The 134,174-nt window shown below is 38.7% G+C and overlaps 11 protein-coding genes and 1 long non-coding RNA gene across 19 annotated transcripts; 6 read left to right on the top strand and 6 right to left on the bottom strand.

Moving 5' to 3' along the window:
* The first annotated feature begins 8,827 nt into the window (after positions 1-8,827).
* On the top strand, positions 8,828-16,121 carry LOC147502032 (purine permease 1-like). Its single transcript, XM_086606996.1, has 2 exons — positions 8,828-9,761; positions 15,584-16,121. Exons 1-2 carry the CDS (start codon positions 8,988-8,990, stop codon positions 15,908-15,910), a joined length of 1,101 nt encoding a protein of 366 aa, XP_086463122.1. The 5' UTR covers positions 8,828-8,987; the 3' UTR covers positions 15,911-16,121.
* Positions 16,122-21,282: 5,161 nt separating this feature from the next.
* On the top strand, positions 21,283-24,406 carry LOC147502033 (purine permease 3-like). Its single transcript, XM_086607004.1, has 2 exons — positions 21,283-22,197; positions 24,033-24,406. The coding sequence occupies exons 1-2, from the start codon at positions 21,430-21,432 to the stop codon at positions 24,378-24,380; spliced, it is 1,116 nt and encodes a 371-aa protein (XP_086463130.1). The 5' UTR covers positions 21,283-21,429; the 3' UTR covers positions 24,381-24,406.
* Positions 24,407-24,720: 314 nt separating this feature from the next.
* Positions 24,721-41,826, bottom strand: ATJ1 (DNAJ heat shock family protein). 6 transcript variants are annotated; one of them, XM_086607001.1, is made up of 21 exons: positions 41,484-41,826; positions 41,301-41,373; positions 41,123-41,215; positions 40,914-40,996; positions 40,637-40,720; positions 40,310-40,348; positions 40,050-40,190; positions 39,908-39,949; positions 39,741-39,828; positions 39,330-39,394; positions 39,184-39,246; positions 39,033-39,105; positions 37,279-37,370; positions 35,584-35,655; positions 33,993-34,049; positions 32,987-33,035; positions 32,190-32,262; positions 31,902-32,018; positions 25,660-25,814; positions 25,105-25,412; positions 24,721-24,995 (listed from the first exon to the last, which is right to left on the bottom strand). In XM_086607001.1, exons 1-19 carry the CDS (start codon positions 41,538-41,540, stop codon positions 25,730-25,732), a joined length of 1,446 nt encoding a protein of 481 aa, XP_086463127.1. In that variant the 5' UTR covers positions 41,541-41,826; the 3' UTR covers positions 24,721-24,995; positions 25,105-25,412; positions 25,660-25,729. The 6 variants fall into 6 exon arrangements, with proteins under 6 accessions (XP_086463127.1, XP_086463125.1, XP_086463126.1 ...); XM_086606999.1 differs by having other exon boundaries at positions 25,740-25,814; positions 41,484-41,767; XM_086607000.1 differs by having other exon boundaries at positions 41,301-41,376; positions 41,484-41,763.
* A 669-nt stretch (positions 41,827-42,495) lies between these two features.
* On the top strand, positions 42,496-54,277 carry LOC147502035 (pentatricopeptide repeat-containing protein At5g09450, mitochondrial-like). Of its 2 annotated transcripts, none has more exons than XM_086607005.1 (3): positions 42,496-42,642; positions 42,739-43,021; positions 51,464-54,277. In XM_086607005.1, exons 1-3 carry the CDS (start codon positions 42,608-42,610, stop codon positions 52,715-52,717), a joined length of 1,572 nt encoding a protein of 523 aa, XP_086463131.1. In that variant the 5' UTR covers positions 42,496-42,607; the 3' UTR covers positions 52,718-54,277. The 2 variants fall into 2 exon arrangements, with proteins under 2 accessions (XP_086463131.1, XP_086463132.1); XM_086607006.1 differs by lacking the exon at positions 51,464-54,277 and adding an exon at positions 49,901-51,027.
* Positions 50,353-51,722, bottom strand: LOC147502036 (uncharacterized). Its single transcript, XR_015221562.1, has 2 exons — positions 51,588-51,722; positions 50,353-51,363 (listed from the first exon to the last, which is right to left on the bottom strand). It is a non-coding gene; the product is annotated as an uncharacterized LOC147502036 (long non-coding RNA).
* LOC147502037 (glutathione transferase GST 23-like) lies at positions 53,247-54,297 on the bottom strand. The gene is made up of 2 exons (XM_086607007.1): positions 53,939-54,297; positions 53,247-53,766 (listed from the first exon to the last, which is right to left on the bottom strand). The coding sequence occupies exons 1-2, from the start codon at positions 54,257-54,259 to the stop codon at positions 53,413-53,415; spliced, it is 675 nt and encodes a 224-aa protein (XP_086463133.1). The 5' UTR covers positions 54,260-54,297; the 3' UTR covers positions 53,247-53,412.
* Positions 54,298-58,476: 4,179 nt separating this feature from the next.
* On the top strand, positions 58,477-63,009 carry LOC147502038 (uncharacterized). The gene is made up of 6 exons (XM_086607008.1): positions 58,477-58,723; positions 58,823-58,936; positions 60,138-60,281; positions 60,646-60,858; positions 61,490-61,691; positions 62,641-63,009. Exons 1-6 carry the CDS (start codon positions 58,517-58,519, stop codon positions 62,772-62,774), a joined length of 1,014 nt encoding a protein of 337 aa, XP_086463134.1. The 5' UTR covers positions 58,477-58,516; the 3' UTR covers positions 62,775-63,009.
* A 1,475-nt stretch (positions 63,010-64,484) lies between these two features.
* Positions 64,485-67,265, top strand: LOC147502039 (uncharacterized). Its single transcript, XM_086607009.1, has 2 exons — positions 64,485-65,686; positions 66,531-67,265. Exons 1-2 carry the CDS (start codon positions 64,640-64,642, stop codon positions 66,930-66,932), a joined length of 1,449 nt encoding a protein of 482 aa, XP_086463135.1. The 5' UTR covers positions 64,485-64,639; the 3' UTR covers positions 66,933-67,265.
* Positions 67,266-75,640: 8,375 nt separating this feature from the next.
* On the top strand, positions 75,641-76,856 carry LOC147502040 (uncharacterized). Its single transcript, XM_086604432.1, has 2 exons — positions 75,641-76,039; positions 76,137-76,856. Exons 1-2 carry the CDS (start codon positions 75,641-75,643, stop codon positions 76,611-76,613), a joined length of 876 nt encoding a protein of 291 aa, XP_086460558.1. The 3' UTR covers positions 76,614-76,856.
* Positions 76,857-78,004: 1,148 nt separating this feature from the next.
* On the bottom strand, positions 78,005-78,412 carry LOC147502041 (uncharacterized). Its single transcript, XM_086604433.1, has one exon. It carries the CDS (start codon positions 78,410-78,412, stop codon positions 78,005-78,007), a length of 408 nt encoding a protein of 135 aa, XP_086460559.1.
* Positions 78,413-81,674: 3,262 nt separating this feature from the next.
* Positions 81,675-83,057, bottom strand: LOC147502042 (uncharacterized). Its single transcript, XM_086604434.1, has one exon. The coding sequence runs from the start codon at positions 83,055-83,057 to the stop codon at positions 81,675-81,677; it is 1,383 nt and encodes a 460-aa protein (XP_086460560.1).
* Positions 83,058-100,960: 17,903 nt separating this feature from the next.
* On the bottom strand, positions 100,961-109,120 carry LOC147502043 (bet1-like protein At1g29060). Of its 2 annotated transcripts, none has more exons than XM_086607011.1 (4): positions 108,962-109,120; positions 108,755-108,881; positions 108,053-108,109; positions 100,961-101,303 (listed from the first exon to the last, which is right to left on the bottom strand). In XM_086607011.1, the coding sequence occupies exons 1-4, from the start codon at positions 109,024-109,026 to the stop codon at positions 101,142-101,144; spliced, it is 411 nt and encodes a 136-aa protein (XP_086463137.1). In that variant the 5' UTR covers positions 109,027-109,120; the 3' UTR covers positions 100,961-101,141. The 2 variants fall into 2 exon arrangements, with proteins under 2 accessions (XP_086463137.1, XP_086463138.1); XM_086607012.1 differs by lacking the exon at positions 100,961-101,303 and adding an exon at positions 102,828-107,870.
* Positions 109,121-134,174: the final 25,054 nt, after the last annotated feature.

Consider the following 134,174-nt stretch of genomic DNA (forward strand, 5'->3'; position numbering starts at 1 on the left):
CTCATTAGTATAAGTGCAACCGATAGCCGCCCCTCGATTTTCATAACTTTATCATTTATCGGAGGAGTTGCAAGCCCGAGTCAAAGTCTCATAACTCTAGTAGACCGAAAGTATAAAATGTCTATAGGAAGTAAGCATGTTGTTGAGAGATCAGTTTTGGAATGGGAATTCTAGTCTTGAGGATCCGACTTTAAAAGACTCACATTACGCCTTAGGGGAACGTAAAAAAGACCTATCATTCTTTTGAAAACTTTCGCTTTAATTATTCTGATCACTTCATTTCATACACGAAATTTTGATTAGGAACCCATGCTTTAAGGTCCGGTAGTTTTCAAACTAATGTTAAGATTTCCTTTCCCTTTACATGTAATTTTAGTCTTCTCTTAACTAAAAAAAAAAAAAAAAAATTTTGATTATATGGGTTTGGGCCAAATCAGTTCATATTTCGGCCCAACAACTCATTCTCTTCCCCACATCACCTCAAAACCCTAACAGAGATTCGCCACCTCTATTTTGTAAGCTTAACCTTTATATGACAGAGAAAGATCAAATATTGATATTCGGCATCAATGGTAATATCCTACCTTTTTCTCATCCACTTCATTTACTTCTTTATACATTGAGGTCAATGCATGCATAAGTAGGGGGAGGGTGTACTTGAGAAACGAATTTCAAAAATTAGTTTTCAAAAACAAAAACATTTTTGTTTTTATATCAGTAGCATGAGAAAAATGAATTTTAATGATGAGTCTGGGATATATATTCTATACTGCTTAGTGTTGAATTTGATAGATAGTTGATATTATTGATTTCATTGCCGCTTAGACTATTTATTATGCTCGGACATAGTTCTTATTGATAGAATTCTTTATCAAGGCACCACCATAATACTTAGTCAGTTTTGTGTACTTTTGCTAGAAGAGAGATTTAAACCCCTAGTAAACTGGAAGTAGAATTTTTTAGACTTAGCCCGTGAGACTTGAGCTTTATACTCATTCTTTGGAGAGTTCTTATTTAAAAATCCGAAGTCTTAGTGACTCATCATCTTTCAGTTCTTTATGTCGTTGTAATATAGTCTCATTATTCGTTGATTTGGTTAATCACTTAAGTGACATCAACGGGGAGATAGCCATTAGGTCTTGTAGTCTATTCAAAACGAGTATCATAATCGATAAGTCAAGTAGTGAACCCATTCAGCCCTTTATCCCACCTAGTAGTAGACCATCATGTTAAACCTTTTTGAGCCTTACAATAAGCCATTTCTTTTCATAAAACCCTTGACCCATCACCCAACTCCGCATAAGGAGTATAGCCAAAATCTTTATCACCATACCCATATGTTTTCGAGAATACGAGGGCACAAGGAGGAAGAAAGACCACAAAAGGAAGATTACAAGGAAATATCAGAGAGATACAATGAAGTCCATCATTTTGTTCAAGTGAAAGAAGCTAGTGGAAAACGAAAGCATATCCAAGACTAATCAAGGATATACCAATCGAAGCTTTTAAAAAAAAAAAAAAAAAAAAAAAAAAAAAAAAAAAAATCGTAAGAACGTAATGGATGGAAAAGCTAAGACAAAGGAAGAATTTTTCTGCAATACAAAATTTGAAGAAATCTTCCAAAGAAATAAGCAAAACCCTTAGTGTTTTCTTAAAACAACCTTAGAATCCTTTTTACCTTTCCTTCATAAACCAATACCCAAGCCAAGTTACAACCCATGACTTATCACTACAAGATGGTACCTAAGTCTAGAATAGGTGAGAGGATGCTAAAGTGAAGGACCCCGACACTTCATATGTGATTGACATTCTTTCCATGAGACTACTTTTATTCGTAAGTCCGCTTTTCAAGGTAGATGGATGTTCAGATGCATTATTCTTTTCCCCACATACATGAGGTAAAATAGTAGACCATCTTCCGAGAGATTCTTTTCCTCGAGAGTATGACGGTGAGGATTGAAAGTCAAGATTATCTACCTATGGTAAACTAGGGATTCCGTTTCTTGGATAGGAGAGTATAGAAAATTGACTAAGTACACACATAAGCCTTGATTGAGAATTTTTGTCAATTTTACTATCTCTCATCATAATCTATGAGTCTTTGCAAAGAATGTAATTAGCAATGGAGATTGTCTATCGAGTAAGCACAAAGTGGGTAAGGAATTTCTCTCTCAAAAATACTATCATTCTTGAACATGCTATTGATTGATTTTGTGGGTATATCAATTAAAACCCTCAACAGACTATAACTCGGCCTTTTTGGGAAACTTAAAGGTTTAAAGCCTTGTTGCATATGGTAAATGCAATCGCGATGCCCTAAAAAATGAGTTAGGATTTTATTTTTGTTATTAGGATGTGATTTTGATCACTTTATCTATTTTTTATCTTATTTGCTAAGAGACTAGCAAAAGGCTAGTTGGGAGTTGTGATAAGTGCTCAAAAAGTACTATTTAACCCTCGATTATGCCTCTTGTTTAGCCATCTTAGTGGACTAATAGTGTTTATAAGTTGTGTTTTAAGACTCTACTGTGAAAAAAGAGAGTTTTGTAGAATATTAGAGAAAATGGGGTAAAACGGGCAATTCGAGCATTAAGGATCACATGGGAGGCCCGTGGACAATCATGGAGAAGGCCAAGGAATTGGAGCTGTTAAAGGTGCGACTTGGACCTATATTAAAGTCTATTTGGAAGCCCAAGGCCAAAGGATTCGTTGCTTGGACCAAAGCCCGCAAAAGAGGATAGAAGGATAGAGCGTAAGAGAGAAAATCGGCTTTACGCTGCCGGGGACGATGGATCGAAAGCGCCCGTGACGCATTGATTGAGTCTGGGACGATAGATCGAGCGCCCGTGACGCATTGATTGAGTCTGAGACGCATGGATAATGCTGCCTAGACGCATGAATCGACAATGTAGCCAATTCCTTCTCGGGTTTTGGACATGAAGTTGGACTCGAAAAGAAACCTATTTGTATTAGGAAACAAATGACGGTTTGGAATGCTTCTAGAGCTCATTGTAACCCCTATAAATAGAGGACCTAAGTGCCTCATGTAATTTGCCAATTCACTTATATTCTTGTCTCCTTAACTTGAGGCAGAGAGATTAATAATAAAAGATCGGTTTTAACTAGCCGAAGTCTTAATAAATTAGTCTTTCTAGTCTTATGTTCTTCAACTCTTCTTCTTTCGCTCTTCGTGTTCTTCCTTCTATATGGAAGGCTAATCTTCTCCTTCAAGGGAGAAGATGAAGCCCAGTGCTTAAAGTTTAATGATTCTTCCGGTTCATGGTGTTCTTCAATCAAAGGTTAGTTCTTTATGTTTGTAGTTATTAGTTCCATTGCCCACACCGTGGGATGGAAGTATAGAATAGTATTTTATGTTTTGCAATATTAATATCATGCTAGTGTTCTTTACTTTTCTTCTAGTAGTATAATTCTTTAGAGTTAGGGAAGTATTCTTTGTGTTGCCTTAGAAGCGGGTAGCTCAGTGGAGTGGGTTTTTAGGGAAGTATTCTTTGTGTTTGCCTTAGTGGTGATTCATTGAATGGCTGCCCTATTAGGAAGTACTCCTGATGTTGCTCTTGGTAATACATTGAATGGCTGCCCGAGCTTACATAAAAGGAAAGAAGATATTAATAGCATAAACATAGGAACAACCTTAAGTAGAGTTAATTCTTAACGATGTTTCGTCCCAAAAAGGGCATCGCACTCGCCGATTGCCTAATTGTAGTCTACTTGTAAGAACAACCATGAAGCGTAAGATCATAGATTAAAAGTATTGGTGGATTCTAATCTCTTGAATTCCCCTCTTATAAATTCTCAATAGTTTAGTTAGTTTAGCTTAGTTTAGCATTAGAATCTACAATCTCTACAATATTAGTTTTAATCCCTCAAACCCCTTTCCAAATTCTCGTTTCTTCACATAACATACACTTAAAAGTGGAACGATACCCTACTCATCCTTTATTTATTGAGGGATAGTTAGGTTTTGATACGCTTCTCTTTTGTTCAACGACCATATACCATCTACTTACGCAAAAAGAGAAAGTGTCACCTGGGTACTAGATACCAGAGGACCTACTGCAAGTTCCACAAGAGTAAGGGTAATAATACTAGAGCCTGTAGGACCCTAAAGAATGAATTACAGGACCTGATTGAAAGGGTATTTGAAGTAGTTTGTAGCACACGAGAAGGTGAATGCAATACAACCTGAGGAGATCAGCACATCAGTTCAGGATCCCCCAGGTACTAGACCACTCAATGGCTAGCTCCAGATAAACGTGATTTCGTGAAAGCAAGCAAGCGAAGTGGGCTGGCAGCCACAAAAAAAGGTGCGCAATACAAAATGCGGGCCAACCAAATGAGGATCATGAACAACGAATTAACTATAGATTGTGCTCAACTCAACACGTTACCCCCACAAAGATCTACTAATCCTTTTCACTGAGGCCGATTGTCTTAGTATCCAAAGTCCACATAAGAATCCACTGGTTCTTACACTTCCTTTCAGAGATTACGATTTGCATCGCATATTGGTTGATCTAGGAAGTTCAACATATGTGTTATACTATGACGCATTCAAAAAACTGTAGATTCTTGACTCTGAGATGGTCGCCACCAACTCCAACCTATATGGATTCAGTGGAGACAAAGCTCTAACAAATGGGGAGGTCTAGCTACCCGTAGCTACTGGTCCGATAACCCTCATCATAAATTTTATTGTGGTAAAATCTAATACACCCTATCATATGATCTTGGGTAGGATCTGGCTGAACAGACTCCACGCTGTTCCCAGCACCTATCACCAGCGTCTAAAATTCCCACATAATGGGAAAATTGAAACAATCAGAGGAGATCAGGTAGCTGCCAACAAATGCTATGCTCTGGCGACAAAGTAGTCCCCACTCCCTTTTGAACCAATGGAGGTGGGGCAACCCGCCAAATAGCAATTACAGTTGGATACCCCTCTCCCAGACCTGGTCCCAAGAGAGAGGGAGGATCCCCCCTCACTGGAGCCATTAGAGGAAGTGGAAATTGTGAGAGGAAGCTTGCCCAAAACCACTTTTATCGGCACCTTATTGAGTTTTGAAGAGCGTCAGGCTCTAATACACTTCCTTCGAGAAAACAAAGACGTGTTTGCTTGGCCATTCGAAGAAATGCCAGGAATTGACCCCCATATGGCATGCCACCGGCTCAATGTCCGCAATGATGCAGTAGTAGTCAAATAGAAACTGAGAAAAAATAAGTACGCATTGCATCCAAAGCAAAGAAAAGCCGGGTTGAAAAGCTAAAGGCAACTAATTTTATTAGGGAAATCAATTTCCCCACCTGAATTTCTAATATTATCCCAGTACGTAAAAAGAATGGGTCATGGAGAATCTGTATCGACTTCACAGATCTGAATCACGTGTGTCCAAAAGACAGTTACCCTCTACCACGGATTGAAAAATTGGTGGATTCGACAGCTGGACATGAATTGTTATCCTTCACAGATGGGTCCTCTGGCTACGACCAGATCCCATTACATGAGGAAGACCACAAGCATGCTAGTTTCACAACCGAGGATGGCTCAGCATCGTTATCGGTCATGCCGTTCGAAGGAAAAAAAATACGGAGCCACATACCAACGTTTAGTAAACAAAATGTTTGAGGGATTGATAGGCGACATTATGGAGGTGTATTTATATGATCTCTTGATCAAAAGCCTAAGACGAAGAGATCATCTCTCCCACTTGGAACGTGCATTTGACATTTTCTGAGACTATCGCATGAAACTCAACCCGGCAAAATGTGCTTTTGCTGTCTCATCAGGAAAGTTTTTAGGGTATATAGTTACTAAGCGAAGAATTGAGGCAAACCCATATCAGATCCGGGAAATCATAGAAATGCCTTCACCTAAAAACATGAAAGAGGTTCAAAAGGTTACAAGCAAGTTAGCAGCTCTGAACAGGTTCATCTCCAAGAGTTCAGATAAGTGCAAACCTTTGTTTTAATTACTATGAAAAAATACCTCATTTGCATGGACAAAAGAATGCCAAAAAGCATTCGATCAACTCAAAACGAACCTAATTTCCCTCCCACGTGTCATTTAGTTAGTGACGGGAAATCTCCCCTACAGATGCCCCCTCTCGTGTCATCTAGCACATGGGCGCTTGAAGCGACACTACTTTTGGTGCGAGAATCTTTTTCTTAAACAGTTGTCAGAACTGCTTATGGGCTCAATTAATTAAGGCTTCTGAAAAGACGGCTCGAACAGATACGCCGTTTCCCGAAAAAGAGAATGATGGCAGTTCTATCCCGAAAAGACGCAATACTTGGGCTAATCGTAATCGTCCATCTTATCTGTATATAAAGGATCTAGTAAGAGAGCCCTCATTATCTCTCCCGCTATCTTTTCCCTGTATACTGATGACCCCTTGATCTCCCATTAGGGTTTAACCAAAACTCCAAATTTTCTTTCTTTTCTGATCATGAATCTTAACTGGTCACTTATAAACTTTAGGGATCTTTCCTACCTAGAACTGATCCAAGAGAAATTTCATATCCCTGCTAATATTGGTCTTAAGTGGGGGAGATTGTCTGATGAGTTGGCCTACAAAGAAGTAGTGCTCATCATAATCGATCAACTTAGGGCCGGACTCACTCTTTCCCTCCACCCACTGTTAAGAGAATGTCTGATCCACTTCAATCTTGCTCTTGGTCAAGCAGCACCCCTGTTCTACAGAACTGTTATGTACTCTGCCATACTGACAAAGAAACATGGATTCGTTCTAAATCGTTGGGTGTTTGGATATTTTTATGAGGTCCACCGTATTCGGGACCAATCTTACTACTACCTCATGACCAGAGACAAGAATTCTCCTATCATAATTTTCGAGGGAAAGCAGAGTGACGAGGGTTCGGCTGATCACCACCTTCGAGTGTTGGGTGCTGCATGGGATGTTTGTCCTCTAGATGCTGATGGTGAGCCAGTGGGGATTCCTGTTCCCAGAAAATACACTCATGTTCCAACCAATAAGTCTATTTTCTCATGAATTTTACAACCATCATAAGAGTTTTTCGACTAAGTTCCAACTCCCAATCAGGAGGATTATAATTATCCACAACCAATAACGGCCTATGCCCCCAATCCTCCTTACCCACCCCCACAATATAATCACAGTAGATTTCCCCTTCACCACCTGCAAACTAAAGTTCATTGCAGACGACCTCTTCACAAAGAAATGCTCTAGCACATCTGATAAACAGATGTTATTGCCCCTCTCATTCAACAAATCCAACACATGGAAAACCCTCCAACTATTCCCTACAAACTGACAAGGGGCTTTTCCACAAAAGTTCAAAACTTCCGGCCACAGTAAGGCGTGAGAACGGCAACCTTATCCCAACCTTCAGTTGACCATAATAAACCACAACACCCCCATCCCGAGGAACGTAATCCAAGCCAAACACATTCCTCTCTCCACCCAGGTCGTATACAGTCAGGTCGGAGTCCACCCAGCCAAACTCCGCCCTCAAAGCAGTAGTACAATCTACAAACCTAGGTACCGCCTCCTCAACTATCGTCTCCAATGAGGAAGACAATGACGCCTCACCTATACTACGAGCCCTATCACCATCATCTCCATCACTCACAGATCTCTCTCTCCACTGATCCAAGTCAACTTCCCCACTCAAGCTATCACTAGTAATCGACATGTCAATAGCAAATACGAAAACAAAAAGATCAAATTTTTTTAGTTCAAAGAAGATGCACTTGAAGACAAAAGGTTCAAAAGGGTTTTGTTTTTCTTTCTTTCTGCTTTGTCTCTACTTTGTGTTGGTAGAATAAACAATGAAAAGTCTTCACATGCAAAACCCTTCACCGCACAAATCTCAAAACCTGACAAAACGCGTTTTGCCTTCCCCTAAAAACAATCATAACCTCGCCCATTAAACCGCGATTTGTGCCTATGGACCAAATCCAACAGTTCCTCAGACATTTTCCAAACCCATTCAAACGAACCGGCTATATGAACTGTGTTTGAAAGCTTTGTTTTATATTTTATTTTCACACCACAAACCTGCCCAAAGAATAAATAAAATAAATAAAGAGGTTGTGTAAGTACCCTCCATTCTACATTCATATCACTACAAAGACACGCGGTCCACACACCAAAGTCATATCTTCACATTTCGTACCAAGCCATCGACGGGGCTTAACCCGACCGGACTTAGGTCGTCCTTTAACATCATATCTGATCATATATGGAAGCAAATGATCTATCAGCGATCCAGAGAGCTCAATTAACACACCAATCAAAGAAACATTTACTTTGTAACATTGGACTTAGCCCTGAGCCTCACCAAAGCCTAGATTTAGGCATCGTTATTAAATATTTGATGTCACATTGCTCCCAAGGTTGGGTACCTAGTGGAGTTGTGACTGTCCCTGACACCAGTAGAGATGCTGTAACTTTGTAATATTTTGTACCCAATGTCCTAGTCAATTGGCTTATATCAAGTCAAGCGAATTCTTTTCCAACAAAAAAAAAAAGTCAAGCGAATTCTGTTTAAACTTTAAAGGACATGACAAAGTAATGTATGATGCATCAGTGAATCAGTGATCACTCCGTCCAGACTGCAGAGTCGCACAAAAGTAGTGGATGTGTGAGTCTTTTCTGAAAAAGAGATAGGCAAACAATGTCCTTCAAGCTGAAAGTGCACGAGAACCAGCAGCCCCCTGGCACTTCCATCACGTGGGCACTGGACGCTCCACAACCATAGCCATCCATCAATTGTGGGCCCCAATATATGCACTTTCAAGAAAAATGACCAACTGTTTCATAAAACTACTGAGGAAAGAGTATGCCGCGTGGCCCTGAAGAGGCCGGGAGTATGCAAATTATCAGTGTGCTTATAATTACGAAGTTTTCATCTACCTATATTTACAGAAAGTTTCAAAACAAATTCCACATTTTGAAGAAAAGTTGTAGTTACTGTCAAACCTAGTCATGGATGAAGAAGCCATTGACATAACCGGCAAAAAACAGCAACAGCAGCCCCCCATCAAGAAGAACAAATCCATGAAGTTGATACTTCTTCTCTTAAATTGTTCACTTGTCTGTTTTGGACAAATAAGTGGGCCTTTGCTACTCAGGCTTTACTACATGCATGGAGGCAAACGCATATGGTTAACCAGTTGGTTACAAACAGCAGCTTTCCCACTCCTCCTCATTCCTCCCTTGCTATCACGAGCTCGTGATCGGGCTCATGACCAATCTCAATCAACTAACCAAGCAATAGCATCCAATTTTCTCCTAAGCCCAAAGCTCCTAATCGCTAGTGTTTTTATGGGCCTTATAGCTGGATTAGATAGTTATCTATTTGGGCTGGGCTTACGCTATCTCCCTGTGTCAACCTCCTCTATACTCACGTCTACCCAACTTGCATTCACTGCTGTCTTTTCACTTCTTCTTGTTAAGCAAAAATTCACTCCCTTCTCAGTAAATTCTGTAGTCCTAATGACCCTTGGTGCGGTCATTTTAGCATTCCATACGAACAGCGATCGACCTAATGGTGTGTCCAATGGAGAGTACTTCCTGGGCTTCTTCATGACACTTGGTGCAGCTGCATTGTTGGGTTTTATGCTGCCTTTAGTTGAGCTATCGTATTCCAAGGCTTGCAAAGCTATAACTTATGATCTGGTGTTGCAAGTGCAATTTTTGGTATCTATGGTTGCAACAATATTTTGCACCATAGGCATGATTATTAACAAAGACTTTCAGGTTTCTATCCCTTCTCTCTTTACATCATTGTTGTTATTTATGCTAGGAGATACATATGGTGGTTAGCTTGTTAGGTTAAAGGGATTGAGTGTGTAGAAGAAGAAAAAGAAATGATGGAGGCACAAGAAGAAGGTAGGGTTTAGAGTATATTTACCCTAACTTACAATACATATATTTATACTAGAGATGGAATAACCTAAATAGCAACAAGCTAAATAAGGTATGGTCTCACACTTATAGAATGTATGAGACCGACACTACATACTTCAACACCCCCCTTCAAGCTGGAGCATAGATATCGCTCATGCCTAGCTTGTTACCAATATAACTCAGAACTGGACGAATCACTGGTTTGGTGAAGATATCAGCTAACTGATCTCGAGAAGCCACATAAGGAGTACTTATCTCCTTTGTTTCAACCTTATGTCTGACATAATGACAATCTACCTCTATGTGCTTAGTTCTCTCATGAAATACTGGATTAGAAGCGATATGAATGGCTACCTGATTGTCACAATGAAGAGGGATCGGTAGCTGTACCTCGAAACCTAACTCATGTAGCATATTACGGATCCACATTAACTCACCAGTCCCTTGAGCCATAGCTCTATACTCAGCCTCTACACTAGACTTTGACACAACTGCTTGCTTTTTACTCTTTCATGTCACCAAATTTCCATAAAGGAAAGTACAATATCCAGTGGTGGAACGTCTATTTGAAACTGATCCTGCATAATCAGCATCTGAATATCCAACAACATCAAAATTTCCATTAGAACGATAGACCAATCCACGACCAGGAGAACCTTTCAAATACCTCAAAATACGAATAACTGCCTGGTAGTGAGGAATCTGTGGTGCATGCGTATACTGAGATACTACACTGACTGCAAAGGAGATATCGGGGCGAGTAATAGTAGCATAAATCAGCTTTCCCACCAATCTACGGTATCCCTCAATATCGGCATACATATCTCCAACATCCGACTGGAGTTTGTCGTTCGAATCCATAGGAGTCTCTACTGGGCGAGCTCCTAAATTACATGTCTCACTGAGAAGGTCTAATACATACTTTCTCTGTGAGAAATGAATTTCACCAGGGAACCTGGTAACTTCAATGCCTAAGAAATACTTCAGTTCTCCTAGATCTTTGGTCTAGAACTGTCTTGAGAGATTGACTTTAATTCGATCAATACCCTGTTTGTCAGACCCTGTGACAATGATATCATCAACATACACAACTAAGACAATAATCCTTTGCTGGGTCTTTCGGTAAAACACGGAATGATCATATTCACACCTAGTCATTCCATTAGCCATCAAAACCTGACTAAACTTCGCAAACCAAGCTCTAGGAGACTGCTTGAGCCCATAAAGAGACTTCTTTAATCGACAGACTTTCCCCCCTTGAGCAACAAAACCAGGAGGTTGAACCATATAGATTTCCTCCAGAAGATCACCATGTAAAAAGGCATTCTTAACATCCACATGAAATAGAGGCCAGTGATGATGAACGGCAAGAGAAATCACAATACGCACAGAGGCGAGCTTGGTAACCAGAGAAAACGTCTCAGAGTAATCAATACCATATGTCTGGGTAAAGCCTTTTGCAACCAGACGAGCCTTTAAACGAGAAATAATACCATCCAGATTATGCTTAATAGTGAAAACCCACTTACAAGCAACTGCTTTCTTCGGAAGGAAGAGGAAGAAGAACCCAAGTGTCATTAGAATACAAAGCACTCAACTCCTCGTCCATTGCTTGCTTCCAGCCAGGATGAGATAGAGCATCCCTGTAGTTAGACGGGACAGAGACAGACAACAAGGACGTAGCAAAAGACTTGACAGATGGTGGTAAATGATCAGTGGAAACATACTTAGAAATAGAATATTTAGCATACTTACTAGGAAGACGCATACTAGCAGGTGGACGTTCAAGTTTCCGGAGTGCAATCGGAACATCAAGGTTAGATGGAATGGCAATAGGATCCACAAACACAGTGGGAAGAGGTGAGGGCAGCGGAGCAGTTGAACTTTCGGCCTCAAACTCTGGAATGGCAACCGAAAGTTGTATCAGCGCCAGGCATCCCGGAAGCGCTATCAACGGGCGCAGGTCGCTTCGACGCACTGGAACTCGACCATCAAGGGGCGCAGTCGCCTCGAAGGCTATTAGTGGGCGTGGTAGCCCTTCTTCACTCGCTCCCTCATTTTCACCAAGATCATATCCAACACCACCAGATGGCATAACACAATCCTCAAATGGTTCAGAGGACATCTTCCCTTCTGAAGAGTAAAATGGGACATCTTTAAAAAAGGTAACATCAGCACAGACAAATGATTTGGCGCAGATGAGGACTATAACACTTTGTACCCTTTCGCGGTAATGCGTGAATACCCAAGAAAAACACACTTAATAGCACGAGAGTCTAACTTATCACGACCTGGCTTAAGATTATGAACAAAGCAGACACAACCAAAAATCCGAGGGGGAAGATGGAAAGAAGATTAACCAGGAAAAATAACAGAGTGTGGTGTTTTGCCTCCTAATACCGAAGAGGGCATACGATTAATCAAGTATGTGGCAGTAAGGACTGCCTCTGCCCAATAAAACTTTGGGAGATTTGTTTGAAACATTAAGTATCGGGCGACTTCAAGAATGGGTATGTTCTTTCTCTCAGCAGCCCCATTTTGTTGAGGTGTATCCACACAGGAGGTTTGATGTGTAATGCCATGGTCATCTAAAAAACTCTGGAATATTGTAGAGATATAGTCTTTGGCATTACCAGTTCGAAAAACATACATGTGTGCAGAATACCGATTAGTAATCTCAGCATAGAATTTTTGAAAAACAGAGAATACTTGAGAACGATTTTCCATAATATAGACCCAACAAACACGAGAAAAATCATCTATAAATGTAATAAAATATTTGGCTCCAAAAAGGCCAGTGGTTTTACAAGGACCCCAGACATCTGAATGGACTAACTGAAAAGGAGGACTAGAACACTTATTTAACCTATTTTTGTAAGTAGCACGACGATGTTTAGCTAACTCACAAACCTCACAACCTAAAGACTGAATACTAGAAGAAATACTGGGAACTAAACTTCGCAAACTAGCCAGAGGAAGATGACCAAGACGTCTATGCCACTGAACAGGAGAGACTGAGATTGTAAGAGTCTGCTTCTAGTGAGAGTGCCCATAATCATCTTGAAAGTAATAGATGCCCCCGTGCTCATACCCCCCACCAACTAGTGTCTTTGTCTGTAGATCCTGAAACACAACATGAGTGGAAGAAAACATGACATTACAGTGAAGAAATTGGGTGAGACGATGAACGCATAATAGATTAAAGGGAAATTTTGAATAAGCAAGACTGAGACAAGTGATATATTACGAGTTAATTGAATAGTACCGACCCAAGAATACTAGCCTTTGCCCCATTTGCTAATGTGACATATGATGGTGTGTGAGTATACGCAAGACTAGAAAACAACTGGGGATTACGTCATATGATCGAAGCTCCCGAGTCAATAACCCAAGAGTTGTTATCACTTGTATGAAGACATGTTTTACCTAAATCGGCTAGTGGTCGATGGGGTAGTCGGACAAACTTCGATGAACGGGAATAGCTTGTATCCGCTTCATCGTATCGCAAAGTCTTCTTGAACTCGTTGAAAATCACCACTTTTCGATCAACCATCGTGGCATTGTTGGCTTTGTGCAAAGATGGGCGTCCTGTTATATCCCAACAAAAATCAGCACTATGATTTGTGCGCCCACAATGCTCACAAGGCTCAAAACTGCCAATACCACGACCACGGCCACTCCCTTGGGTACGACCACCCCACGGCCACGACCCCCTCTACCTCCTTTACTGCCATTACCACGACCAGAAGAAGGGTTGTTATTACTGCTTGGAGGGATCAATAAAGCCACACTGTCATTGTGCCTTGGAGGAGGTCGCGAATCTGAGACAAACGAGTAAGCCTCGCACGTAGTAGGGAGCTTAGATTCACTTTGAACTTGGGCTTTCACATTAGCAAACTTCGGGACGTAGCCCGGATAGGAATTTGGAGACTCGAAATTCCTCTCTTTGTTTCTTCAATCGATTTATGTGCGTAGTAAAGTGGGTGATATATATTGATTCTTCCCACTTGCTACTTAAGAGAATTGTAATATTCGAGGAGATAGACATATCTCCTCGAGTGAGATCAAAGATGTTCTCATACAACCGAAAGATACGAGAAGTATTCGAGATCGAGAGTATGATTCTTGTAGATACTCCCAAATCTCCTTCGAGATTTTAAAAAACCGCACGATTATTACAAACATCTTTCTCCATAGTATTCCACAGAAATTCTTAACCAAGCGCCATCTTTTGTCGGGTTGTCTTTCCTTTATCATCCGGGGGATCCGTCCGGATGATTTTCCTTACCTTTTCCAAGAAGATAAGAATCGCGCCTCGCCCTTGAAGGTAATTGGCAACACCCTCCAATTTGTGAGGTCATACCAACAGAGAAAAACAGACGTATTACGAATTCATCGGATTTTGGAACAACATCATCATTGTAAAGAGAAGAAAAACTCACTTGATGAAAAAGAATACTAAATCAAGAAAATCATGCGAGACGACGTCTCCCTCTTTATCAATACCGAGAGATCATGAAGTTTAAAACAATACTAAGACACCAACTAATACTAAAACCGAACCTTGAAATCGAGGATCTCTCTCCCAAGATTCTCTAAACAGAGTGGCTCCGATACCATGTTATTTATCTTTAGGAGATACATATGGTTGGTTAACTTGTTAAAGGTTAAAGGGATTGAGTGTGTAGAAGAAAAAGAAATGATGGAGGCACAACAAGAAGGTAGGGTTTAGAATATATTTACCCTAACCTACAACATATATTTATACTGGAGATGGAATAACCTAAATAACAACAAGCTAAATAAGGTACGGTCTCACACTTATAGAATGTGTGAGACCGACACTACATACTTCAACAATTGTTGAAAGCTATCTTTGAAAGAAGTGGCTGGCTTGGCTGTACCGAGTCGAGTCCTAAACAGCTCACATCTTAAAGAGGAGTACATAACGGGTGGCCCTCTTGTTTTAAATTTAGGCCGTCTTTTGTTTGGTGTTCTTCCGTCGGGTTCAGACTTCAGACCCATTTTACGGGTTAAAGCCCGATAACCCATGAATGCTCGGCTTGGAAATGTTAGAAGCCCATTAATGACTTAATGACCTGGTTTTCAGACTAACCCAAGGCCCAAGCTGGCTCTGGCTATGGCAGTGTGGCTAGATGCCCGAACGTCGTTCACGCTTGTGCCGTATCGTTTCCTGTGGTCAAGAGTTTTATGAAATAATTGTTCATCACTTCATCTGTTTAGGAGTTGAGACTTGAGACCTTTATTTCTCAATTGCTCAATAGCGAGACCCCGAAAAGCAAAAAAGTCCCCCACCTTACTTTGTCACTCCGCGTATAGAAATATGAGACGATAACAAATTAACATGCTACACGCCTTGTACATGCCATCCACTAAAAGACGCTTCTTGTTTTATGACTCTTAAAATATGGACTCAAAGAAGTTAGAGCCCCGTGAAGAAAAAATAAATGTGTATTTTATAGTGCAAAACATGCAATACGAGTTTCTTGTAGACGTGATTCGCCTATTGTGCCGTGCGACCTAATATGCGCTAATTAACAGGCCAGTATGCCCAAGGTGTATGTCAAATGGCATTGGAAGCTAGATGCCACTGACCTAATTTTGTTTCCTAATCCTAAGTATTAACTATTTCCTCTCATTTTCTTGTGAAGGCTATGACAAGAGAAGCTCGAGAGTATGAACTTGGAGAAGGGAAGTATTACATGGTGATAGCATTGGCGGCAATTGGTATGCAGTGTTTACTAGTAGGAAATCTAGGTGTGGTTTTCTGCTCCACAGCTCTTTTTAGTGGAGTTCTTCTAGCTCTGTTACTGCCTCTTCAACAAATATTTGCAGTTATTTTCTTCCATGAGAGATTCAACGCAGAGAAAGGAATGTCCTTAGCTTTGTCTCTTTGGGGATTTGTTTCTTACTTCTACGGGGAATACAACTTGATAAAGAAACAAAAGCAAGCACCACCTATGACCCAAATTCCTTAAATATTCTACAATGTTGTGCTAAATTTCAACTGTTATATAACCCAAACAAACCGTATTGGGTGCTTCAAATTTAAGAGTAAGAAAACAAGTCCTGCTCCCGTGAGCGGTAATGTTACGAACTTACAATTGACATCGTTGGTTGTTGGAATGATTCCCTTAATGCATAAATATGTAGTGTGATCTTCACAATAGTGACATTACAGTTGTGGCATTTTGTAGCAATTGATCCACAACAGCATGCGGATTGGAGTGTATATATCTACTTTTGGCACACAGCAGTGCGTAAAAACAAATTTAAGAGCTACAACTTTGAGTGGTATACTTTTTCTCAAATTGATGTGTAGGGTCTTTAGTAGCTGAGGCCGGATTGAAAACATTGATTAAACAATGGAATATCAATCAAGTGGCCCCAGATCTATATCACCAATGTGTTCAGGGTAGGGGTGGGCAATGGGCCGGGTCGGGCTAGCCCGGCCTTAAACATTTAAAGCCTTTCAGTTATTAGGGTTGGGCCGGGTCATAAGTCTAAATTTCAAGCCCTAACTCTACCCTAAGCCCTCTTTAACAGTTTAGAAAGGTCGGTAGGCCGCCTATATATTATTTTCTTTTATCGTGATCGGCTTTAAAACTCATTTATATTACAAAAAATTTCAAAGATTTGCAAACTCAAAGTCCAACCACTTTGAAATTTGAATAACAACCAATCTAAGAATAATTTCGATAAGTTCAACAATTTAAAACGATATCCACAATCTAATAAACTAAAGTACATGTAGACTCATATTTATATTTTAAAATTACAGCTTAAAATGCACAAAACATATTTTGGAATGAGCTTTCAATCGACATAAACTGTTATTTCTCAGACTCAAATCTCACCAAAATTACATTTAACATTGAAGAACACAAAACAAATAAAAGTATGGAATGAGTTTTACCGACGCCAACCTATTTTTTATTAAATTTAGTGCCTTTAACATTGAAGAACACAAAACAAATAAGAGTATGGAATGAGTTTTTACCGACGTCAACCTATTTTTATTAAGGCAAGGCCCAACGCTCATTATTGTTTTTAGGTTAGTTGGGGAGGGGAGTGATGGTGCCAGACGCGGAGTTGTGAGATAAACAATTAGGTTTACAAGTTTTTATGATATAAGACAAGTTATTGAAATCTTCATACACGGTAAGTGATAAATTCTGAAGCCGATAGTGTTATTTTAATTGAAAATACGTAATGCTGAGTTGCGATAGTTTTAGTTGTGTACAGATTTTATGAAATTAAATTATAATTGCTTTGGGGGGGGGGTTAATTCGTAGGCTTTATGTTTGAACTCGAACTCGACCGCTTAGAAGGCATTAGGGGGCGGGTCGGCCCCCGCCTAAACTCGTAAGGCTTTTAGTTGTAAAAGCGCTTTATAGGGGCTTTAGGGTCGGGTCGGTCAGAACCGGATTAGGGTCGTTATGGCCAAATTCCCACCCCTAGTTGAGAGTGTGTCGATTTTACTTCAATATCTAAAACGAAATTCACGTGAACGACGACAATCAATATCACTGGTAAAACTTTCTAGATTTTGACTAATGTTGATCGATTTGGTGTGTCTTTGTCTCTTTGAAACGTAGCAAATATTGTTGTCAGTAGGCAAATTAAAGCACGAAATGAAATTAAGATAGAAGTACAGAACTGACTTAAGTGGACGGCCCTTTAACTATGATTGGCAATCTGGCATCTCCCCCATCATATCAAAGTTCCCTAGATGCTTCAGCTAATGCGTACACGAAAAAAATTACCCAGACGGTATAACATTATTTTCACTAATTTTGCTTTCTATGGGGGAATAAATTATTCTTGGGCCGCGGTATTGACACCTCAATAAATGAGATTAGCACTCTTTTGACCAATTCAAAGGTACTATCACCTCTCCATTAAATACACAAAAAACACTAACGGCAAGCAGCTGCCGCAGGATCGTACAATCCACGGCATCGGGTTGTCGCGAGATTCCATATTCCACAGAAGGTGATTTGATTGCCGTGGGTCTTTTTTTTTTTTTTTAATAGCCACCGTAAAAAAAATTAGTTGCCGCGAGATGATTTTGTTTATTAAAATAGAGTTTTTGTTTGTGTTAATTATCAAAACTCTTCTTCATTAATTTGATCACAAAATTTTCTTATAGCATATAAAAATATTTGCCACAAAATAGCAAAATTATGGTTTGATTGTACACTTTTTTTGTCATGGTTTTAGTGTTGTTCTTGGAGTATATAAAGAAACTTTAAAAAATAAAATAAGATATCAATATGTCGTGTGTGTTCAATACGCAAAATTTGAAGTGAAAAAAAACAAAAAATACTAAAAAAAAATATGTTATGACAACTGCCTACCGTGGAATATGAGATCTCGCGGCAACCCGATGCTGTGGATTGTGTGATCTCGCGGTAACTAACTGTCGTGGGATATGAAATATCGCAGCAACTGCCTGCCGTAGAACTATGGGCATGTAGGGGGTGTAAAAGGACATATAAGAAATAATCATTATTGTTTTACTTTTTGTCAAATGAGTGCTAATCCCATTTATAAGGGTGCCAATACCACACCCCTTATTCAAAGTCATTCGGAACATTGGCACAACCGCACTACTCCATACTTCAGAGTTAAGATTAGTTGTTGATTTCTGTCTAATTTTGTTCTGATCTCGGTTCATAAAATCCACAAACATCACGACGGACAGCCTGTCTTTTAAGTGTTAAACTACAAATGGAGCTCTTAAGTCTTAACGTTCATTAAAAAAATACATCCTTTGGCCGCAAGCAGCAAGCTAATTTTCAATACAGCTTTTACTGCCTGTCAAATGGTTTATACTTCATACATTTCGAGTGTTCTCTTAAAACTTAAAAAAATTGATCTAGCTTAATAGCATCTATTTTATTGGACAGACTTTATTGAATGGTCCCCTTATTGAATCGCCACCAACCTTATGGAACAAAATTTTACTCTTTTCAAGCAGTGGACCACTTAAAACTTTAAAAGTTTTGGATAATTTTTTTATTTATTTATTTATTTATTTATTTATAATTTTTTTTTTTCACGTAATAACTCTTAAGGACAAATCAGAAAAAAAATATCACTCTCAAATCTCAATACCACCATTTTTTTTTAATCACTCACAAAGACCAAATAGATGAAAGGTCAAGTATATCCTTGACGCGAAATAAAAAAAAGCTCAGGTAGATGAAAGCAAGGCCAAATATTTCGATGTTGAGCGATATATCGGACCCCCAAAAACCGATATATATATCGAATATATCAATATATCAGTTGATATATGTCTTTTTATTGACCCGTCAAAATTTTGTTTTGTATGTCGATATATTGAAAAATATCAAAAATATCGTTGATATATTAATAAAAATCGGTCAAAGATTGGTCAAAGTCAATGATCTATATTGTATATATTGGTCGATATATATCAATATATTTGAAAATCCAATATATATTAGACAAAATGTGTTAATATATCCACTCGACATATCGCAATATATTCATATCGGATACCTCAAAAACCAAGATATATCGGTAATATTTCAAAAATATCGACAATATTTCGGTCCTTGGATGAAAGGTGAAGTAGGTGAAGTATACCCCCTTACACGAAATAATAAACGGCTCCGCCCAACCGAAACAACTTGGTGTATATAGTATAAAGTTATGAATAATCAATGTTCATACCTAACTGCTGTTCATACCTCAACATGAGCTATGAACAATCAATGTTCTATTTATAATATAAACATTCATTGTTCATACCTTAACATGAGCTATGAATAATTAATCATTGTTCATACATTAACATAATGTATAATTAGTAAGAACACCTACTAGAGTATGAACAATCATTGTTCAAACATCAATATATTATATGAGGTATGTTCGCCTATTAGGGTATGAACAATCATCAAATTTCACTGTTTTATAAATATAACACAAAAGGGTGAAACTGGTATTTTAAAAATAATCTATGATTTATATCTATAATAACATAGAGGGATAAAACTGACATTTTAAAAAAAGAAAAAATGTCGGGCCAACTTATTTTGTTCTTAAGGGTTACTAAAATTGAAATCGTGGGTTCATGGATTACTTAATGCTAAAATTTGTCCTTATGAGTTACTAAAAGAAAACGATGTCCTCTAGAATTGTTTTGGTTCAAAATTAGTCGATCATCTAGACTATTTTCTTGTTTTTTTTTAACCATAGATCAAATGGATTATATTATAATTTACTAGTAGGTACATTTGACTACATACTAACTGGGTCTCAAATTTTAGGCATAGTTCGTAATTTTGAACAGAATCTCAAAATATCGAATGAAATCTCTGAATTCCATCGAATATCGAAATAACAATATATAGGGATTTAGGATAAAAAATATAAATTCCAAATTTTAGTTGAAATATGTTGGAATTCCAACGAATTCTGGTTTTAGGAAATTTTAGAATTCCGACAATTCAAAATTGTAAACTACGAGTTTAGGAGACCGGATCATCTACACCATATAGAAGCACAAACCGCACAAACCAGTGACGCCATCTAACTAGCATAAAAAATGTTTGTTTAGTGATGGAAAGAAGGGGGAGCGGGCATTGAACTCAGCTCCCAGGGTGCAGAAGATCCAGCCTCCGGATCTACTAATATTCTTCAATTAGTCTTTTAACTTCTTGACACATAGAGCATCTTTAAGTGAGACACTATCCTAGCATCAAACACCAAATTTTCAATAATTTGGTATTTTTTCATCTCCAGGAGAGTCACATGTTGATGAAAACACCAAAGCAAATACCAAATCGGCCAAAATTTGGTGTTTACTTTGGTATTGTATCAAATCTCTCTCGCGATTTTGAAAAAGTCACACGGTTTTTTGAACACCGTATGGGCTTAGGCTAGAGTATAGGCTTCAATCACGCGATTTTGCGGAAACCGAGCGAGAGATTTGAAAAGAGAAGAAAGAAGAAAGTTGATGTGCGACGCATCGCACGGTTTCTGGAAAACCGCGTGGCTTAGGTTTCTAAAGTAGGCTTCTGTGGCGCAGTTTTGCGAAAGTTGCATGGGCTATATGGTGCGGTTTATCCAAAACCGCGTCATTTGATGTCAACTATTTGATATTGCTTCTGAAGTTGGTTAGTGTTTTTTGGTTTGGTTTAAATATTTGGTGTTTTCTTGACACTTATAATTGCATCTTATTTTCCTAAGAATAGAAAATATACAGGGGTAGTTGAAAATTATTATTACCTTAGTACAAACAATTAGATGTTAATTAATTATTAGAAAAAGTTCAGTAGATGTATTAATTCATTTTATTGGACGCTATAATAATATCTATGCTGACCCTGAAGAGAAAATTCTCTCGTTAAAGTTGACCCTGAAGAGAAATTCTCTCATTAAAGGTCCACAGGTTTCAACAAACTCATTAGCTCAACTTGCAATCATACTGAGAGCATAATTGATCTAGGCCGCGTCGGCCATGACTACAAACATGGAGATAGAGAGTCAGGTTAACAACAATCAAGAAGACCTCAGCAAACATAGTAATGTGAAGAAAATCTTCCTGAAGAGGTTGCTTCTATTGGTGAATTGTGCTTTACTATCTATCGGCAACACAGGCGGTCCTCTGATTCTACGTCTCTACTTCATTCGAGGTGGCAAGCGAATCTGGTTATCATGTTGGTTACAAACAGGCGGATGGCCACTCATGCTTCTACCACTCATAGTTTCCTACTTCTATCGCAAAAAGAAGGCACATGGAAGAGCTAAGTTCCTTTTCATGACGCCTTTTCTCTTCGTAGCTGGTGCTCTCCTTGGCGTGCTCACTGGTGCAGATGATTATATGTACGCTTATGGAGTGTCCAAGCTACCAGTCTCCACATCTTCTCTAATAATATCTACGCAGTTAGCCTTCACTGCCGGGTTTGCTTTCCTTATTGTTAAACAAAAGTTTACGTCTTACACGATAAACGCAATCGTTCTTTTGACTGTTGGAGCAGTTATTCTTGGTGTTCGTGCAAGTAGTGATCGCCCGAATCATGAATCAGAAAAGGAGTACTTCACTGGTTTCTTTATGACACTGGGAGCTTCTGCACTGTATGGATTCGTGCTACCGATGGTTGAGTTTTCATACAAGAAATCAAAGACAAAAATAAGCTACACACTAGTGATTGAGATGCAAATGGTTATGTCAATATTTGCTACTGCTTTTTGCACCATAGGGATGCTTGTGAACAAGGATTTCCAGGTTCTTCTCGTTTCCTCTTCTTCGTCTTTCTCACTCTCTCACACAACGCACACGTCATGTTTTGCCTGCCAACGGGTTAACTGGGTGGGAAGTCAATTTTAGGCATATTACTATATTAGGCATAACTTTCTGCTGTGAAGACCATTGCATAGACTTTCTTGCATCTCTATTTGTTTTTATTGCTCAATCAACACCATATAGTGCCCATATATAACTAATATAAGGGTGACCTGTGTCTTTATTGCACAAAACCACTTTACCGTTTACATCATCTCTTATTACCGTTTACAACTTTACATCATCTCAAAACACACAAATCATTTTCATGATCATGATCATATTTTAAAACAAACAAATGTTATTTGAATGATAAGGAGAGATCATTCTTTCTAAATTTTGGAGAGATCAAAACAAATAGCCGTTGGATGGAAAAAAAATTTCTCGAGATCGAAATTATTGCATGGCTCACAACTGACAAACCACACCAAACCGTATGATCATGTCATCCAACGGCCAATATGAAGTGCACACTAAATTTAGAGAGCATTTGCCTATTTGAAAATATATTCTCCCACTCTCTCGACATGAATTTTTAGTTATTATATAATTGAATTTATGAATGTCGTTCATATGCCAAAGCCCAATCAACTAAAAAGGAACTGACTGTCAAAGTCTGTCATTGACTGCCATACCTCTTTTGGGTCCACACAATAATGCTACAATAATACCTTTGATGAATCGTGCCAAAATGGAATGGCCACAGTTTGGGGCGATAAAAGGGCCGGGCTGGGCTAGCCTGGCCCTCAAACTATAAAAGTCCTTATAATTGAGGACGGGATGATCGATGGTCAGGTCAGCTCACCTCTATTTTGTATTAAAAGCTGGATCAAGTAGGGTCAAACATGAAAACGTGAAAACTCAAGCCTTTAATCCACCCTTCGACCCTCATTTTTGAGGGCCATATTGGGCCCAGTCTAATTATATTTTACTAGTTTACTACTTTTTTTTAGTGATTTTTTATTTATTTTTATCATACTTTGATTATGTATATCAATTTTAACTAAATATACAAAACTAATTCATATGCCTTTAGAGAGAGAAAAATGGTGGAAGAGATGTTATTCTTAAAACATCTACATTTTTCGTATTTAACTATGTTGTTAGCCTGAATTTGCTTTTATGTATGACATATATACCTATCATTCAATCAATTACAAAAAACACATATGTTATGTTATGTTCTAATCTATCCTCTATTAAAAACTAATTTAGTGATTTTTTTTTATACAACTTAGATAATATATGAAGGCCATAAATATATAAGTATAATGTAAAATAACAAGAAAATATATACATAAATATAATTTAGTGGTTTTTTTTAATACAAATTAGAGTATAATACATAATATAATGTAAAATAACAAGAAAACATATGAAGGCCAAGTGAGGTTTAATGAGGGTCAGGCTCATGCTTCAGAACCTAGACCCTAGCCCGCCCCCTTATAAACATGAGGGTCGGGCCGTTCCGCCCCTCAAATCTGTGAGGGCTAACTTTTGAGAGCTTGAACATGCAATTTTGAGAAGCGGGTAGGGCGGGTTGAGGGCCTGAGGGACAAATTATCACCCTGCCGCCCTACTGTTATGACGGGGCTAGGAAAAAAAAAATAGAATTTAGATATTCTTGGCACCTAACAGAAAGAAAATTTACTACGAAAATATGAAGTTTGCCTGGCCGGGTTTAATAATGTTAGTTGTTGGTGATAAAGTCGGGAGTTCATGCTCTCATATGCTTTGTATATATGCTCAAACACCTTTGTTTTTTCCCTTTTCTGTAGGCTATTCCAAGAGAAGCAAGACAATATGCTATCGGGGAGGGAAAATATTACACGGTGCTTGCGTTTAATGCAATTATTTGGCAGTTCTTTTTCTTAGGTGCAGTCGGAGTCATCTTCTGTGCATCCTCCTTGCTTTCTGGAATAATGATCGCTGTTCTACTTCCATTGACTGAGATCTTAGCCGTTGCCTTTTACCATGAGAAATTCAGTGCTGAAAAGGGGATCGCACTTGCCCTATCACTTTGGGGATTTGTCTCCTACTTCTATGGTGAATTTAAACAAACCAACAAACCAAACCAGTCTCTCGAACCAGAGACTCAAATTCCCTCTGTATCATCTCAATCCTGATATATGAGAATGCTATTGGTATTCTATATCTTATGATTTGATTGCTTTTCTATAAGGTCTGACTGACACGCACGGGTGCCAGAGCAAAATAATTCCAAAGAAAACCACCAAAAAGGCCAAAATGAAAAGACGACGCTGGCTTAGAGGTAAAATGTTATTGGCAGATTGTCGCCCCAATCCCAGACCGTGCAATCAAATAAATGCTTGTGCAGATTTGTAATATGAATTGTACTTGGTTTCGCACTACAATTACCTCAAAGTTCTGGACTCTGACACAAGCAAAACGACATAATAATGTAACCTCCCTTTCTGACAACCACAATAAAACCACAATTTCAAATTCCAGACAATGATAACAGATCAATATATATTTCATCTAGGACTTCTTAGAGGAGTTAAGCTCTGAATTGAATTCAAATATCTTATTTGATCTGGATTCAGTAGATCTCATACACCTTTTAATTCTGATAGCGCTATAATGTCTAGACTGAAGTGAAGTTAACAAACATTTCAGACATAGACTACACCAAAACTTTTTAGGAAAATGTCCGTTGTGCGGACTTTGAACAAATGTCCGGGTTGGAAGACTCCAGGTTGTGCTAGTTCTGAAACACTCTGCAGCATTCAGAAAAGTCGTAAATGACAGTGGAGAAGGGTGCATAGATGCTCCTAACTTTCAAAGTAACACCAAACATAAGAACAACACTAATAACCTTCCACGCACCTGATTTGCGATATAAGTTATAGAGATACGACTCAGTACGTTCTCTTATTAAGACAAGTCACAGAAATTAAGTCCTTGCACAAACTTCTACCAGTAAGCTTTACACGAGGGACACTAAAGAACTCATTAAGCTCAGTGCAGCGTGTATAATAAAAATCTCCATCACAAACTCAGTGCTTCTGTATACAGCTCAGTGCCTCTGTATACTTCAAATCTCCATCACAAACTTAAAGCTCAGTGCAGCGTGTATCATAAAAATCTCAATCGGACGATCTTGGTGTGATCATTTCTGCAATCCAAGATCATAACTGCAAGCACCACAGCACCAAAAATCTTAGGCTATATAGGGTTAAATTACACATAAAAAACAATATTGTAAAATGAAACTTAACATGGAAGCAGAACTGACTATGTAAAGAATTTTATTGATATTTGTAAAGAACAAGTTCTATACAACAATTATGGTGAAAATGACATTGGTGGAAAAGCTGAAGGAGTGATAACAACCAAACAATGTAAGGACAAAAAAATGCATGCACCATCTGTGAAAATTACCTCATCATGAGAACAAAGGCCGATGGGCCTCTCGGGCAACAGATGCTTAACAAAATAATACAGCACATGCTCACATGTACCTTGCCAGAACCAGGAGGATCAATAAGAAGAAACTGAATTTAGCTGTACGCGATGCTTCAACCAGTATCTGCCACCTGTAAGTTCAACCAGTAGATAGCTGCTGATAAAGCCTGTTATCCATTTCCAAAATTACCATTACAATTGGAAAGGTAACACAATGACTACTGATAGCGAAAAAAATTATTTTGAGACCTAAGCAAATCATGCATTTCCAATTTTATGGTTTATAGTTCTATTAAGGCCTCAAGCAGGCACCACGATTGCACAGAAGTATCCAGCAACCTACTGGTCAACCCTTTGGAGTTGAGCTGGGCCCAAGGTCTTGGATTGCGGAATAAGTGGATTCAAGGCTATACGAACTACCCACCAAAAAAAAATGATTCTGTTGCCAGATTGGGACTTGATATTTGTTTGTGTGTGTGGTGTGGTGGGGGAGGGAATGGGCATCAACTTGAGCTCTTAGTATTTGAACATATGTAGATGTGTTATACCAATGCCCCCAAGTGAAGAGGCTTGAAGTCTGTAATGTAAAGGTCAGAATATAAGTGAAATGCGCTCATAGAGATACTTCTTTTACACATGCCCTCACAAGCGTCAAATGCAAGGCGGGTGTTCGTAAAATATGAGTGACTTCCAAGTATAGTTTATTGAACCTTACAGAGAGATATAGTAAACATCCGAGGCATACAGTCTTAAAACACTTCAAGAGGTTCTCCATTGTACTGTAGACATTTACTATGCCCCATTATAGTTCAATATCATCAACAATCCTCATGTCATTTTTAGGCAGGCCCTAGAGTTAACTCCACCTCTACTTCATGTCAGGCTTGACAGCAGCCAAACCTAGTGCCCAACATAATGTTGCCTCACAGATCTCTCACCCTAGCCTGATATTGTCCCCAACCTTGGCCACCACTGAGCCTAATCATAATTGGACCTCATCTACGGTATGGGGTTTTAACCAGAAACACCACGACGCAATTAAGGCTGAAATCCCATTTTATTAACTGGAGTGTGGCTTCTTTGCTACCTAATCTGGGACTAATCACAGGTCGGTCCACACACCCAACAATCTCCACCTTAGACGGAAACTGGCCCAGCAGAACCATCACCTAGGAAACCACTTGTCAAGCTTGATTGCAGCCAAACCAATGGCTCAACATATGATGCCCTCACAGATTACTCACCCTAGACCAATATTGTCCCCAACCTTAGTCCACCACAGAGCCCAATCACAATTGGGGCTCATCCATGGTCTGAGGTTTTTACTAAAAGACCTTCAATGCCATCAAAGGTGAACCCACTTTATTAATTGAAGTGTAGCTGCTTTGATTCCCAATGTGGCACTAATCAAAGTTCGGCCCACACACCCAACACATCAGGTTGTGTTCGAGTGATCGTGATTGGTGTCTCCACCTCCCCTTGACCCTTAGCCTACACTCTTTTACCAACATGTCTAATTCATCATCTGAGCCACTGCTTCTGTCTTATTCCCGTAGGTGAAATCAGTTCATGGTATGCCTATCCATGCTCCACCCCATCACACACAAGTAGCAATTAGTCAACTACATCCTTTCCCTTCTTTCACCTTGACTCCTTGTTTGCACTTATGGGTGCACCAGATTCCTTGATGCATGGGCATGGAATTAATAGAATTTAGTTTAGTTAGTTTATATTTTTATTTGTTATGTTAGTAGTAGTTTCCTATTATGACTATAATTAGAATTAGGAACAAGGTTTATTATATAAAGGCATCTAGGCCTTCATTGTTAGGTTGGTTGTTTTTGGATTGTTTAATTCAAAGATTGAATTAAGGAAATTCGTTTTCCCTTTCAAACCCTAGTTTTTGGGTGTTTATCAATTTTATTCATTGGTGTTATTGATTCGAAGTTGTAGTTTTTGGGTGTTTATCAATTTTATTCATTGGTGTTATTGATTCGAAGTTGTTTCCGGCCTTCCGCCTTCGTATACATCAAATTGGTATCAGATTTTTAGGTTTTCCTGGTTTGCTCGTCATGGACACTCAACAAAGAGGACGCGGACGACCACTAGTAGTAAATACACGACTACACCGTGTAGAAGAAGAATTACAAGGTAGCAAGATGGAATTGCGAGAGATTAAGGAGATGTTGTCGAAACTCGTACCTAATTATCGACGCACCGCAATTGTTGCAGACTCGTGCCAAGGGAAGAAGACAATGCCGTTCCAATTCCGATGTCGAAGTACACGACCCTCCAGCACCTCGCCAACATAGCCACGCACCTTCTAGACCACATTCACCAACACTTTCCAGCCATACTGAACAACGTATTGCTCAATGGGTGGCTGCTGCAGACTACCACAATCGCAGCATATCAAACCCACCACCTCCAATTCGTGGAATTCGAACTCCCCACCCCAACCAAGGAGATCGAGAGAGAAATCCCAACACTTCCAGCAACAAAAATCTTGATTTTGAAAGAGCAAATAGAAGAAATCGCCACCACCAAGTTCCGAATTTGGTTCCTCAAACTCAAGTTGCCAACCAACACAATCAGAGATATCAAAGAGTTCGACAAGGCGATCAGCAAGCTTACCTCACATATCAAGTTTTTGCTCCCCTGGTAGATCGTCTTCCACAACAAGTTCGACAGGGAAGAAGACCTCTTCCTTCTATTTCTGATCGCGAAAGTGATACCCCACATTGGGCTTCTACTGACCAAGCCCAATATGCTACTAGCACTGGACCAGGTTCTAATTATGTTGCCCCTAATTTCCAACTGTGGGCTTATGCAGACCAGGCCCAAGGCCGAGAACAACATGCTTTCAGGCCCAATCCTAATGGTCACGCCCACCAGATTTTGAGACGCCACAAGGGTGCTCCCATAGCCTGTGATCGACGCGCGTCACCACCAAGTTCTCCACGAAGAAATCGACGACAGCCCCACCGCATTGCTCCTGATTTTGATCCACCTAATCCTTCAGACCTCTCATCTAGTCCATCACCACCTCGTCGCAATGGGAGAAATTCAAGGCATCGAAATTTTCAGCACACCGCAGGTAATTTTGATATTAATCGTTTATTGCGCATTTTAGAGAAGAATCAGATGGGTGATATTAAATTAGATATGCCTGAATTTGATGGAAAATTAAAGCCTGATACTTTTGGTGACTGGTTAAATAAAATTGGAAAGGTTTTTTATTATAAAAATTTAGAGGATCCTAAGTGTGTTAAATTAGTTACGACTAAATTAACAGACTATGCACTTGTTTGGTGGGATGAACTTCAATTGACTCGTGCTAAATTGGGTTACAATAAAATTACCACTTGGGATAAAATGCGCCGCGACATGAGAAAAGAGAATTTATACCTCATGATTATGAGAGGGATTTATTTATACGCCTCCAAAATTTAAAACAAAATCTTAAGAGTGTGACTGAGTATACCGAGGTGTTTCTTTTATTGGCCACCAAGGCTGATTTATCTGAGACTGTGGAACATAAGGTAGGAAGATATTTGAATGGTTGAACCAATCGATACAAAAAGATTTAGCATTTAAAGACATTTTTTATATGTCTAACGCTATCAAGTATGCTCTTAAGGCTGAAGAATTGCATAAATCTTTTGTTTCTATAACTACACCACATCCAGTTTCTATTCCCAGAAGTACTTTTGAGGCTACGTGTTTTGAGTGCGGCAAAGTTGAACATATGAAAAGTGATTGTCCACAATTAAAGAGAGTGGCATTAGTCCATGATGATCAGAGTGAGATGGGTGCTACACAGTTGCCGCATAGTATGACTCAACCTGTGGTTGTTACACCTCCTGATTCTGGTGTTCCTGCTTTGATGATTCGTTGATCCTTGGTTACATCTTCTACTAATAAACCTTCATGGCGTCGCTTTGCCATTTTTGAAACTCGTTGTATTGCATGAGGCAAACTTTTTAATGTCATTATTGATAGTGGTTCTAGTGATAATCTTGTCTCGCAAGAAACGGTTGATAAGCTCCAATTGAAGACTGAACCGCTTCCAGAACCATACAAAATACAAGGCTTGAGCAAGGGTAGTGAAATTGAGGTTACTCGTCGTTGCTTGATTCTTTTCTCCATTGGCTCCCTTTACAAAGATGACGTTTGGTGCACTGTGATTCCTATGACTACTGTTTGCCATCTATTATTGGGGCGACCATGGCAATATGACCGGGACAAAACATATGATGGCACTGCCAGTACCTATTCTTTCATTTTTCAGGGCCAACAGATTGTATTGCCTCCACTTCCTCCTACATCTACTGTTCAAGGACTGCCACAACGTTCTGTCTTTTCTTCTTCTTAAACTCAAGGACAAGTTTGCTTCTAAGCCGGGGAGTCAGATGCTTGGGCATGGAATTAATAGTATTTAGTTTAGTTAGTTTATATTTTTATTTGTTATGTTAGTAGTAGTTTCCTATTAGGACTATAATTAGAATTAGGAACAAGGTTTATTATATAAAGGCATCTAGGCCTTCATTGTTAGGTTGGTTGTTTTTGGATTGTTTAATTAAGAGATTGAATTAAGGAAATTCGTTTTCCCTTTCAAACCCTAGTTTTTGGGTGTTTATCAATTTTATTCATTGGTGTTATTGATTCGAAGTTGCTTCTGCCTTCGTATACATCATTCCTTCTCTCTGACTCCACCAGTCAGACTCTCAATAGCCCATTTGTCAGTTGGCTTCTACTTTCTACAAGGCTGGAGCCTCCTTGAAATCTCTCTTTTATCCCCTTTCAAGCATCTGGTTACAACTATGCTAAACCCTCTAACCTGCTTGCTCGCTTGACTCAGCCACCTCAGTAAACTTTGGAGTGACCAACCAAGCGTCCATTCATTGTCCAGTGTGTAGGTTGTTGTGCCTTGGGTTTCAACCAATGTTTTGAAAACCGAACCGGTAATCAAACCGATTTTTTGTTAAAATGGTTCAACCATGGTTCGACTCGGTCGGACCGATTGATGTTTATTTAGCAAATTTTTTAATAATTACAATAATAAAATGAATAAATACATGTTTTAATTCAATATTAATTGGTATTATATATCAAAATAAATTTCTTATACAAGAAATACATAGTAGTATGTTGGTTTGGAGTTTGGATTATCTTGTTTAGGTGTTAGGTTCAACTCCCCACATTATCAATTTTTAAAAAAAAAAAAAAAAAAAAAAATTATATAAGGGTGATCCGGTTTAGAACTGAACCGGTTCAACCGGTTCGCCGGTTCAACCACGGTTTAAGCTTAGACCGAGGGTCCAACCATAAACTCAAATTTTAACTGAACCGAACCGAAAATTTACAGGTTCCGGTCGGACCCCGGTTCAACCACCGGTCCGGTCCGGTTTTCTAAACACTGGTTTCAACACCTTATATTTGTACTACACGTATCTCCAGAAACTATGCAACTTACCAACATTGGGGCTTCTCCTGGTAACCATTCTATTTTCCTTTTATAACACAGATTGCTTAATTAACCTAAAAATAGTACACTTCCATATAACAGCCGATTCACCCTCTATATCAACCTCCAGTAGTGGTGGGAGAGAATGTTAAAGTTACCTCCACACACACCTTTGTAATCAAAGTAGATCCAGTTGACAGCCAGGTTCTAAGATAATAGGCAACTCAGGGATCAATTCAGACTTTTATATTATCAAACAAGACTACTGTGCTAGTCCAAAGACTGCGTTGTGACATACGAGGATAGCCTCACAAAGGACTTCGGGTTCAAGACTAACCACAAATACCTGGAAGATTGACCATTACTATTTTCGTGATAAAGTTGGTTGGTCCACCACACACCACCCCCCCCTATAAATAAATAAAACAACTTCTCACTTTCTTCCTAATCCAGATAGAAGGTAGGAAGATTTAAAAGTGAATGAATAACTTGTTCTGGCCTATTTTAGTGGCATTACCCAGTCGTCCTTACCAGGGAAAGCCTAAGGAAGAAACATGGTAGCCTTATTAGTTAAGGAAGGGTAGATATACGTATTTAGTTTTGGATGATTTGAGCGTGTTGGTGTGGCCTACTTACACTATGCAATGTGAAATACTTCTTAAATTTCATAATCAACCAGAGGAGTTTGCTCATCAATCGGTATGCATATTTAGATAACGAATAGAACTAGAAATATAACAAACAAGCTCACCAAGTTTCAGATCCACTATATCCATGATTCAATTCCTCCTTGGATTTTCCATTATTCCACTCCTCCTTGTCAAACTCCATCAACAAAGACTGCTGCCGCTCATTTAATGAAGAGGAACTGAAGTGAAAAGATGACAATTTTGTAAGTATCTCCTATTTCACTAATTTTAGCCCAAAACATAAATCTATATCACCACAAAAATAATGATACAATGATACTAACTTGTTTCACTAATTTAATCAAATGTTCAACACAGGGAGTAGAAATCGATAAATAAAAACTGCTTACCTTGGGAGGTCGATGCGGAAGCGCACGAATAGATCACCAAATCTTTCTATAAAACCACCTTGCTTTGGCAACCCTGATGCAATTACACAAGACAAATATTGGAAACAAAGGAATTTCTGCAACAATTTATTGAGTCCATATCTCCCAAGATCAATCTCATGCCAAAAAAGTGAGCTCACAACTTTATACAAGTACATCAGTTTGAAGGCTGATTCAACACCTTATAATGATCCCCAGAAGTCAGGGCTGGCCATGAGGTTTTGAGGGGCCATGGAAACCCCAAAAGCAGGGCATTTGCTTGGTCTTTTATTAGAAAGAAAATATTAATTCTGTGATTACCATTCACATTACTGTAGCAGAACAGTGAACATGTGTGGGTCTTTTCTAAAAGAGGTCCTACTTCAACTCTATTTACTGTTTTTCTTTTTGGAAAAAGTAAAAAATATGTAATGTGAAAGTAAATGTGGTCCAATAGAGTCTCGAACTCGAGACCTCATGGTACAAAACCAGATGGGCTCTCGTATATCTACATAAACTCTATTTTTTTTTTATGGAATATATATATAGTAACTTGTCTGGTGGAAGGGGCCCTAAATCTGGCTGAAAACTGGGGATCCGAGGCAGAGGAACTACTTGTCTATGCCCAGGGGCCAGGGCCAGCCCTGCCAGAAGTATGTAAGCTAGAAAAGCTAGAACTGGTTACTGGTATGAGCTGTGCCTCGTTTTATCATTTTATAAAAGTTTCTGACAAAAAGTGATGAGATAAAGAACGTCTTGATATAGAAGCTAATTCTTACCTCGGCCTCTTAGTATGAGAAGTTGTCCTGGTTGAACGCCCTTAGGTATCTGAAAGAGGCATAGAAGTAAAGTAAGTGACATCATAAATTTGGAATGGGAAACATCCAAAAGGTTTAAGGAAATATCTCAACATGGTTTTTGAGCCACAGGTCATGAAAAGACCGAATAAGTGCTGCTACTTGCAACAAAACATCTGAATTAAGAGAAATATCATTCACAAACTCAAAGTTGAAATTATGAGGCTGCTAAGAACATTCATCAGTATTTATGTTTAACTACAAATTTTAATGTAGAAATATGGAGATGAACTCCTTAGATCACCCGTTAACTACTACCCCAAAAACCAAAATTATGAATTGGCTAGATCAAAGACTTTACTTTTTCCGGACGCAATATATATGTCATGTATCTTGAACAAGTAAAAACACCACAAGTCTAGAAATTCCAAATCCAGAAGTAGAAATATCGATTCTCGACAATCCAATATTGTTGCGACAGCTTCTCCGAGAACATCAACTAATAATTAATATTGTTGTTGGACCTACAACTAAGCAGCTTGCACGAGCCATTGCACGTACACACTACACAGTCGCTAGTATATGTACATGGATGGGTTCAATGTCCACATGGTTTAGCACAAATGAAATTTCGTGGATATGAACTCTCTAACATGGAAACTCAAGTCAATTGAACATTTCTAACAATATAAAAAGAAGCGTGCAAAATCAGCAATTCTGGACCATTAGATAAGTCCAAAAGTTGAAGACAACTTTTAACTAAGCTAGATATTTTGAATGGAGCTAATTCTCTTGGAGACGATTTACATAGTCGAAGGAATGAAAGATGATATCCACAACAAACCAGCTTTTAATTCATCTTGGAAGGTGGCATGTCTAAAACTATGTGCCTGTGTGTCTGTGATCTTATACCTCTTCAACAACAAAAAAATAAAATGAGAAAAAAGTGAAAATATGAGTATCAACTTATCAGGAATAGAAATCATACTTTTACTTGCATCTTCCCGGACAAAGTTGGCACGTCCACAGTACCACCAAGAACAGCCTGTATGATTAATAAAGCAGTTTAAATAAACAGATTAGATGCTGAATTTCAGAGATGTTTTGCGCTATAAAACCAATCATAGAAGCAAAGGCCCCTATGTGGTTATCGTGGCATGAATACACGAAAATGTAATACATAATAGGAAAAATAGATCTTTAAAGATGTCTCCTCCTATTATGGACATATCAACCTGAAATTTAAAACAAGACTATTATCCGAAAGCAACTTGTTGTGGGGACATGCATTCAGAAGAAGCAGAGTCCTCTACCTGCTTAGTAGGGTCAATCAATTCTCCTTCGTTTCAAGTACATAGCATAATTGTTGTATTCGAACAGGGCTTATATGAGTTTGCTTTATAAGTTTATGGGATGTTCTGCATCTCCATGGGCCTTGGAAAGATAATTTAAAGTGGCAGAGTGCATCACTAACCCAAAATTTTCACAGAACAAGGTAATCTTTTCGCCGTACTCAATCACTATATCTATGCATAGGTACTCATCCAATAAATTATGTATTTATGAAGAAAGACTCATTTTAAAATTTAAACACTTAAACAGTAAGCACCTGTGGAAAACAATGAAGCAAGCAACAATCTAAGAAGCAATGCAATGGCCTTTGTGAACAGATTACACTGCCAGTTAACACTTTTCTCATACCCAATCAGGCTATCACCATGTTACTCCAATGAAAACATCAGATTTTAAATTTAAACTTCACAGTTGAGTAAGTAACTCCTGAAATAAACAAACGAGTGAATAACCTAAGCACCAAAACCTTTACATTTAGAATACAGGAGCCGACTTTCTAGAGGCATATCTAAACAGAAACCTTATCAGAATACTAGCTACCATATAGTCAGCTAAATTTCAAGAAAATAAATTTATCAAACTCCATTTTGTTGTTATTTTCTTCCTTTCAATCCTTAGAACGATAAGGATCCCTTTTGTTTTTATGGATAGAGAGTAATATATTGATATAAATTGGACAATTGCATAAGCACCCAGCGGGGTAGGCCATTTACACCCGTGGTCCGACTCAACAACCCACACATACAAAGCTAAAGAGACAACCAGAAAAGCAACAAAGCAGAAGTAGAAAAACAAGCAAAGGCTTACTCCACCACCAAGGACATTGATCTTCCTTTTCCTTTTTCTTTTGAAACAAGATCTTATCATCCGAGGAACTGAAACTACACTTCCTCCTTTTGTATATCCACATTAGGGTATCCCAACTTACCTTCCATGTATTTTCAGAACAAGAGGACTGTCTGATAGTGTTCACGGGCAACATCTGGACTCCTTAAGGTCAGGGTCATTTTCTTTTTTCAAATGTGAGAGGGGGATATAGTCCAACAAAACACAAACACAAACAAAGAAAGAACTCATGTATACCCAATTACACATAACCAATGAAAACATACAGGAAGTCTCATAAGAATCCACAGTGACTGACAACTCAATTGTACCACCCTATTAGATTCCTAAGAATGAAAACCTCGGATGTAGAAGATTCACTATTAAGGAATAGTTCTCACTTGTATAAAGCTAATGTGAGAATCCACATAAACGTCTGCACCTTGTCTATGGAAAACAGGATCTTTCTCGACCTGTAAAGAAAAATCAATTTTAGAGAAAATGAGAGCCAATATCAGGGTGGACAATTAAACATAATATAGCAGCGTTTCAATTTTTAAGAACCTGTGATTTCCATTTCATATCTTATAAATTCCTTACTAACTACTGTCGGTTGTGAATTTAAATGTTGTTAGTGGATTCCTTACCAACGATCTGTGAATTCCTCACAACAAGAACCTATGAATCCCTTCCTAAACGGCTAAACCTACTTCTGCAACATGCTTCTCCGTGGATCCAGTGGTTCTCACCCAATCTAGCTCCACAGTTCCATTCCCTCCACTATCCACCTAAGCATATGAACACGGTCAACTCGGCAAGTTGACTCACTGTACGTCTGCACCACTCACCATGTCCAACCCCACACATTCCAAAACACACATCAATTTATGACACCACTGTGAACGGAAATGCAATTCCTCCATAATTAGGGCAAACTGCGCAAGATTTTGAGTAGGTATTTAGATAATCAATCTATGAGAAGCCTAACAATTAAGACTTCTTGTAAGATCCACCTTCCGCGTCTACCTTCATCACGTGTCCAAAGTTAAAGCACAGTTTTTTTTAACACATCCGGTAACCATAGCTGCATGGGAATGCCAAGAAAATCAACCCAGTAATGTATTTGCTGCAACCACGATGTGTCAATTGTCTCCGAGGAAGACATCCACTTCTTATTCGATCTTTAACTCTTGGATCGTTCAATAATTGACCTACATATTACCGGGTAATTCCCAGTTTTGTCTGAGGTGGGGGGAAGCAAATCGATAGGCTTCCCGACTGATGCTGCAGAAACAATTTGACATCAAGCCCCAAGAATTTTAACAAAAACCTGACACATTGGTGACACCTTTGACAACATAGTTCAGAAGCACCTTCTACTGATAGATGTGAGTAGGGACGCTATCCAGATTGAAATATCCTTCAACAAAGAAAGGATATATTCAAAGCGCTCAACCCTATCAGCATAACCGTGTCAATGAATCACCAATGGGGATGCCTCCGAAGTTTTGAGCCTCCACCACTACCGCACAGTTACTTCGCACTTGTCGTAACCTAACAGAATTTATGGAGGATTGGAGTAGTCCAACTTTAAAACATCACCCATCCATGCATTTTTCCCCAATCTGGAAACAAATAAATGCAGGTCCTCAGTCTTCTATAAATATCCTTTGATATGAAAAGAGAGGACAACAAAACTCCAGCTCTATTTTCTTTGATTTCCACAAAAGCATTCATTCCTTTCTCATGCTTCTTCCCTACAAATTAAGTACGAATATCCTTGTTCTCAAGGGATGGCTCCACAAGCCCGTTTGCCTATTTGGCCGACAAAAGTGTTCCGGTTTCTCAATCTCGATGAGGATATTCAATTATAATATCTTATGCTTAACTTCCTAAAACATTTATATTAAATTTTACACAAACTAATCTTCAGCATTTTACAGGTGCATCATTAGGTCTTTGTTGAACATGTCTACACGTTCTAAGTCTACTTTCTCTTCTTTCCTCAGAATAGTCAGAATGAGACATACATTTAGCAGTGAAAATTTCAAATATGAGTAAACTGTGAAGAATAGATAAACAAATATATATTACACCTTCAATTTAATGTACAAGTTCCCAGAATGAGCTCCTCGGCCCCCACTGTTGCCGGCTTTTGCTACACGAATAGTATCTCCAGATTCAACACCTGAACACACAAAATAAAGCATATTTATAAAATAACAGATGATCCTGTCCCGCTGTTCAAGCCTCGGCAGTTGGGCGCCAAACTCTTGGGATCAATTCCCACCATCACTTAGGGAGAAGGGTAGAGGCTAAAAAAGTACATCAAACAAAAAGTATTAAGATGAATATAAAATCATTCTTTTGTCATTAACGATTCAAATGATTCTTAGGTTCCATCTCACGAAACCTCTCTCTTACATGATCAAAGTAGGTTTTCCACATTACAGACCCTATACCAAGCACATCATATGCCTAAAAAATCAAAGTTAACGAATGTATATAAACATCAAGATGTTTCTTAAACAATACTTGGACATCGCATACAACACTTTCCAGCCTTTTCATTTCCAAACACGAAATTAAACATGCTACTCAAACTTCTCAATTGAACAAACTTCAAACTAAATTTAATCTGTAGGTAATGTTTTCTTGGAAGTACTAATCACTGAAAAGACTTCCAAGGAATACACCCCAGACAACCTTGCACATTATAGGGATGTACAATCTTGACCCAACCTCTTAAATGCTTAGTAACATCTCTTTTTAAAAATTTCTTAGATATACGTTTGGTCTATTCTGAGCCAACCACTTGAATATTTGCAAGAACATCACAAAGCAATGTTCTTCTGAGGTCATACTCATAATGGAGAAATATATGACAAAAACTTTAATAAAAATTAACTTTTTCAGTCAAAGAAGCAGAGACTTTTTCATCCTTACCAACAGCTTAGAACACACTCTCCAGATACAAGTACAATACTGGCACATCTCATAATGTTATTCTTTTAATTGTGAGTGCCATTGAACATGTAGCAGATGCAAAAAAATTCCAAACAATCATAATTCGCAACATTAAAAACTGAATTATGCAGACACTAAAGTGTCCCATTACCACACACACAAATCAAGTCTTGCATACACTTCGACATCTAAAAGAACCAAAAGCACTTCAGCAGACCACTTTCCACAGCATTACAATGAGAGAGCATGTAGACAGCTTGTAAAGATCAAAGATAAACCATGATTTCCTTTCCCACCTTTTCATTTCACCCTAGAACTTTTCAAACATTCAGTGTGCATGAATTCAAGATTACAATAGCAATAATGTATGCATACAAAGAGAATTATTCAGTCAACAACCAAACCGATTCTATATTGTGTTCATGATTTAGAGGAAACTTTATCAGACTATTGAAAGCTGTTCTTTTTTATTTTCTTGGATTGGTAAAAGTTATATTTCATTCCCATATTCATTGTACAATCACAAGGATGCACCTAATAATCAGCCAGGTGCTGAGAATTGGTCTCGTCTCCTGAGACCCGACAAAAAGAAACTGACAACCCGACTATTGACAGCTTTTCTAAACATTTTTCTTTTCACAATAAACAACAATCTTGGGTTTTGAACCCTCCTAAGGTCGTCACGATTGACCAAGATACATGTTGTCAGAAACAGAAGAAATTAGGGATTCCTATACATGGTTGGCTTAATCTGCATGAGTTATCTCAGTTCTTCAACCGACTGGAAAAATAAAAGCAAAATATCAAACCATAGTAACGTTGAAGTTAGGATAATTTGATAATTTCATTTCACTATGTGCTTTTCAAGAGGAAAGGAACTAACCTGCTGGGAGATTGACAGTGACCTCCTTGATGCCATTAACCACTCCGAAACCTTTACACTCTTTACAAGTTCCCTACAAGTGACAAGATCACTAAGATATATAGAGAAAGAAATGGGTAGCTTAGAGATATTTACTTCTTCTGCAGCAAACCTTTATAATACGACCAGACCCTTTACAAGTTGTGCAAGTTGCTGTGAATGGAGGAACTGTGACCTGAAAATAAATTTAGAAGACATTTAAAGAGACCAGACATTAACGAAATACACATTTTCTTTGAGTAATTTCTGAATACTAACTTTTCCAACACCATTGCAAGTTGGGCACACTTTTGGTTTCGTACCAATTGGATAACCAATTCCATCTACAAAACAAAAGAAAGAAGACATAAGATCTTAACCATAGTATAAGTTTTCCAAAAAATACTAGTGCCTCTTTTAATACATCCAAATTCTATTTTGTTTGCTAGAGTTTTGTTTAATAAATAGTATTTTTCACATCAATTTGAAGCTTACGTAATTTTAAACTTAAAAACTGCGTGTTTTGAACACATCCCAAGAAGTTAGACCAGATACAAATTGCTAAGTGAATGGCACTGATAGAATCAAGTAAATATTACCAAATACAGTTTTGAAGAAACTGGGTGTTCAAAATGAATCTATGATTTCAATTGAAGTAAACAAGTGTATAATATAACAGCAATAACTCACTGCAGGAATCGCAAGGAACATTTGCATCAAAGCTCAAGTGCCGTGCGCAACCTTGTGCAGCTTCAGAGAAAGAGAGCGTCAGATCCACCTAAAATGTCAAAATCTTAGCTTTGATAGACGAAACTAACTTAAAGTCCTACCGAGACCTCGTTAAAAAACAAGTTAACCTGAACATCAACTGCAAATTCTTCAGTGTCATTTTCAAAAACCTGAAGAAACATCAACCTCGCCACAATTAGATTTTACAACTGAAAATCCAGATTATAAAGAAAATCACTTGAGGAATGTGAAGTGATAAATGGGATATACCTCAGAGAATATTTTGTGGAATGCATCAGAAAAATGCACTCGATAAGCATCACTATTTACATCTGCTTCTGTCTTAGCATATTTAAAGTTGTCTGCTTCTCTCGTAGCATATTCTCTTTGTGTGGGACCCCTACTACGCTCCTGCAGTAAATATGTTAAAATAAAGGATTTTTGTTACTATGGATCACAGTACGAAATTGAGTGGTACAAAACGATGCCTACTATATAAGAAGTAACATATATTTTGTTATGAAGCCTACCTTGTCATATTGTGCTCTCTTTTCCGGATCGCGCAAAATCTGGAAATTACCTTGGGCAACAAAGGAAAAATCAAACTATAAACCTTACAGAACCGAAAGTAAAAGTTATGCAGTTAAAGGCAATGGGCGCAAGCTTAAGCGCTTCTAAGCAAGAGGCACAAGTGGTAAGTCTAGAGCATAGAAATGGGCCTAGGTGTGCCTATGACTCCTAGAGTAAATGTTTTCAGAAATAAAAACAATGAAAATTATATAATTAAATAACTCAGGAAACAGATAAATATACACTAAAGACCAGATAAAGTGTATATAGTCACCACAAGAACAAACCTCATAGGCATCTCTAATCTCTTGAAATTTCCTCTTCGCTACAGGATTGCTTTTATTTGTATCTGGATGGTATTTCTTGGCAAGCTGCATATTTTTTCAAAAGAAAGGAACCATTAATAATTACAAAATACCAATGAGGTAGATAAAATACATGAAAACAGCTTCTAAAAATTGGAGCTCGCAGCCAAACACATTCAAGCACACAAGGCAATAAAACCTAACAACATGAAAACATAGCCGTGCCCTAAAACACATATGATTCCTTACAATGACCTACCGCAAGAAAAGCCTTTTTTATTTCAACTTGACTAGCACTCTTAGAAACACCAAGAACTTCGTACACATCTTGCTCCCTCGAACCTATTTTAAATAAAAAACCAAAATTAAATAAATAAGTAAAACATCTACATATCTACTACAAAACTTTATTCTTAATAATAACATATACTAATTTGCAGTATATAAAAAACATAGTTGAGAAAGTACCTGTAGAGTTAAAAAACCGCTTTGTCAAGTATAGTGTCGCGGATGATATTTCATATGGTACTCTACTATAACTCGGGTAGCAACTATACATATCTGGAAAAAAAATATATTATATATATACACTTACAATAACAAAATAATGTACATAAAAATTGGTTTCATAAGAGAAAGAATTTACTCTGTGGTAAAAATGACAGTTGTCGCGGTCCATGGTTATAGAGAAACTCATAAGTTGCTAAAGAAGCTGGTAACTGCTGCACACAATAAAAAAAATAGAAAAAACAAAATGCATTGGTTTTAGTTTTTGAGTAATAGTATTTGATGAATTAAATGAATTAGAATAAGGGGATTGGATTCTTACACGTCGAGTTTGTAATAGTGATTTTGAAGCAAACCCTAACCAACCAAATCTACTCATTTGTTTTCAGAATTTATATAGACAAGAGATTTTGTTTGGGGAAATCTATTACTATTAGGTTGGGTGAAAAAATATTAACGGTGTTGTGATGGAAGAAAATGATTAAAAAGGTTTGAGAAATTGGCGGGGAAGGTATCAATGCAAGAAGTGTTTTAAGGAACCATCTGGCTACTTCAGTACACTTCACACTTTGAACGAGGTCTCAGACTCTCAGTACTTCAGTAGTCATTTAGGGAGACGGCCGTGGTCAGGGTTCATTCCATTCGGTTGGTAGGCCGGCCAGCCCAACTCTTTGAGTCTTTGACATTTTTTTTTATAGACCCCAAGCCCAAGCCCAAGCCCAAACCCAAGCCCAAGCCCAAGCCCAAAATATAATGCTTCTATTTAAATAAAAAGTAAGCGCAATTATAACAAATTAAGTAATTAACCATCCATCCTCTTGTACCCCGGACTTTACTATCCACTATTCCACTCCACAGACAAGGCCCTCACATGTTTGTGGGCTGAGGCTAGTCGATCCGGGCCTCAAACTTTTGAGAGGAGGGTAAGGGCTACGACTTTAAAACTCAGGCCCTTTCTAATCCTTCAATATTTATCACATATATTTTTTGATTATTTCTATTGTAATTTATTTTATTTTAATATTAATGCACTAAACATCACTTAAAAAAACGCTTATTTTTTAAATTTGCCAACTTTATTATTGTATTTTAATATTTTCTAAAATGAATTTAGTTAATTATAATTAAGAAATGTAAGTTTAACAAGTAATTTAGTAGTTCAAAGTTTTAATTGTGAAGTGAGCACAATTTTATCATTTTTAACAATTTTTTTAAAATTTATTTTATTAATTAAATATTCAAATGTAAGACATAATATTCGGCCCGCAAGTTTGGCCCTTAATCTAGGCCCGGCGGATTGAAAGGCAGGTAAGGAATTCGAGATTTAAGCATTGGCCCGGGCCTGACGGGTTTCGTTCTTTGAGGCCCGGCCCATTTGACATCCCCACAGTATAACCACCTGAAGCTAATCGACTCTGGAGTCTGGAAGCTAACTTCGTCGCAGACATGACGATGCGCTCGCTCTCTTCGCTTCTTAAACGGTAACACTATCAACACCTCATTTCATAATCTATTTAATATTTTCCAACATTTATTTTCTCAATCTAACATTTCATTTTTTTTTTTGTTAAACTCAGACCTCTAATTGAGAGAATAAACTCTCACCCAGCCCTTAAATTGAACCAAACCCGGTTTCTCTCAAACACATTCTCATCCATCCCTTTGGAAAGCGATGATGATCTCGAGAAATCCAAACAAGATGATTTAAAAACCAAGATATTTAAACTCAGATTCTCAAAGCGAAGTGTTATGACCTTGTTAGAAAAATGGGTTGCTGATGGAAATAATGTCACTCTTTTCGAGCTTCGGAACATTGCTAGAGATCTTAATAAGTCACAGCGTTACAAGCATGCACTCGAGGTAAGAAATTGTATAAACTAATATAGCTTGTGTTCATTAAAGTTTTTTATTGTTTTATTTTGCACAATGTCTGTTTTATTATATACTTTTATGAAGAAAAATAGTGCACTGTTCGATTGCCAAGACATTCGTGTTGGAAATTCTAAACACAAGAATTTCCTAATAACGGAAACCCTAGATATGGTCTATAGAGAATATAGGGTATATTGATTTACTTAGAAAGGGTATATTGGTTTACTTAGGAATTGCAGATTATAGTGGTTTACTAAACAAAAGTCTTTCCTTAATTACGATATTTCTACCATGATAGATAGTGAAAATCTTATGAATTAGGAAACTAAGGTCCTCTCTCTACCTATAAATATGTATTGATTTCCATCAATCAATTTAATTCATCAAAAACACAATTGCGGTTTATAGGCTAAGAGAGAGAAATCTAGTTCTCCCCCATTAAAGATTCTCGCAAGCAAGCATGATTTCGGATAAAAGTATGTTTATTTATGAGTATTATTATATGATTAACATGTGATTGAAAATCCTGGTTTATGATCTTAAGAATCATTTTATATGTGGTATCAGTTGCTCGTGTTGTAATCATGTGTTTAATCCAATAATAATCATGTCATATCGTGTTAAGATGATTATAGTTTCCATATCATTGTTATTATGAATCGTAATCGATACTATTGATATGGTATTAAATTTGTTACTGTCGAATTTAACTTTACTGTAAAAGAATGAGTTTTTTCGTCACGGGTATGTTATTAAGAGATATTAGTGTACTATGTATCACTGTTCATGTTTCATGTGTATCGGTATGTCTGTTCCATCTATTTCATTGATTACAGTTTCACGTCAAAAACCCAAATCTTTCCGTTTTTCCATGTTTAGATTTATTATCTAAAGATTTAAAGCAAGATATTGTATCGGCTATTTTTGTTTTTCTCTTACCTGTTGGTTAATGGATGAAAATTAGATTCATTTAGCATGTTTTATTTCGCCGGATTTCGGTGTTATTACTGGTAGTCGGTGCCCTTATTGGTACTTGTTGACGTCGGATTTCGGTGATTTATGATAAGAGTTTTTACTGTAATCTGTTATTTAATTGGGCTTTATAATGACTGGTTATTATATGCTTTGCATATGTTTAATTAGTTAAGTAAAGTATCCAAGATTCCTTTAAAAGGTTCTGGTTGGTTTGTTCTAGTGGAGAAGATGTTGATGACATTATCTCTTTTGTTAGCCGGGCCTAATAACATATAATGAACAAAGCCCATATGTTTTATTGTTTTTGGGCCTTAAGTCAATAAAACCCAGCTCATGCTATTAGCTTTTTGGATCTAGCCAATTGGATTGGGTCTGTTTTGACCGACTGGGCCCTAACTCCTTTAAGTGCTAGCCGGGTAAGAACTGACCCAAAAAGACTGGTCCATATCCAGACCCAACTAAAGAATCCTGTTTGACCTTTAAGCTTTTTTAACTTGTTTTGATGCATATAATTCGTTACGACTCCGTTTTTTTTTCGTATAAGTAGTTATTTCGAAGCTTTTTTCGAGATATATGTTTTAGATTAATAAATTAAATTGACTAATATTCATATTATGATGATTTGGAGTTCACCACAGTGATCCCAACTATGTTAATGAATATTGATTTAATTTTAACATTCATATTATGACTTGGTATTCACCATAGTGAACCAAATATGTTTTGAATGTTAGACTAAGTAATATTATTGTTTGTTTATTCAATTATATTTTGAGTTACCCACAGGTACACCAAGCATGCTAGATTGAATAAACGTTAATTGGTCATACATGTTCATTGGTTAAATGAGTATAGGATATCTGCAGATACCATGCTTGTTTGATTATTGAACATGTCAACCAATTAATAGAAAAAACTTAGTCATATTCATTTTGTTGTGTTTGTGTCTCAAAGTTTAATGTAGTGAGCATGTTTATTATCTTGCATTTTCTCTCCCTGTTGCTCTTAATTTGCAAGCTTCATCTGTTTCCATTCTTAATGGAACTAACTTCTCAGAATGGAATGAGCAAGTTCCGTTCAGTTTGGGTGTTCTAGCCCTTGATATGGCAATTCTCTGTGACAAACCCGCTGATCTTACTGCGGTAAGCACTGACGCAGAGAAAAGCATTCATCAGGCATGGACTAGATCAAATAGATTGAGCATGATGTTCATGCGAATGATTGTTGCAAATAACATCAAATCTACCCTACCTGAAACTGATAATGCGTTGGATTATCTGAAAAATATCAAAGAACGTTTTGACCGATCCGATAAATCTCTTCTTTGGAAAACTTATGGCTGACCTTACCACCATGCATTTTGATGGTACTCGAACCATGCATGAGCATGTTCTTGAGATAACTAATCTAGTTGCTAAGCTAAATAATTTAGGAATGATTGTGGGCGATTCTTTTCTCGTCCAGTTTATCCTAAACTCATTGTCTGCTCAGTATGGGCCATTGCAAATTCACTATAACACTATTAAGGACAAGTGTAATGTGAATGAATTGGCAAACATACTGATTTAAGAAGAGGGCAGACTTAAGCAGCAGAATAGCCATGTTGTTCATTTTATGGTTGAAGGCGATAAGAAGAAGAAATTTGGAAAGCAGACTGGAAAAGGCATTAAGCGTGGGCCATCCAGTCAAAACGAACCTAATCAACCTGCACCAAAGAAAGGACGAAAGGATGACAAGTGCCATTTCTGTAAAAAAGAGTGGACACTTTCAGAAAGACTGCATAAAACGCAAAGCTTGGTTCGAAAAGAAGGGTAAGCCTTGGGCTTCGTATGTTTCGAATCAAATTTAATTGAAGTTCCTTCTAACACTTGGTGGTTTGATTCTGGTTCTAACGTTCACATTTCGAACACGATGCAGGGATTCCTTTCAACCCGGACCACAAGTCCAAATGAAGCCTATTTTTTCATGGGAAATAGGGTAAAAGCACCAATTGAAGCCTTCGAGACCTTTCGTTTAGTGTTAGATTTTGGCTACCACTTAGATTTAGAACAAACCCTTTATGTTCCTTCTGTTTCCCGAAATTTAATTTCCTTGTCCAAACTTGATAGCGATGGTTTTTCATTACAAGTAGGATCTGGTTGCTTCAATTTAATAAAGAATGCCAAGTTTATTGGTTTGGGATTTCTTGTTAATGGCTTATATCAACTCAATCTTGAGCACTCCTTTTCTGAATCCCTTCTTACCTTGCATCATAATGTTGAACTAAACGTAGCTTAACGAATGAAAGTTCGTCCTTTTTGTGGCATTAAAGACTGGGTCACATATCCAGAGAAAGATTTAAAAGATTAGTAAAAGAAAAGGTTCTCTCGAATCTTAATTTTACTGATTTTGGTGTGTGGATTGCATTAATGGCAAGCAAACCAAACACACAAAGAAAGGAGCCACAAGAAGTACACATCTTCTTGAAATAATTCATACAGACATTTGTGGACCTTTTGATGTTCCATCTTTTAGTAGTGAAAAATATTTTATTACCTTTGTAGATGATTTTTCCCGATATTATTATCTTTATCTTTTGCATGATAAATCTCAATTTGTGAATATTGTTGAAATATTCATAAATGAGATTGAGAGGCAATTAGATAAAAAGATGAAAATTATAAGATCTGATAGAAGTGGTGAATTTTATGGAAGGTATGATGAGATAGGACAACATTGTAGTCTTTTTGCTAAACTCCTTGAGTGTCTTGGAATATGTGCTCAGTACACAATGTCAGGTTTTCCTTGGCAGAATGGTGTAGCTAAAAGACGCAATAGAATTCTTATGAACATGGTTAGGAGTATGATGAGTAATTCTAACTTACCTATATCATTGTGGATGCATGCTCTTAGAACTGCAGTGTATATCTTGAATAGGGTCCCCAGTAAAGCAGTTCCCAAGACTCCTTTTGAACTGTGGAAAGGATGGAAATCCAGTTTAAGACATTTACACATTTGGGGATTCCCAGCAGAAGGAAGAGTATATAACCTACAAGAAAGGAAATTGGATCCGAAAACCATTAGTGGTTTTTTCATTGGTTATCCAGAAAAGTCCAAAAGGTATAAATTTTACTATTTTAATCATACTACAAGAATAGTTGAAACCGGAAATGCTAAATTCATTGAGAATGGCGAAGTCAGTGGGAGTGACAGAATTAAAAAGTTGTCATTCAAGAAATTAGGGTACAATTTCCCATACCACGAATTACTAATGCTATTGTTGTTCCTCCTGTCGTTAACCCTGCCAATAACGAACCTGTTGTTGACTGTCAATAACAAAGAGCAACATATGAATAATCAACAACTCTATAATGAAGTTGTCGCTATTGAACAACCTGTTAATGCACCACAAGAAGTAGCATTAAGAAGATCTCAAAGACCACGAAGATTAGCTATTTCAAATGATTACGTAGTGTATTTCCAGGAATCAGAATTTAACATTGGGATTACTAAAGATCCGGTCACGTATTCACAAGCCCTTAAATGCAACAATTTTGCGAAATGGATTGATGCCATGAATGACAAGATGTAATCTATGGAACTTAATGATATCTGGGAGTTAGTCGATTTACCTGAAGGACAAAAGACAGTCGAAAACAAATGGCTCTTTAAGACCAAATACGACTCTCAAGGTAAAATCGACAAACATAAAGCTAGACTTGTAGCCAAAGGTTTCACTCAACAAGAAGGCGTTGATTACAATGAGACCTTCTCTCCAGTTTCTAAGGACTCTTTGAGAATCATTATGGCATTGGTAGCTCATTTTGACTTAGAGTTACATCAAATGGATGTGAAAATGGCTTTTCTGAATGGGAGTTTAGACAAGGAAGTCTATATGGTTCAACCAAAAGGCTTCATAAAAGAAGGAAAGGAAAATATGGTATGTAGGTTAAAGAAATTAATATACGGACTTAAACAAGCTTCCCGACAATGGTACAAAAAGTTTCATAGTACCATTAGTTCCTTTGGGTTTACTGAAAACATTGTTGATCGATGTATATACTTGAATATCAGTGGGAGTAAGTTTATTTTTTTGGTTCTGTATGTTGATGACATTTTACTACCCAGCAGTGGCCTTGGTCTATTACATGACACTAAGGATTTTCTTTCCAAACACTTTGAAATGAAAGATATGGGTGAGGCATCTTACGTGATAGGAATAGAAATATTTCGTGATAGATCACGTGGATTGTTTGGATTGTCTCAAAAGGCTTACATTGACAAAGTTTTGGAAAGATTTAACATGTCAATGTGCGATCCAAATGTTGTTCCAATTCAGAAAGGGGATAAGTTCAACTTAAGTCAATGTCCTAAGAATGAATTGGAACGAGAACGAATGAAAGATATCCCTTATGCTTCTCTTATAGGGAGTTTGATATATGTACAGGTTTGCACTAGGCCAGACATTAGTTTTGCAGTTGGCATGCTAGGCAGATATCAAAGCAATCCAGGGATTCACCATTGGAAAGCCGCTAAGAAAATGCTAAGGTATTTGCAAGGGACAAAGGATTATATGCTCACATATAGGAAAGTTGACCATCTTGAGGTAGTTGGTTACACAGATTCAGATTTTGGTGGATGTGTAGATAGTAGGAAAAGCACTTTTGGTTATGTGTTCCTTTTATCTGGAGGAGCAGTTTCATGGAAAAGTGCAAAGCAAACTATCATTGCTTCATCTACTATGGAAGCTGAATTTGTAGCATGCTTTGAGACTACAGTTCATGGATTATGGTTGCGGAATTTCATTTCAGGACTTAGAGTTATGGACTCTATATCTAAGCCGATGAGAATTCATTGTGATAATACCACAGCTGTATTCTTTTCGAAAAATGGTAGGTATTCTAAAGGTATTAAGCACATGGAAATGAAATACCTTTTAGTCAAGGAAGAAGTTCGGAACCAGAGAGTGTCAATTGAACAATTGAACACATTAGTATGAGTGTTAATATAGCAGATCTACTTACGAAAGGGCTATCACCCAAGGTATTCAAGCAACATGCTGAAAGTATGGGCCTTGAGTGTCGCCAGTAGTTGTCATTTTGTGGATTTTCTTTAGTGCTTATTGCATTGACATAATTTTGAGCTCATTTTAGAATGTTTTGAATTTTTCTGTTTTCCATTATTTATGTACATGTAAGTGAATGGATGAATGATAACAGAAACAGTCTTTTTGATAAGACATTATTGGACCATTATTGATACTTCTTACTTAAGACCTAGTTGAGAAGATCATTGGTGTTGTGGTACATGGAAGGAACCATGTAGCTTAATTTGCATAGAACCGCTATGACTCACATCAATGATTCTATTAACTATGGTATTTACGATAACCGTTAAATGTTAACGCGGCATTTACGCGCGCCTAATGTTTTCTAAATTAAACCATAAACGATATTATCCTCCTATGGACCAAGTGGGAGACTGTTGGAAATTCTAAACACAAGAATTTCCTCATAACGGAAACTTAGAGAATATAGGGTATATTAGTTTACTTAGAAATTGCCGATTGTAGTGGTTTACTAAACAGAAGTCTTTCCTTAATTACGATATTCCTACCATGATGGATAGTGGAAATCTTATGAATTAGGAAACTAAGGTCCTCTCTCTACCTATAAATATGTATTGATTTCCATCAATCAATTTAATTCATCAAAAACACAATTACGGTTTATAGGCTAAGAGAGAGAAACCTAGTTCTCCCCCATTAAGGATTCTCGCAAGCAAGCATGATTTCGGATAAAGGTATGTTTATTTATGAGTATTGTTATGTGATTAACATGTGATTGAAAATCCTGGTTTATGATCTTAAGAATCATTTTATAATTCGACTTGTAAAGTGATGCGCGTTTGCAGATATCAGAGTGGATGGTTAGGAACCTAGAGTTTGAGTTATCAGACTCTGATTACGGGGTTCGTATAGATTTGATGACTAAAGTTTTCGGTATTGATGCTGCTGAACGTTACTTTGAAGGTCTCCCTTTGGAAGTGAAAACTGGTGAAACCTACACTTCTCTCCTTCACTCTTATGCTGGGTCAAAAATGACTGAAAGGGCGGAGAATTTCTTTCAAAGAGTCCAGGAAGAAAACGTCAGCTTGAATGCCATGATGTATAATGAGATGATGACGTTATACATGTCGGTTGGGCAATTGGAGAAGGTTCCTTCAGTTATTGAAGATATGAAAAGACGGAAGGTTTCTCCGGATCTATTCACTTACAATCTCTGGATAAGTGCTTGTGCTGCCAATCTGGACATTGACAGCGTGAAGAGTATTCTTGACGAAATGAGTTGTGATCCCAACTCAGATGGAGGTTGGGAAATATACAGGCAACTGACCAGTATTTATATTAATGCTGGTAATCTTGTGAATTCAGATGGAACCTCTGTTGTTGAGACTGAGAGAAAAATTACTCAGAAAGAATCTATAACCTATGACTTCCTTATAATACTTTACACTGGCCTGAAGAACAAAGAGAAGATAAATCAAATTTGGAAGTCATTGAGAATGGCTCCAATGAAAATGACTAGCAGAAACTATATATGTGTCATTTCCTCTTATCTGATGCTTGGGCATTTCAAAGAAGTGGATGAAGTTTTTGAGCAGTGGAAGCAATCTACCACAACAGATTTTGATTCCTATGCATGCAGTAGACTTTTAAGTGCTGTTGCGGGAGCTGGTCTAGTGGACAAAGCTGATGGGCTTCGTGCGCTTATGATACAGAAAAATTGCAACCCTGAAGATGAGCCACACTAAAACACTAATTTGTGTTTCTTCTAAGAGGCACTGAAAATGTGTAGAAGCAGTTTTTATGTGTTCTAGACATTTGGAACTGGCAAGGGATGAGTAATTTGCGCTTAAAATGTTCTTTTGATCTTTTTCTTTCTACCTTTTCGTTTGTTTGCCTTTGATTATTGAATCTATTGAATCTCTGGCTGCTTGATATTCCAAAAGATAATCAAATGACTGTCTTTTTTATTTCATGTGATAATATAGATTATGAGGGTCTGGCATGAATTTATCTCCTTTATTTCATGCTCACTAGTCATAAAACTGCTATAAATTACAAAACAAAACGAACGTAAATAAATAGGATAGAATAATATATACAAGGATCTTAAAGTTGATGTTTCCTCTATGGACTATGGTCCTCTGCCCCCAGTAAGCTTGCGATTTTGGGGTCTCCCTTTTATTCACTGGCTGTACTGGTTATTGTTTATATACGTATATTGCAGTAGGACTTCCTATCTAAATAACTCTGACCTGGCTTGAACAATTCATTCTGCTTCAGTATCGGCTGGAACTGTTGATGGGAAAACCTGACATAATTTGTACCCGTTATTGTCTGGTGCTGTCTATGAGTGAAATTATGCTGCATGCACCATACTGTTGGACCTAAATGTGGTATCCATAATGCAGATAATGTCATGGATGAATTCTCAAAACAGTTTCCGGATGTCGACAGCTGATCATGCCATCCTATTAGAGTTGATCATCAAAGTCAGAAGTCTAGCAGAAGCTGAAGAATATTTTGAGAATATACCTGATTCCAGTTCTCAGAAAGCTGCATGCATCCCTCTTCTGCAGTCATATGTGAAGGAAAGAGAAACTGGAAAAGCAGAAGCTCTCATGTTGAAGATGCAGGCCTTGGGATACACTGTGAACCCACATCCCTTCAACGAGATGATGAAGCTGTATGATGCCACTGGCCAATTCAAGAAAGTTCTTTACGTGATCCAACAGATGAAGCATAACAGAATACCTCGAAATGTACTCTCCTACAACATTTGGATGAATGCATGTAGTCAATTATCAGGGGTTGCAGCTGTAGAGACGGTGTGTAGGGAAATGCTAAATGACAAGAGTGTCAAGGTGGGTTGGAGTACTCATTCTACTCTAGCCAATATCTACATAAACTCAGGCCTCGTTGAAAAGGCAACTGCAGCCCTTAAAACTGCTGAACAGATGCTATCAATGCATAAGAGACTCGGTTATTTTTTTCTCATAACACTCTATGCCAGTTTGGGCAATAAAGATGGAATTCTCCGACTTTGGGAAGCTAGTAAAGCTGTGACAGGGAGAATGACTTCTGCAAATTACATGTCGATATTGTTGTGTTTGGTTAAGATTGGTGATATTGCAGAAGCAGAGAAAGTTTTTAGGTCATGGGAATCAGAGTGCAGAAAGTACGATATCAGAGTGTCCAATATCCTTTTAGGTGCTTACGTTAGGAGTGGATGGATTGACAAAGCCGAGTCATTGCATCTCCACACCTTGGAGAAAGGTGGATGTCCAAATTATAAGACATGGGAGATTCTTATGGAAGGATGGGTGAAAAATAAGGAGATGGATAAAGCTATCTCCGCAATGAAGAAAGGGTTTTCTATGTTGAAACATTGTGATTGGCGTCCATCATCTACAACTGTTATGGCGATTGCAGAGTACTTTGAGGAGTGTGGGCGATATGAGGAGGCACAGAAGTATGTTATGGTTCTCCGACGTTTGGGCATTGCTAGTTTACCTCTGTATAAGTCCTTGCTCAGAGTGTTTGTTCAAGTGCAGAAACCAGCTCCTGACATCCTTAAGATGATGGAGAAAGATAATATTGAGATAGATGAGGAGGTTTGTGTACTTGTGAAGTGTTTGAATCAGATAAATGCTGTTGAAAAGTGATAGGAGTTTATTGTAGCTTTGAAGACAGGGATAGAAGTTTAACATTTTGTAAGCCATTCTCTCGCCTTTATCAGACCGTGAAACTGAGCAGATGGAGAGTAGTAAACTTCAGTTAAGACTTGAGAATAAATTGCTTAGGTAAAAAGTGAGGCCTTTACAGACACGACAGGGTGCGTGGAAAAAGAACATATTCTTAGAACTGCGAGTCAGAGTATGAGTTACAAGCCGATTGAGGTGGACACCAGAATTATCAGTTGTAAGTTGCTATTACTGCTCTCAACCTTAATTTCTTTGTAGAGTTCTACAATTTATTAGATGTTGAAGACAACTTTCCAAAGTATGATAGTTGGGCTAATCCCTTAATCAAAGGCCCCAGAAAGTAAAACTCATCTTCTTAGGCTGGACCGCTGGACAGTCTAAGTGTGTAGATTTTCGGACAACCAGCTAACAGTTAGGCTAGTAGGTTATATGTAGCATACATTGTACCTGGGGAAAGAGATGAGTTTTTTAAGTGACTGTAAGATATTGGTTACTGAACAATCCCATATATAAAGCGTACTCTTTTTCATCACAAACAGATTACAGATCAAATACAAAGCTTACACATTCTTGTCAAATATATACTAGATTAATACAGACTGGTAGTGTGGGAGAAACAGACGTTATATTGTATTGAGTAACAATGACGAATACTTTTAAGTTGATGCAGCTACGAGTTGCTCTCGGAAGATCTTGTTTTTCTCCAGTAATTTATCTCGTGGTGGCAACCTCTCTTTCACAATTTCAACATCAAGAAAGTTTTGGAACCATTCACTGAGCAAAGGCATGGTTTCTTTGTCCACGATGTTTATTCCAGTAATTTCTTCAATCACTCCTATCCAGTAAGCAATCCAACCAGCAACAACGTCAACAAACCCAATCGTCTCACCACCAAAGAATTTACCCCTGAGACCCTTTTCAAAAGTTTTCAGAATCTCTCTAGCTTCTTTGGTAGCATTCTCTTGCGCCTCGCCTACCGTAGCGAAGACACTGAATGCTGCTGTCTTACACTGCAAAGATAAAAAAGAAAGACCATGAAAGACGAAAGATCACAACATCCACTCCAGCAAAAAAACATCACATTTTTCTTTCAAATGTATTAGTTCAGCTGATGAAACATGTTACAATATTTGGTTAAGTTGTAGCTCCCTAGCTATATTATACATCTGTTAGAAATTTTACCTTATCTTCCGCATACTTAGCCCAAAAACGAGCCACGGCTCTATCATAAGGATCATCTGGAAGGAGTGGGTACTGTTTCCATGTCTCGTCAATATATTCGACAATCACAAGCGATTCAGCCACTGGTTTGCCATTGTGAACCAGCACAGGTACCTTTTTATGAACTGGATTGTACTGCAGTAGCATGGGGCTCTTGTTGTTGTTGAAGAGGTCTTCATCTAAGTATTCGTATTCTACCCCCTTCAGTTTCAGAGCCCATTCAACTATAAGAGAAAAAGGTCCCCCTCGGAACCCAATTAATATCACTTCATCTGTAGCCATTAACCTATCTCTCTTGTTATTTTTAGGCAAGCGTTCGTCTCCTATATTTATAGCCAACCTCTCAAAAGATTGATGTGGTCGCATACGTCATTTGGCTGACTTTTTTCTATAAAAACAAAAAATATAAAGTTCCGTGCACATAAATGTTGCTGAATGACAACATTATCTAGCAAATGAATAATACGCAAAATTATCTTTTCCAAATGAGAGCGTAGTTGAAGCAATTAGCTGATGACACATGGAACTTTGGTCACGTGCTTCAAGCTGATTATTATTCAGAACTTTCTGCGTCAACTAATTGCAGTCAATCCAAGACTAATTACATGAAAGTGATATCACAGTTTTGCCTTTTTAGACAAGGAAATGCATAATGATCACTCAGGAGACTTTTTGTTTTTGGTTACAGTAAAAGTGGATATCCAAATATTCGAATCCGAAAATTTGATATTATCTGAAAATTTCGGATTTGGATTCAGATATTTTTTTTTTTGTCCGAACTGGTTTCAGATACTGACATATCCGCATCCGATAATATTCTATCCGATTTAAAAAATTAATAGTTATTATATATAATTAATTTATTCATTTTTTATTGTATAAAATATTATATAAAATCATGAACTAATAATATAAAACTATAATAACAAAATAATAATAATAAATGACGAATATAATATTTATACTAGTTTTTATAGTGGTAAAATGAATTATTCAAAACAAATAAAATTTTAATTAATTTTAATTTTTGGATCGGATATTATCCGATATCCGTTTCGGATATCCGAAATCGGATTTGGATAACTTTTTTAATATCCGTCGGATTCGGATTTGGATTCAGATATCGGTATAAATTTTCGGATTCGGATTCGGATTCGGATATAGCCATATCCACATCCGAACCTATCCGTTTGCACTCCTATTTTTTGTTACGGTGATATTACGAAATGTACAAACATCAGCTAATAAGTCATTAAAAAGTAAACTATTAACACAATGTTATAGTTTGGTGTTTCTGAATGATTGGAATTCCGACAAATCCAAAAAACTGACATTTATAATATTTCAACCAATGTTATATTTGGAATTTCAATAAATTTTGAAATTATCAATATTTTGACTCCATACTGTTTTTTTCCGGTTTTTTGAAAAATCGAAATATTAAACAGAATTCCAATATTCTGTTAGGAATAATTAACACTGAATACACCATATGGTACCACTAGCCAAACCACTAAGCTAGAAGGTAGATTTTCTCTCTCGACTATTGGATGTGACAACCATGTAGGATCACTAGTCTGGTTAGACCTGACAAAATGATCAACAACAAAGTTACCTTCCCTGTACATCCAATGCTAAGATTTCAACAATAACATGTCTTTGATATCCATTATAATTGTTAGGATTTTTTTTTTTTTTTTATGTGAAAATTTTATTCATAATGATAACGAATTTTACAAATAATTAGGACAAGCGTGTAACAAGCTACACTGCAAGTCCATTATGAATAGAAAATTCTATCATTTAAAAAAAAAAAACTCGTTAAAACCAGCTGTCATAACGTTACAGTTCATAACTTTCTGAAGTATCTTGAGGAGCTTAACAGACTATTGTTCCAAGAAATCGAAAATGTTGAAACAAAATGGAATGAAACAATGTTGGTTAGCCCTGCAAGCTTTCTTATGCTTCTCCATCTTCCCTGTCGCTGCTCTCTTAGTTGCTTCTCCCACCTCAAAGCCATCATTCCCCAACCCTACCAACGGAAAGACTCCAGTTACATCCACACATGCATGTTTCTCTCAGATCGACCAACTGTAAATCAAGACATCCGCAGGCCGAAGTGTCGATATGCCCTCATTCGGATCAGTGAGAAAGTTAACAGGAGTTTCTTTCTTCACTTGTACTCCAGCCCTCCAAAATGCATTACACAAAATGTCTATAACATGATCATGTCGGTATTTAAAACCCGAAAAATGTCTACAATGTGCTGCATGGTCTCCATAAACATCTAATATACTCTTTTTGCATACAGGGCAAAGACCACAATCAGAGTACAGAGGAATCATAAGACGATATCGAAGAATGGCACGATACACTACCTGTGACATACGCTGTCAAAGTCCCTCCATCGGAATAGCAAGTAGAAAATATTTTGCATGTTCCGATTGCAAACATCCAATGACTGCTTTCTGACGAGCAGATAACTCAAACTCCCTCTCAAGACTAACAACAATCTTACCGTAGAAAGCTTCCGCCAAAACTTTGTATAGTTTTAAGGGGACGGTAGCATTCACAGCCATAGAATCAAGGTCAAAATCGGGAAGACAGAGACGCAATGCACTGGTGGCATCATCAAGGATCTCACCTATAGGCACTGGACCACAACTCCTAAGAACGTGGTTATGAAGCTCTAAAGTCTGAAAACGGGAGGCCACAAAAGCAAAAGCAGAGACATCACATGCACAATAGATACCTAACCCACCAAAGCGTAATGGAAGCGTCGCAAAACGCCATTGCAAATCCCCGAAGCCAGGGCAATCAGAAGCTATAATACCCTGCATAACCATGCGAAGGTGCTGATCAAAAGTCTTAGCTACATCCCTAAAAAATGATATTAAGTCTGTTTTAAATGAGATTCAGTGACTCTTTGATGTTGGCAGGGTTTGAGTCCCAGACCTCTGGTATTATCACCTAAAAGTTTTACCGACTTCGCTAATCGACACCTGCTATAATTGACAAGATTTCCCAAGGCAAAAGTTGCAAATAAATCGTTCTTGATGCAACTATAGAGATACTGCAAATCAATTTCAAAGATGACATAATCCAGGTGTAATTTGATCACCATTTGCAAGCTCCTTCACAATGCCAATGTCTCGGCATAAAGAGAAAAAGCCCTCCGAATAGGAGAACTAAATCCCAATATAAAATTTCCAAAAGCATAACGTACACCACCACCAAGGGACATGGATTGTCGTACGAAGAACCATCCACATTAAATTTTTAAATAATTTGAAGGCGGTGGCAACTAATATATAGCAATGGACGAGCGCATACAAGTAACTGCAAGTTTAGTCGTCGAATGTGTAGACAACAATTCATTTGACAATTTCAATGCTTATTGAATTCGCGCCAAAAGACGTGGCAATGATGAAGTTTGCTGGAAGCGAAACTTATTTCTTTCTAACCAAAGTAACCATAGAGTAACAGGGAAGAGAGTTTGGAGTCGACCAACATCATTTGTTCTACCCAAAAAACAAAAAATATCAGCCAACCAATTCATAAAATTATCTGAGCCTCGCAGCACGAGTCGCTTGTGAGAAATTGAGTCCAAACTACACAGCCTTAGCAAAAGGACAATCAACAAATAAATGAACTTGATTTTCATCTTGTGTGGCACAAAGATAACAAGTAGGATTCACCATAAATGATTTAGCAGCCAAGAACTCGGGAGACCCGAAACTAAGTCATTTATGGCAAGGAATTATAATCCCTCTCGCTTTTTGCATGTTCAATTTAGACTCAAATAAGGTAGACGGATTACTTTAACTAATGACCAACATACTATAGATCAACTCTCACTATTTTCAGGCAAACCACAATCCCAACCGAGTATAATCAAGTGAGCGGTAGCGAACGTTTTTGAGTTGGGTTTGGAAAGTTGGGCAAATTGTTGTTTGTCTTGTGTCTTTCTGCTCCCCCCCTTCACAACTTCACTCTCTCTCTCCCCAGCCAATCTCTTCCCCGCTACTACTCCCCCGTTCACGCACACCCCTCCCCTCTTCTTCTTCTTCTTTTTCTCCTTCACTTATTCCCTCTCTCGTGACTCTCCTTCGCCCATAACCCTCCTCAACCAAACCCAACTCTCTCCAATGAATCTAGATTATTCTAGTATCTTCCAAAAAAAACTTGTTCATCCCTGGACTTGGTAAAATGTTTTCAATCCAAAGTAAATCCACCTCCGCCTCCGTAATCCACAGTTACTCACTCTTTCAATCTTAGTGTGTGTTTGTTATTTTCTCATGGAAAGGAAAGTAAATACTATGCATATGGAATGGAATGGAATGGAAAAAGGAAATAATTTTTGTTCATGGACTGGATTTGGACTTGGACTTGGTAAAATGTTAGTAACAGAGCCCAATCCAGTAAATGGGCTAACTTTTACGATGGGCCGGGTATCACGCTCCAGAATCCACAGTTCACTCTTTCTTCTCTACTAGACTTAGCTACAAACACGGAAACAACACAACAAAGAGAACAGAAATGGCGAGGCGGTTGATTTCTCCTTTAAACCGCGTGATAGCAGAAAAATTCTTTCCTACACCCCACTATTCCATTAAGGTAAAACAGTTATGTAACAACTACTCTACCAGATACTCGGAAGTTCGACCTGGAAATTCCAGTTACGATACGAGGATGCATAATCAAACTCCGGACCACTTCACTTCAAGACAAAATACATTACCAGAGGTTTTATATTTATATTATAAGTGTTTTTTTAATTTCATAACTAAAGTAGTCGCATGGTTAGTACTGAGCCTAGCAATTTTTTTTTTTTTTTTTGGGCAGGGTCAATATGTAGATGATTTAATGGAATCAAAGAGAGATACCAGCGATTCTTTAAAGGAGCCTCTAGGGAGGAATGTGTCGAAGAAGGATAAGATTAAATTTCTAGTAGATACTGTAAGTTTAAATGTTTAATACTATGTTTTTTTCGTTTTTAGAGGTTGGAATAAATCGAAGTTTTTAGTATTTGGTCGGGTTTGAAATGAATAGTTTTTGTGGAATATATTGGTTAGTAAAAATTTCAAGAAAAGAGTCCAGAGAACCAATTTCGGGGAAAACAACTCTAGAGGACACCTTTTTTTTTTTTTGGTAACTCACAATTACAAATTCTCTAAGTAATCCACCAAGGACAAAATAAGTTGGCTAGGACTTTTTACTTTTTTCAAAATACCAGTTTTACCCTTCTGTGTTATTACAAATATAAGAAATATTTATTTATTTTTTAAATACCAGTTTCACCCCTCTGTGTTATATTTATAAAGTTGAAAATTTTGGTGATTGTTCATACCCAAATAGGTGAATATACCTCAACCATTATGGTGATGTATGAACAATACCCCAAATATGTATGAACAATGATTGTTCATACTCCAATATGTGTTATTACTAATCATATATTGTGTTGAGATATGAACAATGATTGTGCATGGTTTATATTGAGGTATGAACAATGTTGATGTATGTTCATACTCCAATAGGTGTTCTTACTGATCATACATTATATTGAGGTATAAACAATGATTATTCATATCTCATGTTGAGGTCATTGCTCATACCCAAATATGTATGAACAGTGATTGTTCATACTATATTCACCAGGTTGTTTCAGTTGGGTCATGCCATTTATTATTTCGCGTTAGGGTTATACTCGACCTTTTATCTACCCGAGCCGTTTATTTCACGTCAAAGGTATACTTGACATTTCATCTACCCGGTCCCTGTGAGTGATTAAAAAAAAAATGGTTCTGAGGGTTATTTTTTCGGCCGTTTTGTCCTTGAGAGTCACTCCCTGTAAAAATATTGTAGAAAATTTTGGAACTATGTAATAACATGGGGACATTTGTTTTTATGCCACAAATAGATACTGAATGTGGGGCGGTGCTAGTTTTAGTTAAGTTGTCTAAATTGTAAAGTTAGTGGTTGATACGGAATAAGTTTTATGATAATAATAAGACTGCAAATTGTTACTTGATATCATTCTTTTAGTTTCTCTGATGAAAATTAAGTAAAAATTTATTTTGTTTTTTGTTTTTGGTTCATTTTTTTAAGTTGAGTTGTCAAGATGAGTTTATAAAGCTTTGTTGATAGAAAATTGCAGCTCTTGGGCCTCAAGGAATCTAAGGAAGCTGTTTATGGTGCACTTGATGCCTGGGTTGCATGGGAGAAGACATTTCCTCTAGCATCTCTGAGGATAGCCATGGGAACTCTTGAGAAGGAGCAGGAGTGGCATAGAGTTATTCAGGCATGAATTCTGTCTGATCCTCTCTATTTTTATTTCTTATAAACATGCACAAAGCCACACAAATTCTGTACAAGCAAAACACATTTGAGCTTTGTTTGACGTATGTGTTCTTGGTTTCCTGTCCAACACCCAAAAATAAAAAAGTCTTATCTGTGGGAAATTTTTGATCAACTTTTGAGGTAACTTAGCTGTAGTTAGTAATGACAATCTTCCCCCTCCCCCATCTTGTCGGTTCCCAGGTGGGTTTGGGGGTTGGGGGTGAACTATATAATGCTATCCAAATGAGTTTCAATTTCTTCAGAAAAAGGTCTAGTGGTCAATTTCTAATGTCTTTTCTTGATGCTTACATCTGAAGTAATTGCAGGTGATAAAGTGGATACTGAGCAAGGGGCAAGGGAATACGATGGGAATGTATAGGCAGCTGATAAATGCATTAGACATGGATCACAGAACAGAAGAAGCACACAATTTTTGGATGAAAAAAATTGGTAACGATCTACATTCGGTGCCTTGGACGCTATGCACTCTTATGATATCTATTTATTATCGAAACAACATGATGGAGAGGCTTGTAAAGGTATGCCCTTATACCTTTTGGGTTATGTATGTTCATGTAAATCACATATCATCGAGACATGCCCATGTATGTCTATTATTGATGCGAAGTTGAAACATGCAGTTTTCTGAGTCCTATATGCATATTTGTTCAACTTTAAAAGTTTTCATGCACCAACAAATTCATGGAAAATGGGCTATCATTCATGGCTATTTTTTATAATATGGACTAGGAATTTGTTTTGCTGCAAGTGATTATCATATATCACTAAATTTGTCTGCACATCTAGTGGCTGGAAAGGCACATTGAATCCAGTATTGAATACACATAAGAGTGATTGTGTGAATGGGTTAGTGTCAGGCCATCACGGGAACTGTCATAGGCATTGCACATGAAGTAAATTAATTATTGTACCTCTAAGAGCTTCTCAACTAGGATATATAGTTATGACAATAAACCTCGGCGTCTATTAGACAGATAGCTGTTTTCTACTCTTTGGTGTTCACGTCTTGATTTGTGAGAGTTGGAAATCATTAAATTTGGTCTCTGACTCTTGATTTTGTTGTTATCTTTTTCCACAGTTCCATTGTTTAACATTAAATAAGTTTGTACTGATCGTTGGGCATCTTGTCTTTTTGATCGATTTTTGAAGCTTTTTAAGGGGCTTGAAGCTTTTGACCGGAAGCCTCCAGAAAAATCAGTAGTGCAAAAAGTGGCAAATGCATATGAGATGTTGGGTTTGCTCGAAGAAAAGAATAGGGTGCTGGAGAAGTTCAACGATTTATTCACTGATACATGGAGGGGGCATCCAAAGAAATCTAAGAAGGCCTCAGGGAAGAAGCTGGAGAAACCAGGTGACTTCTCTATCTTCATGTTTTAACCACCCAGTAAACTTACTCAAAATCTATGGTGGATAAAGGCGAGCCAGTGACTAATTTTGTGAATCATAGAAATGAAATAATTCTAAAGAATCATATTACATGAAAGAAGATGGAAACGAGAAGATTTCAGTAACGAATCAATTCTGAATCACAAATTACCAAATTTTTTTTTGACCAACTGGACGATAACGTAGTAGTAAATCCTATTTGTAAACTCAAAATTTCTAAAGAGATGCTAGGAAACTTCAAACTATGTATAAAGGGCACTCCATTCCTATAATAGAGATTGTGGCTTCATGTTTTGGACACTAGCATAGTTCATGTTCTAGGCTTGTTTAGGTCAATCTGTCAGACACTTCAGAGTTCAGACGATGTTGGACACCGAGAGATGTTTCCTTGTCTTTGTTATATTTATAGGAAGCAATGCTTAAAAAGGTGATAACAAGCACGCTCCTGGCACCAGCTTAGACTGCTATCGTCTTTTCACTTGTTGTTCTTTCCCAAATCTTCTTCCTCTTCCTCCTCAGTATGTTTTTCTCTCTTCAGATCACCGCTCGCATGTTATTGTTGTCATCGCCATTCACCACCACATCACAACTTCTGTCAACTGCTTCTGCCACTATTGCTCTTACTAGTATTGCCACTCATTATGGCACTGCATCATGAAAGATTGAAAGTTGAGGTGCAGTCTGCAAGCAGTGTATCAATATATTTTATAAGAGAATTAAAAAAGGCAAAAGAGTAATCAATTTGTCATCTGAAAAGTTATTTGAGGAGGAATTTTTGAACTTGAGTTCGCGATTGATATTTTGAAATTATGTTGTTATTGTTATTGTTGTATACATTTTGATTAATTGTTTGAGCTGGCAGAGGAGAGCTATATGAAGCTGCTTTTAACTTGAATAATTTGTGGCATCTACAGTTGAAAGAATTCAGACAGGAAATTCCGACAATCAACAAAGTACCAAGGATGATGCAGAATTCTTTTCGTACAATCAAGAAAGCAATAGAAAGGCTCTAATTGATAAACTACAACAAATACAATCGGTTGTGTAACAAGCAAGAGGATAATGCTGGCAGCACGACAAGTGAGGATGCTATCCAAGGAACTTCATTGCTAGTCTACCATCAAAAGTAGCCCTTTGTTTTCTGAAAGTTTTCATTTTCCAAATTTTGCTGTCATTTGCATGAGTATGAAGCCGTGTATATTTATAGTGTCAAATGATAGTTCTATATAAATGGTATCTGTCTGGTTCACATTCCTGAGAATTTATGCATTTCATTTTGTTTCTTCTTCAAGAATGACAAGTAGTTGACTGCTGAAGCAGGTATAAAAAGGACTGCTCGTATATGGTTTGCATGTTTATGGGCTCTGCCAAGTCTTGAAACCTTGCTGTCAACTTGTCAAAACGTTTGATGAACAACTTGGTTGGGTCAAGTGCTCAGGTTTGTATTACAGGCAAGGTAAACTTTTAATGCTTGACATACAGTGGCCACGATAGCTGCCTTATAAGTGATTATGCTGATTGCTTTTAAGAAAAAGTGATTGCTTCTCAGCAAAGGGTCTTCACTTCTCTTTAAAATGCAAGCATGTGGTTTGCTTTACCCTATAGGTCAAGGATTTTTTAATGATCTTGAGATCATTGACACTATGAATCCCCAGAGTCAAACCATACAAAAGAATGGGTGCTGAAGTTCAACCGATTCAGTTTTCAAATCCTTGAATTGCTTCATGAGTAAAGTATGGTTATCCAAAATTTACGTTTTATTTAGTGTGAGAACGTATCACATAACAGCGAGTCTGCATTGTGTTTCCATGCCATATATGCTACTATGCTGGTTAGCAGGTTCTTACATTATTTAATGTGAAGCTTGAAATTCAGAGAGATCACTTTAAGTATCTTCAGGGGAACGTAGAAGGATAGATTCAGATCTTAAACAACCCTTTTAGGCTAGGTCCAACTGTTCAAGTCTTCAACACACGTTCTCATTAGCCTCTAGTTATGTTAATATTTAATAAGGTGATTGAGTGTTAGGATTTCATTTTGGACTTCTAGTTTTAAGGACTCATATTTTTTAATTTTAGGGTGGACTCCGTTACTAAGAAGTAAGAAGCTAATCTGAAATATTGAATGGATTCGTGCTCTTTTCATATTTGAGTGTGCAGTGGTTCAGTGCTTTAGGCAGTGTTCACGATTCTTCTTTCTTTACACTACTTCAAGGTGGTATATTTGCTGAAGACTCACAGTACTCTTAAGAAGCTAAAAGAGCTGTACTTTTGAAATTTTATACTTATTGGAATGATTGGATGACTCGGAAAATTCGCTAATATTAATCAGATGTGTCCTTCATTTGGTGAGATAAATTGGACAAACATCCACCCATGGCTGAGGTGCAGCTACCCTTGACCTCCTTTTACTGGTATCTGGAATTATGGATACCACTGCCAAGCTCATCTCTCATGAGTTATAGTACCTATTTTTGGTGCTATAATGCGGTTTTATCGTTTGATTGACTTTAGCGCGAAAGTACACTTGCTTTAAAATCCTCTTGGCAAGGTATGATGTATAATTGTATGCCATATTACCGTTACTCAAAAGTCAGTACCAACTACCAAGTATTTTGTAGAAGATCAACACTCAATACCAAGTGGGTTTGGTCCAATATCATAACGTCAATGTGCTTCATGCTCTTCACGTGCAAAAGAAACTAAAATGTGAGTTTGAAGTCTTGAACAATAAACCGTATCCTGAAAGACTGCTTGCTCTCAACTCAAAGGTATAGCTTACGAGTCTAAACACAAAACTACTCCTCTCTATGTAGTCAGAATTTTGGCAGAAGTTTTCATTTCCAATCGAATCAAAGCAATCCCATCACATTATATCCCCATCTTTCATCCAACACCATCACTTCCTTTCACCATGAACAACATAGTTGCAGAACTAGGCAAAAGCAATCACAAACAGCCCAAGCAACAATTCTCTGGCAACTCTCCCAAGCTTCACATCTACTTTTTACTTATATGTGCTATAGTCTTTCTTCTCTTCCAAATCCTAGCTCTAAACACCCCTACTTCTTTAACTCCAACTCCTCCTTCATCATGGTCTTTTTTGCAAGACATCAATACATACTACAATTGCTCTCCACAACTCAATTCTATGATCACTAAACTACGACAGGCGGTCACATTTCTTCCACTCAAAGATTTACGTTACTCCAATACAGCTTTACAAGGTCACACTTGGTTCATGAGTTCCATGTATGATAAACAAGAAGAAGGTGAAGTTCAATATCAGTATTTTCCTTCTCAAGAATCTCAAGGTAGGCTGTTATGCATCAAGGGGAATGATACGCATGACGGATCGTGGAACTCGTACGCCTTAGCTTGGGAGGATGCTTTACCTTTCAATGCTACTCTATTAGAAGGTCTGACATTTGTTTCCTATAACCACTATAATTATGACAATATATGGCATGGTTTATCAGCTGTGGTGCCTTTTGTTGCTTGGCATAAGAAGACAGGGTGTGCAATGCCCACTAGATGGATTTTATATCACTGGGGTGAAGTTAGAGGTGGCATGGGAACTTGGCTTACACACTTGATGAAAGCTACATTCGGTGAGATGAATTTTGAGACGTTCGATCGAATAAGTGGGCCTGCTTGCTTCGAACGAGCGGTTGTGATGAGACATAATGAAGGTGGTATGTCAAGAGATAGAAGGTTGGAAGTTTATGATCTGTTGAGGTGCAAAGCAAGGGTGTATTGTAATGTGAGCTTGGAGGACAGGGGAGCAGATGTTAACGATAAGGATGTACCTAAAATTGGGATGACAATGTTTATGAGGACAGGACCAAGATCATTCCGGAACGCATCAGTCGTGACTAAGATATTTGAGAGTGAGTGCTCCAAGGTTGATGGGTGTGGACTTATGGTTGCTCACTCCAATAACCTGAGCTTTTGTGAACAGGTTAGTATCTGTCATTCTAAATCGTGTGTTAGTTTAGTAGATATCTTTTGTGTTATTCTGTAGACGTCTAATTTGGTTAGTTGTTGTATATTGAGCTTAAGTTAGGTCCTAACAATAAAAAATATAAAGATCTAATAACAAGTACATGCTAATGTAGAAGTAAGATATTTGATTTGGTGTGTAGGTATTAGCATGAATTTGGAGTGAGATTAACACATTAGATGACCACAGCCAATTTGTCTACATGCCCTTTTAGTCAAAATTTTAACATAGTGATTCAATCTTTGGCAGACCGATTTTTCCTTTATCCTCAAAATTTTGTTTGTTTTCTGGGTGAATGTTATAGTTTTCTTTTAGGTGACTTACTTTAATGATAGATCTTGATCAAGGATAATATACATAACTTCTGCCGCCTATTTTCCTTGCGGTACTCGGTGAGAATGCCTTCACTAATAAAATAGTGCAGCGCATAGTGCCTTGGTTTTCAGTGAAAATTACTGCTCCCTGCTTCCGCTTTTTCTTGCTTTCCAGCCACATGGTTTACATGAATGTTGAGGATCTTTGAAATGAATTCCTTACTACGGTTATGCATGTATCAGCAGTCTGTGTGGTTGGGAAGCTGCCCAAGTGCTAATGAGCTGCTTTTGTACTTGTTCAATATCACCAATTATAATAGAAGCAGACAAAAAATGGCATCTGTGAAATCTTACTTATTCTTCGAAAGTTTAAGAGAATGGTGGACGTAAAGATCATAATATGTTAAGTTTATGAGTTTATCATGATTAGACAAGTCAGTAGTCGGGACTCTGGAAACCTAATATTTGTATCCTTGGGTATGAATCAGGTGAATTTGATGAGTTCTACGGATATCCTTGTGTCTGCACATGGGGCACAGCTAACAAACATGTTCCTAATGGATAGGAATAGCAGCGTGATGGAGTTCTTCCCCAAAGGATGGTTGAAACTAGCAGGTGTAGGTCAGTATGTATATCACTGGATTGCTAGCTGGTCGGGTATGAAACATCGAGGTGCATGGAGGGACCCAAATGGTGAAGAATGCCCATTCCCAGAAGACGATCGAAGATGCATGTCAATCTACAAGGGTGGTATGATTGGATACAATGAGACCTATTTCACCGAGTGGGCTCGTAATGTCCTCAATGATGTGAAGATAAACAAGATGGAAGAAGCCTCGAAGAGACCTGAAATCAAACATCAAGTGAAACCAAGTGGTTGTGCCTGTTGAATGATTGGCTTGTTCTGCATCCATCGAATCTAAATCTTTAAATATGCCATCATGGAGAAATTCAACAATTTCTTCGGCGGATACGGACTAGTAGATACAAGACCGTCAATTTTTTGGAAAATGTGGACATAATCTGATGTTTGGATATCCTGAGATGGACTATGAAAACATCTTGAAGGTCATAAGATCAGCTGATCTGTCGTATTTTCCTTTTGAACGAGTACTAGGAAAACTGCAGTGTTCTTGGTTCTTTAAGCTGTACCTTTTTGCTAATTGTATTGATTTTCGTGCAACTGTTATATTAATAGACAAGTTAACAGTGCCATCATTCCATTTCCCCCCTCTTTGAATTCTAGATTATTTTTCTAGGAGTCTATGCTTTGATAGGCAACCACCTTGCACGTCTAAAAAACCCATAGTTGACTTCGGTTGAGATATCGGGACCAAACTTCACCATCCCTCATGGATCTCATTTACTTTCTTGTGTAACGAATTTACGATTGAAACTTCGCAAATCTAACAAGAGAGACCTTTGACCAAAGCCCTATCATTGTAATTGGCACTAAAAGACACCAGTCTTACACTTGAAGATCCTTGAGTTCATAACACTAGCACCCCATCCTTGTCCAAAATTTCTCAGATCCTGTAAGTAATTAAGAGTGTTGCATTATTGTCTTTTTGTTGTCTTTTCAAGCGGGCAAGCCTAATAACTCAGACTCCTACGTATCTTGTGCTTCACTTCAAACACAACTTCACAACAGAAATGGAGAGAAGTCCTAAAGATTTTCTCAAACCAAAGACTGGCTGCATTTGTAGCTACTCAACAAAACTCGCACTGTTTTTCATAGTCACTTTTGTCGGTTTTTTCACTCTTTTCGATATTCAGGCTCTAAGAATCCTACCAGTTTCTTCTCCCTTATCTTCCTCCACTTCATGGTCTACCTTGCAACATTTGAAGACTTTCGATCTTTACCAAAACTTACCATTTCAACTGCTCAAGGGAGCTCTAGGCAATGGCCTCTAAGCTCCAACATTCCGTCACGTTCCTCCCACTTAAGGACCTCAGATTCGCCCACACAGCTATGGACGGGAATACATGGTTTATGAGCTCTATAAGCGACGACACAGATGAAGAAGGTGAAACAGAGCATCTATACTTCCCCTCGGAGGCATCAAAGGGAAGGTTGCTCTGTGTGCTGGAAAAGATTCACATTATGGAGAAAAGAATCTATATGGCCTCGCGTGGAAGGACGGTCTTCCAGCCAACTCAACCTTAATGGAGGGACTGACATATGACTATACAAACCTCTGGCATGGGTTGACGGCAATGGCACCCTTTGTAAGTTGGTACAAGAGGAACGGGTGTGAAAGTCCGTCAAGATGGGTGTTGTACCACTGGGGGAACTCCGCACTGGAATGGGATCATGGCATGAAAACCTCATGAAAGCCACCTTTGGAGAAGTAAAAGTGGAAGGATTTGGAAAAAGTAATGGATCTTCTTGCTTTGAAAAGGCTGTTGTCATGAGGCACAACATAGGGAAGATGGGGAAAGAGAGAAGGCTTGAAGTGTTTGATATGTTGAGATGAAAGGCGAGAGCATTCTGTAATGTGAGCTCTGAGAGTAGTAATGCAGAGAATAATGAAAGAGAGGACCCTGCTGTAAGGCTAACGTTGCTGATGAGGAAAGGAGCAAGGTCGTTCAAGAACGAATCATTGGTGGTTAAAATATTCAGTAACGAGTGTGCAAGGGTTAAAGGATGTAAATTAACTGTTACTCAATCAGAAAATCTCAGCTTTTGCGATCAGGTTGGTCCTTTCCCAGTTTGCCTTCTTGGTTTGCCATATACTGGAAGTCGGTGAAACATGGAAAGATCGTTTATGTGATGACTAATCTTTTGACGATGGCATAAAAAAACAGGGGAACGTAAACAGCATACCTAAAACCTGTTGGGAGATTTCACTAGAAAGTCACACCTCAATCTAGCTACTTTCTATCCCAAATGATTTCAACTTGGAGATCACACTAAGGAAATCACCCACCCAAGACTTTGGTAGTTATCACAACAACCTCAACAAAGCAAAACCACTACAATATCATCACAATTCATAGCAACAATAATAATGGAAGTAACAACAAAAAGAGACAAAAAGATTTAGGTGGTTGGTAAATGTTACCTACATCCACACACAAGAGCGAAGTTTCCTTTATAACAAAGATTGGAGAGTTTACAAGAGATCAAGAATCAATAAGAAGAGGCCTCACTCAAACCCTAGCTCAACAGAGCTCCCACAATACCTAGAAATGAATCTCTCAAAGTTGTTCTTCAAAACCCTAATCTATTTTCTTTATATAGGTGTACATAGACAAAGGGGAAGATAAATGGGCTTGGGCCGGCGCGGAGCTTGGCTTGTATATAGGTGGCCTTGGCCCTCTTCAATAGAGCTTGAGCGAGCATGTAGTCCGGTGGCCTTGTCATGAGCGCTTAACAACGATCATGAGTGAGTTGAAGCGCTGGTTGGCGAATTCTTCGAGACATCGGCCTGTTTACGACGCCTGAAGGCTTCATGGACGGCGGCGCCCTCTTCATCAGGTGCAAAGGTCGAGTGTGGTATACGGACAACCGGAGCAAAGCTCGACGGTTCCAACAACCCAACAATCTCCCACTTGGAACCTTCGAGATTCTTCATGCACATCACATCTCAATTGTAACAACTCAATCCAAAACCAATATACTAAAGAAACACTCGGCTCATCCATCATGGTCTTCAAGCAAGAAGACCCACCGAAGTTGAACACTTCAACTTCGTCTTCACAACACCCCTACCATGACATAGACATGTCTCCATGATACTCCATGAATAATACAATATCCATTTCACCGCTTCCCAATGATGTTTGCCAAGGTTAGCCATAAACCTCCAAGCAACTCCCAATCGCATGGGATATATCCGGTGCGTGCAAACCATGTACCACCGCTTTAGGGGTTTGTCGGGGAACCATGCAAGCTTTTCTCACTTGCACACCATATTCTCTATATCCTTCGTAGGAAACCCACCCGATTGTTGCGTGTAAATCTCCCAACATGGTCACAATGGAGGTGGCGGTTTTCACATTAACCGCTTAAGATTTAAACCTTCCGCTACAACAATACTAAACACTGAATGGTGAAAAGTATTTTGGGAGAATATCATTGCCAAATATTTCTTGGAACCATCATGTTCCTCCTTGACTCGATACACCCATTTGCTCTGTAGAGTCATGTCCTTGGGTACTTTTGGCCAACTCCCAAGTGACACTAAAGGCGAGGGACTCGTCTCATCATGCATAACAAGCTCCCACTTGCTAGCATCACCAACCTCCAATGCCGCGATCATAGCAATGAGGTTCACCATCATCGATAAATAAATAGGTGGAGGAGGATACTTCATGCTCTCGATACGGTTTGCTGGATAACCTCCCTCGCACGAGAGGTGGAGATGGACTTGGTTGTAGTCTCTTCACCCGAAGTCACTACTATCATCATCGGTGGGAACTTCCACAACACCACGACTCATATAAGAGCCTTCCAACTCAACATACTCGGTGTCACTATCAGAACCGGCTCCGCTGGCCGGCTTAACTACGTCCTTGTACAAAACCATCTCAATCGAACAAGGCATTTCTACTTCTGAATAATTTTCGGTTTGGTCATCCCAAAAGCGATAACCAAGATCATCATCGCCATATCCAATGAAGGTACACTTGACATCAAGCTTACTCCTAGCTTGGTCACTAGTGTGCACATAGGACTCACACCCAAACACTCTCAAATGGGAAAGGTTCACATCCTTCCCACTCCACACTTCCTCCGGAATTCTGAAATCCAAAGGTACCGATGGTCCTCGGTTGATCGGGTAGGCTCGTGCTAACACTTTCTGCCCGAGAATTGCTCGGGCAGCAAGTCTGCTAGTGTACGCATACACCTAGCCCTATATGTCAGTGTTCTAATCATCCGCTTTGCGACCCCATTCTCCTGAGGTGTCCCTCGCAAAGTCTTTTCCATCTTGATGCCACTGTTAGCACAATACTTCTCAAAACCTGAATCAACATACTCTCCATAATTATCAGATCTCGACTTCTTCACTTGAAGCATGTCTCATTCTCAACCATGGCCTTCCACGTCTTGAACACTTCCAATACCTCGGACTTGTGTCTCAAGAAATAGACCCACACCTTCCTAGTATGGTCATCAATGAAAGTCACAAAATATAACTTTCCGCCAAGTGAAGAGACATTAGCTGGCCCCCAGACATCTGTATGAATCAACTCAAGCTTCCTAGCTTTCAGAGTTCGACCCATCTCCTGAAAACTCACCCTTCTCTGCTTTTCAAACATGCAATTCTCACAGAAGTCAAAGTCCGTCGACTCTAACGGGAGTTTACCAGTGGAGTGAAGGACTTGCATTCCTTTCTCACTCATGTGACCAAGTCTGCGGTGCCAAACATTTGGATCCTCTTTGCCATTTGCCACGGCATTCATTCCACACCCGTTAAGCGGTCATGTAGAGAAATACCATCCTTGTCGCCTTTTGGCGACTATTAGAGAACCCTTAGAGATTTTCCAAGTATCCTTCGTGAAGATTGTAACAAATCCTTCACTAGCCAATTGACCCACTGAAATCAAATTCTTCCTCAAATCCGGAACGTGTCGAACATCCCTTAATAACCATGTCCTATCTTTCAACATGACACGGACATCACCTTTGCCAACAATGACACAAGATTGGTCATCACCAAGAAAGACCTTTCCAAGGTCACCTTTGGTGTAGTTCACAAAGAACTCTCGATTTGAGGTCACATGGAATGATGCGCCGGAATCTAAAACCCAAGACTCCTTATTGTTCTCCATCGAACATATCAAAGCATCATCTTCCACTTCAACTACATTAGCTTCTTGATTCTTCTTGTAGTTGACATTCCTTGGTGTTTGGCATCGGTTACTATAGTGGTCAGGCAAACCACAATTGTAACATATAATGATACTATCATCTCTAGGCTCATCACTAGGGGCATGAGAGTTCATTCTCCCCCTTCTATTTCTCGGTCTACTACCGACCCTTGTGCATGTGCATCCCTTCGCTCTCGGTACTCAAAGCCGAACCCGATGTCGAGGCCCCATCCGAACTCCTTGAATTTCCTCCGCTAGTATCATACTAACCACATCGTCAAATTTCAACTTATTCATTTCGGCCGAGCCACTAATAGCGCGAACCGTAGCCTTCCAACTTGGAGGCATTTGTCCTATTATCGCTTAACGCTCTCACTTCATCACTAAATGTAATCTCAACCGACTCCAATTGGTCTTTTCGTTTGGTTGAATTCATTTAAGTGGTCCTTGAAGGAATCATTCTCCGACATTCTCATGGAGAAAGAGCTTGGTAATCAAATAGACTTTGTTCGGCGGCGAAGGTTCTTTCATACATGCACGTTAGTGCCTTCATGAAAGACGCCGTCTTCTCATTTTTGATATTGAAGGCCAGCGACTTGAGAGACTCAATCGGATTGTGGCCAAGGCCTTTCTATCTTGCAAATCCCATTTATCTTGGCGGAATCTCATCGGGACTTCTCACATATCAATGTTTCCATCAAATCCTTTTGATAGAGTACGTCCTCGATTTGCATCTTCAATAGCCGAAGTTTGTTAGTCAAACTTCTCTATCTTGTAGCTTTCTTTTCGGGTCGTCATGACTTAATCGAACCAAAACAATAGCGGTGGAGAACTTCTGGAGGAATTTCTTCAAACACCTAGCTCTCTCGTGCTAAAGGTGGAGTCTTTTCCTCACACACCTTGTTCAATGATTCAAAACCGTGCTTCGATACCACTTGTTGGGAGATTTCACTAGAAAGTCACACCTCAATCTAGCTACTTTCTATCCCAAATGATTTCAACTTGGAGATCACACCAAGGAAATCACCCACCCAAGACTTTGGTAGTTATCACAACAACCTCAACAAAGCAAAACCACTACAATATCATCACAATTCATAGCAACAATAATAATGGAAGTAACAATGCAAAGAGACACAAAGATTTAGGTGGTTCGTAAATGTTACCTACATCCCACACACAGAGCCGAGTTTCCTTTATAACAAAGATTGGAGAGTTTACAAGAGATCAAGAATCAATAAGAAGAGGCCTCACTCAAACCCTAGCTCAACAGAGCTCCCACAATACCCTAGAAATGAATCTCTCAAAGTTGTTCTTCAAAACCCTAATCTATTTTCTTTATATAGGTGTACATAGACAAAGGGGAAGATAAATGGGCTTGGGCCGCACATTTCGGAGCTTTGGCGCTGGGCCCATAGGCCCCCCTCTTCAATAGAGCTTGAAGCGAGTCCGCCTTTAGGTGACGATCATGGAGCGAAAGCGAGCGCGAAAGCGAAGCAGCGCCTTCTTCTTCGACATCAGTATTTATTGAGCTGGCGGCTTCATATGGACCATGGACGTCGCCCTCTTCATCAGGTGCAAAGGTCGAGTGTGGTATACGGACAACCGGAGCAAAGCTCGACGGTTCCAACAACCCAACAAAACCAATGTATGAACTAATATTACAACCACCAATCTCTCTCGTCTCTCTCTCGATTCTTTCTCTTCCCTCTCCTCTTCTCTCTCTCCATCTCTCTTTTATATCTTTTCTCTTCCATGATCTCTCCTCTTTCCACGTGTCGCGGCAGTTACCTTGCAGTTAAGGTTCCGCCCTCCATCACTCCATGTCTCGCAGCAGTTACAGAACGGTTGGGATACCGCGGATCTGATCTGGTGCAACCTGGCTCCCCCAGCTATACCGCATCCGGTCCCATTGTGTCCACTAACCTCCTATGTCATGTATTCGTCCTATACAGATGCCCTCTCTCGGTCGTATTGATGGTCCGCGAACTACAATGTGGCCGAGAACTATCCGGTCTCATGCCGTACCCCTTTCTTGGAATACTTCTCTTTCTGGACCCATCCACTCTGTCCCCTTATCCTCTTTCCATTAGCACGTGCTCCACGTGTTTTCTCAGACGCTAATTTGGAAATACGGGCGCGATGCCTTCGTTTCTTGTTTCTTCGAAAATCGAGACCAACACGCGTCCCCATTTCCTTGGTCCTCTGCTGGTTAATACCATTGTGCCCCTGCCCCTTCAAATCCCGCTCAAATCTCTCTCTTCTCTTAAAACCCTCAACACCCTCAAAACCCTCATAACCAGCAAACCCTTATTACCTCTTCAAATTCCCTTTCTCAAACTCTTTCCTCATCGTTCCCATACTGTTTTCTTCAATAGCTCTCCAGCTCCGTGTGTTCTACGCCCTCCGTAGCCTTGGTCCTCTCTCGTTACAGGTTTGTCTTCCCCCTTAAACTGTTTTCCTTTTCCTCTCTTTATTTGGTATTCACTATTTTTGGAAGATTTGCTTCCATCAGTTTCTTCTTTTCTAAGATTGCGCTTCTATCTTTTTGTAAACTTCCTCCTTAGTACTGTTTCCATTATGTCTTCATCGGAATGTGAGGCTATCTGCTCCACCCAATCCTCCGCCACCAAATCCGGCGAATCCGGACCCTCTACCCATAGATCTAGTCAGCCCTCCGCGGACCGATCTGAGTCCGCGGCTTCTGATTCTACCGATCCCACCGCTGTTCCATCTACTTCTGGAAGGAAACCTTCTCTGCCTCCTCCGCTTTCTTACTACCGCAGACCCAATCTAGATGCCGTTAAAGCGGCTTATGGCATCCCTAGTGACGTTATTCTCGAACACGTGTCTGGTGTCACACATTTTCCTCACTTGGTACCACCGCGGTCCGGTTATCTCGTCGCTACTGTAGGACAGATTGCGGCCGGTTTGCGTTTCCCCTTGACTCTCCTTGATGTCGAGGTCTGTAACCATTTCAACATTCCTCCCTGCCAAGGCATAGGTAACTTTTGGCGTGTTATGTATGCCGCCAATCACTACAATTTGACTCACTCCCCCAAAATCCAACTCCGCGATATCCTTTCCCACTTCTATATAAAAAAAAGCACTAAACTGGGGAGTGTGGGATATCAATCCTTCTGCACTCGCCCACAAAAGAAGTCTTTCCTTCTTCACATCACCACCTCTGACAAGGTGTGGCACCAGTACCCGTTGTATGTGTCCGGTAGTTTTTTATCCGCGGACCTCCCTCCAGAAGTTTCTTTGAGGCATCTCCATTTCCTAACAAGTGGTAAGTAAGCAGTTTTGAGTCGCGGTATTTATATTTCACTTGTCGTTAACTTGTCCTTATTCTTGGTGATGTAGGTTGGAGACCCAATTCGCGATCCCAGGTATACAACGGTGTTTACTCAGAAATTTTCCAATCCCCGCGAACTAGGGAGTGCACAGTGAAGTCCTCGGTATTGACCCGGAAAAAGCCACTCCTCTCTTACTTGACCCTTCTCTAAAAGACATTGGCAAATACCAAGGCCCCCTCTATCGCCTGCCGCCCCCCAAAGAAAGAAAGCCCAAACCATCCCCAGCTCAAAAAAGAAAGCGTCCGGCCTACAAGTCATTCAACTATACAACCAAAATCTCTCATTCACGAGCCGTTGCCCAACGTGCCGCTGCCGCCAAAAATAAGACTAGTACCGCGGAGACGCTTAACCCTTCGTACTCTCGTGTGGCTGATTGGGAGGACGAAATTGTTCCTACTTCCGCTCCCTCTTCTGCCACTCAAATGGACGTGAACAAGTATAAGCTTTGGGACAGCGACTCTGATGAAGACGCTCCAGTCGAGGTGTCCCACAAGAGCCCTCCCACCAAAAGGGCTAAAATTTCTTCCACCGCTCCTCCACCTACCACTGGCCGCCACGAACCACCACGGTCTGCTATATCTTCTCGCCGCCCCAGACAGGAGTCTTCTTCAGCTGGTCCTTTAACCTCTGGCCCTGTTGAAGTGTGGCATCCCAAGTTCAAGGCTAGGGACCGCGATGTTACTACGCGAGACTCAGCTTTGGATAATCCAGCTGTCGCCGCCTCCCTATTTTTCAGCTCTCATCTTCCTCGGGATCAAGCTTACGGAGATTCTGGTACCGTTGCTTCCCATAGGGCCTCCATTTACACTGGATGGGAGAAGGTATGCGTTTTTGACTCTATCGATCACTATCTTTTGTGTTCTTACTTCATTGCGTTATATTTTTCGCGCTACCCTTTAACCCAGTATGTCTCCGCAGTTAAGCCTAGATATCGGCTATGTGCTGCGCGGCCTTACCAGCACAGTGGAGAACTTGGAGGCGGCTAAGCTGGAGATTAATGGTCCTGATGGCTGGAAAGCAAAGTATGCCCAGCTGGAGAAGGAAAGGGATGACTTGCGGATCAAGGCAGTCAAGATCCATAAGGAGCTTCAGGCGGCTGAGGACAAGCACCGCGACTATGTAGCGGGGGTCAATTCTAAAATGGACAGCCTCAAAGAGAAGGAGAAGCTCGCCACCCAATCCGCTGTAGACAAGGCCGTCCAAGAGGCCGCAGATCGATTCAGAAACCTCGCTACCAAGAAAATTGCACGGGAATTAAAACAACAACTTGATCAACTCAGCGCTGCAGGCCGTCTTCTCAGCCCATTCATTCCTTGCGAGATCCCTCCTTGGTATTACCAACCGTGCATCCCGAAGCGGCCGAGACGCCTACCGGTGACGCGACGACACCTATGACTAGCGCCGACCCCTCACCAATGGAAATGAATGAAAACCCCAGCATGGCTGTCGGTGAAGATGAACATACTTTTGTTGAAGAACCGGCGACTAATCCTCAACAGTGATTTATGTCGGATTTCTTTCTTTGTTGATGCCTTTGGATTTGTTTAGTTTGAACAATTTCTTTATGCGTGTAAGAAACAATGTCCTTTGTGTTTGTGAGGAACAATGTTTTTTGTGCTTGATCGAGATATCATTATTGTGTAGTATTTGTCATTTGACTTTCCTTGTACTCCTTTTTATTTGCATTTGTATACTCCGTTAGCGTAACATTCGCAAGGGTTGCCCCCAGTTTGATTCGGACACGAAGTCCGCGAAGGGATCTTCCCCCCCGATCTCTTCAATTGTATAGCAGTGAAGCTACTTAGGGTTGCCCCCAGTTTGATTCGGACACGTAGTCCGCGAAGGGCTCTTTTCCCTCGCTCTCTTCATATAGTTGTGAAGCCAGTTAGGGTTGGCCCAGTTTGCCGGACCACGAAGTCCTTGAAGGCTCTTCCCCGCTCTCTTCAATTGTATAGCTGTGAAGCTACTTAGGGTTGCCCCCAGTTTGATTAGGACACGTAGTCCGCGAAGGGCTCTTCCCCCCCGCTCTTCTCAATTGTATAGCTGTGAAGCTACTTAGGGTTGCCCCGGTTTGATTTGGACCACGAAGTCCAGCGAAGGGCTCTTCCCCGCTCTCTTCATATAGGCTGTGAAGCCGGTTAGGGTTGCCCCGGTTTGATTCGGACACGAAGTCCACGAAGGGCTCTTCCCCCCTCTCTTCATATAGGCTGTGAAGCTAGTTAGGGTTGCCCCTAGTTTGATTCGGACACGAAGTCCGCGAAGGGGCTCTTCCCCGCTCTCTTCATATAGCTGTGAAGCCGGTTAGGGTTGCCCCGGTTTGATTCGGACCACGAAGTCCACGAGGGGGCTCTTCCCCGCTCTCTTCATATAGCTGTGAAGCTAGTTAGGGTTGCCCCCAGTTTGATTCGGACACGAAGTCCGCGAAGGGCTCTTCCCCCCCGCTCTCACAATTGTATAGCAGTGAAGCTACTTAGGGTTGCCCCCAGTTTGATTAGGACACGTAGTCCGCGAAGGGCTCTTCCCCCCCGCTCTCCTCAATTGTATAGCTGTGAAGCTACTTAGGGTTGCCCCCAGTTTGATTCGGACACGAAGTCCGCGAAGGGCTCTTCCCCCCCGCTCTCTTCAATTGTATAGCTGTGCCGCTCGTCTGGACAGTTATATTCACCTTTTATTTCATTCTATTATCTATTTCTAACTCATTTAGAAGAATGCTTGTTTATATAATAGTCCAAAAGTAAACAATACAAATAAAGTACTATCACATTCGAAAAGATTAAAGAAAGGTCCTAGACATGGAACTCTTTCAGCATTCTGATATTCCACGGTCTCTCTATCTTTTCTCCTGCTACAGTCTGCAATCCATAAGTTCCAGATGTACCCTTTTTGCTGATGACATATGGACCTTCCCAGTTTGGCCCCAACTTTCCGTCGTTCTCTATCTTGGTGGCTGGAGTAACACGTCGCAGCACATAGTCACCCACATTGAAATTCCGTGGCTTCACTCGTTTATCATATTGTCTCTGCAGAGTCCGATGGTATTCCTCCAACCGAATCCGGGCTATGTCTCTTTTTTCTTCAACAACATTCAAATTCGCGGCTAATATTCTCTCATTCAGGCCACTTTCCACCGCCTTTGTTCTTGTTGTGGACTCTATCATCTCTATTGGTATGACTGCCTCTACTCCATACGCCATTGCGAACGGTGATTCATTAGTGGATGTTCATGGTGTAGTTCGGTATGCCCACAGCACATGAGGTAAGTGTTCAGCCCATGCTCCCTTCCGCTCCTCTAGTTTTTTCTTAAGGTTATCCATGATAACTTTGTTTGAGGCCTCGGCCTGTCCATTCCCTTCCGGATTGTAGGGGGCTGAGAACCCCTGCTTCACTTTGAACGCTTGAAGGAATTTCCGAACTTTCTTCCCTGTAAATTGCGTCCCATTATCCGCTATGACTGTATGCGGCAATCCAAACCTGCAAATGATATTCTCCCATAGGAATTTGATCACATTTTCTTCCTTGACCTGTTGCAATGCCACGCCCTCCACCCATTTGGTAAAGTAATCTGTTGTCGCTAACATGAACCTTCTTTTACCGCTTGCCATGGGAAGCGGCCCAACTATATCCATTGCCCACATTGCGAACGGCCAAGGGCTGAGTACACTGTGTAACATCTCAGCCGGCGCATGAATCAGCGGTGCAAACCTCTGGCATTTTGCGCATTTTTTGGCATACTCTGTGGCATCTCTCTTCATGTGTGGCCAAAAGTATCCCTGGGAGAGCAATCGGTGTGTGGTTGTTCGCCCCGCGGAATGACTTCCACAATCTCCTTCATGCACTTCTGCCAGCAGTTCCTGAACATGCAGCGGCCCTATGCATTTTAGCATAGGTCCTCCGAAACTTCTCTTATATAGGCTCCCGTCTAATAGAGTGTATCTTTGGCTCATCTGTTCCATTCTACACCTTTCCTGTGTGCTTTCAATTTCCATCCCCATCAGGAAAGTCTTGATGGGCGCTATCCAGTCAGGATCAATCTCGGTGGTAAGACCAACATACTCCCCTTCCGCGGTACTGGGCTTGTCCAACACCCTTATTTCAATTGATCGCCCCTCCGATCCTGGTAATACCGCCGCAACATAAGCTAATGCATCGGCATGTCGATTTTCTCCGCGATTCAAATGAGTAAATTTGATCTTACTGAATTTGCTCGCTTTCCTTTGTAGGACCTCCAGGTATCTTGCCATCCTCGGGCAGCGAGCCACAACCCGTTCACCTGGCACACCACCAGGTTAGAATCAGAGTAAACAGATAATTCTCTCACGCCGAGGTCCTGTGCCAAATCTAATCCTGCTATCACAGCTTCATACTCTGATTCATTGTTTGACGCTGCGAACCCTAGTTTCATTGACAATTCCAGCCTAGTATTCTCCGGGGTCACTAGGACTACGCCTATTCCGTTCCCTGTATCCGTAGCAGAGCCATCTGCGAAAACTCTCCATCCATTCCGTTCATCCCATGGGTCCAATGGGTCGTGGTTAGTCTCTCCTTCGTGATCCATTACCATCTCCTCACCCCACGTTGGGTCCTCGGCTGGGAACTCTGCCAATACCTCCGCCATTGCTTGTGCTTTTCTGCGGTCGACTTGGTAATGAATTTCATAGCAACTCAGCATTACCGCCCATTTTAGCATTCTTCCTGACTTCTCTGCCCTCAAGGCTTGCTTGAGAGGCAAATTTGTTACGACAACCACTGAGTGTGCCTCGAAATAAGGCTTCAACTTTAAGGCAGAAAATACCAAAGCCAAAGCGTATTTCTCAATTCGGCTGTATCGGGTCTCTGCTTCTAACATGGTCTTGCTTTGAAAATACACTGGCTTTTCTACTTTGTCAACCACGCGCACCAAGACCGAACTCACCGCGTACTCCGAAACTCCCAAATACAGATATAGTTTTTCCCCCTGTTCCGGTCGCGATAATAAAGGTGCTTTCCCTAGATAACTCTTCAACTCTTGGAAGGCTTCTTCACATTCCGCGGTCCAATTGAAGTCTTGTGATTTCCTTAATAATCGATATAGAGGTCGACATTTATCCGAGGACTTCGAAATGAATCGATTAAGTGCCGCTACTCTCCCTGCTAAGCTTTGCACCTCTTTCACATTCTGAGGGGACGGCATTTCTATCAGTGATCTGATCTGTTCAGGATTTGCCTCTATACCGCGGTGTGTAACTATATAACCTAAGAACTTTCCAGAAGTTACCCCAAAAGTACACTTCTCAGGGTTGAGTTTCAGTTTATGTGACTGCAGTATATGAAAAGTTTCCTGAAGACCTTCCAAGTGTTCCTCTTCCGACATACTCTTTTCCACCATATCATCAATATATATCTCCATCCCCTTCCTAATCTTCCCTTGAAACATTCTTTCTCCTAATCTCTGGAATGTCGCCCCTGCATTTTTTAAACCAAAGGGCATCCTGGTGTAACAGTACGTGCCCCCCTCCACCACGAACGTGGTCTTTTCCTGATCCGGGCCGTGCATCGCGACCTGATTATATCCCATGGACGCGTCCATGAAAGAGAACACTTTGAACCCTGCAGTTCTGTCCACCAGCTCGTCCACTCGCGGCATCGGGTAACAATCCTTTGGGCACTCCTTGTTCACATCCGTGAAGTCAACACACATCCTAACCTTACCATTCTTTTTCGTGACCGCGACTACGTTAGACAACCATTCTGTGTATTCGACCTCCCTTATTATTCCCGCCCCTTTCAATCGTGCCACTTCCTCGCGAATAGCCTCAGCATATTTCGGACGTAAACTTCTCATTTTCTGTCTAACCGGCTTGGCATTTTCATTCATATGTAAATGGTGGCATGCAAACCCTAGGTCTAAACCCTCGATATCCTCAATCGCCCACGCGAACACACTTGAATTTTCTGTCAAGAACTGCACTAGTTTCTTTTTCCATTCTTCGGGCAAATCAGTCCCTATGGATGTAAATTTCTCTTCAACTTCGTCTCCTAAGTTCACTACTTCAATCGCATCCAATGTCTTTGGTCCCAACGGCGATTCACACCCTTTTGTCATCGTCGCTTCCTGTAACTGCTATGAAAATCCTTGTTCCTGTGCTGACCCTTTCTTTGTACCTCAAACGAAACTCTTCACCGTGATCTGTTGGATGTTCTGCGCTGCCACTTGATCCCCCCTAATTTCATATGTTCCCCCATTGGTAGGGAAGCGGATCACTTGGTAATATGTCGATGGAATGGCTTTCATTTCGTGAATCCATTTTCTTCCTAAAATTGCATTATACTGCGACGCAGTATCTACCACCATGAATCTAGTGAATACCGTCGACGGGCCTGCGATCGGCGGCGTAACTTCCCCTATGGGCTCATCATCGCTTGCCGTTGAACCCATACAAGTTGGTTTGGGGAACCTTCAATCGGCTCTTGCGATGTTCATCTCCTCCATGGCCCCTTTAAATAATAAATCAACCGAATCGCGCAGTGATCTATTAACACCCTTCGAACTAGATAATTCCCCATTGCTATGGTGATTACCAAGGCGTCCTCATGCGGTGTAATTATCGGCTCCAAATCTTTTGGGGTGAACATAATGATCCCTTCGGCCACCGCGGCTCCACTAACTAACCGCGGTACACTCACCACCTCATTAACCTGTCGGAGGCTTGCTGTCTTCCTTACCTTGTCCCTGTGGGCATTCCTCCCCAGAGTCTCTCCACTAAAGATGACATTGATCGTACCCAAAATTCTGGCCGAAGCTGGCACTCTATCGGCTTGGCGCACCTCCGCGACAAACTCTCTGAGCATTCCTTTTTCAATCATCCTCTCTACTAACCATTTCAAGGCATAACATTCGTTCGTGGCATGGTTTCGGATTTGATGATACTCGCAAAATGGTTTCCCTTCTATCTCTCTTGGGATACTTCGCGGCCCCTCATAATTTTGGTGCTCCTTAATGAGAGTCAAGATCTCCTCTAATGGTCGGTTAAGAGGAGTCTGCTCCATTTCGCGGTATGGCCTTCTCTCTCGCACCTCTCTTTTGCCCCGATCAAGTGTTCTCTCTGGCCCTCGTTTCTCCCCTCTGTAAGATCCTCTTTCTATGTCCTCTACTCTACCTTTACCCCTTCGATCATCTTTCTCAACCTCCTGCACTGCCTTTCCCGACCTCTTCTGTTCCTTTGCAGTTCTCTGCATTATATCCTCATATCGTATGTACTTCTCTACCTTCGGGTATAGGGCATGCAACGTAGTAATTTCAATCTTAGATACAGACTCATGAACTCTGGTCCCCGATCTCAAACCATGCTGGAAGGCTATGACCGCCGTATGTTCATCCAGGTTTTCCACTCTCAGCGTCTCCTCCTTGAATCTGCATAAAAACTCCCTCAATGACTCCGCGGCTCTTTGCTTTATGTTAAAGAGGGCCGCGATATCAACCACTCTTCTCTTCTGGTGAATGAAGTGATCAACGAAGGCGCGTTCCAGCTCTTCGAACCCTTTTATGCTTTGCGAAGCCAACCGATAATACCAGTCCGAGGCTCCTCCCTTAAGGCTGGCCGGGAACATCATACAACGAAGTCCATCATACTTATTCTCTTGCCATAACGGCATCTGTTGCCGAAAATGATGCAAATGATCAGTGGGGTCTCCTTTCCCATCATACCGTTCAAACCTAGGCTGAGAAAACCTCTTAGGTACTTCGGAATTCCATATTGAATCTGCCAGCGGATTTTTGTTGAGGCTAGCCACCTCCTTCTGTGCTGCGCTCTGGATCACTCTTTCTGCTACACGATTCACTTCCCCGATCTTTTCGATCATAGCCCGAACCACCCTAAAGTAATGCCCCCATTGTTGGTTCGGACGTCCGTTAGTGGGTACTCTATATTCTCCCCTTCCGCTTCACTGCCCCTGGGTTCCCCCTGCTCCGTTCCACCCCGTGTAATCTCCCTCTCCTTTCTCAACTCATCATTCTCCTCTCTTAACCTAACTATCTCCTCCTGTAAGAGTCTGGTGGCGTCTGCCGCCACATCTGATACTTCTTCTTCTCCTACCACTCCCATCCCAGCACTCTCTACTTCCTCAATGGTTTCTCTGATTGGTCCTTTCTTAGGTCTTCCTACTCCTCTCTTTATTACCGTAGCCATTTTCTTCTCTCCCCACAGACGGCGCCAAAATGTATGAACTAATATTACAACCACCAATCTCTCTCGTCTCTCTCTCGATTCTTTCTCTTCCCTCTCCTCTTCTCTCTCTCCATCTCTCTTTTATATCTTTTCTCTTCCATGATCTCTCCTCTTTCCACGTGTCGCGGCAATTACCTTGCAGTTAAGGTTCCGCCCTCCATCACTCCATGTCTCGCGAAGCGATTCTGAGCGGTTGGGATACCGCGGATCTGATCTGGTGCAACCTGGCTCCCCCAGCTATACCGCATCCGGTCCCATTGTGTCCACTAACCTCCTATGTCATGTATTCGTCCTATACAACCAACAGGAACAACATCTAATTAAGAGACAGCAATTATGGCAGCCATGGCATGCTCATACATCACATAGAGTTATTAACTTTCTTTTTGGTGATGGATCATTCTGAACCATAGTTGTCATTGTATCATATATGATATATCGTATTCCATTTTCTGTATATCGTATCATCGTGTATAGTATCGTAAGATACAACATTTTTAAAATCTTAATATGGGCGACGAGGATTAGTGATTTGGTGTCCGTCACAGGGGCAAAATCGTAAATTGAGTCGCTTAACAAAATTTCTGCACATTTCGCGGTTTTTCCTTTCTCTCTCTCTCACTTTGTCTCCCCCATTCTCTCTCTTCTCAAGCTCGCCGACCTTTCTCTCCACCCTGTCTCTCTCTCTCTACAAAATTGTTTTTTTCTCTGTCTACCTCTACTCGATCTCTACAGGTTTCATTCAAGTTCTATTCTTTTCTTCTTTTTATATTGTCGGTTTTTGTGTTTGGAGAGGTTTTGATATATTTTTTTCTCACTTTATTTCAGTCTGTTTTAGCTTACAACAATAGTGTTTTTCTTGGATAAGACTTTTGAAGAAATTACATATGACATGCCAGCTACTGTTGCTGATGGTGATGATGTTGAGGTATTTTTACTGGCATTTGCTGTATTTTTAACCGTCATAACAACAATTGTATCTCTCAATACTATAGGCACTTACTGAATTTCGACAAGTGCTTTTTTAATTTAGTTGTTGTAACTATTACAACAACTATTTCGTTGGGAGTGAATATTTCTTACCACTATCATAGCTTCCTTGTGTTTCATCATAATAAGCTATACATTAATATAGTTCCAATAAGAGGCATCTTATGTGGGGCATACCTCTTCAGTACTCAGATATTTCGTTTCTTTGTTAACTGGATCATTTTTTCTGTTGCTTGCCTTATAGCTCAGTTAGTTTTTCTTCCAATAGTCCACTCAAGTTCTTCATGTTTTGTTTTGGCTTTGACTGCTGTGTGTACCATACATTATATTTCCAGTCTACAGTGTACTCGAACCATGGACCGGATATGGGCCAAAAGACCGGACGATCCGATTGGTCGTCCAAATAAACACTTTCGGATCGTTCGGTCTTCGAATCCATCAAAGTTCAAAACAGGTCCAGGGCCCATCCGAGTGGCCCAGATCTATGGATCCAATCCGTTCGGATGATTCTGATCCAATAATCCGATCCGCGGAAGCTAAAAATCCTAGTGCAATCCGATAAGATCTTGCGAAAGGATAGAATGAAATCTTGGGGAATGATAAATAGGATCATACTAGGATTCATCAAGAATGGCAATCTCCGAGAATCCCTTTCTTGGCCGCCAAGACAGGGGATTGCTATATATACGGAGGCTTCTGCATCTTCCAAAACTACGTGAAAAAGAGACTTGATCCCGGATTCCTCACTGGGTACGTAGGCAACCAGAACGTTGGTACAGTCTCTCTTCCTAAAAAATCCCAATCCCCCATCTCTTTCGAGCCTTCGGAAGCACCATCACATCGGGAGTGTCGGGTTAACGTTTTGCCCCGACATTCTTTGGCGCCGTCTGTGGGGACAAACCCACGACCACGTGGTATTTCGTTGGAGTTTGATATCATCGACCTTATTTTTCATACGTCCTTGTTACCATGGCTGAACAAATTGCGATGAGTAATACAGAAGCTGCCAGTCGGCATGTAGCAACTCTGCAAAACATGGAGACTATTCCAGGCACCACTACGGAGGTGGGGCAATCGAGCCGTCGTAGATCTTTCTCTCATAACGGAGGAAACAGATATGCGAAGTAGTTCCACACACACGGAGCCATTAGGGACTCGGGAATCTAATCCCGTGTCCTCGCCGCGATCTTTGTCGCGAGCACGAAGTTTACGCCGGAATCCACGTCGGGGATGGTCTGCGCTGAACCCACCCGTGATGCTACCGTGACGACGCCCAATAAGGGGCCGGGAGGCCGACATGCTAACCCACGCGCCTCCATCCGGAACTTGCAATACCAATCGGATCCAGCTCTAATCTCTCTTTTGACAAAAGTAGTTGCGGAAAACAAAAATTTGAGAAATCAACTAGGCAAACGGCCTAGAGACTCTACGGAGCACCAATCGGTCGAGTCCCCTTTGTCTGCACGTAGGCAAAGGCAACGGGCTGAACCGGGACAGCATGAAGATCCTAATAATAGCCAAAACCTTATTCACAATAATGGTCAAACTAGAGATCCAAGCCAAAGCCGGACTGTCCACCCTATCGTGTCTGTCCACACTCATTCACAGTCAAACAATGTCTGAGATAGTTTGGGCACAAATCCTTAGACACACCAGTCACAACAATCTGGAACGCCAGCAAATGCATTGAGTTCCAGTTCGGAAACGCCAGCATCCGTGGATGTGTTCGTACCTGCAGTCCATATATAAATTCACGTGTTAATTCGCTTCTTTACTAATAAAGTTACAAGTTCCAGTGTTGTTGTTTACCTTGTCTAAATCCCGTTGTAACGCGTCAATCGCTTCCATAATATCTTCCGATGGCAGTACCGGCGATGAATCTCGGGGAGCAAGATCAGGATTTGGACATTGCCTATAGGCAGATCGGCGGCCACGAGATCCAGATGATGCGGAATTAAGTACTTCCGTTCCTGTATTAGATACATTAGGGGTTTCTCTCTATGTGACGCCGAACGCCCATCCGATCCACGCGACCTATCTACTACAAAGGTTGGTATCATACTACTGATAGGCACTATCTCTAAGGGTACTCTCGAAGGCCTACCACTCCTAACATGGAACCCAGAATCACTGGAACTAGTTGCAGCTGACCTAAAAGCCGGAAATGTATGGGGTGGGGTTTCTCCCAACTACACACCCTTCCCTCGATCATTTCTGGGGGCATCTGGGTCCTCGTCATCCTCGGAGCTACTGGGGGCATCTGGTTCCTCCTCATCCTCTGAACTACTGACTATAAGATTCCTCCTTCGCGATGGACCAGGCACTGTTCCTAGCAAGCAGAATTATAGTCAGTTTTTATTTGCAAAGTAAGTTGTTCCGCGAAAATGCATTGCTCGTCAATGTATGAGTTACCTGTGGTAAAATTATTTCCACGCGTAGTTCCAGCATTATTCTCCGAGTTCAAATGGGCACTGGATGCAACCCGAGAACTCACACTTTCGGTGTGCTCCCATGAGTAAACCGGTGGCACATATGATACGTGACGGGTAGCCAGTCTCCGGCGAGGCCTTCCATGCATCTCTGGCGTTGCCTCCCTTGCCACATTTGGAATTCGAGTGCCACAAGGAGGGTCACTGCTAAAAGTTGCGCTTCCTGGTGCTCTCGGCACCCCACCAACACCATGACCGATACCTACCGGCGTTGGCATTACATCACGTATCCACCAGACCACCTCATCTGGATATGACAAGTCATACACCATTGGCGGTAGGCTACATAGTACGTTCAGATTACTCCACATTTTCTCAGTCAATTCCCCTTCGGGCGCACGAATCTCATCTACACCTGATCCGGAATGATAAATTCGGTTAGTTGTCAAACTTGAATGATTAATTCGAATTCATTTTGAGGGTCGGTTTACCTTTAAATATACATGGGATGAATTCTTCAGATTCCGCTGCCTCCGCCATTCGAGAGTATGTAACACGGTGTGTCCCATCCTTTATGGCTACTGAAGAAATCCAAGGCTTCGAACCCCCATTGTGATGTCACCCCGAAGGCAAATCACGACCCTGGAAGGAACGCGTGTTCGGAACTAAGAGGTAGTAGATGGACTCGATTCGGATGTAAGTTTATGCGCTAGCTTAATCGTTTCCAGCCGCAAGATGATCATATAAAATGTAACGTACATTTGACCTGGTGAAGTCTCCCACATGGATAGCAAGTAGACCAATAGCTCATTTAATGGAAACCGTAGACCGAAGAGAAGTTGATAGTAGCTCATAATAACTTCACCCGGTCTCACTGCATCCGTTAACGACGTTCCCCTCATCTGTGCTTTTCGAATCCCAATGTAATCCGGTATGTCGAATCTCCTTCGGACGTCTTCAGCTGTTAATTTCGTCACCGTCCGATCCATTATCAAGTTATCTCCTGGCACCCATCGTTGAATTGGTGGTGCGTGAGTCGCCCCGATCATGCATTCACGCCGGCGGTCGATACACAAGCTATAATACATATGGACGTGCACTGCGTGTTCAATATAGTAATTAAAGATGGAGATAATGAATATGGAAATGCAACCACTTAACAGGCTATTAGACCGACGTCGTACTCTCAAATTGCCTTAGAGAAGTGAACCAAGTGACAGGCGCACTCTTGAAGTCGCCCTCGTTTTCTTAGTTTGGTCAAGGCATGGGCTAGTGTGGTCGAGGCTTACCATAAGTCCTGACCTCAGATATTGCTAGGTGGTCCTGACCCAACCACTTCGTATCCTTAGTTTGGTCGGATTTCATTTTAAAGCCCAAAAACAATATCTAAACACAATATCCAATGTTCAACAGCTCAAAATCCAAAATCCAAAAAGCCCAAAACTCAAAACTCAAAATCCACAAACTTTGTTTGCTGATCCTATACTACCGGCGACCGGCAACCGGCCGGTTCAGGCCTTCGTTTCCCATCCAGTTCACCACCGGTTCAGCAGTTTCCCATCCGGTTCGGGCATATTCCAGCCGGTTCAGGCGTTATTTCCACCAGTTCTACAATTTTTCAACCGGTTCCAACATTTTTACCACTGGTTCCTGTATTTTTCAGCCGGTTTCAGCTGGTTTGGGAGTTTTTACAGCTGGGTCACATATTTTTCAGCTTGTCCAGGCGTTTTCCTTGCTGATTTTGGCTTTTCCCTGCCGGTCGTGTGGTCTAAAATTTGGTTTCGGTATTCAGCCGATTCAGCCTACTTATATATGGATCGGCAATTTTATCTATTTTCGCGACCGGTCAAACTGTTTCCTTGCCTGGTCACTAGTTTTCAGGCCGGGTCAATATATTTTCTTGCCGGGTCAGCAGTTTGCTAGCCGGGTCAGTTCTATTTCAACTCATTTGGTTTGTTTTTAAGCCAAATTAGCATCTCCCATAACCATATCACTAAGTTGGTCACTCAATTTACTCACTAAAGTATTAAAGCTATGGGTTTTATGTAATCATTTAAACCTCATAAGCTAAACATGCAAAGTGTTACCTATTTCACCTCTAGTGACAACTACACAAGTGAATTAAGTGAAAAATTTAAACACACTTACATGGTAGGGCTTAGTTCTTCACTTCTCTCCTTATTCTTCTTTATCTTCTTATCTCTTTCTTTTGATCCCCACCCACACAATTGTTATCTCATTCTTTTAACTTATCCAACCACCCATTTATTACAAACCTTTTTTATTTAACCCTCCACCCCCTTTTACTTTTCTCACCTTTTGATTTTAGCCCCTCTTATGCTTCTTGTCATTTATTGAATTACACCCACTTATCTATTTTTAGATTACATCTCATTGTCATTTTTTTTTCTTTACTATTTACCTAAAACGGTCATTTCCGTTTATACCCTTCACTTTTTCTACTCTTGTTTCTTTTGATTATTTCACATTATTTCCTCTTTCCCTATTATATCATTTTGGTTTTTTTCCCTTCTATATCATTTTGGTTTTTTTTTTTTTTTTTTTTTCTTCAACATACCACCTTCATCTTCGTTTGCCCCTCTGTTGAAGAGGGGGCAGTGTGTGTACCATACATTATATTTCCAATCTACAGTGTACTCGAACCATGGACCGGATATGGGCCCAAAGAAATGACCGATCGATGGTCGTCCAAATAAAACTTGTCGGATCGTTCGGTCTTGAATCCATCAAAGTTGAGCAGGTCCAGGGCCCATCCGAGTGGCCCAGATCTATGGATCCAATCCGTTCGGATGATTCTGATCCAATAATCCGATCCGCGGAAGCTAAAAATCCTAGTGCAATCCGATAAGATCTTGCGAAATGATAGAATGAAATCTTGGGGAATGATAAATAGGATCATACTAGGATTCATCAAGAATGGCAATCTCCGAGAATCCCTTTCTTGGCCGCCAAGACAGGGGATTGCTATATATACGGAGGCTTCTGCATCTTCCAAAACTACGTGAAAAAGAGACTTGATCCCGGATTCCTCACTGGGTACGTAGGCAACCAGAACGTTGGTGCAGTCTCTCTTCCTCAAAAATCCCAATCCCCCATCTCTTTCAAGCCTTCGGAAGCACCATCACATCGGGAGTGTCGGGTTAACGTTTTTCCCCGACAACTGCGATGCCTAATTATATGGTAGCACAAAGTTTTTTGGAATTACTATCTTAATCCTTGATAAGATTTAGTTTGTTAATAAAGTCCTAGTCTTTAGGAACTACTGTCATTTGATTTAGTCAAGTTTGTTACCACGATTCTAGGAAGAACGTGAGTGTAGTTTGTTTTAGTCAGTCTGTAAAGGCTATTTATATGCTGCTTCTCAGACTCAATAATCAAGTTATTACAGATTTTTTTCTTTGTATTATAACAATCTGGTATCGGAGCATAACTTGAGAGATTAAAAGAGTGAGTTAGAGAGACAACAAGGGAGTGTGCACGAGATGGGGTCAGAAACAAACAGTAACTTTGCTCAACCTTCTATTCCGAAGTTTGATGGTGACTATGATCACTGGAGCATGATCATGGAGAATCTTCTCCGATCCAAGGAATACTGGACTGTTGTGGAATCCGGTTATTCACAACTTGATGATGAAGAGGAGCTAACCGCTGCACAGAGAAAAACTCTAGAGGAGATGAAGCTGAAAGATCTAAAGGCCAAGAATTACTTGTTTCAATCCCTTGACAAGTCAATTCTAAAGATAACCACACAGAAGGAGACGTCTAAACAACTTTGGGAGTCCATGAAGATGAAGTGTCAAGGCAATGCACGCGTACAGAGGGCCCAACTCAATCGTCTTCGCAGAGATTTTGAGATTCTGACAATGAAACAAGGTGAATCGATCACTGACTACTTTGGTCGAGTGATGGTGGTTGCAAACGACATGAAGAATTGTGGGGAAGACATGAATGATGTCAAGATCGTCGAGAAGATTATGAGAACTCTCACTGAGAAATGGAATTACATTGTTTGTTCCATAGAATAAGCAAAGGATATTGATCAACTCTCCATCGATGCGTTGCAGAGTTCACTACTTGTTCATGAGCAGAAGTTCAAAAGAGGTGGAGAAGAGGAACAAGCACTCACGGTGTCACATGCTGAAGGTTAGGAGGTTATGGTGGACGAGGACGTGGGAGAGCTACTTTCTGAGGAGGAAGAGGTAGAGGCAGAGGTCGCCAAAACTTCAATAAGGCAACTGTTGAGTGCTACCGATGTCATCAACTCGGACACTTCCAATACGAAAGTGTCCAAGTTGAAGGAAGCAAATTATGTGAGAACTAGATGAGTCGGAGGAGGCGATACTCATGGCCTTTGTTGAATTACATGGAGTAAACCGAGATGATGTGTGGTTCCTTGATTCAGGTTGCAAAGCAACCATATGTGTGGTGATTCATCTCTTTTACGCGGAATTGAAGGAGGGGTTCAAAAAGGTGGTCAGATTGGGCAATCATACAAGGCTGAACGTTGTTGGCAAAGGAAGTGTGTGCTTGTTTTTGGATGGTGTCAGTCATCTTGTAAAAGATGTATTTTATGTACCAGAATTGAAGAGTCACCTTCTCAGTGTCGGGCAATTGCAAGAAAAGGGCCTAGCCATTCTAATGCAGTCCAATCAGTGCCGAATCTACCATCCCACGAAGGGCTTAATCATTCAAACTAACATGACAGCCAACAGGATGTTTGTATTGCTATCAAACTCGCAACTAATCAAGAAGGAACCAAAGGAGGTATGTCTCCAAGAAACTACTCATGACCTAGCTCATCTTTGGCACCGTAGATATGGCCACCTTAGCTACAAAGGACTTCAGACTCTGCAAAGCAAAGGAATGGTGAGGGGTTTGCCAAGTATCCTTGAATCTAACTTTGTCTGCACTGATTGCTTGAAGGGGAAACAACACCGAGATGTTATTCCGAAGAAAAGCACATGGAGAGCATCAGAGAAGTTGGAGCTAGTTCATGCGGATATTTGCGGCCCAATATCTCCTAATTCTAGCAGTCACAAGCGGTACCTCATTTGTTTTATCGATGACTTTAGTAGGAAGGCTTGGGTACAATTTCTTGTTTATAAGGCAGATGCATTTGCTTCGTTTAAGTTATTTAAGAGTTGTGTGGAAAAAGAAACTGGTTTGTCAATTAAATGTTTAAGAACAGATCGTGGAGGAGAATTCACATCAAGTGAGTTCAACAATTATTGTAGACAAAATGGAATCAAGCGACAATTGACCACTGCCCATACACCGCAGCAAAATGGTGTCGCCGAACGGAAGAACAGGACGGTGATGAATATGGTGAGGAGTTTATTGATTGAGAACAATGTTCCAAAGATATTCTGGCCGGAAGCGGTAAATTGGGCATTTTATGTTCTTAATAGATGCCCAACGTCTTCAGTAAAAGACATGACGCCAGAGGAAGGTTGGAGCGGGGTGAAGCCTTCTGTTGGCCACTTAAGAGTTTTTGGTTGTATAGCACATGCTCATGTGCCTGATGCTCGACGAACAAAGCTTGAAGATAAGAGTCGCAGCTGTGTTTTATTTGGGGTGAGCAAGGAATCAAAGGGATCTGGTATGATCGGTATCAAAACAGATTGTGATTAGCAGAGACGTCATTTTCGAGGAAGACAAGACATGGAATTGGGATGCAAGCTATGAAGAACAGATTCAACTTAACTTAGAATGGAGAGATGAAGAACACAGTAGTGAAGAGGAAGAGAATGAAGATACGGAAGGGAGCGAAGAAACTATGTCGAGCTCGGGAAATCTTGATGTTCCTGATGTGCCGAGCTCAGGAAATCTTGATGTTCCTGAAATTCGCAATAGAAGAGCACCAGTATGGATGGCTGACTATTTTAGTGGTGATGACCTGAACAATGAAAATGTGCAAGCTCATTTGGCTTTGGTCGCTAGCTCAAACTTGACCAATTCTGACCCGGCCAGTTTTGATGAAGCAGTAAAAGATGAAAAATGGAGGCAAGTTATGGATTCAGAAATGCGCTCAATTAAGAAGAATGGGACGTGGTTTCTAATTGACTTGCCAAAGGGAGCTAAAAGGATAGGAGTCAAATGGGTTTATAAAACAAAATTGAATGAACTTGGAGAAGTGGAGAAGCACAAGGCCCGCTTAGTCGCAAAAGGTTATGCCCAGGAACACGGAGTTGACTACGAAGAAGTGTATGCACCTGTAGCTCGTATGGACACAGTGCGAATGATCTTAGCTCTTGCAGCTCAGAAAGGTTGGAATGTATTCCAACTCGATGTGAAATCGGCTTTCCTTCATGGTGAATTAATCGAAGACGTTTATGTTGAGCAGCCGAGGGGTTATGAGATGAAGAATGAAGTGGAAAAGGTATACAAACTCAACAAAGCTTTATACGGACTCAAGCAGGCACCAAGAGCATGGTTCAGCCGAATTGAGTCATACTTCAAGAAAGAAGGCTTTGAGAAGGATGACAGTGAACAGACTTTGTTTACTAAAATCAACAAACAAGGCAAACGTTTGATCATTAGTTTGTATGTTGATGATTTACTTTATACAGGAGACGATGAGGTTATGATGTGTGAGTTTAAAGATTCCATGATGAAGGAATTTGATATGTCGGATTTGGGCAAGATGAGGTATTTTCTTGGTATTGAAGTAGTGCAGTTTGCTGGAGGGATATTTATTAATCAGAAGAAATATGTGATGGAAATGTTAAAGAAGTTTGGAATGGAGGATAGTAATTCTGTTCAAAATCCAATCATTCCAGGGTTCAAAATTTCTAAAGATGAAAATGGTGTAGAGGTGAATGGTTCATTCAAGCAAGCGGTGGTTGGAAGCATGACGTATTTAGCGACCACAGGGCGGATATAATATATGCAGTTAGCCTAATTAGCGGTATATGTCAAAGCCAACCGAAAGTTACATCTTTTTCGCCTAACTAAAGAGTTCTGCGGTACTTGCAAGGAACCATTGGATTTGGTATTCTTTATCAGAAAGGAGGACATAAGGAATTGGTTGGCTTCACTGATAGTGATTATGCGGGGTGTGTGGAAGATAGAAAGAGCACGTCGGGGTATGCTTTTATTTTAAGTGGAGCAAAGATGGCGTGGTCTTCGGAAACAACCGATAGTTACACTAAGTACAACAGAAGCAGAGTTTGTTGCTGCTGCAGCATGCACTTGTCAGTTGGTTTGGATGAAAAGGGTGTTAAAGAAGATTGGTTATAATGGCAGTGAGAGTCCTGTCATCTTTTGTGACAATAGCTCAACAATAAAGTTATCAAGGAATCCAGCGATGCACGGCAAGAGCAAGCACATTGATGTGCGTTTCCATTTCTTACGTGATCTGGTAAATGAAGGAGTTGTGCAGATCAAGTATTGTTGTACACAGCAGCAAATAGCAGACATATTTACCAAACCACTCAAGCTAGAGACATTTCAGGAGCTCAGAAAGAAACTGGGAGTTTGTGATGCGCCAAAGATAAACTAGATGCATGTCTAGGCAGTTTAGTTTAAGGGAGGAAATGATAAGATTTAGTTTGTTAATAAAGTCCTAGTCTTTAGGAACTGCTGTCATTTGATTTAGTCAAGTTTGTTACCACGATTCTAGGAAGAACGTGAGTGTAGTTTGTTTTAGTCAGTCTGTAAAGGCTATTTATATGCTGCTTCTCAGACTCAATAATCAAGTTATTACAGATTTGTTCTTTGCACTCTAACAATCCTTTATTCATAGACGTGAATTGGAAACTTCCATTTAGCAATCGCTTAAGAGGGTGCATGAACTTTAACAGTGTTTATTTTTGCCCAACATTCCCTTTCATAAAAGTTTCATGACACGAGCTTTAGAAGCAGACCATATGTATTTTGGATGCCTGTGATAGCATTAGCAGATAACAACACATTGCATATTAGTTATTATTTTCTTTGACCATTCTAAAGTAAAAATATGAATACTGAAAGGCATGGTTTTAATTTCATGTGGTCTCTATTGTGGTCGTTGTAATGGCAGTCATTTTTATGCTTGGCCATACATTCTGACATTATGGCCTGCAGGGTGATTTTCTTTATTTATGTAATCTCTTTTAAGATTCATACCTTCCAAGTTTTCGACTATACGTGATCCTGTGTACTTCAAATTTTTATTAAGAGTGGTTTTGGAGGTGGGTTTTGAAATTTGAGGTTTGGTTTGTTAGTTGTCACTTTTCTATTGAGACAGGAAATCTTTTAAAGTGGGATTTTGCTGTAGAGATTCATTTTGAAGGTTATTGGTATTAGTTGCTTTTCAATATAATTGCTTATTATGAGTATGTGCTTCAATTATATTTCTTGGATGATGTATTTTGAGCTTCTGATTGTAAAGTTTGCTACATCTTTAGCTCATCTTAGTTGTATGTGAACTGGAAGTTTAGGTTTAAGCATATGGGACAATGTTGTATTTATTTTTTGGTTTAAATACAGAAATATGCAATGTACTTAGGTTCTATTAACACTTGTATCAACATAGAATTTTTTTTCACAAACGATATAATGTACTATGCCCGATTTCACAAAAATAGCAATCTCTTAGGTTCCATCAGTTAAGTGATGATGTGTCATTATTTTTTCATTTTCGTTTTATTTGTATTTTCCACTTGGCATGCCACATCAGCATTTTCTACCAACTCAGCATTTCCACCTCAACATTGCCAACTCAACATTTTCGTTTTTTTTTTTTTTTTTTTTTTTTTTTTTTTTAAGTGACTGAAAAATAAATTAATAATTTTTTTGAATTAATAAATATATAAAAAAGAATAAATTAATAATTATATAATAATAATAAAATAATTATATAAATAATATATAAATATATAAATAATATATTATTTTATTTATTATATATATTTGAAAATTATCAAAAAACTATAAATAATAATAAAAAATATATAATTTTATTTATTATATATATTTGAAAATTATAAAAAAAAAATATTATAATATAAAAAAAATAAAAATATATATAAATAATATATTATTTTATTTATTATATATATTTGAAAATTATAAAAAAAACTATAAATTATCAAAAAATATTATAATATAAAAAAATATATATAAACAAAGAAATATATAAATATATTTTTTTTTTACTATATATATATACAAATTTTTTTTTTATATTATATATATTTTTTATATTATTTATAGTTTTTTTATAATTTTCAAAATATATATAATAAATAAAATTATATTTTATATATATATATATATATATTTTTATTATAAAATAATATATATATTTTTTATTATTATTTATAGTTTTTTGATAATTTTCAAATATATATAATAAATAAAATTATATATTATTTATATATTTATTTATTATTTATATAATTATTTTATTATTATTATTATATAATTATTAATTTATTCTTTTTTATATATTTATTAATTCAAAAAAATTATTAATTTATTTTTCAGTCACTTAAAAACGAAAATGTTGAGTTGTTGAATTGGGGCAATCTTTGGAAATGGAAATCTTTGAGTTGGTAGAAAATGCTGATGTGGCATGCCAAGTGGAAAATACAAATAAAACGAAAATGAAAAACAATGACACATCATTACTTAACTGACGGAACCTAACAGATTGCTATTTTTGTGAAATCGGGCATAGTACATTGTATCGTTTGTGAAAAAAAATTCTATGTTGATACAAGTATTAATAGGACCTAAGTACGTTGCATATTTCTGTATTTATACCTTATTTTTTAATCTATATCCTTAATGGGATTTTAAGCTTTGAATGTCAAATGTAGTGAACTTGCCTTTAGCCCCCGAAGTGCCTATATGTTAGCCTCATTATTCATGTTAGTGGGCTTTGGTAAAACTGTGTGTGGTTCGTTTATTTTTTTTTTTAGGCTGGGTTGTTTTGTGTGCAGTCAGTATTTGATATATTCGGCCACTTTGTTCTAATTTCAACATAGTGGTTTTGGAGGCTGTATGATTCCTCTCTCTTTTTCATTGGCATACATACTTAAAAAAGGAGAATCTTTTGTATCTAAAAGATCTAATTCTTAATATTTATATGTACTATTCACTTTTATGGTTGAAAGTTTCTCTTGATATGCAACAATTGTTAAAATCTTTGATATATGTGATAATTTAAGCAAACATTAATAGATTTACTTAATTTTGTTTTAGTAGATCATCATACTGTTGGCGAATTTCTGAGCTTAGCATTCAAAGTTCATATCTCTATAGCTAAAACAATTTGTCGAGCTTGAGTTGTATTTGATCACATTCCCCCCATAAATGTCTATATTGATTATGGATATTTGTGTTTCAACCATTGTAAGCTATTTTATGTTGTTTTCATTTGTTGTTCATCTATAAAATATGAGATCGAATTGATAAATGTTCAAAATGTGGTACTACCATGCTTTATTTGAGTCTTGGTTTAGGTTTATGAGATTTGTTTTGATTCCAGGTGAAAAACTATAGAACGGTTTGGTATCTGAACCCAAGAAGTTTCCTGCAGTTCCTCTGATACAAAATGAGCACAACTAAAGTTGAGCGCCAAGTGGGTATAGTACGTATGAGGTGGGGAGAACAATAGGTGAGGGAACATTTGCCAAGGTGAGGTTCGCTAGGAATTCTGAGATAGGGGAACCAATGGCCCTATACATACTTGCCAAAGAGAAGGTTCTCAAGCACAAAATAACTGAACAGGTATTTTGGTTGTTGTCCATTTATAGATTATTCTAATCTTAATGTCGTGGCTCTTAATCTCTTCTCATTATTGTTTGCATAAAATTGGAGAAAAATCATTACCCAATTTCAATTTTGGGGAGGACGTTCACTCTCTGAATTTTGGTGAGTTTTCTAGCTGTTAACATTTAAACATAGCTATTATTGTAAAACTTAATCCCCCACCCCCGATCTTTGTTGCTCAAAATTCTTTTCTCAATTACTTATATTATATGTATATGTTTACTTCCTCAACTCTTTTCTCTGTATGCATCACATTCTCCCATACTCTTTATTTATTTATTTTACATGCTTTGATGAGTACTATTAGATATACAATACCATTAGATAATGTTTTGGCTGAGGATGGTCATTAAAAGACGTTCAGATTTCAATTTTCCCAGGATATCGTATTTAGATAAATGGGTTTGATGGTATGTTAGGCATGTCACGCTCCAGTATTTGGTGGTGATTGTTGATGTGGGAGGTTCACGTGTACCATATGATTAGATCCTTCAAAGTTGTGTGTGTTGCTATTTGTCAAAACCAATTTTTTGCTACTGATGAAACTTTTCAAAAAAGGTGATTTGAATTGAGTATAGTAGAGTTTAATATTACAGTGTCCACATTTTATAATTTGCATCATGTGAATTGTGTTAAGAGTCATGGGCGGAGCAACCGAAAAAACTCACGTGTTAATGAGTATTGATCAAGGTCGTCATGGCTGTCCCCACTTGCCTTGGCTATCTCTAAGCCGGAAAATGTCAATTGTCTTCCACTGCGTACGCAACAACTTGATGTTAGCTGTGAAACAATGAGAAATGTGTGTGCATCACTATTGAAAAGGGAGTTGGTTAACACACTGTCAGTAATAAATTATTTGTGTGACACTTACATATTCCTTATGGATAAAAAAAAATTGACCATTTTTTCTTTGAATATTGAATGAAGAATTTAAAATAATGAACAATGAACAATAATGAACTTATTGAATATTGTATTAGTGATTTTAATCCAACTTATGCATTTTGAGAATAATGTTTTTGTCACTGTGGTTACGTCCATTTAGTATTCTAATGTGATGACATCTGGTTCCAATAAATATGTGTTTTTTTATGGTCTAGGTGTGAATTCTTAAGCTACTATTTTTTATATTTCTTGGTACTGTTGACAGAGATGCTTGAATATGGCCATTGTGATCGTGTGCTGACAATTAAAATGACAATTGCACGTATATAACGTGCTTGATTTCTATTATGATTCCCTGCGTATAGTGCCATCAATTCCCACTCATTTTTACACCGATCGTACACCTTATGCAACATGCATGGTTAATACTAATTGTAGAATACTTTAAACCTTAATGACGAAAGATTCCTTCCAGGATTTTTAGTTTACTTTATGCATCAAATATAGCATGGTTAGTGCTATATTTACTTATTTACTTCATGAATATGATGGTCAATCAAGTTGAATTTGGCATTGTAGAAACTAATATGGAATCCAACAAGATTTGAGCTAATAGAAAAAGGTTTTGAAGTACGGAGAAGCTGAGGGGACAGAAGAGCAATCAATTGGTTTTAATGTTTAAGGATGCAGAACTTGGCCAGAAGATAATATTACTCTATCTAATCTTACACGCCTGATGATGGTGTTCTCACCTGCAAGGATGCCATGCATGTTCTCCTACACTCTACAAAATCAAAAGTGTGTTATATAATTGTATTTTAGTTTGCAAGGAGTTGAATTTCAGTTCGTATATGATTTATGTAAACTATTATTTCAGTTCATGTAAACTATTTCAGTTCAAATCTAAGAAGCTCATGTAAGAGACTGTGTCTCTATTGTACATTTGTACGGGGTAGTAGTGTATTTACAGATCTTTGGGGCTTTTTTTTTTTTTTAGCCTCACTTGACAATGTCATGGTTCATTTGGGTCCTTTTGTTGCGTTTATGTATTCGCTTGGCTATGCCATATATCCAAATCAAAGCATGAAATATTTATGGTTAATTGTTCCAGTGGCCGTATGTGCAACGCACGTGCATGATGCTAGTTAATTATAAAAAATATGTATATATGAGCTATTTGAATATATGTATGGGCAATAAATTCATTCTTTGCAGGAAATGGTAATAAGGATTGAAGAGTGAAGACTCATGGTTATAGTTTTATTTGTTTGTGCATGTCTATGTAAGTTTTGTACAAAAATAGTCTTATGACTCTTATCATACACAATACTACTAGTGTATGGTACAAAATGTCATCATTTTCAACCACTAGACCCAAGTTAGTATTAGACATAAAATGATAGGCGAGCTATTAGATGAGTAAGCTAGTTGTTGTTTTTGTATTACAGTTGTTGTTTATCATATCCTCAAACCTTAGATGGTTTTTTAAGGCTCAGAAAGGAGAAGAAAAAACTAAAACAAATCTTAAAAACTCGTTTTCGGATTTTAATTTTTTAATATTTAATGTGTCTGAAGTGTATCGCTCGATATGTAATGTATCATATCGATACACTCTTTGTATCGTGCGATGATACATAAAACTTTTGATACACTAGTGTGATACGTATCGATTTGCTTTCGATACGAGTATAGTGTATCGTACGATATTGATAACTATGTTCAGAACTATCACATGTCAAAAAATATTTCATACATATTGCTGCTAACATATAATCCTAACAAATAAATCTCTAACACAGATAACAGATTGCTGGCAAACAAACAAATATTTAATGATTCTGCAAACACATTGCTAAACAACATTTTGGTATATATTCAGGTAAGGGCGATGAGTTTTACTGACATTGTAGCATCACCACACGGGGTCCAACTGACGAACATGCTCTTCATGGATAGGAACAGCAGTGGTATGGAGTTTTTCCCCAACGGATGGTGGGAGTATGCAGGCATAGGCAAGTATGCTCACCATTGAATATGACGGCAGATTATTCGGGAATGAAACACCTGGGAGCTTGGTGGGATCCACAAGTTGAGAAGGAATGCCCCATCCCGAAAAAGATTCAGAATGCTTCGGTATCTACAAAAATGGTCGAGTTGGCCACAATGAAACTTTCTTCACTGAGTGGGCCAGAAATGCCATCAATCAGGTGAAGGTAATGAAGCAGAATGAGTTCTCAACCCAGCAACCAAAATCAAGTTGTGTGTGTGCACCAGTTGTTGAATACTTGAATGAATAATTCATATACATTCAATCAATTCCTGAAACCAAGAAAGCATAAACTACAACTATGTTTTCAGTTCTGTTTTTAATGTGTAAAGTATGCTTTCACTTCTTTTCGGGTCTAGAATTCATGTCCGTATAATTCATATGAGAAGAAAGCTGAAGGAAAAGAAATACGTATGAAGCAATTCTTTGATGCATTATATATGAACACCAGTTTGGTTGTAAATGAGGTATACTAGACAATCTTTTTAAGAACATAACACTCTGAGGCTAAAATTTGTAAGACTTTACAACGAAAACTGAAACCTACTGGTCATGCAATGATCCACAGAGATCCCTAGCTTGTAAATTCTCATCTTCGAGACCATTTGGCCAACAAGTAGACCACGAAAAAGCAAAATAGAGCAAACATAACAACATGCAATACATGGTTTGACCCCTGCTGAATGATGCTCCTATTCAGCCTCCTCATGTTGTTCTTCACTCCTGCTTGAGCTTTAATCAGTGTCATTTGCTGTTTTCAAAAATCAGATACAACAAAACTGTCAAAGAGTATCTATAGTTTTCAAAGGTAAAACTTTAGAAAAAAAATTCTCAAAGCTATATCCTGTAAAGACACAGTTATCATATTCAACAATTAGAACAAAGCACATCAGTAAAGTCGTTAAACCAATTTTAAGTTCCATTTGTACACTTTGTAGGAGAACAAAAAATAAAGTTCAAAGTTCAAACAGTTCAATTATTTGAACTTATGTAAGTTGGCAACATAAGATCTTTTATCAGACAATTTTCAAAGTTGTTATATGTTAGAAGGCGGTACATATCCTACCTATATTAATATCCGTTTCTTCCAAGATGCTCATAGTGGGCCACATCAGCAAAGTTTTTAAAATAGTCCCTATTTGAAAAATAATTACTTGCCTTCTTACCAAACTAACCCTGAATTTGGCCTGCTCTCTAATTTAATATAAATTAAAATTGTCCTTTCATGTGTTATGCTAAAACAAAAAACAAAGCTACGCATTATTTCATTATTTCAAATGTACGCATGGGATAAAAAAAAACAAATTCTAAAAAACAATGGATTAGTTAATTGATATGTATTAGTTATTGGATATGGATATGGATATGGATATGTATTAGTTAATAGATATGGATATGGATTAGTTAATGGATCATGATATGTATTACTTATTGGATATAGATATGTTAAACTTCCAAGTGCTTCCCTTAAATATAGGCCCAGACACGATGGGTTTAAGAATAACAGGCCCGGCCACAGGTCGGGCTGCATGGCTAGTGCTCTAATGAATTTGAAATGCTATCTATACTCTGTTGTAAAATCTAGATTTGCAGAAAAGATTGATTATTAGGATGAGTGGATGACTTTCTCTATGATGAGTATGCTTTTTAAGAGCAGCGCTATATATATATATATTGTGGAGTTCATATAACGGACAGGATAAAACAATAAAACAGTCCCCTGGTCCAGTGTCTAATGCTGAGCCATCTGCCGGATATGAAGCAAGAGAAGCGGAAGTGGGAGATTCGGTGGTTCCATCGTTCGCTGGTGAACTCGAGGAGAAGACCCTGCGGATGGATGATACAAACTAGCTTCGGCTGCTTCCGCTGAGGCTGAGGCTGATGCGGCCGATACCGGGATACATAGATACCCAGCTAGAAGAGGAATGACTCGAGCTTAGGCCTGGCTGCAGGTTTCATCATTCTTTCTTTTAGCTCAGAGGGGAGTGGACCTTTATGTGCCAAAACTAACTCCTATTTATTGCACGAAAAGGGACGCCGCTCTAAGAGCAGTCCTACACAGGAGATGCAACAACGACAGCCTATAGGAGATAGCGTAGAGTAAGAACGGGGACTTGGACTCCCATTAATGAAAAAAAAAGAAACCAAAGGGAAATCCTTCATCTTTGTGGAGATACCCCGGACGCCAGATCGGGAGAAACGGGGAGGGGTCCTTCCTTTAATTAAGAGGAAAAACTAGAGAGGAAATGCGTCCTATTATGTTATGCGATATTACTTTTATTTCTTTTATTGCGCAAAATCGGACGAGACTAGATCTCTTAGGCAAGGAAAGATCAAGAACTGTATTTTCATATACATATCAGACCATCCAGACGATAGAAGCTTGAGTCTGCTCAGTCTGATGCCTAAGAAGCTAAGATTGCAATTATCAAGCTCGAACTCTAGCGGTAGCGGAAGAACTGAGGAAAAAAGGCTTTTACGATAAAGATTTACTATTATATGCATCCAGTAACTTAGGATTCGAATTGGAACTCTTTTTCTTGGGACAGCAAGCTACGGAGCGGGTTTCACTCACTAAATATCAGGAAACCCTTAAGCTCTTGGTTGTGTTCCTGTGTTTAGCCTGGGATAAGAATCGCTTAGGTAGATTTACTCGCTCAACCGAAAGGGCAAGGCTAGCTCCTCAGCTCAGAACAAAGGCAAGAGCTGCCCACCGGAGAGCTAGAGGTTTTGTTTACCAAAGCTAGAGCTGCGCCTCCTGAGACATCAGTCCCCCGCCCCTTCGGACACTCCTGACTTACCCTTGTTCATAAGACTAAAACAATAAAAATATATTCTACTAATAGCAGCAAGGCTTTAGCTCCTACTCTAAAGGCCAAGAGCTACACCAGATATATGACAGAAATGGATAGCTTAAGTGCCATGTTCCTACAAGCAGGATGCCCCGCCCGTGGAGGTCCTGATCTTGCTCGTTTCTTTTAGCGTATAATGATCACTGAACATCAGCCATTGAAGGAGGATAAGCCAAGCTTGTGTAGATTTGCATGTCATAGGCCTGCACAAGAGTGCCGAGTCTTACAAGTCCGGCTAGCTCCCGGATGACTGCTTACGCTTCCTCCCAAACAACCTAATGGGTAAGCTCTAAAAACAGTGGATGTCCGAGATCCGACCGGTGACTGACAACGCCATCCATTGTCTAGTAATCAAGCCGGACTGCTTATCTCCAACCGTCGACCGACCGAAAACTTAAATCGATAGACCCATCCATCATTTCCTCCCCTCCTTTCCCGATAGGATGTTCATGGGTCGGTAATAAAGTCAGTCAACACGTCGAAATCGAATTCTTTACACAAAGTCTTCTTTCTATAGACGGAGTGCGAGCAAGTCTAGTGAAAGAGCATAAAGAAGGTGTTCAAATCCTACCTACATGAGGTTTTTCACCAGGAAGGTTGGGAGTTAGGTAGGTGTTTATAGTGCGATTTGCAGAGCACATTGAGAGGAGTCGTCTTCAAGGGATGAAAGGTGTGCTGGTCTGCTCCGTTATCTAAATATTCGATGAATGGTAAGGCTGGCTATCAAGTCAAAGACCTTCTTTTTTGAGTGCTTTCTTCCTTCAGGGCTGGACCTCCGATAGCTATGGCTCTGCTTGCTCAACTCTTCCTTGAAGCTTTCATCACCTCCATCAGGCAATCTATGTTATGAACGGCTTGTCACCCCAAGGAATTCGTCTTCCACCAGTTCGTTCGCTCGCACCTAATTATATATTATCCTTTTCACGCTCTATGTCAGCTTGTCCTGTCTCCGCTCTCGCAGGTACCCAGTGTTTTCTTCTTCAGATCATCCTGTTTTCGTTCCAGCAAGTATTTTGCTTTCATATCTTATCGTATGAAATAGGAAAGCCCTATTAATTTCAGCCACGTGTCCCAACCCTGCTCGCCAAAACGAGCTCACACCGATGAAACCACATAAGAGTTCAGTCATCACTTAAGTCATTTTTAGGATCAAACCCCTTATCAGTAAAGATAGAGTAGGCCGCAAATAACTACCAAAAAAGGATTGAGAACCGAGCTACCCAAGAGTCAACCTTAAGAACCTAAAACTCTCTCTCTGACGGAGGAACCAGTTGAGAGAACTAAGGTAAATCAATAGGTAGTCCATCGCGTTGGTCCAGTTGTTTCGAGGGGGTGTGGGACTCTGTTTCCATCCCTCACAGGGGATGCCGGAGTTTATTTGTATTAGCTGGATGCTGCCCGTGAAAGGAAGTTATTGTCCCAGGAAGTTATTGGCTAAGTGGCTAAGCCTGCTCCCGAATTCCATTACTGAACTGTACATTTCAAGGAAAGGGATTCACCTCGTAACTTTCGGCTAATTCCGGGAAAGAACATCGAGGACGGGCTCACTCCATGACCTCCTAGGCTCCTAGCGTAGGGACGGATATGATAACACTTGAAAGAATCCCAAAGGAAAAGATCAACAGAAAAAAAATATATAAGATTAGGAAAATCTTGTTTGTGGTAAATAAAGAGCTTCGCCCAGATATTGAACTCACTAAAAATAGATTGAAAGAAACAAACAACTTACTTCAACACTGAACACTAGTGCTATCAATGGGGGAGAACTCGAGAAGCGGGAGGGATTCGACTCAATGCGAAACACTACCTTACCGAAACGAAAGAGACACTTACTTAGATCAGCAAGGAGTGAGAGTTGGAGCTAGGCAGAGGAGAGTTAGGAGCTATAGTTGCGTCAGTGAAGAGTGAGGAGCTATGGCTTATAGGGAACGGGTAGTGACGTTATGCGGAAAGCTTTGCCTTACCTATGATTCTCCTTCCAATTCTGATGAAATCCAGGGCATTGCCATTTTCAGAGGAAAGGACTTCACCTGCCTTCCCCCTCTGATTTATAACTTGTAGTCGACTTTCAGGAAATGTTCAGAACAAGGATAACAGAGCTAAAGCCAAGGTGTTGTCAGAGCCTGAGTGACAAGCTAGAGTTGGAGCTATGGATAGTGACTGCTATCTTTCTATATGCATTCCTTGTAGGGTAGCTACTGCCGCTGTGTAAATAGAACCTCCTGCTGCTAGTTCTGCTGTTGCTAGTGCTAAGTAGTGACTTCCTGCATCTGTTAGTTCCTGCTGCTAAGGTTAGCTAAGTCAGGTAGTTACTGGAGCTAAGTCTCCCTTCTAATCTGATTTCTCCATTAATCAAACTTGTCAGACTATATAGGCTAATTTGCTGCCTTTTAGTCTGATTATGTGCTCTTTCTTTCTTGTCTTTTCCGGGTCTTACCCGAGAGAAAATCTTAACAGTGACATCAAATCAGAAACTACACTAAAGTTGACCAAATGGGAAGTTCCCCTCTTATAAGGAAGCCACTAAGGAGAGTTCCTGCATCGGTTATTTGCCTAGTAGCTAATTTTCCAAGAGTTAATAGTTACGAGCTAGAGTTCCAAGGGGAGTGACAGTCGACTCATACGCATCGTGCAGGTCTTCATTCATCCATTCAGGCCACTTCTCGAGTTGAGAGAGACTCTGGAAGGGCTCCAAATCCCCTTGCAACCAGCCTGGCCTTATACTGCTCCCCCTACTAATAAGCCATCACTCTGCCTCTTGATCTTGTACACCCACTTGCACGTGATTGGCTTCACATCTCGTGGCAATGGTACAAGTTCCCATGTCTAGCTTCTTAATAATTTCATTACCTTCTTTCGACTTTCACTGACCACTAATGGTTGTAATGAGACCTTGGGACTCTAAAAGAGTCTGATCTCTTCTTCTTTATTAGTATGAAAAGAAAAAGTAAGTCAAAAACTTCTTAAGACGTCTAGAAAAGACAATAAAATTTCAGATACATCATACATGCATTCCATACAGTTTGTTTAACCTCGTGCGGTACGGAGGATATGTTTGTGTGTGGCACGCCTCCAGGCGGTGCCCAGTGGGACTAATCAAACTCTGGGTTCAGATGCTTATTTTGACGGCGGAGCCTTACGACTCTCCTGTTTCGAACGAGCTTATCAAGTTGCTTGTCGATCTCGTCGAAGCCCTCTTGAAGACTGACCCAGTCGTTGATCTTCATGGTGGCGCCTTTGTGCAACACCTTGTGCAAGTCGCTCTTTAACCTTTCCAACATTGCCCTGTTGGAGAGTATCTGAGTCAATATGTCCATGTGCTGAACCTGCGAAGGCTTCGGCAGTACCTAAGAAAGGACTTTCGCTTCATCCATATTGGCCGACTAGATGTGACTGTCGTACCACTTACACGCCTAGAGCTCAACACATCTATCTTGGTGTGTGTAATGGACTACCGACATAATCGGTTCGACCAAGCCCTGATTGCAGCTATGGAAGCAAGTCTCAGCAAAGGCAAAGTCACCTTCCTCACTATCCCAAACATGATAATATCTTTAACAGATCCACATCTGAACCAGGCCCTCCGTCTACACACAAAGACAAAAGGGTTTGATATGCTCGAAGGTTCGGTGAATATCTCTATCTCATGGAAGCTGTGCTATCGAGTCGGAGACAAGCTTAATGGAATACCTAAGGCTCCAAAATCCTTCCATGGGTATTTCCTGCAAGATGTCGAAGGGCGAGTTCTTACGCCACAGAAGGTGAAGCCAAGTTCAGTCTTGATACCTATTGATTGGGCAGTTAAGTTCGATGAAAATCGGCCCAAGGTGCTCACGCTGTAAGCCAGCAACAACTCCGATCACATCAAGAGTCTTGACGACGGAGTAGTACGGCTGACTCTCAAAAGCAGGAGGCCAGATGAAGACCAAGGAAGAATGGTCTACCCACTCCAGTCTATCTCTATGATAACTCGAGTCCAGCCTGTAGATGAGAAAAAGGAGCTACAAAGGAAAATGCCAAAGATTCCCGAAAACTTGAAGAGAGAGTTGGATGCAGAACACTATCTGTATCTCACCGATCCTCGAAGACAACGGTGGCTCACAGATTACACTGAAGAACAGAGGATACTGATCCGGAACAAAAGGATTGAAGAAGGAAAGGCAGGCTCCAAGCAACTGTTCTTGGATTATTTCTATGGCAAGAGAATCTATACTATATGGAAGACTATGAGAAAAGACTATCACAAGATCTCCTCAGCGTTTCCTCCGTTCAAGCCAATCTACTATGAAGGGAACAAAGATACGATCGCTGCTCCTCTAATGTCTACTCAGGCTGATCTCCGTGGACAGTCCAATTTCTACAAGCAATTGAATTGGACCAACATAGCCAAAAAGGCTATAAACCATCATATTGGTGCGACACTTAATGGCGATTTGCATCAAGATACAGAAACAGTCCATGAAGAGCTGCAACGAGTGAAAGAAACAATAAAAGAAGATTGTTTCTGGTTAAAACAGTCCCCCGGTTCAGTGTTTATATATATGGAACTAAACAAACTTACAAGTTTATATATATATGGAACTAAAATGCTACAATTTAAGAAGTTAGTAACTTAGTACACAAACTTGTAAGATATTAAGATGATTACCAGCTGAGTGATAAAGTCATTTTGAAACTTCGCTTCCGATTCTATCTCTTGAGCTACCTGCAGAATTTTCATTTGAATAAGAGCTTCTCAGAAAAAAGATAACAGTAATAGCTTTTGGTAGATAACAACGGCACAAAGTTTACGTAAACTAATATAGCTTGGAACAAAATTAAGGGCTCAGACTTATTGACTGAAAAACAAATCTAAAAATCCAAAATGCAAAACGTATATGATGTACACAGTGACTAAACGAAACAGTAATAAATGTCCAAATGCTGATGAGAGGGTACAAAACACGCATCCCTAATAACCATCCAAGTGAAAGGATTTGCCAAACTTAGTCACGGCATGAAAAGGTTATTTACGAGCTACTAGAAAGGAAAAACTTGTGCTACTATAATGCTTATGTTAGTTGTTGATAAGATTGTGAATAGTTTCTTTGTATTTATTGTGACATGATGTTATTATCACTAGTCCAACTTTATTTGCCAAATTCATACGAGACTAAATTGCAAGCCTAGACAGAAAAACAAAAAGTTTGCAGAGTTCCTATATGTAGATTACACTTGAAATTTCGGCACAAAAAAGTCGAAACATCCATAAAATATCAGATTTGAGTTGAAACCCTAAATAAAAAATTTATATAGAAGTCCAAATGTCACAAATTGGAGAGAAGAAAAAAGAAATGAGGTTGTAACGTACATTTTTTAGCAAGCCGATCTGACGATGAAGACCAGTAATCTCTTCATCTAAATCACCATGAATAGGATCAATCCTCAGCTGAATCTCATCTGGATTATTCGAAACTGTTCGAGTAACCAGTCCTTCTCTACAAACAACAAAACAACTAACTAAATAAATAATTTAAATAATCATTATTTTTTTTTATTTTAAGAAATAAATAAATACCTGGATCGATATGGATCAGAACCGTAATATCCACCGCTGCCTCCGCCTTTGTACGAATTCGCCATTTGCAAGTAGAATGAGTTTTTTGGGAGAGAAGAAAGAGGAGGGAAAGAGATTTTTTTTCTGATGAAATTTTGTTTTTATAATAAGTAGTAAACTATACTATCTACTGTTGCTGAGCTGGAAGGGAAGCTGCTAAAAGCCCGTTTTTAAGTCCAACACCAAATATGATATCACGTTAATGGGCTTGCGGCCCACGATGATGATCGGCTATAGCCTCCAGCTATAAAATGCAAAGGCGAATATCAACACGAGTTGAAATATTTTAGAGTCCTGTATTAATTGGGCGCCACATGAATTGGATTGGGATTGGGCAGACTCCAGCCCAAGCCCAAACAGCGAAGTCCAAAGCAAACCCAATACACCCTCCTGATAGGGTTATATACTAAAAGTATTACTTTTGTATTAATTCTAATTCTTCATATTTTGAATGAGAATCATATAGGCAAATGATATGCTTATTATATATGTTATTAGTTATATGTATGTGTCTAGTACTTTATATTGTAGATGATATAGTGTGAAATAACGTAAGATCATATCATCGCATCTTTATAAAGTATAAGTAATCGTTCACAACCTAGATGGATTTGGACAAACCATTAAGACGGTTGTAGATAGTATAATCAGTATTAGTCTATCTTGACTATAAGATTACACTAGTACACTTTGTGTGTATTGAACAGGACCAAGTGAGGTTGTTTATCTTTATACTGATTATATAAGAGAACAAACGCCTCTGTTATTATGGATGTTTGTCCTCTTAAGCCGGATATAATAACGGATACTTACGTGCATTGTACATTGCTTTAAATCATCAATGAGTGAGATTTATTTGTGAATCAACAAACTCTATGGATTGGGTAATGACATTATATGTAAGGTGTATTGTTGATTATAGAAGAAATCCGTTACCCACAGGAAGTCGGGTTGATGATGTCCCCTTGAGGAGCTCAAAAAGATTGTCATGTAAACCCTACAAGTGGATTTATTCTGACATGACAATGAGGTTGAGTGGTACTACTCAAGGACATAAGAAGTTGAATAATGTAGTTGTCAGTAATTTGACTTAATCAACGGACATTCGATATCTTAAACACGGGGAGATCCACAAGCATATAATATGGAGCCTATAAACGCTGATACGTAATTTGGGATTAGGGCGGTAGTACAACAATGGCCTTTAATTGAATAAGTCATTTGTTGACGGACTTGGGCCGTGTGTTCTAGGCGAACATGGGAAGCCCAAGCCCGTTAGGAGGCCCAGCCCTAATTTCTCCTCATGGTCCCTGTTGTAGCCTATAAATAGAATTCTTTTTGTCTTGGCCAAAAATCACTGTTCACTTAATTGAAAAGAGAGGCAAGGAAAGATATATCCAAAATTGGATCTAGCTTTGTGAGAAAGAAGGGGGTTGGTAGATCGTTGCTCACACAACGTCCAATCTATTCTAAAAGAATACAACAGAAGATCAAGGGGTTGATTTCGGATTTCATAAAGCTTGGATTCTCAGAGATTACATCCTAGCCGATTCTCAAAGGTATGTTTTTCTATCCAAAACCGTGAACCCTATTAATTCCGTTGTACGTGGGTTCTCGCGGTTTGTAAAAATTTGCATTCTGAAATAACGGTTCCTACACCCCCACACCCTCAACGCATACCGGTTACTAAACCTTTCATAACCGGTTATCTCTTTCGCGAGTCTAACTGCAGAAAACCCAAAACCAAAAACAAAACTTGATTTTGTGCATTCTAATCGCCATTGTTAAAACTCATTGTAGACATTGAGTTTAGGCGTCATTGTGGACTTGAGTTTGAGAGTTGGAGTTGGAGTTTGGAGATTTTGACTTTGTTGATTCAATCGAGTTGTTGTGGAGTGCAGACAATGATAGTTTCGTTGGTGCAAACAAGGATTTCTTCAGTTTCGAATATCAATTTTTGTGAGTGTATTTTGTTTTTTTTTTAAAATTCAACTCTAGTTTCTCAATTTGTGGTTTCTATTGTTAAATAATAAGTATAGTTGTTATTGTTAAATAATTTGTGGTTTCTATTGTTGATTATTATACAATGCAAGTTGTTTGGACTCCAAAACAAAGTATTGTTTGAAAAATATTGAAACGATCAGTGAGGTCGTTTTGAAGATGCCCCAAACGACTCAGGGAGGTCGTTTTGGAAATGGCCCAAACGACCCAGTGAAGTCGTTTGAATGTTTTATTTATTTTTTATTTTTTTAATATTCTTGAATATTCTTTGTATGAGTTGTATGAGTTAATACAAGATTTAGAGTTAGAAATAGAGTTGAGTGTTTATGTATTTCAATTATCTGTTTTAGAGTGTTTGTATTTTGTGGCACTTATAATGTCGAAAGAATTGTAATTTATCTCGAAATGTATAAAGCATTGTAATTTAGCTGGAAATGTATAAAGAATTGTACCTGTATACTTTCGCCGATTTACGGCCTTACGGGTAATGTACCTTGTCGAATATGCTGAAATGGTGAATATATGGAAACTTAATAAATTAGTTTTATGGAATTATACCTGGTGTATTGTTGAAGCATTGTTTAAAGACTAGGTTCATTTGTATTGAACATAGCAATTTATCTGGTTCGATTGCATTATCTATTGGAAATTGTTTGAATTTAATGGTGTTTGATTTTTTTTTTAATAATCTTAGTAGTATACCAATTATGACATTTGTTTCGTTGCGAAGTAATTTTTGTTGCAATTTTTGGAAGTTTTGGAACTATAATAGTAGTATTAAAAATCAGAATATGATTCAGATTTGATTAAACTTATTATAGTTACTAATACTTGTTTTATTTTTCTTTGTAGCAATAGATCATCGATCAAAGAATGTGAAGAATGTAGCGAAAACTACATTCAAGGGTGTGCAGAAGTTGTTTGGCGGTGGTTCCTCTAGTGGTGACGCGCCTTAAAGAAAGAGAAGAAGGGGAGAGGGCACCACGCCATCAGTGCGTAGAGAGGACCACAAAGAAAAAGAGGTTCATGACGTTCCTAAAATTCCTGAAGTTCCGAGTGAAGATAGTGTAGATAGCGATAATAATGTAGGTTTAGATGTAAATATGGATCGTGGGAAGAGTATAGTGGAAGAGGATCGGAGGGTGAGGAGGGGGAAGAGGAGAGTGATGAGGAAGGTGATGAAAAAGATGACAATGGGGATGAGGAGGAGCAGGATGATGATGTGGAAGAAAATATGGTATAAGTCATACCACCAATGGAAGAAGCACCTCTAGCATTGTATTTCGTAAGAAAATCCAATGATGATTTGGAGTTCAAAAGAGGTGAGTATGGGGGTGGCCCATATGAGTCACAGCTGTTGTATGATTATGCGGTCCATGTGTGCTCGCGATGTTTGGGAGAAGATGTTAATATTTTGATTTTTTTCAGTACTTTGATTTTCTTTTACAAAATCTTTTGTTTTTGCTCATTAAGTCTAATGCGTGCTTGGTTGTTTCAGGAGAATTGCAGAGTGTTGAAGTGTGTTTCACACTTAGCGAAATTGTGCCAATGGGATTTCATGAACGAATTTAGAAAGTCTCTGAGATTTGAGCACGAGCTGAGAAGGATTGGGTTGTATGATCTCATATTAAGTTATTACGAGCATATGGATCCACCGTACCATTAGTCTCTGCGTTTGTGGAGAGGTGGCATCCGGAGACTAACACCTTTCATATGCCATTTGGGGAGATGATTGTGACTTTGGACGATGTTGTGCAAATCTGTGAAGTCACAGTTAGAGAAAGAGTGGTGCAAGGGAACAGTGAGTTGAACTTACAGCAATCAGTAAATCTCCTACACCGTGCTCTGGGTCTCCTAATTTTTTTTTATTAAGGCAGAGATGGAAGCTAGCAAGTTCATTTCAAAAGTAAGACTAGAATTCCTCCGGAAGCATTTTGCTAACAAGGTTCACGATAAGCACATATATAACGTTACTAGGAAGGTGGTGGAGAAGGCCTCGAGTTTGCAGGAAGTCCAACGGGCTGTCAGAGCTTTTATCCTATTTTTCTTTGGATGTGTCATTTTTATTGACAAGTCTGGGACTGGAGTTCCTCTATGTTATCTAAGACCGTTGTTAAAATTCAGTGAGATAGGAGAGTATGCATGAGGTTGCCACATGTGCGAAGATGAAAGGGGTTGCAGGCTATATGATGACTTTTCTACAGGTAAAACTTTAGTATTTTAGAGATTATTTTTAATGTTAATTTTATTATTCTATCAATACGTTAACTATTTGTATGTATATATATCTAGGCATGGATCTATGAGTACTTCATGGTATTCAGACCAATCCCAAACATGGACTATAGCTTGTTTGAGGCGCGTGCTCATAGACACACAATAGTCGCTATGTACTATGACGATACAAAGCATGCATTACAGTATTATTGAGTGATACTTGATGATATGAATTGTTTCAATGTAAGTATTTAAGTTTGTTTATATTATTATTTTTTAGTAATTGATCATTGGAGTTGTTAATGACATATTTGATTTTGTTTCAGGTTAATTGACATCCCTGTTTCGACCAAATATGATCAAAACACCAAGTGTTGATGAAAAGACGAAGAACGTAGAAAAGTAATTAGAAAAATGATGGTGATCGGGGGAATGATGAGACTGTACCTTTCGGTTGCCTACGTACCCAAATTATCGATGGGATCAAGTCTCAAGAACGTAGTTCTGAATGAAAAATAGTTTGGTATTTATATGTGTAGAGTAGCGATTTCTTGTAGCTCAAGTAATCGTAATTGAACATAACTCTTAATTGATAATTATCTCATTGATAAGAAAACGAATCTAGACATAAATTAATGTACATAAGTGGCAAGTCATGTGGCTAAGGTTCAGCCTTAGACACATGAGTTAATGTCATTTTTACATTGATCTATGATATTGCTAATGGGCTTTAGCCCTGTCGATTAAACGAATAAAGTGGAGATTCCTACCAATGGACGTTCGCCACATAGGTGGGGGTCGAAACACCGCCCCCTCTTTGGCATGCGAACAAAGTTCATATGGCAAAGAAGAAAGAAAAATGAGCGGAATGTATAACGAAGTGTCGTGTGAAAAGAAATAATTGGAAAATTGACTGTCGAAAAAAAATTCGTGAATTATCGGGAACGAAATAATGTCAAATTAACGTATACGGGACGCAATGTAGTTAAATAAAAGATGGCTGAAAATGCACAAAAAAAAAATAAAATATGCACAGAAATAATGTCACGTAATAATACGAAATTTGAATTCGACGATGCGTGCCAACGGAATAGCGATACTTGGATTATACCGTTAAAAATTAAACGTAAGGGCAGTTTAGTAATAATAGTAATAAAAGGAAGTTAAATACGAATTGGACTCAAAGTATTCGAATGAGATAAGAATTTGGATTAGATAAGAATTTGGAGTCGACAAGAGTTTGGATGAGTTTGGATTAGATAAGAATTCGGATTAGATAATAATCCAAATAGCAATGGAAAACCAGATCTAAGAAATATTATATAAGTGCTGGCTAAGCTCCATATGCCAAACAGTATACGAAAATAAATAAATAAATAAAATAAAATAAAATAAAGTAGAAAAAGATATACAAGGGTGAGTGATATGGCATGGCAAGGCAGCATGCGATGAGGAATTGAAAATCAATGATCGAATCGGTGGAGACGTTTATGCATAGACAACGACAAGAAAAAAAGTTAGTAGAACATTCTGATCTATTGATATTGCGCCAATTGGACTCTTTTATATCTACTAACACGTTTTGGACTGATTTGAGAAAGTCAGTCACAAATCTGTATCCCTCCTTGGACCATCAATGATGTTTAATGCGTTTGAGTTTGAGTACAGCTGTATCTAGTCAAAGCTTCAAAGAAAATCCCTTGTTCGTTGACGTTCTCTCCACCGTAAATCGAAGAAAGAAAACTAGCATTGTCATTAATGCCTTTAGGATCAAATCAAATACGATAGTATATATCCAAGTCGCTATCCATCCTTTGTATGGTCATTATAGTACTGGGCTACAAGAACTCGAAATTGATCTCAATTCTCAAGTATCAACAAGATAGGCAGATAACTCTTAATACAATCCAATCATGCATGCTTCTCGGGTATAAGCACGAGCACAATCATATCAGATAAGTACGATATTCTTCAATCATAACATATAATATGGAGTATTTTATCAAAGCATACGTTACTGGCCATGGGATACATTAGCAGTGTTCTCTTTTACTCTCTGAACTTTTGATATGTATGGTGTTACCTTTGGCAAAACTTGGGCAGTTGGCCATAAAAGTTTTCTTACTTTTAAATTTTAAATGTAACAAGGGAAAAATATGGTTTTCTATCTCCAAGTTACTCTTACTTGGAGAAACCTCACATGAGTTCGCTACATTTATGGCGACTTAAGTAGACCTTGTAAAAGATTTGACACTTTATTAACATCTACTCATCTGCATCATCTTTTCAAAGTGGAATCTCATATCGGTATGTGAGCCCATCTTCTTCAAGTGATCCATGTGAATGGGATTCCCATAGATCTGCTGGAGAAGATGGTGAGGGCGATACTGATGGCGCCAGCACTCAAAAACTTGTTTCAATCACACACGATACGGTCCAGCACCAGGAAGGGAAGGACACCGTACCTGTGTTGCCTTGATCTGACCCGGTTCACTCTTGTGGAGTTAATAAATCTGGTTTTTGAGCAATCTGATCCGATTTTTATTTATTTATTTATTTTTTGCAGGTAGAAACGACCGTACTATACGGGCAAAATATAATCGAGAAGAAGAAGATGCGTTGACGATCGTAGACTTGGTGAGATGGAAAGAAGGTGACAGATATAACGAATACATGAGGCCACGTCATAATCTAGCTCAAGATCGAGCAGCTTCAAATTGGATCGGCTAGGATATTAAGCTTAAATTATTGAGTTTCGATAAAACGTAAATGTGGCCTGTCGAAAAAGACGAAGAAAACGGAGAAAAGTGCGGAAAATATGACAAAGCGGTGTCGGAAACAGATATGTTGGTATTGTTTTATCAGTTATCGTAAAATTTTGGTTAAGTCTGAAAAACTAACGAAAAGATTTGTATTTTTGTCGTCGCAGGTAGAAACGGCGGTACGACGAGAGACAGAAATTCACGAAAATACCGCGAAGAAAAGTTTCGCTCCGCATGATCTCAATGCCTTGTAAAAAATAAATAAGGTGAAGATAATTTTCAATAATGTAATGCGATTTTTTTTTTTTTGCCGCGACGGAGAAACGGGCGGTAGTCCGAAAGCAAAATATATATCGAAAAGAGTCGACGGACGGAGAAAAGTTTTGCGTAACAAGGTGTCAATTAATGTCGTAGAAGAATGAAAGAATTTGAAAAAGTTTCGTTGAGAAAGATCGGCTCAATGTCTTAGAAAAAATAATGGAGCTGTCGGAAAGTTTAACTCGGAAAGATTCGCCCGAAAGATTCGCGCAGAAAAATCGGCATGAAGCTGTTGAAATTGTTTGCTCGGAAATTTTTTCGTATAAAGATCGGAATAATGCCTTAAAAAAATAATTAAGCTGGCATATAGTTTTGCTTGAAACGGAAAGAGTTGTACGAGTTGTATAAGCAAAAACTGATAAGGAACCATTGGTTTTTCCCAAACCAAAGATTATGTGATTGTGTGAATGTAATATCATAGAACTAAAAATTCTTGTGATGAAAATAAAAACAAAGTATGGGTTTGCTATTGAATATTGTTGTTGGATGGATAACGCACTGTGGAAAACCGGATGTGTTGTTGATTTATATAATTGAAATGAAATAGAATGAGACGCCCCCATGTAGAGAAAAACGCCCCCAATGCTAACTTAACTTGGTAAAATTAGAGTAAGCGAAAAAATGCTCCGACGCAGAACTGACAAAACGAAATGGGATAACTTCATCAGATGTTGACATAGCGCGAGTAACCGACTAAGCGAGCGTAAAATCGTTCAATTTAGACTGACGAAATTAAATGTGGTAACTTCGTCAGATTTTGTCGTAGCCATAGTAATGAACTAAGCGAGCGTAAAAGCGTTCAAACTTAGACTGACGAAGCTAAACGCGGTAACTTCGTCAAATTTTGTCGTAACGATAATAACGACTAAGCGAGCGTAAAAGCGTTCAACTTAGACTGACGAAATTAAACATGGTAATTTTGTCAGATTTTGTCGTAGCGATAGTAATGAACTAAGTGAGCGTAAAAGCGTTCAACTTAGACTGACGAAATTAAATTTGATAATTTCGCCAAATTTTGTTGTAGCGATAGTAACGACTAAGCGAGCGTAAAAGCGTTCAAACTTAGACTGACGAAGCTAAACGCGGTAACTTCGTCAGATTTTGTCGTAACGATAGTAACGAACTAAGTGACCGTAAAAGCGTTCAACTTAGACTGACGAAATTAAATGTGGTAATTTCGGATTTTTTTGTTGTAGCGATAGTAACGAAAGCGTTTAAAAGCATTCAACTTAAACTGCCGAAATTAAACGCGTGGTAATTTCGTCCGATTTTATCGAGCGATAGTAACAACTAAGTTGTTAAAAGCGTTCAACTTAGAATTTAAATTAAATGTGGTAATTTCGCCCGGATTTTGTCGGGCGATAGTAATGACTAAGCCCGTTTAAAAGCGTTCAACTTAGATCGACGAAATTAAATGTGGTAATTTCGCCGATTTTTTTCTGAGCTATAGTAACAAACTAAGTGAGCGTAGCCGCTTGGCGTTCAAATTAGATCGATTTAAACTAAACGCGGAAACCGTCCGGATTATATCGTGAGCGATAGTAACGAACTAAGCGTAAAAGCGTTCAAACTTAGGATCGACGGAAGTTAAACGCGGTAACTTCGTCAGGTTTTGTCGTAACGATAATAACGACTAAGCGAGCGTAAAAGCGTTCAACTTAGACTGACGAAAATAAATGTGGTAATTTCGTCAGATTTTGTCGTAACGATAGTAACGAACTAAGTGAGCGTAACAGCGTTCAACTTAGATTGACGAAGCTAAACGCGGTAACTTTGTCAGATTATGTCGTAGCGATAGTAACGAACTAAGCGAGCGTAAAAGCGTTCAAACTTAGACTGACGAAGCTAAACGCGGTAACTTCGTCAGATTTTGTCGTAACGATAATAATGTTGCGATGGAAACATAATTATACCATTATAACTGAAGTGAAAGAAAGACTGTATTGATCACCAAATCTTGAAAAGTGCAAAGATAATAACGAGAAAAGAAACAATTGAGGTAAAAGCGGACTAACAAATTTTTGTCGGGTTTTCGTTCAACTTGTTAATTTTGTCCGCTCATTTAGTAAAATAATTTGTTGCGACGAGTTTAAACGAACAACCGCCAAGGGTCAGCGCCGGAAATAAACCAACAATGTCAAGGCCCCATTTCGCAAAATGACCAAGGTTTATGGATTGGATGACGCCGTCGCGGGAAGTTGACCCATATCATATATCATGTGTTTGACAAGGCACACACTTCCGGACAAACGGTTAATATCTTTTGGTATGTATGGCCACCAATACCATTGGGTCATTGCTATGTGAAATTTGGAGACTTAGCCGAATTTCGAGCATCATCACCATGATGATCGTCGTCGGTAGATACCGAGACATTATCGGCCAAGCTTCGTTGGAATCATCGGCGACAAAGATAAGTGGTTAATCCGGTGTTGTCGTTACGATTGATGACTTGATTTTTCACGGATAAGTATCGCGATAGAATCGGGGATGCCTTACATCGTAAACGGATGGATATCGCATAACACTTGATAAATATAAAATTTCATGCAATCCGTTGAACGAAGTCCAAATAACGCCCATTCTATCATTGTGAGCCGCATATTATCATTCAAAGTGGCTAGTGACTAATTTAGAATAATTAATCGTAACTTAATCGCCCCCAGCTGAAGAGTTGTGCATATACCACAAATGACAGTTTCGAACTCGGCCATATTATTTGACGCGTCCAATCCCCAATGTAGAGACCTCTCAATTATGTCTTCATTCAGCTTCAAGATGACACAAACAAGACTGGAGGCAGACTTATTATGCGAACTATCGATGTAAATCTAGCAAGTAGCTGATATATCTGATAAATATTTCAAGTCATCGCCCCCGGGAGGTAATGACAATTAGATATCGACGTTTTCCTCATCGAGTAATGCTTTCGACATAGGAATATCATCAATAAGAAAATCAGTCATTAGCGAAACCAAAGTTTGTCTCTGTTTAATTGTATGAGTGTCAAAGACAATGTTGTAAACGCTAAGGTAACTTTTCCATTCTGCGACTCGATCCGTAGATGTTGCGAAAAAACTTGTGCAGCGGATATTCGACAAGTATAAACTTCGACTATTCCTTCTTTGAAATAAGCTTAAGACGTCTGACAGCATGAAACAAGGCCAGTGTAATATTTTCAATATAAGAATGCCTCGATACATATGACGGACATTATCCGCAACAGATGACGAAGAATCGTCAGAGGTAGGGGTGGGAATTTGGCCCTAACGACCCTAACCCGGCCCTGACCGACCCGACCCTAAGCCCTATAAAGCCCTGACAACTAAAGCCCTCCACAGAGTTTAGGGCCGACCCGCCCTACTAATGCCTTCTAGGCGGGGCTAGGGCTAAGATTCTAAAACATAGGCCCGACCCTAACCAAAGTTCCCTAACCAAGCCCTAACCGGTTTCGTTTCATACTTTATTTATAAATACACATACCATATTGTCCAACTCTTTGTTAAATATTTTCAATTAAAATAACATTGTCCTTTGTAATTTATCACTTACACCCAAGGGTACTTCCAATAACTTGTTTTATATAACAAAAAACTTGTCAACTTAGCCACCATGAAGAACAATGAGCACTAGCCTAATAAAAATAAGACTTTATTCCTTTGATCATCAAGTCAAAGTCCATAACTTATTATTCTCAATTTCTTTTCTCACTTATTTCTTATAAATTATATTTTTATTCACATCCAAGCCAAGTCTAAAACTAAAGCTTTCCTTCCACACCATTAAAGCAAAATACGCGGACATTTGTAACATAGAAACCAAAAACAACCTTTGTCGAGGAAAAATGACATTTGTAATCTCAAACCTTTCTCCATCACTTGTTCAAAAGCCAATATTTTCATTTCCATATACAAAGCTTGAATCACTTTTAAATTAGAAGAAAGGTAATATTATATTTGTTTGAATCTATTATAAAAATAATTTATGATATTACAAATAGTTTAACAACTTCCATGACTTTAACCAAAACTATTATGTTTCTTCTTTATATATATTACTTCTTCCTTTAAAATGATAATATAATTATTTGTCTATGTATTTCAATGTTAAATGTAATTTTAGTGAGGTTTGAGTACAAGGAAGAACAAATTCGAACTCTCGATGTACTTGAGTTCATTAGATTGTGGATGTGCATTTTAAATTTTTGGACTTATACGGGATTATTACTTAGATTGGTTGGACTTTGAGTTTGTAGATTATTGTACATTTTGTAATATAAATGAGTTTTTAAACCGATGTAGTAAAAAAAAGAAAATATATAAGCCCCCTAAAGCCGGCCCTAAAGCCCGACCACTAAAGCCCGACCACTAAAGCCTTTAAAGAGGGCTAGGGTGAGTCGTGGCTTGAGGAGGTTTCGACTTGTGACCCGGCCCGACCCTACCTATATCGACTTTAGGTAGGGGGCCGCCCTAATATCTTAAGGGCTTTAAATGTTTAGGGCGGACTAGCCCGACCGCCCATTGCCCACCCCCTAGTCGAGGCAATAACCCGTCTTTGAATAATTTTCCATGATCGGTGGAATTGGAGAGTGGCCGTGATTAATCTGTCGGATGTTGAAAAGGAATAGGAGGGAGTATGTAGCCCGTATTTTAAAAAACGTATTTTTCTATTTATTAATTAATTAAATTATTTTATTTTCAAAATTCATCGGATCGGGTTTCGGGATATATGGAGGCTGGTTTTGGGCCGAGTTCAATGTTGGGCTTGGGTTTAGGACCCAAGTATATAAACACTTTTTCTAGAAAATAGGATTCATAAAAATAATAATATATTAAAATGGAAGAGAGAAACCGGGTTTCTTTGGAGGCGTTGCCTTGACGAATCGAGCTAGGGAGGATTCGTCGAAATTGTTCATACAGTGAGTAGTTACGTTTTTATTTTATATCAAAACTAGAGTTTTCTGGCGTGAACAAAAAAACCTTTTGCCGATTTCGATCGGTTTTCTACTTATGTGTTTTTACGTCGATCACGTTTTAATTTTATTGAAAACCGTGGGAATCCGTTATTTAAAGCTGTGGAGGCTTATCGGGTTGTTACTGGCGGCTAAAGCCCCACAGTAATGAATCCTCCTCTGTCTTGTATGCATTACTGTGATACTGTGGGTATGTATATATTGTTATGAACGGTTTTGGTTGGTTGTCGGGGTAGAATCGGTGGTTATTGATGGTGGGTGGAAGGTGGGCTTGGATTGGGTTGTGTGTTGTGGTTGGACGAGAAACATGTAAGAGCTTGGAGGCGTCAATGGCGTTAATGCCATTCTTTGTGTGATAATCGAGGGTGTCGCGTTTTTATTTGTAATTTTCGTGTTTGAACTGTGTTTTGTTTGTTGTGGGTTGTTTGGTGATTGGGAAGTGTGGGGTTTTGGTTTTGACGCGATGGTTTGTGGTCATTTAAAGCTTTGAGCAACCGCAATGGCGGCAAAACAGAAATCGTTTTTATTCAAACCTTGTTGTTGGGTTTTGTTTGGGTATTTGAATTGGTTGTTGGTATATGATGGACGTCGGGAATGGTGGTGGAAGCCATTAATGGCGGCGGCAAGAATTTCAGATCTAGTTTGGAGAAGATGGTGGGTTAGGAGTTGGGGTTTTCGCTTTTATTAAAGTTGGAGGGGTTTTCTTGAGGAGAAAAATCGGTGGGTCAAAATTGGTGGTTGTGTGGAGGTGGTGGTGGCCGGATTTGGGCTGCTGTAGGTGGAGGAGATGATGAACAGTACCAAGCCGATTTGGGCTTGGGCCTTGGTTGGTTCTTTGGGCCGAAATGTTTTGTTTTGGTTGGGCCCAATTGATTTTAAGTTGTTTGGCCGAAATTTCAAGGGTGGTTGGCCGAAATTTCAGTTTTAGTTTATGTGGGCCGAAATCTAATTTAAGTGGTTGGGCCCTTTTCTTTTTGTTTTGAAATTTTTTGGACCGAACCACTTAACTGTTTTTGGGCCCGTTTCTAATATTGCATGGACCAGTCCATTGGACTTAAAATAGATCCAATTGGGTCAGGTAGAATAAATAAGTGGACTTTAGACTTTCGGGTTTTAAGGTTTGGGCTTGGCCAGTTGGGTCCGAACCATTACCTTAGTCACGAGCCCGTGAGCCATGCACTTTTGCCCTTAGCCATGAACTATGACTATGACCCTAGACCTGTCGAACATGGAAACGACAGTTTGACTTTGACCAGGACAGTTTGACTTTGACCATCGACCGTTGACTAGGACAGGTTGACTTTGACCTTTGACCATGGACGGTTGACTTTCACCTTTGACTTTGACGATGACAGTTTGACTTTGACCAGGACAGTTTGACTTTGACCATCGACCGTTGACTAGGACATGTTGACTTTGACCTTTGACCTTTGACCATGGACGGTTGACTTTCACCTTTGACTTTGACGATGACAGTTTGACTTTGACCATGACATGTTGAGTTTGACCTTGACCATGAGGTGTTGACCTTTGACCGTTGACTTTGGATTGTTGGCGTTTACTTTGACGTTATGGACCGTGAATGTTGACTTTTCAGTTTTTCATATGTTTGTTTATATGGACAAATATAGTAATAAAATATTGTCGATATTATATAACTTGGATGGTCATTATCTAATTTAGATTTGGCGTGAGTAGTGTGTAAAAGCATATATATATATTGGGCTTTGATTGTATGATTTTGTTTATTTGTGCTACGTTTTATGTGTATATTATATGGACACATATAGTAATAAAATGCTGTAGAAGCTTGTATATTTGGTTGTCATTATCTAAGAAAGATTTGACATTGATGTTGTGTATTTTGACACGTGACGATATTGAGATGTTAGGAGACATTATATTCCTAAGACGTTATAATAAAGATGTATGCGATACGTTGAAACATTGTGACATGATATAATATGCTGGGATAGTTATATGAATGCAATATCTTGGAGAAATGTATATACACTCCATTATTTTATATGTGAGATACTAATATAGTATCGGTGAATATTTGCCCAAGGGAGTGTGGTGTAGTGCACTAATATATTGGCACGTGAAAGAATGAAATTTGGTTATGAGATATAATTGAGATGTTTCTATATATGGTGGCTTAGTGCAATAAGGTAATTGACCTGCACGTGATATAGTAGAAATGTTTATGAGTCATTAATGTATGACATCTGAATAAATTACATAACGAAAATCCTAGAACGACTACCCTGACTTCGTGTGATTGGCCCTTCCGGCGTTTGATTAATCTGAATGGCCAGGCCCTTACGGCGTTTGATTAAAAGGCCGAATGGCCCGGGCGACCCTCGGCGTAGCGAATAATGGCTTGATTATTCCGTTCGCAAAATAGAGCGATGATCGCATAATATTTTTATCTTAGGAATAGTGGCGGTCTTACATAGATTTGGCTTCCGGTGTGAGGATTTACGGTGTCGCGGCATCCATTTCGAGGTGGTTACGCGCGAGGTGGCTCATTATGTAAGGGGGCATGTGGATGTACATGTTCGGCGTTGGGTTTGCGATTGTGGTAGCCGGGGAAACTAGGTAAGACATAGATCTGACGTGATTTTAGGGAAGTTAAAAGAAAACCTTAATTAATATAATTATGGTAATATATTTGTTAATGATATATATCTCTAGATAGATGATTGTATATGTTTGGTTTGGTTAGTAGTTTAGTTAGAACCTAAAATACCTCGTGGAGGAACTAAATGCCTTTTTATTATCATTATGGTATGTTGTATTAGTTGTTGGAAGTTAAAAGCTCGGTGGAGGAACTACTGCCTAGATTATTGTACTTAAGTATGTTATATTAGTTGTTGAAAGTTAAAAAGCTACCGATTGGAGGAACTAAGCCATTATGGATTATGTATATATTTGTATAAGTATATGTTGTTTTTAGAGCTACTCACACCAAAGCATTTTTATAATCGACCCGATTTGCATGTTTGCTTTATCGGGTGTGTTCATTCAATGAACATAGTTGATAAGTCTTAATGGGGTTTAGTGATGAAGAAGATTGGTTCTTTGCTTGTGGTTTTGCGTTAGCGTTGCATCTCGGGATAAGTTTTGTTTTCTCTTGAGGTGATATAGATTTTCAGTTGAGATAAGGTTATTTGCATTTTCATTTGTAAATTGTTTTATAATGAAGATATATTGTTTTTAAGTTAAAATTTTTATTGGCTTTTAATTATCCAGATATTTTAAAATTGTTTATGGGCTTTGGGGGAGTGGAGAGTCGTCACACCTCCGGAGATCGAAGAATTGAGGGGACAAATAATGTTTTTCAGATGCAGCCGAAATTCTAGGGTGTAATGATTTGGTATCGAGCATTTGGTTAGCAGACTAGGTGTGAGTCTAGGTGATTCTCGGATCGTGGTTTATGGGTAGTGTTTAGGAAGTTTTATTTTCAAAACTATTTCCGCTAGTTGTTTTATTTTTACAAACAAAATGAAAGAGATATAGAAATAAAGAGAGTCAATATTTTTCTTGATTGGATTGTATGTGTAATGTGTATATTTATATTAGTTACTCTTGTAAAGTGCATATGAAATGATTTTTATTTTCCTTAGCATATGAGGAGTGGTTATATGTGTAATATGTTAATTATTAACGGATTTGATCAAAATGATGTGTGCTGCTATAGTGTGGTTTTGTTGTTGGTGATCATTTTCACGTGGAATATGGATTAAGTATGATAACCTGTCTTTGAACTTTGTATTTGGGTGTTATGTTATTATTCCAGAAACAATGAGATATTTTCATCTATATTGAATGAGTTGTATTATTTGATGGCTTTGTGACGTACTGAGTAAGGAACTAATTGCCTCGGTGTTGGAGGAACTATCTCGCCTCACTCGTACACTTTAATGGATGAATAGTATTTTTGAAGTATAAGAGATTAATATGTTAGAAGTGATTAGTTAGAAATAGATTGAATATAATAATAAAATATACGTGTATTCTTTTTGAGATGTGTATACTGCATTATACGTGTATTCTTTGAGACGTGTATACTTGCGTATACACGTGTATTCTTTTTGAGAGGTGTATACTTGCGTATACACATTTTTATATTATTGTATATATAGGAACTATTACCGTGCGTATGTGATAATTAATATGGTTAAATTAGTTTCACATGATTTTTGCATATTCGAGTATTTACTCTTAATTGTTTTGTTTCAGTCTATATGATTTTGATACATGGATATGAAAAATTATTTTTGGATACGTGCTATATTTGATCCAGTTGCAAGCATGAACTAGGATTCAAGGGTTGTTTTAAAATTTAATATTTCTGAGAGCATGACTAAAGTAAATATAAAGTTTTATTGTAGTATCAATGACATGAGTGACATTTTGTTTTAAGTGTATCAGGACACTAATTTTCTTTTATGCATGATAATGAAAACTTCATAATGTTTTATGCAAGGAAGAACTTACCCTATATTATTGATTAGTTAAGTAGAATATTATTTTTCGTAGAGATTGCTACGTGTCAAGAACTGCATGCTAATGAGATATGATATATTTATCTTACGTTTAAGTGACAGTAATAATTTGTTTTAATATAGACAGTTAAACTGTAATAGGTTTTGTAATGGCATGAGGATATATATTGGTATTAGTTAGAAATAATTAATACCAATGTTATCTTGTTTAAGTTTAATCAAGCGTGCATTCTTGTATAGGTTCTAAGTTAATAACCAGCGTTACTTGTTTCAGTATAGCTTTACTTCGAATCTCGGGGAGATTCTTTTGAAGATAATGTATATAATTTTATAACTTGCCGTATTTTTAAAATAACATTATTTTTCTATTTATTAATTAATTAAATTATTTTATTTTCAAAATTCGCCGGATCGGTTTCGGGATATGTGGGCCTGGTTTTGGGAAGTTCAGTGTTGGGCTTGGGTTTGGACCCAAGTATATAAACACTTTTCTAGAAAATAGGATTCATAAAAATAATAATATATTAAAAATGGAAGCAGAGAGGTTTCTTTGGTTTTTGAAGGCGTTGGGTACTTGACGAATCGAGACTAGGAGGATTACATTCCGGAAATTGTTCTCTGTGAGTAGTTACGTTTTTATTTTTATATCAAAACTAGAGTTTTTGGCGTGAACAAAAAACCTTTTCTTGCCGATTTGATCGGTTTTCTACTTATGTGTTTTTCTCGCCGACACGTTTTAATTTTATTGAAAACCGTGGGAATCCGTTATTTAAAACCTGTGGAGGCTTATCGGGTTGTTCTTGGCGGCTAAAAGCCCCATAATGAATCCTCCTCATCTGTATGCATTCTTGTGATCTTGTGGGTATGTATATATTGTTATGAACGGTTTTGGTTGGTTGTCGGGGTAGAAGAATGGTGGTTATTGATGGTGGGTGGAAGGTGGTCCCGATTGGGTTGTGTGTTGTGGTTGGGACGAGGTCAGTAAGAGCTTGGAAGCGTCAATGGCGTTAATGCCATTCTTTGTAATGAGGGTGCGCGTTTTTTATTTGTAATTTTCGGTGTTTGAACTGTGTTTTTGTTTGTTGTGGGTTGTTTGGTGATTGGGAAGTGTGGGGTTTTGGTTTTGACGATGGTTTGAGAAACATTAAAGCTTTGAGCAATGGCAATGATAAATCGTTTTTATTCAAACCTTGTTGTTGGGTTTTGTTTGGGTATTTGAATTGGTTGTTGGTATATGATGGACGTCGGGAATGGTGGTGGAAGCCATTAATGGCGACAAAGCAATTCGATCTAGTTTGGAGAAGATGGTGGGTTAGGAGTTGGGGTTTTCGCTTTTATTAAAGTTGGAGGGTTTTCTTGAGGAGAAAAATCGGTGGGTCAAAATTGGTGGTGGTTGTGTGGAGGTGGTGGTGGCGGATTTGGGATTGCTTTGTGTAGTGGAGGATGATGATGAATGAGATTGAGCCCGATTTGGGCTTGGGGCCTTGGTTATTCTTTGGGCGAAATGTTTTGTTTTGGTTGGGCCCGATTGATTTTAAGTTGTTTGGCGAAATTTCAAGGGTGGTTGGCGAAATTTCGGTTTTTAGTTTATGTGGGCGAAATCTAATTTAAGTGGTTGGGCCACTTTTCTTTTGTTTTGAAATTTTTTGGGCCGAACCACTTAAAGCTGTTTTGGCCCGTTTCTAATATTCGTGAATGGACAGGTCCATTGGACTTAAAATAGATCAATTGGATTCGGAATTAGAATAAATAAGTGGACTTTAGACTTTCGGGTTTTAAGGTTTGGGCTTGGCCAGTTGGGTCCGAACCATTACCTTAGTCACGAGCCCGTGAGCCATGCACTTTTGCCCTTAGCCATGAACTATGACTATGACCCTAGACCTGTCGAACATGGAAACGACAGTTTGACTTTGACCAGGACAGTTTGACTTTGACCATCGACCGTTGACTAGGACAGGTTGACTTTGACCTTTGACCATGGACGGTTGACTTTCACCTTTGACTTTGACGATGACAGTTTGACTTTGACCAGGACAGTTTGACTTTGACCATCGACCGTTGACTAGGACATGTTGACTTTGACCTTTGACCTTTGACCATGGGCCGGTTGACTTTCACCTTTGACTTTGACGATAGCCAGTTTGACTTTGACCATGACATGTTGAGTTTGACCTTGACCATGAGGTGTTGACCTTTGACCAGATTGACTTTGGTTGTTGGCCGTTTACTTTGACCGTTATTTGTGAATGTTGACTTTTCCAGTTTTCATATGTTTGTTTATATGGACAAATATAGTAATAAAATATTGTCGATATTATATAACTTGGATGGTCATTATCTAATTTAGATTTGGCGTGAGTAGTGTGTAAAGCATATATATATATTGGGCTTTGATTGTGGGACCGTGGATTTGTTTATTTGTCTTTACGTTTTATGTGTATATTATATGGACACATATAGTAATAAAATCTTTGTAGAAGCTTGTATATTTGGTTGTCATTATCCAAGAAAGATTTGACATTGATGTTGTGTATTTTGACACGCGACGATATTGAGATGTTAGGAGACATTATATTCCTAAGGCGTTATAATAAAGATGTATCGCGACACGTTGAAACATTGTGACATGATATAATATCTTTGGGATAGTTATATGAATGCAATATCTTGGAGAAATGTATATACACTCCATTATTTTATATGTGAGATACTAATATAGTATCGGTGAATATTTGCCCAAGGAGTGTGGTGTAGTCTAATATATATATCGCGTGAAAGAATGAAATTTGGTTATGAGATATAATTGAGATGTTTCTATATATGGTGGCTTAGTGCAATAAGGTAATTGACCGCACGTGATATAGTAGAAATGTTTATGAGTCATTAATGTATGACACTTTGAATAAATTACATAACTTGAAAATCCTAGAAACGACTACCACAACTCGTGTGATTGGCCCTTACGGCGTTTGATTAATCTGAATGGCCCGGTGACCTTATCGGGCGTTTGATTAAAATTTGAATGGCCTCGGTGACCCTCCGGGCGTAAGCCGAATAATTAACGATTATTCCGTTCGCAAAATAGAACGATGATGCGCAAATATTTTATGCCGAATAGTGGGTGCTTACATAGATTTGGCTTACGTGTGAGGATTTACGGTGTCGCGGCATCCCATTTCGTGGTGTGGTTACGCTGAAAGTGGCTCATTATGTAAGGGAGGCATGTGGATGTACATGTTCAAGGCGTTGGGTTTTGCGATTGTGGTAGCCAGGGAAACTAGGTAAGACATAGATCTGACGTGATTTTAGGGACATGAAAAGAAAACCTTAATTAATATAATTATGGTAATATATTTGTTAATGATATATATCTCTAGATAGATGATTGTATATGTTTGTTTGGTTAGTAGTTTAGTTAGAACCTAAAGCCTCGTGGAGGAACTAAATGCCTTTTATTATCGCATTATGGTATGTTGTATTAGTTGTTGGAAGTTAAGGCCTCGGTGGAGGAACTACGCCTAGATTATTGTACTTAAGTATGTTATATTAGTTGTTGAAAGTTAAGGCCTCGGTGGAGGAACTGCGCCGTATGGATTATGTATATATTTGTATAAGTATATGTTGTTTTAGAGCTACTCACACCAAACATTTTTATAATGTTGACCCGATTTGCATGTTTGTTTATCGGGTGTGTTCATTCAATGAACATAGTTGATAAGTCTCGCGATGGTTTAGTGATGAAGAAGATTGGTTGCTGCTTGTGGTTTGCGTTAGCGTTGCATCTCAGGATAAGTTTTGTTTTCTCTTGAGGTGATATAGATTTTCAGTTGAGATAAGGTTATTTGCATTTTCATTTGTAAATTGTTTTATAATGAAGATGACTGTTGTTTAAGTTAAAATTTTTATTGGCTTTTAATTATCCGCATATTTTAAAATTGTTTATGGGCTTTTGGGAGTGGAGAGTCGTCACACCCTGGAGGGCGAAGGGTCGGGGGACAAATAATGTTTTCAATTAATTCGAAATTCGAGTGTACAGAGTAGTTCGATCTTGCCGGGAGTTGAACTCGAACCGCGATATTCGCGATGATCGTCAGTAAGTGCATCGAGAACTTAGGCTTGTCGAGTATTCGTCATAACTTTTGTAGAACGTGATCGTCGATTTTGCATAAGAACCGCAGACGACGCCAATTATGTTTCGACCAAATATGATCAAAACACCAAGTGTTGATGAAAAGACGAATAACGTAGAAAAGTAATTAGAAAAATGATGGTGATCGGGGGAATGATGAGACTGTACCTTTCGGTTGCCTACGTACCCAAATTATCGATGGGATCAAGTCTCAAGAACGTAGTTCTGAATGAAAAATAGTTTGGTATTTATATGTGTAGAGTAGAGATTTCTTGTAGCTCAAGTAATCGTAATTGAACATAACTCTTAATTGATAATTATCTCATTGATAAGAAAACGAATCTAGACATAAATTAATGTACATAAGTAGCAAGTCATGTGGCTAAGGTTCAGCCTTAGACACATGAGTTAATGGGCATGTACATTGATCCATGATATTGCGAATTGGGCTTTAGCCCTGTCGATTAAACGAATAAAGTGGAGATTCCTACCAATGGACGTTCGCCACATAGGTGGGGGTCGAAACAATCCCTATAATAATGTCAGAGCTACAAACCCGATCGATGACATTGCATTTTTTGAGATATTGATATGTTTTTTCAACATTGTAGAGTTTTATGTTGTCGCAAGGGTTGTGCATCAGTTGGGTCACATGCAACTTATACTCTCAGCTCCTCCAACATCAAATTGGACAACAAGAAGTCAAGAACTGTAGCATATATGACACAGGTATGAGGTGAGATGGACTAATATTAGGCCAACTTACTGAGAGTCATGGCAGAATCACGTGATCCAACCCTGCAATCGAGGACTTATCTCGTCTTATCCATGAGAGTGTCATCCAAACTACATAGTTTGGTATGCGAAGAATTCTCACATTCGATTGGTAAACCCTGAGCGTCCTCTTATTCATTTCTCCCTAGAGACAACATCCCAACTATTTGATTACATTATTTTAGATTTTGGCATATTTGATTACATGTTTTAACTTGGTTATATATATATTATGTCATAATAGATAAAGAGTGTAGAGTGCATGTAATTGTATTGGTGCAACTTATTGTGTTGTTCCTAACCCAATTTTTAAATCGAATTTCAATTTTGCTAATTCAATTGAGATGTGTTGATAATTGATCATTACTAATTCAATTTTGCAGATCAATGTTTAAATAAATTATTGTACAATTATGAATAATTAATGGTTTTGTATTATAAGAAAAGTGTTCGGTGTTTATGTATAAGAAAAGTGTAATTGATGTTTATGTAATCAATTTTTATTTGTTAATCGGGCTAATAATTGGTTAATCAGAAATTTCCTTGGTTTAAAACTTCTCAAGTATTTTAGTCCAAACGACTCTCCCAGGTCGCCCCATAGAAGCCCCAAACGACCTAGTCATACTGCTTGCATGTGATACCAAACGACATGGCCAGACCGTTCTATAGAAAAAAACAAAGAGCTCTGTCTCAAACGATATGGCCAAACGGCACGAACAGACCATTCCATAGAGATTCCAAAGAGCCAATTCTCAAATGACAAACTCATACCACGTGGATGTACACTAGAACGATATGGTAGTATCGTTTGAGTGTATACTCAAACAACATTGCGAGACTGTTTTAGTGTACACTCAAATGACCCTGAAGATTTCGTTATGGCGAAACCGGTTAAATTGGTTGTTGAACATGGGCTTTGATTGGTAAACTTGTAATATGACAAATTTGTAAAATTTCTCCAATTGTCCAATCCAATTTGATGAGTGTCCAATTAAACTACCATATTTTTTAATATTCTAGATATTTGATTCTAGGGTTGATTAAATGTTCCTGTCAGTTCATGTCAAGTCGCTAAAAGGTAATAGATACTGCGTAATTGGTTTTGACTTTGAGCTTTACAATTAAGCACATGGCGCGATTGCACGAAGATATTAAACCTCATTAATTCTGAACATTTTACATGTAGTGTCGGCATTTCAGAGTGTCTCATATTGATTCTGTGAAATGTTCCTGGTTCAAAATCATTATATTCATCAAATGCGAACTGGTGAGAGTATATTTAAAGGTAAGACCTTTTGAATACAAAACACTAAATTCTTGAAAATTTGGTAAAAGTTATTTTTAATGGTAAGTTCGGGATTTTAAAATTATTAGAATTTCAATAAATTCAAAAACCAAAATTCATAATATTTCGACCTATATTATATTTGGAATTTCAACTAATTTCAAAATTATTTATATTTCGAGTATATATTGTTTTTTCTGGTTTTTTGAAAAATTGAAATATTAGGCGGAATTCTGATATTCCGTTCAGAATAATGCATTGGGTAAGACCTTTTGAATACCAAACTAAAAAAACACCAAACCAAACCAAGCTCAATTTAGTGTTTGCTTTTGGTGTTGTATCAAATGTACGTTGTAGTGTTTCGAATACCGCGTGGACAAAAACACTTTCTTATTTCCAGTGTTCATTATTCCGAACGGAATATCGGAATTCAGTTTAATATTTTGGTTTTTCAAAAAACAAACAAAAAAAACAGTATAGAGTCGAAATATTAATAATTTTGAAATTAGTTGAAATTCCAAATATAACATCGGTCGAAATATTATAAAATTCGATTTTTGGATTTGTCAGAATTATAAAAATTTCGAAATCCCAAACTATACTTATTTCTAGACAAAAACAAGTCTCTATTGTGGGTTTTTCTATCACGGTGTTCTGAAAGCAGCGGTTGTATTGGGCTTTATTTGGAACAGTTTTGGAAACACGTACATTTGGCGCTCACTCTTTGATGTTTCCACTAAAATTATTTGGTGTTTATTTGGTTTGGTGTTGGCTTGGTAAAATTTGATGTTTTTCAGGTCTCACTGTTAAATATGCCCTGAACTGCATCGGTTAAACCTTCGGAAAGAAACACGTTCTCGTATACGTAAGTAAATTGCGCACTGGGTCACCATGGATGGTTCCATTCGGCAAGTAGCACATATTCACATAATATCAGTTGACTGTTCTTGTGTTCACAACTTCTCATTACCTCACGATTTCATTGTTTCTTTTTCACATGTAGTTAACTCAGAGATGATGTAAGATCTTACGCTTAATTCATACCACAAGTTCTTTTTAGGTAATAACAAGATTTTGGTGAGCGCCTTCTTACATTTTGGATTGAAGAATATAATAAAGTTTGAATTTTAAAATCGACAAAAACTAAAGAGAGAGAACACAAAAATGAAACTTTCATTGACAATAATAAAAATTGTTACGTACTTATTTGCACAGGTTTTTTCATATAACTAATGCCTTGATGCATTATTTGATAGTGTTTCCAAGTAAAGCGTTAGCATATCATTGGTATTATTATTGTTATTATGCAAGTCAAAGGAATCAAAATATACATTCCACTTGAGCCTGAAGATATTAATCAATTAAACTTTTTAAAATACAAGTCAAACGAATCATAAAGTGAAATTCCAGGATTAGAAATTTCATAAAATTTCGTAACTATATTTGTACTAGTGAAATTTCAGGATTATGTACAATGATATTTTGTAAGTATCATTTTTCTCTCCTAAATTATAACAAGAAATTGGTTCCAAGGCCCAATGGTTCAAAGGCCCAATTTCGATTCAAAACAACTCTAGAGAATAGGGTTTTTTTTTTTATAATTACTCACAAGGACAAATTTCATGTTAAAATAACCCGGAAAACCAATTTTTGAGTGAAAATAACCCTAAGGACAAATGACCCGGATTTGAAATAAATATTTTCCGATTTTATATTTTATGTCGTTTTGCTATGAACAATGAGTGTTCATACTTTATGCTGATGTATGAACAATGATTGTTCATACCCAAATAGATGAACGTACCTTATATAATATATTGATGTATTAACAATGATTGTTCATAGCTTATGTTGAGGTATAAACAATGATTGTTCATACTCCAATAAGTGTTCTTACTAATCATACATTATGTTAAGGTATGAACATTAATTGTTCATACCCCAAATAGGTACCAACAATAAGAACAATTATTGTTCATACTCCAATAAGTGTTCTTACTGATCATACATTATGTTAAGGTATGAACATTAATTATTCATACCCCAAATAGGTACCAACAATAAAAACAATTATTGTGCATACTCCAATAAGTTTTTTTTATTGATCATACATGATATTGGGGTATGAACATTAATTGTTTATACCCCAAATAACTATGAACAGTAATTATTCTTCATACATGAACAATTATTGTTCATACCCCA

This window comes from Coptis chinensis, chromosome 4 (genome assembly GCF_015680905.1).
Source record: "Coptis chinensis isolate HL-2020 chromosome 4, ASM1568090v1, whole genome shotgun sequence".
NCBI classification, from domain to species: domain Eukaryota; kingdom Viridiplantae; phylum Streptophyta; class Magnoliopsida; order Ranunculales; family Ranunculaceae; genus Coptis; species Coptis chinensis.

Coding starts and splice junctions, on each gene's coding strand:
- LOC147502032 (XM_086606996.1), top strand. CDS start 8,988: ATGGATGAAGAAGCCATTGACATAACCGGCAAAAAACAGCAACAGCAG. Junction 9,762..15,583: donor TTATTAACAAAGACTTTCAG/GTTTCTATCCCT, acceptor TTTCTTGTGAAG/GCTATGACAAGAGAAGCTCG.
- LOC147502033 (XM_086607004.1), top strand. CDS start 21,430: ATGACTACAAACATGGAGATAGAGAGTCAGGTTAACAACAATCAAGAA. Junction 22,198..24,032: donor TTGTGAACAAGGATTTCCAG/GTTCTTCTCGTT, acceptor CCTTTTCTGTAG/GCTATTCCAAGAGAAGCAAG.
- ATJ1 (XM_086606998.1), bottom strand. CDS start 41,540: ATGAGTAGATTTGGTTGGTTAGGGTTTGCTTCAAAATCACTATTACAA. Junction 40,997..41,122: donor GCGGTTTTTTAACTCTACAG/GTACTTTCTCAA, acceptor TATTTAAAATAG/GTTCGAGGGAGCAAGATGTG. Junction 39,247..39,329: donor CTTGCAATGGTGTTGGAAAA/GTTAGTATTCAG, acceptor ATTTATTTTCAG/GTCACAGTTCCTCCATTCAC.
- LOC147502035 (XM_086607005.1), top strand. CDS start 42,608: ATGACGATGCGCTCGCTCTCTTCGCTTCTTAAACG. Junction 42,643..42,738: donor CTCTCTTCGCTTCTTAAACG/GTAACACTATCA, acceptor TGTTAAACTCAG/ACCTCTAATTGAGAGAATAA. Junction 43,022..51,463: donor GTTACAAGCATGCACTCGAG/GTAAGAAATTGT, acceptor TCCATAATGCAG/ATAATGTCATGGATGAATTC.
- LOC147502037 (XM_086607007.1), bottom strand. CDS start 54,259: ATGGCTACAGATGAAGTGATATTAATTGGGTTCCGAGGGGGACCTTTT. Junction 53,767..53,938: donor CTAAGTATGCGGAAGATAAG/GTAAAATTTCTA, acceptor TTATCTTTGCAG/TGTAAGACAGCAGCATTCAG.
- LOC147502038 (XM_086607008.1), top strand. CDS start 58,517: ATGGCGAGGCGGTTGATTTCTCCTTTAAACCGCGTGATAGCAGAAAAA. Junction 58,937..60,137: donor TTAAATTTCTAGTAGATACT/GTAAGTTTAAAT, acceptor AGAAAATTGCAG/CTCTTGGGCCTCAAGGAATC. Junction 60,282..60,645: donor AGTGGCATAGAGTTATTCAG/GCATGAATTCTG, acceptor AAGTAATTGCAG/GTGATAAAGTGGATACTGAG.
- LOC147502039 (XM_086607009.1), top strand. CDS start 64,640: ATGAACAACATAGTTGCAGAACTAGGCAAAAGCAATCACAAACAGCCC. Junction 65,687..66,530: donor ACCTGAGCTTTTGTGAACAG/GTTAGTATCTGT, acceptor GGTATGAATCAG/GTGAATTTGATGAGTTCTAC.
- LOC147502040 (XM_086604432.1), top strand. CDS start 75,641: ATGGACGTGAACAAGTATAAGCTTTGGGACAGCGACTCTGATGAAGAC. Junction 76,040..76,136: donor TTTACACTGGATGGGAGAAG/GTATGCGTTTTT, acceptor ATGTCTCCGCAG/TTAAGCCTAGATATCGGCTA.
- LOC147502041 (XM_086604433.1), bottom strand. CDS start 78,412: ATGGCGTATGGAGTAGAGGCAGTCATACCAATAGAGATGATAGAGTCC.
- LOC147502042 (XM_086604434.1), bottom strand. CDS start 83,057: ATGATCGAAAAGATCGGGGAAGTGAATCGTGTAGCAGAAAGAGTGATC.
- LOC147502043 (XM_086607011.1), bottom strand. CDS start 109,026: ATGGCGAATTCGTACAAAGGCGGAGGCAGCGGTGGATATTACGGTTCT. Junction 108,110..108,754: donor AGATCGGCTTGCTAAAAAAT/GTACGTTACAAC, acceptor AAAATTCTGCAG/GTAGCTCAAGAGATAGAATC. Junction 101,304..108,052: donor ATGACTTTATCACTCAGCTG/GTAATCATCTTA, acceptor TTTTGAAAACAG/CAAATGACACTGATTAAAGC.